The sequence below is a fragment of the Cornus florida genome, unplaced genomic scaffold (genome assembly GCF_030987335.1).
Source record: "Cornus florida cultivar Cherokee Brave unplaced genomic scaffold, ASM3098733v1 CherokeeBrave_3.0.0_Hap2_Chr08, whole genome shotgun sequence".
Lineage (NCBI taxonomy): Eukaryota > Viridiplantae > Streptophyta > Magnoliopsida > Cornales > Cornaceae > Cornus > Cornus florida.
Window position 1 is genome coordinate 8,614,048 of NW_026775578.1, and position 142,411 is coordinate 8,756,458.

General features: G+C 35.4%; 16 protein-coding genes across 31 annotated transcripts; 10 read left to right on the forward strand and 6 right to left on the reverse strand.

The window, feature by feature from the left end:
• Positions 1-1,829: 1,829 nt before the first annotated feature.
• On the forward strand, positions 1,830-8,112 carry LOC132269231 (glyoxylate/succinic semialdehyde reductase 1-like). Its single transcript, XM_059770344.1, has 8 exons — positions 1,830-2,131; positions 4,237-4,347; positions 4,428-4,529; positions 5,347-5,448; positions 6,137-6,252; positions 6,971-7,049; positions 7,127-7,297; positions 7,773-8,112. The coding sequence occupies exons 1-8, from the start codon at positions 2,024-2,026 to the stop codon at positions 7,854-7,856; spliced, it is 873 nt and encodes a 290-aa protein (XP_059626327.1). The 5' UTR covers positions 1,830-2,023; the 3' UTR covers positions 7,857-8,112.
• Positions 8,113-13,318: 5,206 nt separating this feature from the next.
• LOC132269232 (oligoribonuclease-like) lies at positions 13,319-43,700 on the reverse strand. 13 transcript variants are annotated; one of them, XM_059770349.1, is made up of 11 exons: positions 43,373-43,492; positions 31,554-31,629; positions 29,971-31,072; positions 20,461-20,574; positions 19,837-19,971; positions 18,120-18,196; positions 16,924-17,005; positions 16,742-16,797; positions 14,951-15,037; positions 13,894-13,984; positions 13,319-13,759 (listed from the first exon to the last, which is right to left on the reverse strand). In XM_059770349.1, exons 3-11 carry the CDS (start codon positions 30,005-30,007, stop codon positions 13,641-13,643), a joined length of 798 nt encoding a protein of 265 aa, XP_059626332.1. In that variant the 5' UTR covers positions 30,008-31,072; positions 31,554-31,629; positions 43,373-43,492; the 3' UTR covers positions 13,319-13,640. The 13 variants fall into 13 exon arrangements, with proteins under 13 accessions (XP_059626332.1, XP_059626333.1, XP_059626334.1 ...); XM_059770350.1 differs by having other exon boundaries at positions 31,173-31,629; XM_059770351.1 differs by lacking the exon at positions 43,373-43,492 and adding an exon at positions 34,823-34,911.
• Positions 43,701-44,739: 1,039 nt separating this feature from the next.
• Positions 44,740-51,918, forward strand: LOC132269233 (mitochondrial import receptor subunit TOM40-1-like). The gene is made up of 11 exons (XM_059770358.1): positions 44,740-45,022; positions 45,731-45,812; positions 45,905-46,004; positions 46,089-46,184; positions 46,278-46,328; positions 47,261-47,326; positions 48,579-48,680; positions 49,384-49,452; positions 49,521-49,604; positions 51,073-51,168; positions 51,582-51,918. Exons 1-11 carry the CDS (start codon positions 44,890-44,892, stop codon positions 51,636-51,638), a joined length of 936 nt encoding a protein of 311 aa, XP_059626341.1. The 5' UTR covers positions 44,740-44,889; the 3' UTR covers positions 51,639-51,918.
• A 2,694-nt stretch (positions 51,919-54,612) lies between these two features.
• LOC132269234 (CBS domain-containing protein CBSX3, mitochondrial) lies at positions 54,613-61,035 on the forward strand. Its single transcript, XM_059770359.1, has 6 exons — positions 54,613-54,759; positions 56,373-56,635; positions 56,824-56,905; positions 60,119-60,192; positions 60,393-60,453; positions 60,566-61,035. The coding sequence occupies exons 2-6, from the start codon at positions 56,378-56,380 to the stop codon at positions 60,706-60,708; spliced, it is 618 nt and encodes a 205-aa protein (XP_059626342.1). The 5' UTR covers positions 54,613-54,759; positions 56,373-56,377; the 3' UTR covers positions 60,709-61,035.
• A 4,426-nt stretch (positions 61,036-65,461) lies between these two features.
• Positions 65,462-70,093, forward strand: LOC132269236 (calcium uniporter protein 6, mitochondrial-like). Its single transcript, XM_059770361.1, has 2 exons — positions 65,462-66,248; positions 69,187-70,093. The coding sequence occupies exons 1-2, from the start codon at positions 65,817-65,819 to the stop codon at positions 69,673-69,675; spliced, it is 921 nt and encodes a 306-aa protein (XP_059626344.1). The 5' UTR covers positions 65,462-65,816; the 3' UTR covers positions 69,676-70,093.
• Positions 70,094-70,656: 563 nt separating this feature from the next.
• On the reverse strand, positions 70,657-71,421 carry LOC132269678 (LOB domain-containing protein 4-like). The gene is made up of 2 exons (XM_059770936.1): positions 71,248-71,421; positions 70,657-71,046 (listed from the first exon to the last, which is right to left on the reverse strand). Exons 1-2 carry the CDS (start codon positions 71,419-71,421, stop codon positions 70,657-70,659), a joined length of 564 nt encoding a protein of 187 aa, XP_059626919.1.
• Positions 71,422-72,775: 1,354 nt separating this feature from the next.
• LOC132269235 (uncharacterized) lies at positions 72,776-96,504 on the reverse strand. Its single transcript, XM_059770360.1, has 20 exons — positions 96,431-96,504; positions 96,121-96,233; positions 95,924-95,999; positions 95,706-95,848; positions 94,721-94,807; positions 93,320-93,403; positions 91,920-92,127; positions 89,256-89,341; positions 88,753-88,984; positions 88,475-88,598; positions 81,668-81,804; positions 80,123-80,231; positions 77,479-77,521; positions 77,111-77,282; positions 76,608-76,678; positions 76,379-76,472; positions 74,101-74,313; positions 73,777-73,986; positions 73,201-73,596; positions 72,776-73,106 (listed from the first exon to the last, which is right to left on the reverse strand). The coding sequence occupies exons 1-20, from the start codon at positions 96,446-96,448 to the stop codon at positions 72,981-72,983; spliced, it is 2,742 nt and encodes a 913-aa protein (XP_059626343.1). The 5' UTR covers positions 96,449-96,504; the 3' UTR covers positions 72,776-72,980.
• An 8,718-nt stretch (positions 96,505-105,222) lies between these two features.
• Positions 105,223-112,799, reverse strand: LOC132269237 (uncharacterized). Of its 4 annotated transcripts, none has more exons than XM_059770364.1 (20): positions 112,675-112,799; positions 112,317-112,417; positions 112,186-112,222; positions 111,968-112,052; positions 110,583-110,753; positions 110,260-110,469; positions 109,873-110,079; positions 109,558-109,767; positions 109,171-109,377; positions 108,849-109,058; positions 108,461-108,667; positions 108,147-108,356; positions 107,760-107,966; positions 107,446-107,655; positions 107,060-107,266; positions 106,745-106,954; positions 106,358-106,564; positions 106,043-106,252; positions 105,647-105,804; positions 105,223-105,535 (listed from the first exon to the last, which is right to left on the reverse strand). In XM_059770364.1, the coding sequence occupies exons 2-19, from the start codon at positions 112,330-112,332 to the stop codon at positions 105,748-105,750; spliced, it is 3,078 nt and encodes a 1,025-aa protein (XP_059626347.1). In that variant the 5' UTR covers positions 112,333-112,417; positions 112,675-112,799; the 3' UTR covers positions 105,223-105,535; positions 105,647-105,747. The 4 variants fall into 4 exon arrangements, with proteins under 4 accessions (XP_059626347.1, XP_059626345.1, XP_059626346.1 ...); XM_059770362.1 differs by having other exon boundaries at positions 105,647-105,862; XM_059770363.1 differs by lacking the exon at positions 112,675-112,799 and having other exon boundaries at positions 105,647-105,862; positions 112,186-112,244; positions 112,317-112,666.
• A 2,922-nt stretch (positions 112,800-115,721) lies between these two features.
• Positions 115,722-119,558, reverse strand: LOC132269238 (bifunctional bis(5'-adenosyl)-triphosphatase/adenylylsulfatase FHIT). Its single transcript, XM_059770366.1, has 5 exons — positions 119,352-119,558; positions 119,160-119,268; positions 117,298-117,446; positions 116,370-116,468; positions 115,722-116,261 (listed from the first exon to the last, which is right to left on the reverse strand). The coding sequence occupies exons 1-5, from the start codon at positions 119,526-119,528 to the stop codon at positions 116,145-116,147; spliced, it is 651 nt and encodes a 216-aa protein (XP_059626349.1). The 5' UTR covers positions 119,529-119,558; the 3' UTR covers positions 115,722-116,144.
• A 2,157-nt stretch (positions 119,559-121,715) lies between these two features.
• Positions 121,716-123,210, reverse strand: LOC132269242 (histone H4-like). The gene is made up of 2 exons (XM_059770369.1): positions 123,203-123,210; positions 121,716-121,989 (listed from the first exon to the last, which is right to left on the reverse strand). Exons 1-2 carry the CDS (start codon positions 123,208-123,210, stop codon positions 121,716-121,718), a joined length of 282 nt encoding a protein of 93 aa, XP_059626352.1.
• Positions 123,211-123,376: 166 nt separating this feature from the next.
• On the forward strand, positions 123,377-125,769 carry LOC132269239 (large ribosomal subunit protein bL17c). Its single transcript, XM_059770367.1, has 2 exons — positions 123,377-123,704; positions 125,182-125,769. The coding sequence occupies exons 1-2, from the start codon at positions 123,488-123,490 to the stop codon at positions 125,589-125,591; spliced, it is 627 nt and encodes a 208-aa protein (XP_059626350.1). The 5' UTR covers positions 123,377-123,487; the 3' UTR covers positions 125,592-125,769.
• A 118-nt stretch (positions 125,770-125,887) lies between these two features.
• Positions 125,888-128,723, forward strand: LOC132269241 (cytochrome P450 714B2-like). The gene is made up of 3 exons (XM_059770368.1): positions 125,888-127,553; positions 127,650-128,002; positions 128,149-128,723. Exons 1-2 carry the CDS (start codon positions 127,309-127,311, stop codon positions 127,972-127,974), a joined length of 570 nt encoding a protein of 189 aa, XP_059626351.1. The 5' UTR covers positions 125,888-127,308; the 3' UTR covers positions 127,975-128,002; positions 128,149-128,723.
• LOC132269679 (cytochrome P450 714A1-like) lies at positions 128,125-128,574 on the forward strand. Its single transcript, XM_059770937.1, has one exon. It carries the CDS (start codon positions 128,125-128,127, stop codon positions 128,572-128,574), a length of 450 nt encoding a protein of 149 aa, XP_059626920.1.
• Positions 128,724-128,874: 151 nt separating the features above from the next.
• LOC132269680 (cytochrome P450 714C2-like) lies at positions 128,875-130,558 on the forward strand. The gene is made up of 2 exons (XM_059770938.1): positions 128,875-130,128; positions 130,305-130,558. Exons 1-2 carry the CDS (start codon positions 129,852-129,854, stop codon positions 130,556-130,558), a joined length of 531 nt encoding a protein of 176 aa, XP_059626921.1. The 5' UTR covers positions 128,875-129,851.
• A 132-nt stretch (positions 130,559-130,690) lies between these two features.
• On the forward strand, positions 130,691-131,627 carry LOC132268382 (cytochrome P450 714C2-like). Its single transcript, XM_059769236.1, has 2 exons — positions 130,691-131,046; positions 131,167-131,627. Exons 1-2 carry the CDS (start codon positions 130,778-130,780, stop codon positions 131,624-131,626), a joined length of 729 nt encoding a protein of 242 aa, XP_059625219.1. The 5' UTR covers positions 130,691-130,777; the 3' UTR covers position 131,627.
• A 963-nt stretch (positions 131,628-132,590) lies between these two features.
• On the forward strand, positions 132,591-135,326 carry LOC132268383 (cytochrome P450 714C2-like). Its single transcript, XM_059769237.1, has 5 exons — positions 132,591-132,990; positions 133,401-133,627; positions 133,824-134,092; positions 134,207-134,561; positions 134,721-135,326. Exons 1-5 carry the CDS (start codon positions 132,702-132,704, stop codon positions 135,144-135,146), a joined length of 1,566 nt encoding a protein of 521 aa, XP_059625220.1. The 5' UTR covers positions 132,591-132,701; the 3' UTR covers positions 135,147-135,326.
• Positions 135,327-142,411: the final 7,085 nt, after the last annotated feature.

Consider the following 142,411-nt stretch of genomic DNA (forward strand, 5'->3'; position numbering starts at 1 on the left):
AAATTTTAACACTTACCCATTTATATTTGTTTTATCTAAATTGTAGTAAGTTAGCAACTTTTGATTTGTGAATTATTGGATTTAGATGATTTCTTTTATACTAATACTCCTTGTCTGCTAGAGATCAAAATCATCAAATTTTCGTAGTTTATAATGCCATAGATTTTTTTGTTTGTTTGTTGAATACTTTCTAAATAAAAACAGGAGCTGTGCGTATTTTTCATGATGATTTAAAAGTGTTGAAATTATAAATTTATGCTATATATATAATTTCATAACTGCCTTTACAACAATTTTATCTCAAAATATGTTTTATTTCATATCCTAATACTCATCCTTAATAAGGCTTGTTAGGCTTGGGTCTTTATTTTAGTATTGTAGCTTAGTTGACTTGAGCTTATTCGGGTGGGCTAATATTAATAATAATAATTTTTTTTTTTGGACTGGGCTAAAAATACCCATAGTAATAAAATAAAATAAAATAAAAATTTTGGGGTGGGCTGGAGCCCAGCCCACCCCTACACTGGATCCACCAGTGATGTGTAGGATTGGGTAGTGGCGACGATGGAGGTGTAGGATTAGGCAGTGGTGATGTGTAGTGGCGATGGAGTTATATGTTGGGGTAGTTTTGTCAAAACAATATTCAAACAACCTTCCCTAAGTCAATAACGGGTCAAATGGGTAGTACAGTCATTTAACACCTCAAAGTACTCTGACCCTATCAAAAATTGATATTTTTTAATATTTAAGTTGTAAGTAAAATACTAAACCACTTTTTCAAATATGAGTAAAAATTAAAAACAAAATGTTCATATAAGTAAAATATAATCCAACCTCAAAGAGTATATGTATAATTTACCCTTTTTTTTTATCTTTTGAGTAAGACACCATTTTCCTCTCTTTGGGGGTCAAATTAACCCACTAAAACCCTTTTCTAGAAAAAGTGATGTATATAAATTAATTTTTAAAATCCAAAAAGTGAATCATTCACTAAATTTGAAGGATGTCAACCTACTTTTGTATAAATAAGAATATAGATAGATCATAATGATATCATTGTTTTTTTAAAACCCTTTATTATAGAAGTTTTATTATTATTATTTATATGACAAAGTATACGAATTATTTGTCCAAAGAAAAAAAATTCAAAACACTATAATTTTTCTTTGGTTCTTACAAAAAGCACATATGTATCCATTTAAATTTAAGTGGGTAGTAAAATACCAAGCTCCATTAATCTCACAAAATGAAATTGTTACAAGAGGTGTCAACATTAATTTTTAAAACAAACGGAGTTGTTAATGTGATATTAGAAATCCTGAAAGAAAGTTTGAAATTTATCAAATCATTTTAAGTAGTACTTTGATGGATTCATATTTTATATAATATAATTATATAATGCAATTATTTTTTACCTTATGAATAAAAGTTAGTCAATTATCGTAGATAAATATCTAACTAACATAATCTTCATATACAATAGATCTATATGTTTATAAATTGGAAGAAAAAAAATAAATTTGTAGTAGTTGTTTTGGGAAGTTTAAATCTTGTCTAATGCGCGTGTGCGTACCCGATTTTTCCCTATGCGCCCCCACGATAGAGGAAGACAAAAAAAACAAAAAAAACAGGAGAAGGCCCAATCAAAAGAGTGGAAGATTAGAAACGCTGACGTGGCAGAAAACCCATCGCGTCTGTCCACACACACCCATCTGTCCAGCAGATAATACTAGGTAAAGTAACGCAATGCGCACATATTTATGCTGATTTAATAACAGCATTTTGTTTATTATTGTACTAATATATTAATGACAATGATGATCTATAGATATAAAGAATTGTGTATTTAAATAAGAAGAAATCACTGTCATTGCGTTGTTGGATTGCAATGCTTTGTCATTGTGATTTGTGGGTGAAAAGGGCACTATGGTTATTTTATTCGTAGAGTGTGTCGATACACAGAAGATTTAAAGCAGTGGAGAGGGAGAGCATTTGCCCACACTGAAACTGAAGAAAAATAGAAATGGAAGAAATTGGGTTTTTAGGGCTAGGAATCATGGGGAAGGCCATGTCCATGAACTTACTCCGCCATGGCTTTAAGGTCACTGTATGGAACCGGACTCTTTCTAGGGTATACCCTCTCTCTCTCTCTATATATGTATATGTATGTATGTTTGCTGTGTGGATGATGAGTTATGTTTTGCCGTTTGATGTTACTTGACCATTATCTTTAATAGAACCTTTTGTTAAGGTGTCTGGTTGCTTGGAATTGATGTGCTTCCTTATTCTGCTGATGTATGTATAGATACAAACATTATTAGCATGAAAGACAAAATTTGTGGTGATGATTTTTAACGTGACTCATCCCAATCTAATTATGGTAGCCCTTCAAAGGTAGGATTCTTCAGTGGTTCATCATTGAGTACTTCCAAAACTTCCAATATAATATGAGCTGAACTTAATTTTGGCTCCCAAATTATGTGCACTAAGTTGTGGTTACCCTTGTTGAGTTGTTTCCCTCATGTTCTGAAGATTTTAGGGCATCTGCATATACTTCAAAATAAACAGTATATAGCTTAAATTCTGAATATCTAACTATTCTTCCAAGTTACACTGGCCAGCAATTTGGAATGGAGGAGTTACCTATTCAATTATTTTAAAAAAGGAATTGATAGCTATATTCTACCTACAGTTTCTTGATAGCCTATTTTGTTGAAAGTTCTTACCTTGATGTTCTTCCCCGAGAGGGAAATAAATTCTTCCACATACTTGTTAATTTGGTAACATGCCTGTAACCAATAACATTATAATTTTCTAAACCTTTGTCAGCAGAAGCATCCTCGTGCTTAGTTTCAAGTTTTCTTGTATGAGTTTTAACTTAATATTATAGATCATAAACGCTAACAAATAAAAAAGAAATGTTTGAACTGATTCATTGAGAAATATAAAAAAGAAAACAAAAGACAATTTTCAAAATTTGTAAACATCTACGTACCTCAGTCATAGAGGAATGATGAATGCATTGGAGATAAAAATTGGAAAAATTCAACAAGATTTCACTGAAGACCAAGAAATGCACCAATGAGGAAGACTGGCACGTATCACATTGAGAGTAATGTTAGGCAAGGGAAATTACTAAAACTAAAATGGGTTGAGATAATAAAAGGAAAATATGATAGCATGTGGTTCTACTGAATTTGTAGCATTAAATAGACTGAATGGTTAAGCAGGCTGTCATGTAATTGAACCCAAACTGTTGAATCCAGGCTTTGTTGAGTTTAGGTTGGACGCTGTTTCTTTAATTTGAGACATGGCACCTAAAATACCTTCCCCATGAAAATCAGTCCCCTACGTGAAGTATACAGAAAACAAGGATACAGTTCTCAATTTAATCAAACTACATACCCTCAATAGTGACCCCCAACTTCGAACTTAATTGAATTCCTGAAGGAAACTGCAATGTTTTTATTTTATTTTTCTATAAATTCAAGTAAGTAAATAATTAATTGTCTACGCGACATATTAGAAGTTCAATACTCTTTTGGAAATCAACTATCACAGGTTTGTTGCTTATAATTATTTGTATGAACCAACATTTAAACAAGTTGATTATGATTTTCCCTGCATTTGGTCTCTATTTAACCGTTTTGACATACTTTGGCTGGAGTCTCTCTGTGCACGTGTGTGGTGCGCACACATTATTCTGCCAGTTTCAATTCTCTAATATCAATTGACAACTTTTAACTCCTTTTCCTCCACAGTAACAACAATATTTTCTAATTAGAGCTGATTCTGTTAGATGTCTAAAGTTCTCTTAAATAAGTCAGTCCATAAAATGAATGCCGGTTGCCCTCATTTTACTTTCTTCCTTGCCACTTTTGGGAATCTGTGCTCAAATTTAGTGAGAGTGAAGTGTGAACAGAGTTGAACTGCTTTTGAAAACTGACACTAAAAAAACATTGATAAAGAAATGATAAACACACATTGACCAATTGGTAGTGTGCAGCTTTTGTGATTCTTGTCCAACTAAAATTTTTAATCTTACTTTTGAAGCTTATTAGCTTAGCAAATAATTTTCTGCAACCATGATGCATGTCACATGTGCACTTTGATCTATGGTTTTTGATTTAGAGGGTTGAAGTCTGATCAACTTAATCAAGCAATTGGAATTCTTTTTTCTGTTCTTGTCACATTTGAAGCAAAGCCTGTTGTACTCAAACCTTCTTCTGATTTCAGTGTGATGAGCTGGTGGAGCATGGAGCTTCAGTAGCAGAAACCCCTGCAGCAGTAGTTAAGAAGTGCAAATATACCATTGCGATATTGTCTGATCCTTCTGCAGCTCTTTCGGTTAGTAAATCAGGTTGGTGTTTCTAAAATAAACATTTTAACTGACCTTATTGAATGCCCTGTTTTTTGTTTTTGCTTAGGTGGTTTTTGATAAAGATGGTGTTCTTGAGCAAATTTGCAGTGGAAAAGGTTACATTGACATGTCAACTGTTGATGCTGACACGTCTTCAAAGATCAACGAGGTTTAATTGCATGCCATTAATACTGCTTCATTTTCCTTGTTTAATTGTCCTGCTTTCTTTTCACTGCAATTATACTTCTGCCATAAAATGTGGCGGTTGTCGATACTTTTATTAGAATCTGTAGCTCGACATTTTTAACTTTCTAAAATGCATCCACAAGCCAAAAGGATATCCTCTCTGTCATATCCAAGATGATATCAGTTAAACTAAGGAGAGAGTTACATTTAGACGATACTGTTCCTAAACATAAAATTTTTGGCACCATGCATTTAACTTTCTTTTAAAATAATGCGGTTGTAAATACTTGTATTAAAATTTGTGGTTCTAACATTTTTAAGTTTCTAAAATGCATCCACAAGGCAAAAGGATATTTGCTCTTTCATATCCAAGTTGTTATCAGTTAAACTAAGGAAAGTGGCATATTTAGACGAATTACTGTTCCTAAACATAAAATTTTTGGTCCCATGCATTTAACTTTCCTTGCAGACAAGAAGGAAAAAAAGAATCAGCTTCCTCCTCTCAAACATGTGATAATAGATGGGTTGATAGTTCTCACAATACCATATATATTGAGCTTTTTGATCATCAGTGTTGTCCTCTTTTGTTGTTGATGAGCTGTTTGCTGAAGATCAGCAATGTTTGAAATATCAGAAGCATTTGGAATTGATTTTACAACACTTGATGGAATTTTTCTTCAATTTTTTTTATCGCAGAAGTTTGCACAAAAAATTGATGTTTGGTAAGAATAAAAAAAGAAAGAAAGAAAAAGGAATCGTTATATGTGGAACTGATACTTGAATGATTCTGATATATACAGGCAATCACATCAAAAGGTGGTTCTTTCCTTGAAGCTCCAGTTTCAGGTAGCAAAAAGCCTGCTGAAGATGGTCAACTGGTAATTCTTGCTGCTGGGGTGAAGGTAAATTTACTTTCAGTTTTACAGATGCAGTTTGTAGGATTAGTATTTATAGGCTTGCTACGTTGCCTTTTGTTTTCTTCTCTTATACTCTTCCTTTTTGGTTGAAATACATGTTGAGAAACTAAAGGAAGAACAATCGTCAAAATGACCAGGTGAGCATGGGATAAGGCCTAAATTTGTTGCCCAGGCAGTAGCTCCAAGTGTACATCCATTAATGACAAGCTTATGGATCTTAAATAAGCATAGTTTTACACATTTGCTCCAAGTGTAGCTCCAAGTGTACATCCACTAATAACAAGCTTATGGATCTAAATAAGCATAGTTTTACACATTTGCTATCCTAAATTTTTCAATCACTTATTTATGACGAGCTTGGTCAAAAGATGAGTTAAAGCATGGAGTGCCTGGTTCAATATTGCCCAGAATCCTGTCACCTAGTTGAAAGGAAAAAGTATGCTCAATCATGCGTAACCACTTGCCTAGGCATGAATTCAGTGACACAAGGATGGAGCTAAAATTCTAAACTTGAATCATTGTGGTGGGCAAAACTATGTTTAAGTTGATTTTTTAACATAACTATACATGTGGGCATGCTCACATTCTCACAGCCATTGCTATCAAGTCTTTTGTTCTATGCAGGCTGCAAACATTCTATGTTATTATCATGTCCACTTATTTGTAATTGCAGGCACTCTACGAGGAAGCACTTCCTGCTTTTGACGTCATGGGGAAGAAGTCATTTTTCCTTGGCCATGTTGGAAATGGAGCAAAAATGAAACTTGTTGTGAACAAGATAATGGGGAGGTACTACTTCATTTTTGCACAAAGGATATTTCTGAATTAGAGTGTTTTCTTCAGCATTTTCCACTTTCCAGAGCAACTGTTTCAGAATGTAGATTGTGACAACTGAACATTGCTATTTTGTTTGGGTAGATTAAAATTAAATAATGATATTATGTGGGGGATTTTTCCCATATACATTTATAATCTATATCCTGAAATGTTAATAGCACTTGTATATATTGTTAAGTACATAAACAGATAATTATTGAATATCATACTACATAAACAGCAATTTGCATTGTCTCCTTGTGTTATTCACTTCATTTTCACACCCCGGGGCATCTCGTTGTCGTGGATAATAGAAAAGATATCTCAAGTAACTTGAATCTTCCACTGCAAAAGGCTGACAATTTTTTTTTTTTGTTACAATCTTCCTTAAGTTGGAAAGCTTAAAATATTCTATTTTCTGTCATCTGAAGTCGGAAGGAATCCCCTTCGGCCATCTGCGCCTCTCTGCTTTCCAGTATCTACTATTTTACATCTATACTATACATGTAATCTAGTCTGTTTGTGTGAGAGAATAAATAATTATGAAGTTCTCTGTGGTTTTAGAGAAGTGATATGCTTATTGCAAGTCAATATTACATTGTTGCGCTACTTTGTCAAGACGTTTAAAATTTTCACCGCATGGTCATGGGCTATGTTGGTTAAATTGTAATAGTGGTTGAATCCTTTGCAGTATGATGAATGCATTTTCAGAGGGACTTGTACTGGCTGACAGAAGTGGATTGAGCCCTAATACTCTTCTGGATGTGTTGGTGAGATGGCATGCAAGAATCTTTGTTTAGACGTCTATTTGTGTTGAGCTAACTCTTGATATGCCACTTTCTTGCAGGACCTAGGTGGAATTGCTAATCCAATGTTCAGGATGAAAGGACCCACCATGATTCAGGGCAGTTACTCTCCAGCATTTCCTCTGAAACACCAGCAGAAGGATATGAGATTGGCTCTTGCCCTCGGGGATGAGAAAGCGGTATCAATGCCAGTGGCAGCTGCTGCCAATGAGGTAAGACCTTTCCTTCACCTCTGTATCTGTATCCAAATGTTATGCTGACTGTGAAAAAGGAAAGACAACCACCAACGGGCCAGTGGCCCAGCAGCGGTACCAAGCCCCTACTTCTCAAAGGGAGGTTAGGGGTTTAAGCCTCGGTGGAGGTATGGGTGTGCGAGTACCAACTAAGAAAAAAAAAAAGGAAAGACAACCCAAGGTCTATTATGTATCCTTAAAATTGATCAAGAAAAGCTTTAACCCCTGAAGCAGGGGTGAAAACTTTTTACCCAACCTGAACCCATCTGGTTTAGAATGGGTTAACCTGAATTTGTTTGTCTCGATGATTCAATGGGTTTATAAAATAACTGCAGAACTCAACTCTCGAATATGGCTGGTTTTAAGAGGATTTGGCTTTAACCACAGCTGTTAACTATGAAAGGGTTACCATAGCTCTTTGGTGATTGAATTCACTCACTCATTCTTCATGCAGGCATTCAAGAAAGCCATAAGCATGGGTTTGGGGGACCTTGATTTTTCGGCTGTGCACGAGACCGTGAAGGTTCCTGAACATTAATCCTGGTTTGACGCATATAGATTAAAACGTGAAGCATGATTGCTGGCATAAAATTTCCTTGGTGATTATGGAAGCCAAAGCTTCGTGTTCCAGCTAATAAATAGTACTGTGTGATGATTTGCTTCTAATGAATTGTTCATTGTAAGGGCATGAATATTTCACTTACCCAAGATCTTGTGAAATAGGAACTTTTCAACGGGTCGAACCAGTAAAAATTGCAGTAACAAATATGAAATGAATCACATGCTTTGTTCAAGTTTCGGTTGCAAACCGTAGTGTGTGTGTGAAACCAACATAAGAGATACAAATGCAGGCAGTCCTTGGTTTACCTCTGTGGGTTTGGACAAGCCTGTGCAGAAATCCAACTGACCTCTGTGGGTTTGGACAAGCCTGTGCAGAACTGTCGATGGATTGAAGTTTGTTGCTATTTATTTATTTATTTATTTTTCTATAAAAAAGAAAAATGAAAACAAGTAATATGCTTATTAAAAAAAAAATGGAAGTTATGTTTAGTGGGTGAGTTTGGCTGAATGGTAGGACCGTACAAGAAGCTAGGGCAACATCAACATGTGTCAGGCTACTCCAATTTTCTCATCACTAAACTATCCAGCTCGAGCATTAAATTTATCTAGTCCAAGATTTTCTTTCACTATTGTATAATTTTTTAATTATTTTAAATGATTTAAAAATTAATTTTTACAATTATTAGTTAAATATGTGTTCAAAAAAAACGTGGAAGAAGGGGAGGAAAAAGGATAGAATTAGGAATCAATTACTCACACATCCTACCTCTACCGAGGTTGGAAACCCTGACTTTCCTTTTGGGGAGAAAGGGATAATACCGCTAGGCTAATTGGTCTTTTGGTTAGAATTAAAATTTTTGATAGAAAGTGAAATGAAAATTTCCGCCAGGCTAATTGGTCTTTTGGTTAGAATTAAAATTTTTAATAGAAAGTGAAATGAAAATTTTGGAATGAATCTTTTCATGTTGGTAGGAGGAGTCCAATAGTATAAGAAAAGACCCACTATTAAATTGCTCCTCCAGTCAATAATATGAGGAAATAAAGAAGTGTAGAATTGTTAATAATAATAATAATAATATAAGCAAGCAAGTAATAATTTTAGTGCCTTACTAATACAAAGAAATAGTTACAATTAGTTAGAGTCTAATAATATAAATAATAATTATAGGGCCTTACTAATACAAAGAAATAATTTTTCTAAAAGAGTTTAATAAAATAAGAAAACAATAATTTTGGGACCTTCCTATTGGCTTGGAGATCTAATAGGAGAAAATAAAAATGTTAGGAAGTTGAAATAATAATTTTAGTACCTGAAATAATAATTTTAAGAAGTCCAACAATTAGGAAGCTTCCTATTGATTAGGGCTATGCGATGACTAAGTCGGGTAAGACTCAGCCGACTCTACCAAATATATTTATAAAAAGAAAAAGGAGTTGATATTGACACTCTACTACTCTAGCACTCCGACAATATTTATTAGTGAATTACCATCAAATATAAAAAATATGGTGAAAAAGTATGTTTTACCCTTGACAACATTACTATCAACATTTATTGAAAAAGTATGTTTTACACTTGACAAACTCATTTATAGTCTGTTAACTGGAGTATTATTCTTTTTTTCTTTTTTTTTTTCATATTATTTATAAACATGCTACTAAAAATATACATAATAATGCATTGAAAAAAAACATTATTACAATTATTTTAGTATCATAATGTAGTGCAATATATAATTCTGGTTGATAATGAAGTTTGGAGTTTAAAATTTCGTCATTTTAAAAGAAAATAAAAAAATAAAAAATAATCAATTTGGGTTTTTTATTTTTTATTTTTTTTAATCTTTGTTCGCTGGTCTACTCTACACTTTTCTATTTGTCGATGTTCCACAACAATACTTTAGTTATATTCCATGATGAACATCATGTTTATTATATATTTATATAGGTTGAGGCCATGAAACAGCACTTAGATGCTATTCTTCCTTTTCTTGGCGCGGATAATATATATGAATGGTGCCCTTAATGATGCATAAAATTAATTACATTTACATCCAAACACCTTTTCTACCAATTTCCTATTCTCCTTACTTGACATTTTTTCTATAAAAATAACTAGATGTAACAAATTCGCTAAAATTAATTTTTTATTTTAAAATATAATAAATAATAATTACAATTAAGACAGAACCCATAAGCAAAATAAAAAGGTTAATTTAACAAATAAATAAATAAACATCCAAGGAAAACTTAATTACTAAAATGTAAACACTCAGAAGGAGCCCCACCAAAAAATAGTTTAGGCAAAAGTAATTATAAATATTTTTACTGTTCCCTAAGTACATTCTGAAATTTACTAAATAACCCTTGCTTCTTTTTTCAGCTCATATCTTTACTTTACCAGCTAATCTAAGAACCATTACTAAGGTTGCTTCACGCCCACAAACTAAGACCAAATCGGTGAAGCTACAGATACCCAACATTGGAGACGTCCCAACATTGGCCTTCACCCCGGCAAAGACAAACCCAACATTGAGCTCCATTAATTCCGGTGAGCTCTGACCAACAAAACTCCATTGATTTTTATGAGTTCTGAGCAAACAATGACCAAACTTTAGTGGCTAAACCGAACGATTTCAATCTCCCAACCCGTGGAATTACGACGAACAAAATGGCAAAGAGGTACAACCGTCCAACCAGATAGCTCCATTGAAGACCCATTTTGAGAGTTACTTCTTGTATTATATATTTTTTGAAAAAAAAAAATCTCCTACTAATTGCACTCGGTCTCTGAATTGGTATGTATTACAAATTACACTTGTATGCAGTATTATGTCGGAGGTTATGATCGATTTATGCATATATCAACTTATTTCCTTCAAAATTTTAGAAATTATATAATCCCAAAATATAACGTTTATTCATTGAAATAAATTAACCAAATTCATTTTCATTTTGTAAACCTTCCCTGCCTGGAATTGCAGCAGGAATATATATATATATATATATATATATATATATATTCTTATGGGGGAAAGGTAATTTGCTTCCAAGTTGAAGCATAGGTTCTTATGTAAATTGATTATTAGTATATGTAAATTGTCAGCATATTTTACAATTTTGGACATGGCATGCATGTGCAGTTAATAACTTAATTATAATAAATAAACAAATAATCATGCTAAACATGTAAATTTTATAGTAAGTTTAACAATTAAGTAATTGCATTCAAACTGAAATACCTCTTCCACCAAATATTACGATTTGAAAAAAAAAAAAAAAAAACTCATGCCTTGAAATACCTCTCCTGCCAAATATTTTTTATATTTGATAGTAAATTACCTCTTCCAATAATAAGATTTTAAACCTTCCCTGCCTGGAATTGCAGCAGAATTTGGCGATGGCAACAAATGTTCATTGTGTAATTGTTATATATATATATATATATATATATTTTCTTCTTTCTCATAAGGCAAGAAGAATGAATAAATTAGCGGGAACAAAGCAAAGCAACCTTTACAACTCTACCTTCCTCATCTCCAAAGACAATTTATAAGCTGATTTAACGGATAACAACCGTTACGTTCCCAACCATGGTTTATCTTCCTGCCCTGTTATACTAGTAATTAGGAATTTGATTAATTCTGTTTACATCCAATGCATTAAACGTGTGTCTCAGCAAATCAAAATTACAGGATTTTGATTTTCTGATTGATAATATCTACTACTCTAAAAACTACTTCCGATGCAATACGTTTGGTAGTGTACACCTTTTAAGTTGATCTTGTTTGGAATCCAACAATCCTCCCAACAAAACACCCGTTTTTTATCATTGATTCTCCACACTAACAGAAATCTGTATAAATATCTAGCAAAAATCTAAAAATTATTTGAAGAAGTGGAGGCTTAATTTTTTCACACACACACACACACACACACACACACACATATATATAAACATCAGAAAGAATTAGAACTTCATATATGATTGAACCAAAATTCATCTAAAGTGAACGTTATAAATGGGCACCGTGTAATATATACAAGAGCTAGCAGAGCAAACATATATATGGTGTGAGGGAAGAGAGACAAAACTAGGGTTTGGGAGGTTTAGGGTTTCAATGGCTGAGTGTAGTAGTAGTAACAGAAGTAGGTCTTTGACGCTTGTGTTTTTTTCTTTAGTTTGAAACCCTTTTATAGATTTCACTTTTCAGATTCTTTTCACGGAATGCAGGAGATTCCTTGTCCTTGATTCGATTGAAAGGGAAACATAGTACTGCAGGGAAAACTTCAGCAATCTCCTCTTTGGATGGACATACGTAACAAAAAGATAAATAATTTTTAAACATGCATTTAGTTAACATGGAAAGTTATTTAAGAAAATTAGAAAAAAAAAATATTAATTAATTAGTTTGGATAGCATCAAATAAAACCAAAGTAATTATATATACTAAAATCACTGTTACATGTCTTCACACAAAATGGCTACAATTGGAGCAAAATGGAGATTAGGTCTCAATGGGTCTGAAATTGAAATTGAAATTGAAATCAAAATGAGCATCGTAGCAAAAAATTGAGGTCATACGAAAACAAAAATCTTCAAATGGCCGTCACTCGGCGACGCCTCAATCTCTCTCTATATTATATATGAATTTGCATTTCAGTTTCATTTGAGCGTTTCAGTTTTTTAATTGGTAAAGTTCATTTCCAAAATTAAAGAAAGGATTTCAAAAGGACATTTACAAATAATATTCTCTCTCTCTTTTTTATTATAGAAGAAAGTCTATCCATTTGAGACAACTTAATAGCTCATTTGTTAGTTTAAAGAGGGAAAAAAATAAATAAAAAAAAAGAACTTAAAAGTGCCGGTACTGATAATTGCTGACCGTAAAATGAAAAATTAGAGACTACTAAAAAATTTAGAGATTAGTTTTCAGTACATTTTCTTTATTCACTTAGCTTTTGAGAATAAAATTATATGGCCACTAGTTAATTTCGATCCAAACAAAATATAAATTCTATTGATTGAAATATGCTTATATTGCATTTGGAGCACTAAATTGACACCTTAAAATTGAATTTTGTGTTTTGAAAATACACTAAAACATCTATAATTCATAGAATCATAGCACAGGACCTAAGTCAGGAATATTTTCAAATGCTAATTCCCTTGGTAATTTTTAGAACGGAAAAACAAATTATTTAATTGATAAAAGAATTAGAGAATAGTCATCCTTCCATTCTTCATTCAATATATTACAAACCCACATCAACTATAAAATTTTCTATCAAAACACGTGCACTTGGGGTTCAATTTCACACACACTGTCAAATATTGATTCTCTTCAACTTTCTCTCAAAATCAGTTATCAAAGCATGAGATGTCTAATTCGAGTATAATATTTAAAGTTAGTTTATCTTTAACTTATTTAGTAGACGAAAAAAAAAAAAAAAAAAAAAAAAAAATTGCACTCTGGTCACATTTCTTTCCAAACTAAACGCCGCACCAGATCTTCGACATCTCTTAAGAACTGAGCAACATACTGAGTTTTTTTTTTTTTTGAATCATGATAATGAAAATTAACAGGAAAACCCCATTTAAGTCTTGGCGCATGGTCAGCACCATTTTGCACTGCATAGAGAGAAGAAAATCCCATTCAAGTTTACAAGCAACCAATTAACTACATTGATTGTAGATACAGCTGCTCAAAAATGAAAAGTCTCTTGAACCTGAGATCGTTGATTACTTCTTCTTTTGCAATCACCTCCTAGGCTTAGATTTGAATATATTCTCCTTGTAGAACTTAAGTTCTGCTATACTCTCCTTGATGTCGTCCATGGCTCTGTGCTTGTTTTCCTTCGAAGGAGCCTTTTTCTTATCTAGTGGAAAAGCAATGACATTGAACGAACACACGTAACAGATTTCTAAGTGTTAAGAAGCAGACTGAAAAAGCTGATATCAATTACAAGAAAATTACTGGATGTACTGAACAAATAAGAGCAGAATCTTTCACCTCTTGGATACCAACGGATGCATAGAGCCTTAATACTGCTAACATCAACTAGCACATGTGAGAAAAGAGCAGCTAAATCTGGCATATACTTCTGCGAAAAGGAAAACTTATCAGAATCTAGCAAATGCAACAATTAAATGTTGGTTGAATAAGAAGTCCTAAATCTACCAAGCACGTCGAATACTTTAGGCACATCATAGTTATAATAAAGTATTCTAGCTACGGAGGAGGTGTTCTGAGGCAATTGTAACATTAAACAAGAATAATGTACCCAAAAGTAGCATCATTTGTTCAAAATGCTTCTCAAGTTGCTTCTGAGCATATATGGTTAGTTATACTACCACTGATACTGATAGAACTTTTAATTGCCAAAAATAGATGGATAAGTGAGTGGCTCAAAGGAAGAAGATAGAAAAACAGGTGCAAGTAAAGCGTAATACCTTTCATGCTCAAATGCTTTTGTAAGATTTCGAGTGCAGATTCAAGGGTATCACCATTTAGCGGGATCCATTTTATTGTCGGTGCACATTTGATGACAAGATTTAGTTTTACCTTATTAAAAAGACACTAGATCAATGGTTTAACAATGAGCTCCATCCCATGGATTCCTAGATTTGCCGTCTAAAGTAGACTGCATGATGAGGAGTTAATACTTTTGCTTTCAATGGGATCGTAGTTTTTACTTTAATATCGTTTATTTAACCCCACCTCAGTACCACATTTTTGTTTCTTCTTTCTCAACTAATAAAGGGGCTCACTTATTTACCGAAAAAAATAATAACAATAATAAAGAGGGCTATTAAAAAGCCAACAACTTAAGTGATTCCCAAATTAGATGGCAGTAACTATTCTTTATTTATAATTGTGAATATAACAAAAACTGTATGCCTGCCTCCCGGGTGATGTAATAGTTCTGAATGTAGTTTACCATGGATTAAGGCTACATGTATACAACATAAACCCATTATCTTCTACAAGAATACATGTATATAATACTTTAATATAAATATATACCGTTTACAAAGTGCTGGTTTAATATGCATCTTTTTTCCCTCACCTTTAGAAATCGAAGATCCATATAAACTGAATTGCCTGCAAGAAGAGGAGTATGTGTCCTCCCATATCTCTTTACGAATTCAATAACCTACAATAAACTAAAACAAGTCAGTGAATGTTTATTAGAGGAACTAATTTGACTCCTAATTTCCAAGTAAAATGATAAGGAATACACTGAAAGGTTGTAGTAGTAAGTTGTAGAACATAATAACCATATGGCTAGACAAAGGGTGAATAAGCCTGGAAAAACAATGTGCATGCAGATATTTTGTTCAAGAATCAGCAATAACATAGACAGTATCAAAATAGAAAAGGAAACTACAAGAACCTGTAACAACATTTAGAGCATTTTAGTAGAACTATATTCCAGCCATCATAAGTTTGTTAACAAGAATAGAATTATTTCAAAAGGGCATTGAAAATGGCAAAGGCAAACAATATTTAGTTAATTAGTGTTCTACATACAAGATTCTCAGTAAGAGCCATAGGTACATTGACATGTCAATGTTAGTCTGGAATTCTCATTTTCTATAAAAGCTCCCCATTTATTGACTGAGCTTTCAGTTGTAAAAATTGCAGTTGATCAACCATAACAGCACAGGAAAGGTGATGGCTTTTTGATGTCATATGAGCTGTTTTACAGTGGATCACCTCATTTATTTTCATTCACTAATGCAGGTTTGCTTCATCTTATTTAAACTTCATCTGATAACAGCAGAAAAGGTTCAGGAGATCAATTCTTTTACTAGTGTTCTTTTGTGTAGTAATTGTGATCACAGTATCTGTGGTTCTTTGAGTAATATTAGAATTTTATGAAGAGTATCAGCGAAAATTAATAAAACGAATAAGGCTAGCTCAATGCACAAGTCTCCCACACTACATGGTCTAGGGAGGGTCAAATGTATGAACTCTTGCATCCGCATCTAGAGAGGCTGTTTCCCGTTTCAAGCTCGTGACCTCTAGGTCAAAATGGAGCAACCTTACCATTGCGCCAAGGCCCGCCTCTAATAAACTGAATAAGCTAAATCCATAAATTAGGAAAAGGATGAGGTAGGAAACTGGCAATGAGAGAAAATGAGAACTGGGGGAGGCTTGATCAATTGATGGTGGGGCAAGATCAATTGAGTTGGTAAAATGGCAAAAAAAAAAAAAAAAAAAAAAAAAAAAAAAACTAGAAACCTGGAATGCCGGGTGTCTAGCTTAGGAGGGGAGTCTTCCATGGAGGGTCTGTAAATAGAAGATGTGGGGGAAGGCTGTAGAGAGAGAGAGAGAGAGGAGAGAGATGGAAAAGAAGGAATAAGAAGAAGAAAAATGAGGTAGGGAACCATAACCTCCATTTGCTCATCCTTCCAAAAGGTTTGATGGCAGGCATCGAACTCAGAATCAACCAACTTTGGCTGGGGTTGCACAGTATTTGAAACAAAGATCTCAAAAAAGTTATCAAAAGAAGAATGAGTCTTTTTTTAGCAATAACAATATAACTAGCACGAGTCTAGTGCAATCTGAATTCTGTAGATCCTTTAAATTAAAGAATTAAATGGACAAGAGGAGCCTGAACCCATCCAGACAAAAGAAAAATCTCCTACTTTTGTTCGTAGGACTTGGACAATTGCGAACATGCTGAAGCATCAAGAATCATCACATCTTCTACGATTGTTACGAGAATTTTTTTTTTGATAAGTACGATTGTTACGAGAATTTAATCCATTTGCATAGGTTATGAACTTTAAGCCACTTAGGAAAAGCATGATACACGTAGGAATAAGTTTGGCAGAAAATATGCACCTCATACCTGCTTTTCAGCTTCCCGCTCAGTGATTGTACTTTGGAGCACCTTTTCTGTCAACCCTAGATAAAAATGAAAATATTAAGCCAGCATTACCCACACTAGCAGTAGTAAGAACATTGTTACAGGTATATTGGATATATCATCAACGTGAAAAAGCAATAACCCTAAAAGCATAAACCACTAACCACTTGCTCCATGATGACTCTCACACCATTCTCCCATTCTATCCAGACACTCCTTACTTTGATGGATAACCAAGTCAGGACCCTAAATATAGTAAAGCCATATTAACTTCAAAAGTTGAGGAGAATAGCATATTTAGAAGATACCATGTTTGATTTCACTAAACATGCAAGCTATCAAACACTAAGTGGAAGTATGACACAGATAAAGTTCAGTAATAAGTGTTCATTGTCAAAAAGATATAAATATTTTATAATAAATTTGCTAAAAATATATATAATGGAAGAAAAGAAATAAAGCACGATATTTCTTTTTCCCCTAGTTAATAAAGCATGAAACTTTCAAAAAGAAGAAACTGCAAATCCGGGGCTTTATATTTTGCACAACATTGTTCAAAAGAGGCATCAGAAGTTTACCTCAAAGGACGCTAAAACAAATATCATATGGCATAAATAGAGCATAAAGTCACTATATTTCAGAGAGCAACGCAACTAACTCAATGATAATCTTTACTTTTTTTTTTGGGGGGGGGGGGGGGGGGGGGGGGGTGGTTGTGGAGAGAAGCATAAATCGCAATTAAAGATACATGTTTTCTAAATTTCAGAATTCTTTAATTCAGTAAACTACCTTAACGTAATATCCTTGTATGTAAAATTCTAAGAAGGCATCAAACAGATTGGGGTTTCCATCTCAAAGCATGAATCACAATTAAAGATCAATTTTTTCTAAATTTCAGAATTCTTTAATTTAGTAAACTACCATAACGTAATATCCTTGTATATAACCCATATATGATCATGGAAAAGCAAACAACACCATCCAACTATGAGTTTCTTTTTAGTTTCCCTTTTTCTTATGGAAAAGCATTTATCATTCGAAAGTCGGAGGTGACATCTTTGGTGGGCCCCACGCCCCCACTCACATCACCCCATTCGGAGTTGTCCAACTTTCAGGTGTTCTATCATCGCTCTTTTCTTATTGGTATAGGGGACGTCTTTTTCTTTTTTCCTTTCTTTTTCTATTTTTTTATTTTTTTATTTTTTGGAAAAAAATGGGGTTGTAGTTGCTTCCTTAAACCAGAAAGGTAGTTCTCTTTAAATGATTGTAGGACATTCATAATTGTTTGCATTTTATAGTATTAACAGTTCCAACCAATAACTCTGGAGAATCAATGCCCAGAAAGATGGAATATATTTACCTCAACTGCCTTGGTCAAATTGCCATCCGTAATTACACAGGCAATTTCCAATATTCTATCAACTTCAACATCCAGGCCTGCACAGAAAGCAAAATAAAAAGAATGATCTCTGCAAAATACAATCAACCATCCAACATCAAATATGAAAGCGTAAAGAGTAGGCCGCATGCAGATTTATGTACAAGATAAAGTAGCAGAACTTACAAAATACAACTTATTAAGCTAAACTGAAATATCTAAACTCATATTGGAGTGATTAGAAGTCTTAATGCCAGCTGCTAACCTATCACCACCCACCACAACAGGGGGTGGGACAAATAATAAAGCCACCTTGTTGGTATATTTGATAAGAGCACTGCTAGCAATAACTGTGATTGAGAATGAGACATGACATGAGAGCTTGAAGTGCACATGGCCAGCACCAACTACTGGAAACAGGGAAAAGATAAATACAATAAGGGATTTATGTCAATTAGGATTTATGTATATTAAATATTTATTATTATTATTATTTTGATTATCTTTTTATTTTAGAGATATTTTAGTAATTTAATATTTTAGGGTTTTATTTTTGCTAGTAGAGTTTGATTAGGGTTCTACTTTGATGCCTATATATGTTTGGCTTGTGACATCATATACACACTTTTTGATGATTATTGATTGATTACAGAGATTATAATTCAGAAATTTCTCCCCCTAGATTTCTTCTTCTCTTCTCTCATTCTCTCTCCCATCCTACATCAAATTGCCATTAGTAAAACCTAAATACTAAGTTATAAGAATTAAGGTTAATCAAATGTAGACTCAATAACCTCTTATAAGTCAGATAAAGCTGCCAATTTTACTTATCAGAAAGAAAGATAAAGCTGCCGATTTATTTTGCCAGCTGCAGCACACAATCGTTCCTGTTTCCTGCTTAATTTTGAGGGAAGTAGGGTGCCAAGACAGAGGAGAACTTTGAAACAACTGCAACGAAACAGGATGAGGTAGACTAACAAGAGGAGTAAACGAGAGATATCAAAGGAGGCAAGAGAATGAAAAATAAAACAAAAAACAAGACAAAGAAATTGAGCCTAAATAACCTAACTAAATGGTCGGATTCAAGTAGAGTGATAAGATAGGCTAAAGTTGAAAGGTAATTGGTTCCAGCAAGCATATATGTTTTGGTACCAAAGTGAGCAATGTAGGGAAACAATACAACAGAAAAAAACAGCAGAAGTGGAGCAGGCAGGTGACAGAATGACAAAGTAGCCAAAACATAATCCATATTTGACAGCATTGGTATCCATAGTTGCTTATCTGGAACCTAGGACAAAAGAAGTCCTAAGATCCTGGTTTCAAACATAAATTTTTTGCTAATAACAAGATTAATAATAAAGAGATCAACTTGCTGACAAACCAAGACGAGGTGAAGCAGCAAACACAAGTGACAAAATAGAAAGGTGTACGCCCTTGCACCTACCACCAACTTACTAAGCAAAACTGGATCCAAAGTTATCCTACCATTGGGAGTTCGAAGCAAAAGAAATGAAATATAGCTAAAACAAAGACTTGGTATAATATGCCTAGGAATATAAACCTGGGTTTGTACCTGGGCAAGTCCTGGCCTCTCATGCCACCGACATTTTGGGCATATTGTGTGAACAAAAGTTCAAAAAATAAAGCAATTGCTATGGGTCATAGCCAAGAAAAATAGGGGTTACGTCTAATTGTGTACCAGTCATTTCCAAGTCAATCCATGCCAGTGGAAATTTATACACTTCTGAAACCATTTCTAGACTTTGTTGACTCCCATTATCATTCTTTGATAGGGTCATCTCTCCTGGGATGCCACCTTTTCTCTTAGCCTTGCCTGCACCATGAAAAATATATATTCAATGGCATCCTAATACAGACAGCACAAATAATCACCCATTAACACAATGCATCAGTAGAAGGTGAGGACTGAGGAGACAGGATCATCTTGTGAAAATTAAAAATCTCCAGACACAAATCTGCAGTTTAATATATTTATTAAGCCCAATACCTTGGACCTATTTATCCATTGTGCGTCTCAAAAGTAGGTAATTCTGATAGATAATAATAGTGTATGGCAAGCCACCATTAAAAGATTTTGAAACTCAGTTTTGGTACAACGAGGATACAAATTTACAATTTGAAACAAAAAAGAAAAGAAAAGGGATGAATACAAAAAATTTAGGCACTCTTAATTCAAATCCTGAGAGCAGCCACTTTGTGCAAATAATATCAAAGGTTAGGCGTGTATTCAGCCCACCCTAGAACTCTCTATTAACAGGGACCGCACTAGATAATGATCCTTTTGATTAAAATATAAATGAACCTCTTTCTTTGGCACTTTCTCGATGATCAACAGCAGAAAGACTGCCCGTCTGTTCTTCATCATCTGCTACATCCAGTTCGAGCAAAGAAAAGGCATTTGAGAACTGATTCATGGCTACAAAACAAAGTTTGTATTTTGACCATTCAGCTCCTTTCAAAGTGAACGGTAGAAAAATATCGTCAAATTATTGCAGTTTAAGGAATAGGAAAGTATACAAGCACAAAATGATAAAATCAACCCTTCAAATTTGCAATCAAATATAAAGCCCTACCCCAACCGTATGGCAGAGCTTATATGGTTAAAATCCGGATAATATTAGATGGATTGGACGTCTTTCAGGATATTTCAAAAAATATGGTCAAATGTCCGGAAAATGAAAGCTTCAACTTGGCAATCAACTATAAAGCAGGTCTATGAAGCACATCATCTTATTATCTCTGTGATATCCCCAATTTCCAAGCACGGGTTGATCAGGTCCTCGCCCGAAAACCGGGGATATCATAACAATTGATAATAGACAAACACAGAATACAAGAGGAAATACTAAAGTAAATAAATAATCACTGAAGGGAAACTAAATAACAATTAATTATAAAATCCTGTGAAACTATTAACTCTCCAAATAAATCCATAATTAATAATCCTCCAATATACAACTCGGGAATCCGTATCATGGACCCCTAAATGAAACCCATAAACTGAAATAAATAATATCTAAGTCTAAACATGAAATAAAACTAAGATAATGCCCTACGTCGATAATCCGGAAGAGTGAAGATGAATATCTCTAATCAGCAAGAACAATCTATAGGACTGAAACTGACGTGGACTTGAAAAATGAAGTGTGAGTTAGACCCACAAGCAAGCACTCTCTATTACAACCCGATCAGAGAACCGATAATCAATACATCTTAGCTAAACTCATGCAATAGCTATATAGTCAATACAAACATATACACACTACGACGCTCACTAAAATATAGGGCAGTCTCAACCGGATAGTAGGTATCTCAAGAGAAATCGTACACAAGGTGGTCAAGAGTCCTCCTATACTAGGGCACACACATCTCCTATATTCAGCTACTCATCTCCGGCAATATACGCCTCAGTCCTAACCACTGATCCTGAGGCCATGAATCAACTCGTATCAGGTCATACACACACACACACACACACACACACATATATATATATAATGATAACAACATCAATAATCAAAGCCATATCTAACAATGATATAACATAGTGAGTCTAAACTTATTAGGCAGCTCAGCCCATCATCTCATAGCCATATCTAACAATGACACATATTAGTGACTATAAACTTATTAGCCATCTCACTGAATCTCATTCAAACATAGAAATAATACATCCATCTCATCAACATTACAACAAGTAGTACAACCATAGATCATGTTTTTAGATAATAAGAACAACAATTTATATGATTAAAATCATAAATGAGAATATTGTAACATGTATCACAATTTAAGCCATATTAAGGAATAAATACAACTTATAAATTGGTTAAAGCCTCAATTATTAAATTCCCAAAGCATATTGAATTTCTTTAAGCTTTTAAATCCATACCCAAGTTCATTGGACTCATTAAACCCCTTAAAAGCCCCTAAATCAAAACACAACAACCAAACACAGCCCTGCAGCAGCAGAGCGTTTCGGTCGAAGCCTGGCTCCATTCGGTCGACCGGGTTAGGCAAACAGGTCGACGCCTCTAACCTATCAGTCGACCGAAACAGGTAAACCGGTCGACCGAAACCTACTTCTTCCTCCTTCGCGACAGCAAGTTCCAGGACTGTAAATTCATTGTTCCAGGTCTTAAGCATGCATAATATGTTCCAAACAATTCCCACAGTTTATATAACATATAGTTACATGCTTTAGCAATAAAAATAGAGAATACAACATCAAATCAAAGATTTAATCAAGTTAATACATATATATACAAACATGCATATAAGTTCAGTTTATACACACATCACAACATTATAACCAGTTTTCATTATCTGATTTAATCCTTAAAGTCTAACATGCAATGTAAGGTTTATAAGTTCTAAGGGGAAGAGATAGAAAAGAGAATTGTCTAATGATTTTCGGATTGAAAATCTCTGAAAATCAACTACGCAACTCTCTGTGATATCTCCGGTCGTCTTCCTCAACTCCGGCAACCTTCCTTGGCCGGTTTCCTCCTACTTCTTCCTTCCTTCTCTCTCTCTCGTGTATCTCTTTTTGCCTTTCTGGGTTTCACGTAAAACCCTCTCCCAGACTACTACATATGTATATATACTAATACATAAAACCTAATCCTAGTCTGAGAAGTAAATAATAATAATAATAATTGTAATACTAATATACATATAGCATAAATATCCATACGTATATATATTTACATGATCTACACAATTAATCAATTCTAATTATTAATATATATATATATATATATATATATATATATATACACACACCTCCTCATGGGCCTAAAGCCTTCATTAACATACCTAGACCTTCTTAACTAGTCCAAACCAACTCCTCTGGTCCAACTAACCTAAAGCCCCATCCACGCTTAATAAAATAAAACAAATAATTAAATAAACATAACAATTAAACAATTAAAATAAATCATTTAGATTAAACAAACAATCAAGCCATTTTAATTAGACAATTAAATAACCTACAGAAACAAATAATTCAAATAATGCATTAATTCAAATAATGTAATTAATTCAAACAATGCAATTAAATTAACTAAAATAAAACTTGTAAAATACAAGGGAATTACATTCTTCCCCCCCTAACAAAGGACGGAATCGAAATTCACCCCATACCTTACTTGAACAACTCTGGAAACTTTGAATGAATTTCATCTTCCCGTTCCCAAGATGACCTGGCCTCATTATGATGGCTCCACTGAACACGCACAAGAGGAAAAATCTTGGTGCGAAACACCTGATTCCTACTTTTAAGAATACAACATGGTGGCTCTACATATGCTGCATCCGGCTGCAACTCAATCTCGCCTACATCTATATGCTGATAGCGAATATCTTTTCGCAGAAATTTCCGCAACATAGAAACATGGAACACATTATAGACACGATGTAAATGGTCCAGAAGTGCCAACCGATAAGCTACAGTTCCCACACGATCTGTAATCATGAATGAACTTACAAAACGTGTTGACAACTTCCCTTTTTTCCCAAAACGCATTACTCCCTTCATGGGAGACACCTTAAGCAAAACCTGATCCCCTACTTTGAATTCAGGACCTAAAAATCTGTTCTCACCAACCTCCAGCCAACACACAGGAGATCTACACGGTCTATCATACAATGAATCAAAAGGTGCCATACTAATAGTCTTCTGATAACTATTGTTATAAACAAACTCTGTAAGTGGCAAATAATCCTCCCAATTGCCCTTAAAATCAAGGACACAAGCTCGAAACATATCCATTATCCTTCATAATCTGATTGACTCTCTCAGTCTGAGGATGATAAGTAGTGCTAAGATGCAACTCCGTACCCAAAGCTTGCTAAAAACTCTCCCAAAATCCCGATACAAAATTCGAATCTCTATCCGATATGATGGATAACGGTATGCCATAAAACTTCACAATCTCTACAATATAAAGCCTCGCCAACTGTTCTAAAGTGAAATTAGTGTGAATAGGCAAGAAATCAGCGGACTTGGTCAATCAATCAACAATGACCCAAAATGGAATTATGACCCTTATATGAAGTAAGCAATCCCCTCAACAAAATCCATAGAAATGCTCTCCCATTTCCATTCCAGTATAGGTAGTGGCTGCAAAGCCTTGGCGGTCTCGGATGATCAATCATAACCATCTGACAAGTACTACACTTAGAGACAAAGATAGCTATGCAACTCTTCATGCCTGCTCATCAAAACTGCTGTTTCAGGTCTTGATACATCTTATCTCCACCTGAATGAATAGAAAAATGAGAATTGTGAACCTTCGTCATCATATCTTTCCTCAAATCATCTACATAAGGTACTACTAAACGTGCCTTATACCTCAAACCTCCATCTGTGCCAACTGAGTAAAATGGAACATCACCAGAAGCTAACTCTACAATTCTATCGATGTACGGCTGATCTGCAAGCTGTGCCTTAAGTACTTTGTGGATGATAACAAGTGTCACTACGACATAAGTCATAAAAGTATCAGATAACTCATCAACTGATTGCAAAGCATCCCATTCTGTAGCAAATAAAGCGGAAAGAGTCGAAAGACTAGCATAGGGTCGGTGACTGAGTGCATCTGCAACTACATTCGCTTTCCTTGGATGATACTGTATAGAGAAGTGATAGTTGTATAGAAAAGTGATAGTCTTTCACAAACTCTAACCACCTGCGCTGTCTCATATTCAGTTCCCTCTGTGTGAAAAGATACTGCAAACTCTTGTGCTTACTAAACAGTGTGAAGGACTCTCCCAGAAGATAATGCCTGCAAATGCGTAAGGCAAAGACCACAGCTGCTAATTCCAAATTGTGCGATAATTAAGCTCATAAGGCTTAGCTTACGAGACCCATAAGAAACTGTTAGCTCCTTTTGCATCAAAACACATCTCAAATCCTGCAAAAAAGCATCTGTGCAAACAAGATACTCTACCCCGCTCTGAGGTGTAGCTAGAACAGGTGCAGAAGTTAACTTGTTTTTCAACTCATCGAAAGATGTCTGATAATATTCATCCCGAGCTTACGAGACCCATAAGAAACCGGTCACTCCTTTTGCATCAAAACACATCTCAAACCCTGCAAAAAAGCATCTGTGCAAATAAGATACTCTATCCCGCTCTGAGGCATACCTACAACATGTGCAGAAGTCAACTTGCTTTTCAACTCATCGAAAGCAGCCTGACAATGTTCATCCACACAAACGATACACCTTCTTTAGTCAAATGGGTGAGAGGTCCCGCTATCTTCGAAAACCCCTGGATGAATCTACGAAATAACCCTGCCAATCCCAGAAAACTGTGAATCTCTAAAGGTAAGGTAGGCAGTCCCCACTCTAGAACTGTTGAGACCTTGGCTGAATCTACCGTTATCCCCTTCTCTGACACCACATGACTAAGAAACTTCACCTCTCTTTGCCAGAAATCACATTTCTCATACTTGGCATATAACTGATGTTCTCGAAGCGTCTGCAATACTGTGCGAAAATGTCTGACATGATCCTTCTCTGACTCAAAATAAACTAGAGAATGAATACATTGACAAATTGATCTAAGTTAGCCCTGAAGACCCTGTTCATCAAGTCCATAAAGACAGCTGGTGCATTAGTCAACCCAAATGACATGACATGGAATTCATAAGATCCATATCGGGTGAGAAATGTTGTCTTAGAAACATCTTGCTCCCTAACTCGAAACTGATGATAGCCAAAACGCAAATCAATCTTGGAGAAATAAGTAGCTCACCTCAACTGATCAAATAGGTCATCAATCCTAGGCAAAGGATACTTGTTATGAATAGTAACCTTGTTTAGTTCCCTGTAGTCTATTATACACAGGTGAGCATACCTATCCTTCTTCTTCACGAACAACACCGATGCTCCCCACGGTGAAGTACTCCTGCGAATGAATCCCTAACTAAGAAATTGTTGAATCTGATCCTTCAGCTCTCGCATTTCCATTGGTGCCATCATGTACGGTGCCTGGAGCTAAATCAATCACTAAGTCTCTCTCTTGACTCGGTGGAAATCCTGGAATTTCTTGGATGACATCCTGAAACTCCTGTATAACTAGAATGCTATCAAGTGAGATCTTAGTCTCCTCCTCGGACTCCTCCTCAATATAAAACAAGTGGGTGCTAGAACCACCCGTTGGTTATGGCATAGCGATAAGGTATATATCCTGACTCGGATAGCGAATACAATAAACTTATCATGACAATTAACCTGAGCATGGTAGAGAGATAACCAATCCATCTCAAGTATTATATCATAATAATGCATGTCCAATACCAATAAATTGGCAAGAAATATGAGTCTATCTTGGGCGAGTGCAGTGCAAGGAGCTACACAAGGAAGCGATGGTGGGAAGGTGAGCGTACCGCTTGGAGGCAGACTTTGAAAGGGAGTGGACGCAGTAGTGAAGCGCCGCACTGTGACGAGGGCGTCTCAAGATTTGGGTGGGGGAGACTGTCACGAAGTGATTCCTAAGACGCTTGGAGGATGGAAGACACGCATGCTGGTTGACCAAGAGCAGAGTTTGACTGGGAATGGTTCCAGGGAAGGGGCGTGCAGGAGCACAGGATGATACCTCTTCAGAGTTCAGGCAGGTCGACTCGGTTGAGTGCGAGGAGCTTGTTGCTGGTCGTGGACTTGACTATGAAGAAGGGAGTTGGCCATCCCTGTACAAACTGGTTGGGAGCTGGAGCTGTTCCCCTGATGAGACCAAGGCAGGTCCAAACCAGTCAGCATGTATCCTTGGGAGGGCAGGTCGTGGTGGCTGACCAGGGCACTTGTGCGAGCTGAAGCAACTCCTTGGTGCCGCACGGGCCGTGCCGCTGCGCCAAATCTCTAGGCCCGTGACAACATGCTCATATTACAAAAAAAGAAACTAAATCAAATCACAACATATTCTAAAGTATATTCTATAGCATATTCTATAGAATAGTCAAATCTCTGCTATTATGGTAAGTCATTCCATAAATCGTGGATATCATACATGCTAACACTCCCCCTCAAGTTGGTGTGTGGATATCTGAAACGCGCAACTTAGATAATGCATTCTCAAACACAATCTTGCTGAAACTCTTTGTAAGAATGTCAGCTTGTGACAAATGGAGTGCAAATTTGACCAAAGATAATCTTCTCTCGAATGAAGTGACGGTCCACCTCTATATGCTTAGTTCTGTCATGCTGAATGGGATTTGCTACTATGTTAATGGCAGACTTGTTGACGCGGTAGAGTGAGAATGGAAATGACACTGGAAGGCACAAGTCTGTCATCAAGGTTTTCGACCATAGCAACTCGCATACCCCAAGAGCCATAGCCCTATACTTTGCCTTCGAGAGATAACATCCTGCTTCTTATTGTACCAAGTAACCAAGTTACCACCAATAGTGGTACAATAACCCGAAGTTAACCTCCTATCTGAAACTGATCCTGCATAATCAACATCTGTCCAAGCCTCAACACTAAGTGACCATGATTGGCAAACAAAATTCCACGGCCCGGACACTCTTTTAAGTAGCGAAGGATCCGAATAGTTGCATCAAGGTGAGGGGTACGAGGAGAGTGCATGAATTGACTCACGACACTCACGGCATAAGCAATGTCAGGTCGAGTCATGGATAAATAGATGAGTTTCTCCACAAGTTGTTGATACTGACCAACATCTGACAACAACTCCCCCTCAGAATCAACCAACCGATGATTCTGCTCAATCGAAGTATCAGCAGGACGAACGCCAAGCCGACCAGAAGCAGAAAGCTAGTCAACAATATACTTGCGTTGAGAGATGAAAATGCCAGCCTTGGAGCGAGCCACCTCGATGCCCAAGAAGTACTGTACAGGACCAAGATCTTTAATCTCAAACTGACGGCCAGTATAGCTCTTAACCTCAGCAATTCCGGTAGTATCATTGCCAATAAGAACAATATTATCGACATACACAATGAGAGCAATTGTCTTACCACTTGAATGACGTAAAAACAAGGTACGATCTGCTGCACTTTGATGGAAACCAAACTTGAGCATGGCAATGCCAAAGCGATCAGACTAAGCTCGAGGAGACTGCTTAAGTCCATACAGAGAACGACGAAGACGACATACCATACCAAAATGAGTAGGAGAACGAAAGCTCGAAAGAGGAACCATGTACACCTCCTGCAAATCACAATTGATTTTTCTCAAGTGCTTGTAGTTCTTCTATCATAGCATCACGCAATTGAGGTTGTGCTAGTGCATCTACAACACTAGAAGGAAGAGGAACCGAGGTAACAAAAACAAGAAAACTCCGATAGGAGGGTGAGAGAGCATGATAAGAAACAAAATTAGAAATACGGTATGTACAAGAACGTTTACCCTTTCGAAGAACAATGGGGCGATTATCAAGTGAAACAATAGCCTGAGAAGGTGGAGTTGGTGCCGAAGGAACAGAGCAGTCGATTGTGGGAGTAGAATACCTGTTGTCTCCGACTATAAACCTGTGAAAAATGAACAATTCCCCCCGCTCGAGGGTTATCACGAAGAGGAATCATAGAAGACGAAACAGATAACGGTAGAGGAGTCGAAGACTGAAGAAGGTGATCATTCATTGGGAACCAGTCACTTTGAGAACCAACTGAACCACTATAGTATGATGTATGCTCAAAGAAAGAAACATCCATAGATATAAACCGCTGACGACTGGGAGGATGGTAACACCTATAACCTTTTTGAGAGTGAGAATAGCCCAAAAACACACACTTCAAAGCCTTGGGGTCAAGCTTTGTACGAGTCTGCCCCAACTGCTGAACAAAGCACACACACCTGAATACTCGCAGAGGAATAAAAAAAAGAGATGAATTGGGATGTAAGATTGAGAGTGGGGCTGCAAAGTTAAAAACCCTAAAAAGAGTCCTATTAATGATGTAAACAGTTGTAAGAACTGCATCTCCCCAAAATGACTGGGGAACATTCATGCCAATGCAAATTGCTCCGGCTAAGTCAAGGTTGTGGCAATTCTTTCTCTCAGAACGACCATTCTGTTGAAGAGTATTAACATTAGCCATTTGATGCTCAATCCCAAATTTTGTACATTACCGCTGTACCTCCCTATAAGTATACTCCGTACCCTGGTCAAATCTGAATTTTTTTATGGTACGACCATATTGAGTCTGAACCATTGTAATAAATTTTTTAAAAATGGTGTATACCTCATTTTTGGTTTTCATAAGATAAACCCATATGACACGACTATGATCATCAATGAACAACACGAAATATCGAAATCCAAAAGTAGAAGTAACTGGGCAAGGACCCCACACATCTGAATGAACAAGATCAAAAGATGTTAAAGCAGATTTATTACTTATCAAAAAAAAAAAAAAAAAGGGAACGAACGTGTTTAGCCATATGACATGTCATACAGGATAAATCTAACACTGCCATGTTACAAAATAAGGAAGGAAATAAATGTTTTAAATAACCGAAAGAAATATGTCCTAAACGCATGTGTTGGGCTTTATTAGATGAAACAAAATTAGAAAATGAAGTTGAATATGCTTAAGGTGACAAAGGAGCATCCAACAGGTATAAACCGTCCACTTCAAGCCCACTGCCAATAGTCTGTTTCAACACCAGATCATGAAAAATACAATGAGAGGGAAAGAACGTTACACTACAATTTAATTGTTTGGTAACGCTACTACCAGAAATAACACCATCCCAGATAAAACAATAAATGAACGAGATACAAAAGAATGTGTACCACCCGTATCAAATAAAACACGACCAAGTCTACCGTGAATCAGAAACATACCCTTAATGGCCTGAGGTTCCTGAACATTCTGTGGCATGATGTTGTATACTCTTCTATAATGTAGCTGTTGAGGTGCATGTCCCTGTGGTGGCGGCGACACTGGTAAAGCTGGGAATATCCATCCCTGAATGCGCGGAATCTGTAGAGCAGGTAAAGGTAATGGCGGCTTCTGCCCTTGCTGCACATATTGTCCTTGTCTAGCCTTGGGACACTATTTAGCTACATGCCCAAGCTCTCGACATTCATAGCAACGACCCTTGAAAGGACCAAACTGTCTCCTCTGCTGATTGCCATATGGCTGACCTTGTCTTGCCTGTGGTGCCCCATTCTGCTGTCTGTGATTAAGAGCCCCATCTCTCCGCACATCTGAGTTACCCTTGTGCTTTTTCCAAGGCTGTTGTCCCTGGAATCTGTCCTTGCCATTGTGCCTGTTACTGTTGCCATTACCCTTCTCAGCTGGCTAATTAGTAGAATCTCTGTCGCCCCGCTTTTCACCCCTGGACTGCTTGTACTCTCTCCTCATCTGGCAATGTTGTAAAGCTGTGTTAACTACCTGAGAATAAGTAATGTAAGCTGGATTACCCACGATAACCCACTTAATAGGCCAGATTAACCCATTAACAAAGCAAATACGCTTGTTCTCCTCGGTGTCCACCTCATATGGAGCAAATAAGGATAAGCTGGTAAATTGCTGCTCATACTCTGCAACTGTCCTATCCCCCTGTTGTAGGTTAAGGAACTCTCTCTTCTTCGTGAAGGAATTCCTGACTTTCTCCCAAGGGTTAGGCTGAACCACTGGTAAAGGTACAAATGCCTGCCGAATAGGTGGCTGATTCTGAAGTGCAGCTGCTACTCCTGCAGCTACCGCCTGAGTGATGATGTCAGCCATCTGAGGAGGATACTCTGGAACTCTACCCTGATTGTTGCCTTGATTCCGAGGCAGTTGGTACTCCGGCTGCTCTTCCTCCTCAAACAAAGGCAACTGCTGCTTCTCTACAGCTCTCTGACGCTGAAAGAGGTTCTGACACCTACGTTCCAGCCACTTTTGTCGCCTTTCTCTCTGAATCTGTTCCTCTCCCATCTTTTCCCAGTGTTAACCATTCTGTTAACAAAGAAAGATGGACATTAATACGCATTTAATGGACCGTAAATAGAATACAATGAACCTTAATACTTAGGCTCTAACTAAAAGAATACGTTACATGGAAGTCGAAATATGATAGAAACCCTGGAGACACTTGAGCCTCGAGTGCTTTGATACCAACTGTGATACCACCCAATTTCCAAGCACGGGTTGATCAGGTCCTCGTCCGAAGACCGGGGGATATCAAAACAATTAATAATAGATAAGCACAGAATACAAGAGAAAATAATAAAATAAATAAATAATCACTGAAGGGAAACTAAATAATAATTAATTATAAAATCCTCTGATACCATTAACTCTCCAAATAAAACCATAATTAATAATCCTCCAATATAGAACAAGGAAATTCGCATCATAGACCCTTAAATGAAACCCATAAACTGAAATAAATAATATCTAAGTCTAAATATGAAATAAAACGAAGATAATGCCATACGTCGATAATCCGGAAGAGTGAAGATGAATATCTCTTATCAGCACGAACAATCTCTAGGACTAGAACTAACGTGGACCTGAAAAATGAATTATGGGTTAGACCCACGAGCAAGCCCTCTCTACTACAACTCGAACAAAGAACCGATAATCAATACATCCCTGGCTAAACTCATGCAATAACTATATAGTCAATAGATACATATACACACTGAGGCTTCGTTTAGATAAACAGGAGAGAAAAGAAAAGAAAGGATAGTATTAGTTATAAGATAAAAAAAAAGAAAGGAAAGGATAACAATAACCTTTAGTCATGTTTGGATAAATTATGAGAGAAAAGAAAAGAAATGATAGTATTCTTGTTTGAAAAAGATAGAGGAGAGAAAAGAAAAAGGATAAGAACTAAATTACTATAATAACCTTTTTATAAAATGTTATAAGATGAGTCACATGTTATAAAAGGGTAGTTTCGGGATTATAAAAATACTACTTACTCCCAATCCTTTCTTTTCTCTCCACTAAAAGTTATCCAAACACGATTTCCATTGTCCTTTCTTTTATTTTCTTTCCAAATCCTTCCAAATCACTCGATCCAAACGAAGCCTAAGACGCTCACTGAAATATATGGCAGTCTCAACTGGATAGTGGGTATCTCATGAGAAATCGCATACAAGGTGGCCAAGAGTCCCCCTCTACCAAGGCACACACATCTCCTATATTTAGCTACTCATCTCCGACAATATACGCCTCAGTCCTAACCATTGATCTCGAGGCCATGAATCAACTTGTATCAGGGTATATACATATATATATAATGATAACAACATCAATATTCAAAGCCATATCTAAGAATGGCATAACATAGTGAGTCTAAACTTATTAGCCAACTCACTCCATCATCTCATAGTCATATCTAACATGACACATATTAGTGAGTATAAACTTATTAGCCATCTCACTAAACCTCATTCAAACATAGAAATAATACATCAATCTCATCAACATTGTGAATATCAGAGATACAACAAATAGTATAGCCATAGATCATTTTTAAGATCACAAGAACAACAATTTATATGATTAAAATCATAAATGAGAAAATTGTAACATGTATCACAATTTAAGCCACATTAAAGAATAAATACAACTTATAAATTGGTTTAAGCCTCAATTATTAAATTCCCAAAGCATACTGAATTTCTCTAAGTTTTTAAATCTATAGCCAAGTTCATTGTACTCATTAAACACCTTAAAAGCCTCTAAATCAGAACACAACAACCAAACACAGCTCTACAGTAGCAGGGTGTTTCGGTCGACCGGGTTAGGGAAACCGGTCGACGCCTCTAACTTATTGGTCGACTGATGCCCTTTATCCGGTCGACCGAAACCTATTTCTTCCTCCTTCGCGACAACAAGTTCCAACACTATAAATTCATTGTTCCGGGTCCTATACATGCATACTATTTTCCAAACGATTTCCACAGTTTATATGACATATAGTTACATGCTTTAGCAATTAAAACATAGAATACAACATCAAATCAAAGATTTAATCAAGTTAATACATAATACAAACATGCATATAAGTTCAGTTTATACATACACCACAACATTATAACCAGTTTTCATTCTCTGATTTAATCCCTAAAGTCTAGCATGCGATTTAACGTTTATAAGTTCTAAGGGGAAGAGATAGAAAAGAGACTTGCCTTATGATTTTTGGATTCAAAATCAACTACGCAACTCTCTGTGATTTCTCCGGTCGTCTTCCTCAACTCCGGCAACCTTTCTTGGCCAGTTTCCTCTTTCTTCCTTCCTTCTCTCTCTCTGGTCGTCTTTCTCTTCTCTCTTTCTCTCGTGTATCTCTCTTTGCCTCTCTGTTGGTTTCACGTAAAACCCTCTCCCAAACTACTACATATGCATATATACTTTTTTTTTCCTTGTTGGTACTCACGCACACTTGTCTCTTCTGAAACTTGAACCCTTGACCTCCCTTTGGAAAGTAAGAAGCTGATACCGCTAGGCCACTGGCCCGTTGGTTGTATATATACTAATACATAAACCTAATCCTAGTCTCAGAAGTAAATAATAATAATAATTGTAAGGGTTAAATGCAAAAAAAAACCCTTTAACTATTATCCAATGAGCAACAAACCCTAAACTATACACTTTTGTTACAAATAGCCCCATCCGGCCATGTGCTGGTTGGATCTTATCGTTAAAACACACAATAAATAATGTGGTCACCATAATGCCCTTTTGACTATCAAAACATTTTATTGCCCCTTAGTATACCTCTTTAAAGGACACTTACACCCAAACACACCCTTATACCCTTCTGTCTAATACACACACACACACACACACTGTTTATCTTTTTCACAATGCTTCTTTCTGACAAATAATGAACCCTTGTAAAATATTCTCTGTGTGTGTGTGTAACCCATTGATTACCAAGCTTAGTGGCAAGAGAGTGATCATACAAACCAGACCTCATGATCGAGCAAGTACCCAATTTGCATCAAGCCCTTTGGCTGTAAGCCACCAATCGAAAACCCCACGATCCAGCAAGTACCCAATTTGCCTAATTGTCATCTCTCTCTGTTGCTCCATTGTCTGAGGTTAACCGCCCCGTGAAGACGTAGATACAGATGCCATAACTAAGCTTAAAAATTTATAGGATCAGAATTAGGACTTAGATGTGGTGTCTAAGTTGTTGCTCGCAGCTGTAGATCCCACAGGAAGAGATTCGGTCACCAGAGAGTGCCCAACGCCCTTTAATTCTTCGTCGTCCTTGATAGGCTATTTCGTACACACTTGGTGAAGGATCTGTGGGTTGTGTTTTTTTTTTTTTTTTTTTTTTTTTTTTTTTTTTTTTTGAGTTTTTGAGTTTGTGAATTTTTTCTCTACAGAGAAAGCTGGAGCAATTGAAATGGGGACGAAGCTCTCTGGAGACCTGTTTGTGATACGGGTAATACTGGTACCTGTGGGTTGTGTTGTTGGATAAGGTTTTTTTAGTTAGCTTAAAAATTACAATACAAATGTGTATTTTGATTTGATTAGCTTAAACAACCCCTAAACTCATCCTTTCAGTAACGGCATGTTTGTCTTTTCATTTTTCCGATCAATTCAACTGCCGAAATGTCCTTAATTGCAACAAATTCATAGTTTAGGGGTTTTTTTTTGTAGCAATAGGCCAATAGTTCAGGGCGGTTTTTTACATTTAACCCTAATTGTAATACTAATATATATAGCACAAATATACATACATACCAAAACAATCATCTTCATTGGCTTGGGCCTCGTCATTGGCTTGGGCTTGATCTGTTTGCAAACCATGAAAGGATGAAGCACCACCATCACTCCTGTTGGAACCCATTTGTGAGAAGGCTATGGGATTGACCTGAGCTAAAGCATCCAAAAGGAAAGCTTCATACTCATCTTTGGATCTTGCTGAAGAAAGTCTTCCTTGGGTCTGGCTTTTAAATAGGAGGAAAGTTGAGGATTCTCCCAAACCAGAGCAAGAAATGGCCGGATGTTTGGAAAACCATTCCGAGATGGCTTCTGGAGTAACATTTTTTATGGAAAATTGGTCCCACCATTTAACTTTGAAAATTCTTCCTAGAAGAGGAAGATTTGAGGGAGAAATGAGAATTTGGAATTGCCATTGAACAATCCATGACAATGCGAAATTTGCAAAAAATAAGAATAATTTTGGAAATTCCAAAAGCTCAGAAGGAGCTTGGAATTTTTCTTGGAAGATTGAAAATCCCTTAGACATAAAATCAGGGATGATTTCTTTGCAAGGACCAAATAGTTGCCACCAGTCAAAAAACCACCTGGGGACATCCATATTGAAGTTCTTTTGAAAAAGGATAAGCCATGAATGGCTATAATCCTGGTTTTGAAAATAAAAGGTATTGTACCAGGCTTTTTGATAATCCCAATAATTGAAAGTTTGAGGATCGCGAGGTCTAGAAAATTGCCTCGGAGCATTGATGGTTTTACCCCAGGCTGCTGGAGTAAGAACCTTCTGAATTGTACAAGTGGTGTGAGATATGAAAGACTCATCACCGGGTTTTGAATAAGTACGAATTTTAATGGAATCCGTGTCCACTAAAATAAACTCATAAAAATTTTGTGTTTTTCTAAAATCCGATGAAGGATATTGAAATCCTTTGACAAAATGATTTTGAGAAAGTAAAATTGGATTTTTGTTAAAAAGCTGTTTTTCAACCACACAAATGGTTGTTGAATTTGGTTTTTGAAAATAACAAGATTTTTTGGGAGTGGGATTATTCACCACCACTTGTTGCTTGAGGTTGCTGGAGGAAATCTGTTTGTCTGATGCTGAATAAATTTCAGCATAAGTTTTTTCTGAAGGAGGAAAAATTGGTTGTTGGGACTGTAAGTAAGATTGGATGGGATCATATTGAACTGGACACAGGTCAATGACATGTTGGGGTATTTTTGAAAGGGCTGAAAATTGGTTGGTATCAATAAGTGAATGACTTACTGAATTTGTTGTTGCTTTAAGCTGGACTTTGTCGTACCAGCTTAATTTAAGGGGAGTTTAGGAAAAGGATGATTGTGCATAAGCATATTTGGTTATGTGTGGTTTTGTATCTGCAACTGAGGAATTTTTTCCGGTCTTGGGAGGCATAGAGTCCGCCCTATACCCCTGCTTTGTCCTGCAAAAATTCTCGTGTAAGAAAGTCAGGAAGGGAGTTGTTTTCACCTTTTATATAATCAATATCAAAATCAAAAACAGAAAGTATTGCTTGCCATCGGGCAAAAATTTGTTTTGAAGCAATGTTTTGAATATCTTTTTGTAAAACAGTTTTTGCGGATTGGCAATCAACTCTGATTAAACAAATTTGATTTAATAAGTCACTTTGAATTTTTGAAATGCATAAAACTATAGATAAAATTTCTTTTTTGATAGTAGAATAATTGCGCTGGGCTTGGTTCCATGTGCTAGATGTAAATTGAACTAATTGTTCTTTTGCATCTGTCCTTTGCTTAAGGATACCCCGTATCCTAATTCAGAAGCATCAGTTTCTATAATTTTGAAGGCTCTAGGATCAGCAATGGATAAGCAAGGTAGACTCCTTGCTTTGCTTTTAAGGAGTTTGACCATCTTAGTATGCTCTTCGGACCACGGGGGAGGAGACTTCTTAAGCCTCTGACGTAAAGGAGCACAAAGAGGTGAAAGATCTTTGAAGAATTCAGAGAGGTAATTTAGGCATCCTAAAAACCTTTGGAGCCGGGTTTTGTCCTTGATTTCATCAGGGAATTTGTCAGCAAATTGGATAGATCTGTGGATTGGGATGATAGTACCCTGGTGGATCTGAAAACCTAAAAACCTGATCTTTGTCTGGAATAAGGTTAGCTTAGATAAAGAAAGAACTAATCCATTATGCTTGATGGTTTGAGCAAATATATTGAGCTGTTTCCAATGTGATTCTATGGAAGAAGAAAATATTAGTATGTCATCAATATAAACAATAAAAAAATCTGTGAAATGAATAAAAATGTCATTCATGATTTTTTGAAATTCGGAAGGGGCATTTTTCAATCCAAAAGGCATTACATTCCATTCATAATGGCCAAAAGGGACTGTGAAGGCTATTTTGTATCTATCCTTTTCAGCAATTTGGATTTGCCAAAAACCTGATTTAAGATCAAATTTGGAAAAAACCTTTGCATGAACAAGTCGTTGGATTAGGTATTTTTTGTTAGGTAGTGGATATCTGATCCATTGGAGGACTTCATTGAGAGGCTTGTAGTTGATAACTAATCTGTGAACACCTCTTTCTACTTCAGCATTCTTCTGAACATAGAAAGCAACACAGCTCCATGGGGAACGGCTTTCTCATATAAGAGATTTGCTCAATAATTCTTGGATTTCCTTCATGCAATAATCAACAAGTTCTTGATTCATCTAGCTTGGACGAGCTTTGGTAAGGATGAATTTTTCATCGAAAGATCTTTCATAGGGCAATTCAACGATGTGTTGTCGTCTGTGCCAGAAAGCATTTGGGAGATCAGAGCAAATCTGGCCTTCTTAGCCTGGTTTTGAATCTTTGAATAGATTCTTGGAGGTTTTTGTGATTGAGACGTTCATCATCAATTTGTTGGAAACTTAATTCTTGTTTGAGAAAGTCTAGATGTTTTGTTTTGCTTTCAATCCTATTGACAACTGGATTCGAGTGATGTAAGAATCTTTAATGGTATTGAGACCTTTGATGACGATAGGATGAGCAAAAGGAAAACAAATTTCTTGTCCTACCAGAGTGGTTGAGATTCCCTAGCCATCAACTTTGAATGGGTACAGGAGAGAAATAAATGGAGTTCCTAAAATAACTGGGGGTATTGAGGTCTTTGATGAGAATAAAAGATGTCTTAATACAAAGACCTTGGTTGTAAACATGGGCATTGGTTAGTTTATACTGAATAATAAGAAGTGAACCATTGGCACCTTGAAGTCGTTCTTTGGTTTTCTCAAAGTATTTTGTAGGAACAAGTCCTTCATTAATACAGTTGAGATCAGCGCCAGAATCAATTAGTGCTACAGTTTGAATTGTAAAGGCTTTGTTGATGACAATTTTGAGGTTAACATGGTGGTGTTTTCAGGGCATCTAACATTGATTGTTGAAGAAGAAGTTGGTTCTTGAGAGTAAGAATATCATGAGTAGTGGAGTCCTTCAAAGCTTTGTTTTCTTGTTTTAGGATAGAAATCTCTTGTTTGGTTTGTTTGATTTCTTTGTGGAGGTCTTGGATCGTAATTGGCGTTTAGGGTTTTGTACCAAATCTTTCGAAGATGTCAGTAAGATTGTAAGTGTTTTCTATGACAACTGGATTTTTGTCATTCCTTTGGCCAATGCCATTGGTGAATTCGATCAGACATTCCTTGCGCTGATCAAGATCCTCAATCTTATCAATGAGTTCTAGCATAAATTCTTGGTCTTCAGTAATCATGTAGACGCATTTGGTTTTGATAGGCTGGGCTTCAAAAAATGAATTGGAAGAATCAGAATCATAATCTGTATCACCATGATAATCATCTTCTTGAATATCATCGATATCATTCTCAGATTCTTCATCAGAAGAGTTTAAAAGGATTTGCATTAATTGGTTTATGACAGTTTCAGGGAGATCGAGCTCATTGATTTCTGTTTGGCTTTGCAATCACGTTTGTAATGACCCAACTTACCACACTTGAAGCATTTAATTGCTACTTTGGAAGGATCAGGCTTCTTCTGGAATTGTTTTGAAGGAGGGATATTTCTTTGTTTATTTTTCTCTGAAGAAAGGTATTTCTAGATTTGTTATTGTGCCTATTGTAACGACCCACTCCACCACATGGTATGATATTGTCCGCTTTGGACCTGAGCCCGCACGGTTTTGCTCTTGGGTTTCACCCCAAAAGGCCTCATACCAATTAAAGGTGATACACTTACATATAAGCACTTCACCTTTACTCTACCTAGGCGATGTGGGACTGTGCACCCGTAGCTCGCCAGTGTGGTAGCCTGATAGTGTCTCTCGCACCCGCCCACGGCACATCCGCACACAAGGTCATCACAATGGAGATGACACACTTAAGTATAAGCACTTCACCTTTCCTCTACCTAAGCGATGTGGGACTGTGCACCCGTAGTTCGCCAGTGTAGTAGCCTGTCAGTGTCTCTCGCACCCGCCCACGGCACACCCGCCCACAAGGTCATCACAATCCACCCCCCTTAGAGGCCCGACGTCCCCGTCGGCACACTTCCAGCTGGGTCAGGCTCTGATACCATTGTAACGACCCACTCATATTTGTAACGACCCACTCCACCACATGGTATGATATTGTCCGCTTTGGGCCTGAGCCCGCATGGTTTTACTCTTGGGCTTCACCCCAAAAGGCCTCATACCAATTGGAGGTGACACACTTACATATAAGCACGTCACCTTTCCTCTACCCAGGCGATGTGGGACTGTGCACCTGTAGCTCGCCAGTGTGGTAGCCTGACAGTGTCTCTCGCACCCGCCCACGGCACATCCGTACACAAGGTCATCATAATGAAGATGACACACTTACATATAAGCACTTCACCTTTCCTCTATCCAGGTGATGTGGGACTGTGCACCCGTAGCTCGCCAGTGTGGTAGCTTATCAGTGTCTCTCGCACCCGCCCACAGCACACCCGCCCACAAGGTCATCACACCTATTGGAAAAAGTCCTCTTATAGCTGCTGTGACGTTTTCATTTGGAAGGAGGGGTTAGGTTTTCAAAGCCAAATTGTTGGCACAAGGATCCTAATTCTTTTCTACTTGTGGCATTCTCGTACTTAATTTGCTGTTGAAGCTTGAAATCGGTACAGAGAGCTATTCCTTCAGCTGTAATGGTACTGATAATATCCCCGTAAGTAAGAGAATCATAAGGAATATGGCCATTGTGTTTTGATCTGAAATGTTTACGAATTCTTTCAGCAAAGAGATTGCAAAGTCTAGCAATGAATTTTTCTTTCCAAAAGGCTTCGTTACAATCAATTCTGGTAAGAACTTTTGATAGGAAAACATCTTTGTACCATCTGAAATCTTGGAGTTTGCGACATCTAAGATTGGCTAAGATTTCTAAAGTTTTGTCCCTGATAATTGAGAGGTCTCCTAGAAATTGTTTGGCGATTGAAAAAATAAGAGTAGCGACTACATCCTCTATATCATTTCCATCTTCAGTCTTTATTGTCATTCCGCTAGGATCTGTTTTAACAGAATGGAGAATGGCGTTGTGCTTGTCAGGAGAAAGAATGTTGTCCCACCATCCTTTGAGTTGCCCTGTAAAACCTCCTACCAAGAGTTGGGCTATGGCATGATCAGATGAACTATTCTTGGTTTGTAGGTTGTGCTGGTCATTTCTTGAAGGGTATTGAGGATATGATACTCAGTTTTGTCATCTATGTTCCATTCATAAATGGTTCCCTCATGGTAAGCGGCCTGGGAAAACTGTCCGCTTTCTTCAATCTGAAGATCAGGGAATGTGGGTCTAGGATAATAATTCCTAGAATAAGTGGGTTCTAAAGCATTTATGTGTTGGTTCTCGAAAATTTCTGAAATTTCATCAATCTCGGTGTCAGTTCCAACGTCTTGGTCTAGGGTATTGATTGTCTTGGTAGTTGAAGGTCGTTCAGGAGTATCAGGAATCGTAGAAGTAGAAAATAGAAGGGATTCAATTTTCTTAATTCTTTCATGTGCTTCCTCAATAGCACTGCGCTTGGATAATTGTTTAGATAAATGCAGAGGGATTTCATGGGGAATGAAAGGAGGTGCATTGTCTGATCGAATTGGAATAACTTGTTCCTTTTGAAGCAATGATTCAATTCTAGAAAGCTGGGTACCAATGGTCTAGAGATGCTGATTCGTATAGTTGTTTTGTTCCATGATATTTTTAACATCACGGGTTGTGGGATGGGTATTATCAGTTTCAGCTCTTGTTTTGAAAGGAGAAGAGTGCCCGTCCTGACATTGAAGTGGACTGCTTCTGAGGGAGGATGAATGACTTCTATGGCTTCACCACGGGATGTTTGCCATGTGGTTGTTATTTTATAGGTAGCATTTAGAGATCTGATGGTCGAAAAAGGAAAGTTTATTTCATTGTCAAGACAATATTTTTCAAACCATAAAAAGAACGGAGCTGAAAATTTGTGTCATATACAAAAAGCATACCATTCTTCTCTAATTTCATGCATTTTTTTGGGAAGAGAAGGTTTTGAAGTACCATTCTCTTTGTAAATCATTGACCTTTGAGTAGAAGTCTGTACGTAAAAATTCCTTGTCAATTTCGTAAACTCGTTCTATCATATAGATCTGGGGATCTGGGTCCTCAAATTGGGAATGATTTGGAGATGGAGGAAAATCATGATAAGTTTGATTCTCAAGAGGAATTTCACGGGGAAGGAGAGGTCTTTGGCGGTGGAGAAGAACATTTTCTTCATCAGTCTTCTCATTTTCATTGTCAGTGTAAATTGGATTAGCAACTTCTTTGTTTTTGACACCAATGAGGCTGGGATTCTTTGTGGGTGTTCCTGAAAATGAATTTCTGGATGGAACTTTTGAATGGATTGTTTGTGAGAAAGATGCTTGAGAACAGGATGATCTAGGTGGCCCTAGATCCTAATCGAAAGTCTGTTGGGATTCGAAGACCTGCTAGAATTAAATCTAACTTTTACAGTTCCATCAGAAAATTGAGAGATTTGCTCCAATCTTTTGTTTTCAATTTTCAAAGGAGGAATTGCATGCTCAAGAGTCCATTATTCGGGAAAGGTGACCTCATCCCATGTTATGGTTTTCCGAACATAAATCTGAGAATTTTCATCACTTGCATGGAGGAGGAGGGTTTCTCCTTTTGTAGGCCGTGCTGACCATGGTCATTCCTCCTTTAATAAAATCTATATATAAATATATATATATATATATATATATATATATATACACCTCCTCATGGGCCTGAAGCCTTCATCAACATACCTAGGCCCTCTCAACTAGTCCAAACCAACTCCTCTGGTCCAACTAACCTAAAGCCCAATCCACACTTAATAAAATAAAATAAAATAAATAATTAAATAAACATAACAATTAAACTATTAAAATAAATCATTTAGATTAAACAAACAATCAAGCGATTTTAATTAGACAATTAAACAATTAAATAACCTAAAGAAACAAATAATTCAAATACTCAAATAATGCAAATAATTCAAATAATGCAATTAAATTAACTAAAATAAAAACTGTAAAATATAGGCATATTACAATCTCCTGGTAGTTTTTTACTAGATTTTGGTATTTGACAAGCTCTGAAATGGAATTTCTTTCCATCTCTCCATTAACTGATTATTGCATAGTTTTATATCAAGATTCAGGTTCTCCTTGGTCACTTAGTTCCAGAATTGACTTATACAAGGCAGGAGAGTAAAATGGATAAATAGAAAAGGAAAATTCTGGAGAAGAATATTATCATAATTTGGCGGGCTAAAGTTCAACAGAAAGATGAAAGTTAGTAATGAGTATCTGTTATGATTTGTGAAACAGGTCCTTCGATGATACCCAACAACAAATTCCGCATATAAAAATAGAATAATTCAGGGCTAGATTAACCAATAAACTCTATTGATAAGCAATGCCGGTTGCTGATCATATGATATGATTGAAAATAATATCTATCATCGTATTGATTCTTGAGCCATATATTTTGCAAGAATGAGATGGGTCTTGATTGCACCTTTGTACCGCTTAAAAACTTTGACAAATGTGTATTTATTTGTTTTTATTTAGAAAATGTCAAGTTTCCTCTTATGGTTCCAACAATCAGACTATCAACGGCCCATAATGAAAAAATATAATAATTAGAAATTCCATTTGTACTAAATGATTCCAAGAAATCAAATTCACAACACAGTTACTGAACCGTCAAATTCAATGAACAATTTATTTATTTATTTTAAAAAGGTAACATCCAGAATTACAATATTATATATATAATATGTATGTATGATATATATATATATATATATATATATACACACATGTCGGAAATAAATCAAGAATACTTGAGTTCATTCTTTAACTAATTTACATCAAACAAAAGCACAAAGTCACTCGCATTGATATTCAAGAAACGAATTTATGGATGAGTGAATCCAATGGAGCATCAGAGAGAATAGTACTAGCAGTAGAGTGGAGATGGAAATCAATGGCTAGAGTCGAAAATTTTGAAAATATACAGTATACATTTGTATGTGTGCGCGTGTATATATTTGTTTATAGAATGAGAAGTACCGGGGATAGCGGTTGGAGGAGAGTCAGGAGACTTAGGTCGTGTGAGGATTTCTCTTTCGCGTCTTCAATGGAAGCATTGGTCATGGGACAAGAGAGAGACAGTCAACATCTTTCGTCGTAAATATAAGAATTTGGGAATTTAACGGGCCTGCTCTGCTAGGGCGTGTGTATTCGGAGAGCATGTCTTCTCTTGTCGGTCCATATGGCAGTTTCTGGGTTTACAAACTCTGAGCAGCCCACTGTCTGGCCCAATGACATTTTACAATTTTTTTTTTTTTTTTTTTTTTTTTTTTTTCTTTAGACCCTTCACTTTATACCAATGGTTTAGTCGTAGGTACATCAAATTATATATATATATATATATATATATATAGAGGTTGCGTTTGTTTGGATGTAAAATATGTTTTAGAAAATATTTTTTTTATTTTTTAGTGTTTGATTATGGTAAAATATTTATGAAAGAAAAAATATATTAAAATTTAACAAAAATAATTTATTCATCAATTTTCGACAAAATATTTTATATTCTCGTTCGACAACGCAGATATTTACCAAACATCAAAAAAGTAAAAATAAAAAAAATATTTTACCTCAAAAAACAAACGAAACAAACGGAGCCATAATTGTTTCAATCAACTTATATATTTAGTGAACTGGGATATGATAAGTATAATAGTTTTAAAGTTGCAAAATTTCTCGTGCAGTGAATTTCGACTCACACAAATTTCGTAACAATTCAGACATTGTCTTGAACAAAGATACATCTATTAAATTTTTACTTAATTTTTGAATTGGCTTTGAATCTTTATATATAAGCCTATAAAATTAATGCTGGTTTGATTTATTTTTTTTTAGTAATTGTTTTACGTTATTGAAGTTATGAAAAAAAAAAAAAAAAAAAAACAGTTCAAGAATAGTAGAATTTTTTGATAAGTAAATTCAAGAACAGTAGAATTAAGATTAAAAATAAAACTTTTTTTTATTGAATTGATAAATATAAATACCTTTACAATGATTATTATAAACTTGAATCCTCAATAAAAAGCGATAAATAAAATAAATCTTACACACTGTAAATTGATTATCTCCATTATTCTCTCGCCCTATACATATATATCTTACATTCTGTATGAACAAAATTAAAACAAATGTGAATCTATTGAAGGAGAGTTTGTTAAAATAATAATAATTATTATTAATAATAATAAATAAATAAATAAAATAAAACAAAATAAAATAAATTGAAGTAGAGTTTATTAAACCTCTCCCATAAGAAAGTTTGAGCTATAGAAAAAGGCGGATGCTAATTGCTCTGAATCCTAAAATAACTTTACGGGCTTGGGCTTTAAGCTGCAGACTGGTCCGTCCTAGGGGTTTGAAAAGGGTTTTACTTTTCTTCCCTTGGACTCTCTCATACATACCCGAAGTCACGGTGCGCTCTACAGCCGCAGTGGGAAGAAGAAAGAGAAGTTGAAGGTGAACTCACCGTGTCTTGTGAATCGAGACCCACACAAACAATGGCGACTCTTATCCCTCCCACTGCTACGACGCCAGCGCCTCCGAAGCCTACGGTGGTTCAGCCGGAGAAAGTCGATTACATGAATCTTCCTTGCCCTATCCCTTACGAAGAAATCCACCGTGAAGCTCTCAGTTAGTATCATCCAATTATATACTAATATTTTTATGCTTTGCTCTTATTTTTTATTATTATTTTTACTGTTCATTGATTTATATTCTTATGTTTACTTCAATCAAAATTTTATGATTCTAGTTTATTTATTTATTTATTTTTATTATTTTCTGCGTTAAACCCTGATCATGAAATCTTATATACACTTTATTGCTGTCTACACGTTATTATTAGTTATTTTTAAATTGAAGTTTTGTTAGTAGATCGAAGGAAGATATGTATTTACATTATATACTTGTTTTAGGTGGGATTTAGTATTTGGGGTTTGTATTAAAGAGTTCTTAGTGCAAGTAACGTCATGGAATTCTAAAACGAAGTACTATTATCTTCTTCACGGCACATTTTTTGGGGACTGTTTGGGCGTAGTTTAGAAGTTTATATTTTGTTTTTGAAGGCAAATGGTGCCTAATTTTATTTTATTTTATTTTTTGCATAGAACCAAGAAAGGTACTTTCAAAATGCATAATGTTTTGGGACAGTTTATTAATTAATGGATTATGAGATGTTCATTTTATTTGACGACTGCATTTGTTTTTTGATTTTTTTTTTGGATAAGTGCATTTGTTTTGTGATTCTTATGAGTGTGAGTATGTCATCTTTGATATTTTACTACTAAAAGAAGGGGGGTTCTTCCATGAATCTTGATTTGCTGGAATATGTTTTGGCAGTGTCCTTGAAGCCAGAACTTTTTGAGGGAATGCGCTTTGATTTTACCAAAGGACTCAATCAGAAATTCTCACTGAGTCACAGGTAGTTCCAAATTAACCTTCTGTAACTTTCTTTTTCTTTTATTTCCTTTTTCCATATTCTCTAATGACTATGTCTTGTCGACTATCCATTAGTGTCTTTATGGGACCTACTGAAATTCCTTCTCAGTCCACTGAAACCATTAAGATTCCCACTGCTCACTATGAGTTTGGTGCTAACTTTATTGACCCAAAGGTATGTAATCATTCATCATCTCATTGGAACTAATTCATTCTTATGAATGTTAATCTAACTGTGAAGCATCTATCCTAAATACAGTTGATGCTTTTTGGGAGGGTATTGACAGATGGGAGGCTAAATGCTAGAATGAAGTGTGATTTGTCTGAGAATCTCACTATGAAGGCCAATGCTCAAGTAAGTAACTTTCTTTTGGGTGTTTGTTTGAGTTGACAGTATATTTATATTGAGAAAGCTAGTTGACTAACTCTAAATGTGTATATTTTCCAGCTTACAAATGAGCCGCACATGTCGCATGGCATGTTCAATTTTGATTACAAGGTCAGTTGCTCATACTTGTTAAAATCCCCCTCTCATATATATATCACCTAGGAAGCACGGACACGCCAAAATGGGCGAAGAATCCGTGTCCAACATGTGTCGGACACACCAAAAAACGTGTTTGGAAATTTTTATTTTTTTTAATTTTCGGACACGGCACGGACACTCCACGTACACGCATCTTATTTTCGGGGGTCTAAAAGATAATTTTTGAAAGAAAATTGGGTTAAAGTATAAATATGTGAAATTATTTAACAACTTTTACTCACTTATGTGGTCAGTACATAATAATATTAAACTTGTAAGGTTAATATGTAATTTTAGACAAAACAAATAGATATTTAAGGGTCGGTCATTACACTATTATAGTAGATGAGTTGTGATTTGTGTATTTTTTTCATTATGAGGTTGATGAAAAATAGTAACACAGTAATTTTTAAAGTACTACATCATATATATATAATATATATATATACTATTCGCCGTGTCCGTGTCCTAGTTTTTTTGGATTTGTTGTGTCGCCGTGTCTGTGTCGTGTCGTATCCGTGTCCGTGCTTCCCCCACTCCCAAACATATATATAGAATGTTAATTTACTTTCCTGGGCAATAAGGTCAATATATCCAGCACTCTTATCACTTCACTTTTAAGAGTAGACATGTCATAGTTTACAGGTCACATGGTATGGTGAGTTCATTGTACTTCAGTTAGTATCATGTCAGTGAAGATCTTTTCTTCTAGCACTATTATTACTTCACTTTTAAGAGTAGACATGTCATACGTCACATGATATGGTGAATTCATTGTACCTTAGACTCCTTAGTTAGTAACATTTCAGTGAAGATCTTTTCTTCTGGTAGTTTGAAGTCGCTTGGATTCCTCTCAGTTGTTGTCTGTTAGTAGTCTTGATGTGTTTTTTTTTTTACTTATTCAGGGAAAAGACTATAGGACCCAATTTCAGTTGGGCAACGGGGCCTTATTTGGAGCCAGTTACATCCAGGTAAAGTTTCCCCTCCTTTAAATAATTTTTTACTTTTATTGACATAAGAATCTATAGAGTTTTTGTTAATGCAATGAAGAACACATGGCATGTACTTTACAAGATGAGGAATGAACAAACTTTGCAGATCTCAAGAACCAAATTAGCTTGTTTTGCTAGCCCAATCGTATGATCCCTCCTCCCCAAAGGGGGAGGTTGAGAGTTTGAGTCCCACTAAGGACGCATTGTGGATAATGGGGGTGTGTTTTTGCCTTAAGAAATATACATGTGTACTGTATATATATCTATAAACAAACAATTTGGTCGTCCCCAGATTCAATTTATTATATTGAAAAATATATAAAGCATGTGGCGCATACACGCACACACATATATTGGATTTTTGGAATTTGGATACAGGCCTCGTTCAAAGTCAGTTCAGGGTTAGGCAGACTGTAGCAATTTCCCATTACCCAATGGTGTCCGCCCCATCAATCAAGGGTGTTGGGAGGTATGAACTGTGTATATACCTAATCTTTCACATTATCAGCAACAAGTGTCTGTTCCCAGGCTCTATCACACTTGTACATTCTAGCAATTCTTGCTCTTAAAATTTATGAAGTGCTTACTCTCAACTTGTTTAAATACTTGTTCTTAATACTTACCGAGTGCTTCTTTTCAAGTTGAAAGGAATTCTGTCTTGAATTCTAAAAATTGGATAAAAGTTGAGACGAATATCAATGACCGCACATTATTTAATTTTATCAATGAATTTTCACTATTCAAGGGGAAGGGAGAGCGTCCCAAGTGCTGTTGTGATAATGCCTCTCCCCCATGCACCACAAAACATCTCTCTATATATGCGTTCTACCAGAATGTAAGTTGTGCAAAAAGGCTACATTATTTTACCAAGTTTTTGTAATAGTTGGTAATGGACATATTACCTATTGGAAAAACCTCAAGTATTAATAATTATTATTGTTTTATTTTTTTTGTGACTAACTTTTCTGCATCAGTTGAAATATTGTTTTTTTATAAGGAGATGTGTAGGAATGCTGTATTGCAATTAATAAGTTCTGTAATGCTTTGCGAATGGTTTTTATATGCTTTTGTAATATTTAGTTTTTTTGCAGATGACTACTTAGTTTTCCTTTCCTTCCTTATCTTCCTGTCCCTTTTCCTTTATTCCTCTCTCGCTGAGGAGGAGGAAAAACACAATTATTTATTCTAATTTGCTTTCAATATTTTACTGGAAGTTTCCATTTGCCTGCAGAGTGTGACAAAACATATGTCTTTGGGTGGTGAAGTATTCTGGGCTGGTCAGCATCGAAAGTCTGGTATTGGTTATGCTGCTCGTTACAACACAGATAAGATGGTACAGTGAATTGGCTTTAATACTCTGTCACAATGTTTGAGAGTCATAAAATTCTCTTGCATTTCTCTATCAATTAGTGGTTATCGGCAATACTGACCTGAATTGGCATGGTTTTGACCATTGGCTTTGATTGGAGAATGTTTCAATCTGTAGGCCAAATTTCGGTGTACAATCTGAAGTTTGCATTACCATTTGGCATGCATTTTTGTAACTTGTGATTAGACCCGTGGAAGGGATGTCGGTCTATGTTTGGTTATGTTCGACTCAGTGGCCGATATGTGGTTTTAGTTAACGATTCCTTATTCAATACAGTTCCTATGGGATATGAATACGTGAAAGGGTTTGCAACGTATCTTAGCGGTTTGAAGCTCTAACTCATGTTGGATTGGTGTTCCTATGGGATATGAATACATGAAAGGCTTTTTTAGTTATTTATTTTTTGGTTGTATTTCCAAATTATTGAAACAAATACATAAAAAACAGTAAACAAAGAGGTTGCCAGATGGTCCTTTAGTATTTATGAAATTTGTTTTGATTATTTGTTTGCATCTAGCACTGATCATTTTTCTCCCGTGGGTGGGGGGAGTAGTGAATATTTTTTAGAGAGCATCGATGATCGATGAGGTGGAAGTGATTTTGGTTTTACCATGCGTTCATGCTTTGTCTGATATAACAAAAATTGAAATCACCTTTTTGCCTCTAGGTTGCCACTGGGCAAGTTGCTAGCACTGGAATGGTTGCTCTGAGCTACGTTCAGAAAATATCTGAGAAGGTAAGGCAGTTGAACTGTTCAGTAATTGTTATTCACACACATTTCTCACACTGTTTTCTTCCTTGTAGGTTTCTTTGGCATCGGACTTCATGTACAACTACATGTCAAGAGATGTTACTGCAAGCTTCGGTTATGATTACATCCTTCGACAGGTCAGTTGGGTGCTATTGGAAGTTCCCTATATCCATGATGTGTAATTATTTTTATTTATTTTTTGGGTTCTTGGTCCACTCATTCATAGTATGCTTGATATTATTCCAATGTTCTATAAACCATGAAATGTGATCTCTTTCGTGCAAGTATGTATACTAGAGATGGAAACTGAACCAGCAAACAAGATTTAACGTAGGTTAATAGACATTTCTTCTTTGTTCTGTCCCCTTAAATGGTCATTATGTTGACCAGGTAACACAAGTACTCTTTCCTAATAGCTGTTAGATGTCATCATCTGTTGTCAAAGAGTCAGGACAGGATCTCTCAATTTCCTAAAACAAATTTGCAAGTACTTAGTCGTACTGAACTTGTTGAACTTGTTATACTGTTTTATAGTTGTAAAATTTGTATTGAAGAATTATTATATAAGTCTCTCTTTCTCTCTCTATCGGTGTGTTCGCATGCGTATATTCTAGGATTTAATCCTAATTCTTGCGCAAAATGCTATCTTTTTGCTTGCCACCTAAAATATGCCTGTATTCTGGTGAGCAGCTGCATGGAGAACAATATATGTTCTGCTTCTGATTTGTAGAAACGCTTCACTATTTCATTCTTCCTCCTCCTTTTTTTTTTTTGAAACATTTATTGATGTAAGAAGAAGGATATAAAAAAAAAAAGAAAAGAAAGTACAATATGTGTATCCAAGCTCTGCACCACCAAGGAAAGCAGGTAGGAGGTAGGGGAAAAAGAAATAAATACAGGAGGAAAAAAAAATTAAAAGGAGGCAGACAGAGTGAAGGAAGCTAATTATAAACAAAGCCCAGAGAGAGTTTAGGAAAGTAGTAACCCTCTTAAAAAACTCTAGGCAGTCTCCTCCTTGAAGATGTTTACCACCCAAATAAAAATAAGATGACTTATTAAACTTGCATTGCTGGTGTGTGCATCTTTGTATGTGCTATGGTTTTAGAACTGAGTGCTTTCTTTGCCCAGCCTGACAGAAAGCTAAAGGAAAATTGGAGGTATTATAATAAATGTCACTTCCATTAATTCTCTTATAAATGATTTCTGACTCTTTCAACAAGTGGGCATCGGCAACAAAATGTTTTCCGTTCAGTAGATTGAGATGATTACTGGTTCGGAATTTGCTTAATCTGGTTTGCTTGTGAATCTTTGTTCTTGAATCGAGTCAACATCATGTCTTAGTTTATTTAGTTTTATATTTCATGATGGTTTAATAATATGTAGCTCCTGGCTCTCAGAATTACTGATAATACTACAAACGTTGGCCAAAATTAATCACTTATTCTCGAATTTATTGGAAGTTCCGTTGCTATGAGTTTCTCAAGGCTCCTGTGCAGATGACATTATGGGCCAGATTTGCATACCTAAAATGTTGAAGTTCACTGCAAAAAGTAGAGTTCAAAGTAATTATTATCATGGTTAACTTTTTCATTGTGTTTGATACAGTGTCGTCTTAGAGGGAAGATTGATTCTAATGGCTGCACTTCTGCTTTTCTGGAAGAGCGATTAAATATGGGTCTTAATTTCATTCTTTCTGCAGAGGTGAGAATCAACATGTGCTAGTCCTTTCTTCTTCTTTTTTTTCTTTTTTTTCTTTTTTTTTTTTCCTTCTTTTCCTGCTATCTTTTCCACCGCAATTCTCCCTTTCCCCTCCAATGTCAGGGGCATAGCATTGCAGGTGAAAGTGTCCTAGTCTGCCTTTTATGCCTGCAAAAATGATTTCAATTAACTTACAAAAGGAGTATATTTGAATGTAAAGGGTGAATGGAGCATTATGATGATTATGGTTCATGGATTTTCTTGTTACCTGTGCCCTGTATAGCATTCTTTGATAGGCTCCTGCTCTAGCATAGTTCATTGAATGCCTTCTGTTACCGAAGAGTCACAGAAGATGCAGTTCCTGGTTTATTGCTGCAACCTTGTTCTTTAACGACTCCTAAAATTATATCTTGCAGATAGATCACTTGAAGAAAGACTACAAGTTCGGGTTTGGGCTGACAGTAGGAGAATAGGATAGATGGCTCTGGTGCTGTTCTCAGTTTTATTAAACTCATTGTGGCAAGCAACTCAGCATGCCTTCTGGGTTGAATCTTATCAGTTTGATGCAGATCGAAGAATCAGTTTTGTACTTTCTCGAGTGACATTGTTTGTGGGCAGCATCAGATGCTGTGACCGTTTTAGTGTCTAGTAATTTGATTTTGCAGTTTGAAACTATTGCTTAGTTTTCCTCAGAGCTGTAGAATTCGTTACAAAAGAAATTGAGATATGTGTCTATTTTTATTCATGGTGCAACACTAGGCTTCCTTAGCTGTCAAGGACATGTATAAGATGCTGTTATTAAAAATATAAAAAAAAAAAAAAGAAAAAAAAAAAGAGAAAAAAAGACATGCATGAGAAGCCAGGATGAAATCATAAATGATGCTCATTGCTTACTCCTTGAAGCACTATTCCTAAAACTATACCTTATGTAGATGCATTGTTTATTAAATATTGGCTCAGCTCAGAAATGCAATTGAGAATTTCCATCAAGTTCTTGATTCACGTGGTACGGAATCAGATTCTCTGTCACGTGCATTTTGGTTGTCTTGCGTGTTTTTAAAGAGCCTGTTGGGGTTAGGTGTTGTAGGTGTTGAAAGCCAGATGATATTGTGCGTGCAGAAAAATAAATGTAATGCGTTAAAAGATTGTGGCAGTAGATGATCCGGGTTAACATAACATAATTGTTAATGCTAGCTACTTAGAGCTATGTGGATGTATAAAAATTTTAATTTAATTTAATGGTGTTATGGCATTGATTATTTAATATGTTGTATGAATATTTTATATTACACATTCTTAGTTTTTGAATTTTTACAAAATGAACATCCGTAATAATAATCTTCGGTTAAATTACACTCAAATCTCATGAAATTAGATCATTTATCAGTTAAATTAACATTTTGATTTTAAATTTTACTTATAACGAGTGATTTAATATTTCATTTACATATTAAATATTAATTTTTTATTAATCATAGTACTTTTGAGGTGTTGAATGACTATATTACTGTTTGACCTCCTATTGACTATTTTTATAACCAAAATACTCTCAACATACACCTTCCCTCTTCCTCCTCAGACCATCTTCATCCCCAATTCACACATCAATCCCACACAGTACTTACTTTTTAGGGACATATATATACACACACACACACACACACACACATACTCTCCATAATGTCTCAGACCCACAACAGTAGCTAAACCCATTCCACACACACAGTATTCGCTCTAACCTCTCATCTCCCGACTCTCACACTCTCTCTCTCTAACCTCATCTCCTTCATCACGAGAATCCTATTCTTCTGGTTAATCTCTCTCTTTTTTTCTTTTTCTTTTTTCTGTCAAATTCACGCTCTCCCTTTCAGCAAGTTCCCGCGTCTAAGATATTCTCACCAACACCACCATCACACAATGCAGATTAATCTTCAATGATTCAGCGAGCTAGATCTGAAAATTGTTTAGTGGCATATATATATATATATATATAATTCTGAAAATTAAATGTAGCCTTTAATTATTTCTTTATCTCTCTACAAATATGTGTATTATATACACACTCTCTTCAGTATCACGCATTTGCACAAATCTAAAATTAAACCCATCCTTTAATTCTCTCTTTCTCTCTGTACAAATATATATATATATATATATGCACACACACTGGATTGAAGGTTTTTGGGCATGAAGAGAGGGGTGGTTGAGATTTAGGGTTTGAGCGTAGAAGAGGAGAGGAGTGTGGGTTTGAAATTCTATCTATATTGAAGTTTAAATTTGAAAATAAACCCATCAAATTCTATCTTCAAAACGTCTTGCAATTTGAAAAAAAAAAAAAAAAAAGTCAAAAAGTCTTGTAATGATGCTGACTTAGAGACGCGATTGAATAAAAAATTGGCATGGGGATGGGATCTGGTGATGGGTAGTGGTGATGGTGCCGGTGTTGAATATATATGTAGGGTTTTTTTTTTTTTTTTTTATCATATTTAAGATTATATATATTTTGTATTAAAAAATTAAAAGTAAAATGATCCATTCATATATATTATAAGTCAAAAAGTAAATTAGAGTGTAAGTAAAAATTAAAATTAAAATTTTCATCCAGCTGCAAAGTAATCTAATCTCAAAGAGTTTGAGTGTAATTTATCCTAATCTTTATCAGTTATTATATATTCTTTCTGTTCTAAAATAAATGTCATGTTTTATTTTTTACATCTTTCTATATATGTTCTTTGAGTTTTAAATTTTAAACTTGAATATTCAAAACTTAAAAAGACAAGTTAGTAACTTTTTAAGAAGACATTGCATGTCGTACAAGTCTCTTTAAAAATTACTACTCTCAATAAATTTAAATTAGAATGAAAGGAGTATATTTTTTCTTTTGGACCAATAAAATTAACTCTCAAAATGATATATTTAAGGTCACTTGAAGTAAGGGCTGAAATGAAATTCTAATTTAACTTAATTGTTCCACCAGAAAAATAGACCATGGCTTCAATGTCATTTACTCTTTCCATCACTTCCCCCCATCTTAGCTGCAAATTAGTGTTACATGTGACAATGGACCAACTTTGTTATGGAATTCGGATATGTTCTTATGAATCAGTTGACCGTCTCCAGAGACGATCTTGGTGGCCCTATAAATTATAAAACAGCTTGGTATAGGACAGTGGTGATGTGACATGCTCCCCACCCGCACTTGTAGTCCTCAAATCCATTGAACCTTATCACCATTGTCACCCTCCATTATTGCAACTCTCATTCTCTCTCCTCTGAAAGGACCCAATTGGAATAAAATACTATACTAGATAAGCTTTGATTTCTATGTTGAATTAGTACATAAACTTTTGGATTAACTATTAACACTCACAGTTATTTTTTTTGTAATTATTGGTTTGTAGTAGCATGAGTCTCGTGACAACAGACAGACACGTAGTGGTGATGAGCTCGTTTTTCGATAGTGATCTGGGATTTGTAAATATATTATTTGGTAGTTTGTTGGATAAATATGAGAGAACAAGTCTTATCTGTAACTGTAACCCCCACTTGCCCCATACTCTGCTTGCTCAACCAATTCCAAGTTTTTCCGATCAGGTAAGCCTCCCCCTGTCTTCCTCCTCCTCCCTTCGAATTAATTTTTTGGGATTTCATCTTTTGTATAAACATATATATATAGTTATATACACATATGTATATTAGATTTTGTAGCAATAAATGAAGTAGATTTTGTTTTTTTTTTTTTATCTGTGAAGGTCTACTTCTCTCTGTAACCACTCTTGGATGTCAAATTTAAGCTAATTGGTGTATTGGTTTTTTTAGATTTGTCATTGAGAATCATTATTTCTAAACATTTTTTAACTAGTGTAAAACTGATATATCATATCATTAAAACTTAAATGCTACAGATTGTGAACATACCAAGGGAATTGATAAAATTTCTTGATCAAAATTGTAAGGATCGTGGTAAGGTATTAATGAGATATATATATATATATATATATATATATCTGTGAAAGGATCAGATCTCAAGAAGATAATTGGTGTGTTGGGTGTTTCAAATTCTTTATTGGGAGTGAATCTTTCTAGCCATATTTGGACTAGGATTAATTGTAGAATTGAAATGTTGAAAGGCTCATAAAGTTGATGCTGTGAAATGGTGGAGACGCAGATAAGAAGGGAATTGAGAATAATTCTTGATAAAATTGTAAAGATCATGGTGATTTATTGAAAGAATGTGAAAGTATATAATATCTAGGAGAAAAGGCATCTCTATCGATCTGGGTATTTAACAAGAGCTTTAGTGCGCAGCAATATTTTTTGAGTGCTGATACATCATCCGGACTTGCGTTTCAATAAGAGATAGAGATCATAGAGGCCATTGATACACCCACACCCCCTCTATCTGGATTATCCAAATTTGGGGAGAAAAACGTTTCTTAAAGGAGTATTTTTTTTTTAAGCTCTACAAAAATTAGCTATTGGATTAGGGATTCACTGATTTGGTATGGATTGTCATGGTAGAGGTGGTGTGTCAGAAGTGGTGATTGCAGTGGTAGTGGTTCTGCTGTTGCAGCACTGCACAGATTGATGTATGTTGGAGGTGCTGGGTAGCTTGGAGGTCATGGTGTTGGTGTAACAGATTTTTTTATTTTTTGTTTTCGACTTTTTAGTGGAATAATTTTTTTCTTTTATTTACAAGACTTTTTTTTTTTTGAAAAGATAACAAAATATGTCTTATTAAATTGATATTTTAAAGAAAATCAGATTTTTTTTTTTTTTTTTTGAATTGCTGTCCAAAGATTAATATTAAATAGTATATTCAATCAAAATGGGTAGCACTAACCAAAATTGCAGCTCCCTGGAAGCTTTTGCCCCCTGAATATGGTTGAAACTTTTGAGAGCCATTACTAAAAAGATACACATAAGTTTTTACCTCATTTATGTTGGTTCAATTTTTTTAATTCTATTTTTATACTTCTGAATAGGTTTTTTATTAGGTCGTAGCATTTATGATGTACCTTCCAAGTAAGCAACGTGATTTTGTGTTTGGAAATAATTATGTATCTGGATGATTACCTCTTCTTCACTTGTAAAGGGCACTGTATGCTAGGTGAACACACAAGCACAACAAAAAAGAAAAGAAAAGAAAAGAAAAGAAAAGAAAAGAACATTGATGATCTCTGAACCGTGAACGAAATTTCCAACAGGTAAAATGCAAGGAGGAATTCGGGCATTCCTATCGAGTGGGAATATCCTTAAGAATGCAGTTCTACAACGCGTCCGTTTGGTGAATCCAGTCATGCAACCTCTTATGTTCTCTCGCTATGAGTCGACTTCTTCTGCTCTCATGGAAGAGCATGGTTTTGAAAGCACTACGATTTCAGACGTTATTAAATCCAAAGGGAAAAGTGCAGATGGCTCCTGGCTTTGGTGCACTACAGAGGACACTGTTTACGATGCTGTGAAATCGGTATGTATCTGTGTGTTTGTACATATCCCGCTGTTTATCTTATTCTCATCCCTCTGCTCTACTGCTCACACGTGTAAATGTATAGGAACAGTAAAAAGAATATGTGTATAGATATATTGATGATGTGTTTGCAACTTTGCATTCTTGCTAATGCGATAAGCATTGAATGATGAATACATCCATTGCAGATGACACAACACAATGTTGGTGCCTTGGTGGTCGTGAAACCTGGGGAGGAAAAATCAATCGCCGGGATTATCACAGAGAGAGGTAAAGATGTCTCCCTTTTTCTTTTCTTTTTTAAGCTACTAAGAGTCCATGACCGATACATTTCCCGCAAATGAAGCATTGCTGCACCTGTTAAAACCATGGATGTTAGCTAAATGCATTTTTTTTATTTATAAGTAGTTGCACTAAAAGCATATGATTTTTTCAACTTCGATTCGCCTTTAATTTTGTGGTTGAGGACCAGAATGTATTATAGTTAAAGGGTAATGTCAATTTGGTGGGAGAAAATACAACTTCTCGATCAAAATTCTAATCTGGTCCATCTCAAATTGATCCAGGATACTGGCTTTATGTGAAAAGTAACCTAGTGGAAATGCTCTGAAATGGACAGGACTACAGGATTTTTTTTTGTTTATTTATCTTTCCACATGGGATTTTAGCAGTCCTTGGATATTGAAATGTTGTTTGTGTCACAATCTGGCTCATTTTATTGCATGGTTATTTACTCACACATTTTATATCTTGTCTTCCTATGCACAAAATACCTATGTTACCTGGAATCGGATTAGTGTTTCGGTTGTGGGTATGTGTTAATGTGTTGGACCTCCTCGAATCCAAAAGCCTAGGATACGGGAATGTATGTCTGAAAGTTAGATATGGGAACGTAGACACATACTACGCATGTAAATATATTAAATATTTATTACAATGTAATGTTTGATGTTGTTTTATAAAAATATATTCAATTATTACTCAAATTAAATGAGATGTGGTAAGTGAAAAGGGTTTGCATCAATGTTATAGATAGAAACTCATCGCTACTATTAGATTTGAGTTTTTTCCTTTTCTCCAATCACGTGATGTAAAGGATAGGGGTGTTTGATTTGGGTTTGTGTGAGGACATATGTTGTACCCATACCCATGTCATGTTGACACGTGTAAGTGAAGGGAAATAGGAGAGTTCATGTAACATAGTAGAATACTAAAGAGTTATTTTGTTTGTTCTCACCTTATTGGGCTTCTTCATGTATTAACTATTTAATGGTACATATGATGTGAAATTATTTAAAATAAAAAAAGTATATATGAGAAGTGTACTTCTCTACTTTTTCTTTAGGCCATTTAAAGGATTACTGACGATAATGTCCTGCAGTTCTATTTCTTCTGCGACTGTTTGTCCTACATTTTTTTTAACATAAATAGAAGTTTTTTTTCTCGAAAATAACATAAATAGAAGTTTCTAATGGTATTGAGGATACTTGACTGAAAATTTTGTGCCCAATGATGGTATTGGTATAACTGAGAGGTCCTGAGGGTGTTGTAGGAGCATTGATGGCAAAAGAGTAGTTTATATCTAAAATAGTGTGCCAATATGAGAAAGAGCTCTAAAATTTTGTGCCCAATGATGGTATTGGTATAATTGAGAGGTCCTGAGGGTGTTGTAGGAGCATTGATGGCAAAAGAGTAGTTTATTTCTAAAATAGTGTGCCAATATGAGAAAGAGGTAATCATAAACTGCTCTGCTTTAGTTCTTAGTAAAGAATTCCAATTAAAAGGCCCTTGTGCATCCAATAGGGGTTCTTCACAATAGGGATTACAATACTTTGTACATACGAATCATACTCTTTGTGAAGCTACCAAAGCATATGTTTTCTTTCACGAGTACGTCTACAGAGGAGATGACAATCTATTTGAAGTCAGAAATTATGAAATTCACTATTGGGAAAAAAAAAAAAAAAAAAAAAAAAAAAAAAATTCATAACTACTCCCTCTGTCCCAAAAAAGATATCATGCTTTTCCTTTTGGTTTATCCCAAAATAGTTGTCCACTTTCTTTTTTCAAATAATATATTTGACATCTTTCCATATATGTCCTTGGAGTTTAAAATTTCTAACTTGAATATAAGGACAAATTAGTAACTTTTCAAAGAAACAAGGCATGGCCCACATGTTCCCTTAAAAATTCCTACTCCCCAAAAGCGACATCTAAATTGGAACAGGGAGTACTATTTTAGAAGCAAATGGTCTATATATATGTGTTTTGCTATAAGTTTGAGAAGTAAAACAAACAAGACCTTCTATATTTAATTATTTTGTTGAGCAAACCTATTAGTACTAGAATTCGAAAAGAGTAGCCTATTTATATTTTTGTCACATGATTAAAAAAGCTTTCATGGGAAGCAATGTCTGGCGTTTGTTTGATTGTTTTCCTCTCTCATTGTCTTGATGCTATTTCAATTGTGTAAACCTACTAAACTCCTTTCTCTCCTTTTCAAGATGCCAAATGGATTTAACTTATGGATGTCAAAAAACTCCCTTTTTCCCTTTCTTGGTCTATTCTGCACGGTGCTTCAAAATTCCACAAATGGGAAAGATTATTTAAATGAAATAAAGCCACCTAGTGCTTTTCCCGTCAATTCAAGGTTCTGGGTCTGTTTAAGATACATACTTGTAATATATGAGATACATTGATTTGTCTGCCAGTTACTTTCCACGTAACCTTTACATTATTAACTGTGGTATTTGCTAATATTTCACTGCTGAATGCCAAAATTCCTCGAATGTTTTGGAAGCTTTGTGGTGGGGGTAAACAAGTTTTATTTTTCTTGAGGTGACTTGTCTCTGTTTGTAAGTTCGCAGCTGTAATACACTTTTTGCTGTCAACGAAGTTACAAATATAATTTTTGGATGAAAATTTTACAGTTTGAGTCAGCTCATTGGTCCATGCCTGCAAAAAACAAAAACACTATTGGTTTTGTGTGGGAAAATGTTAGAAGATAAGTCTCTTTAAGACCTCTAGGTAGCCAAAAAGGAGAACACTTGTGACAACGCCTGGAGTGAGCTCTTTCAATTGCTTAGAAAAATCCTGAACGCCAGGCCTTTTTATGTCCCTCCTGTGAAACTGGAATCTAGAAGCTGCTAAATTGACTGAATCTAGTTGACCCGCTTTACTACCTGGGTTTGAAGTTTTTTTTTTTTCTTTTTCCCTTCACTAAATTACCTGGGTTTGAAGTTCCATCCATGGAACATAGTTGGTGTGTTTGTTCCAAAGTATATCTACCAAACCACAGTTGCAACTCACTCAAGAACTTAGCGAACACTTACCAGTGAGTGTTGCCGCAGTTGTTTCCAGGGAGAATGCTTTGCTTCTTCATATATCGTTACAGACTACACTTGTGCTTGCGTGACCCATAATTAATTCTTCATGTTATGATTTTCTGGTTAATGGTAGTCTGGTTTGATGGTCTTATTCCAGATTATCTCAGGAAGATCATAGTCCAGGGAAGATCATCCAAGTCAACCAAGGTTGGGGACATTATGACTGAGGAGGTATAACTTGCACCCATTTCATCGAAAGAATAGATTATGCTTCTCTCCGTGTGTGTGTGTTTGCGTGTGCGCGAGCATAGATTCTGTCCCCCACCCCCCCACACAAACCAAAACAAAGAAAATAAAAAAATCCACGCCTCTTATGTAAATGTGTCTTTTGTGATGGCACATGTTTCACTTGTATTATTTGATGGTTGCAGAACAAGCTTATCACAGTCACACCCAGCACCAAAGTTTTGAAGGCAATGCAATTAATGACAGGTATTATATGTGGCATTTTATTGAAAAAATTGTAACAGTAATCATTACATGGATGTTTACCATGATGTTTAATCAAGGCAATGTAAGCTTGGGAGTTTTTGTTGGTTGACAGATAACCGCATCAGGCACATTCCAGTGATTCATGACAAGACAATGATAGGCATGGTGTCCATTGGAGATGTGGTTCGTGCTGTGGTGAATGAGCACCGAGATGAGTTAAACCGCTTGAATGCATATATACAAGGGGGTTACTAGATGATGACGACAATGGCAATAACTGTTGATCAGTTGACTGGTACCTTGTTTGAACACTACTTAGCTGAGTGCTTGTAAATATGCATGCTGTTCGCATCTGCTACATAATGCTATGTCCTCCAGGATGCTGATATGTATCAGTACATGAACTGAGAGGTTGATAATAAGCACTATGAAACCACATGAAACTTATTTCTTCGTACTTTGGTTTATTGTGTTGGGTAACTCGGAAGTTATTGGTAACCTTTTATTGAATGCTGGTGTGATGAAATACATTTGTACTTTATTATTATTATTATTATTATGGTGGTCAGACCTCTTCGAACACTTCGTAGTCTATCATCAGACAATGCAGTTTTCCCATCCCGGCCACATTCACCAAGCAATTATTGAAAAGTTATCTGAGTGGCTTCAAGGGAATTCAAACTTTCGAACTCCAAAGGTATTCCCTTGGAGTTGCATTGGTACTTAATTGAAAGGAGTGTAGAAGCAATGATAGAGGATTTCTTTTTTAAAGGAATCCTATCATTAGTTGTTTGGTTGAGAAGAAAAGCAATAAGGAAGAGCAGAGAACATGTGGTCTAACCATTATATCCTTTCATACCTATATATATATATATATATATTTAAAAGAAAGAAATCTAAAATGCTTAAAATGAGAGAAAATGTGTTTCCTCTTTCTTTGGGTCTTGAAAGACTTTTTTGTGTTTTTTTTGCTCATCTTCTTCTATCAAATACTGGAAAATCCTTCCATCATTCTCCTTCATCTTAGCCCTCCCTTCAAAATTCTCCCACTTGTTATACAGGTGAAATGATTCCTCTTTTTTTTCCCCTCTTTTTCCTTCATTTTTATTTCTATTTTTATTCTTGGAAAAAATAATGGTGATAGGTTGTTGATTAGGGGTGACAATTTGTGTTTGCGAGTCGTAATCATGTCGTGTCGATATAAGGGTGGTGTTTTACTAAACAGTTCAATCCAAACATGACCCGTTTAATAATCATGAACCCTCAACATTAACGATTGGTTTATTAAACGAGTTACACGAGTAACCCGTTTAATGACCTGTTTAATAAAATAAAATATTTTATTATTTAAATTATTAATAATACTCAATCAAACATCAAATACTAGAAAAATATAAATTTCAATCCAATTAAATTATTAAATAATCTCTAATCTATAAAATAATGAATTATAAGATACAAGTTTAAATAGTTATTTTGGAACTTAAATAGAAATTTGCTTATGACACCTATAGTTAAATGGGTATAAACGGGTTACACGGGTAATCCAAACACGACATGATTAACTAAACGATTTAATCGTGTCAACTTGTTTAAGACCCGAACCTATTTAAGGTCAACCCAAACCTATTTAACTCGTATCGTGTTGGCGGATCGTGTCAAACTTTGCCACCTCTATTGCTGATGTACATGTGTTGACCTGGTGGTTGGTTGCTCTTGCCCGTGTTGACCTTTTTTTTTATAATTTGGCTCATACACTCACAGTGCCACAATAGAAACTTAACCTAGGGCCACAACAGAAACTTAACCTTTGATCTTTTAATTTAGAAGGAGATGAGGTATCACTCATTGTTCTTTCTTGTGTTGATCATTTATTTATTTATTTATTACTATTTTTTTTGTTCGGGTAAAAAACTCATACGCCCCCATTGTCTCAATAAAAATTTGAACTTCAATCTTATAGTTCGGAAGAAGAGGCTCACCTACTACATCCATTACTAGCAATGTATGTGTTAATTAATTATTGATGTTTGTATTATAGAATGTTATTTTCAGATATTAACAACCTGATATGACAGTTGCAGAAGCTGGGATATTTCCTTGAACTTTGCGATTATTGTATTCCTTTATTTGATTCACCAAATGAGTGTAAAGTTTTTAACGACGAAGGTTCCAATCAAGTTCGCCACTGGGTTCGTTTCAGGTTCAATGGTTGGTGGGCTGACTGACTGGCAGTGAAGATGCTAATTATTAAGTCCAATTCCAATATCTTTCTTGGACACTTCCTTGTGCGTGGTGCTAACACTTCATTATTAGTCTTCTCATATATTTGCCGGCCAGTGGACTCGTCTAACAAATCATTTCTCAAATTTAACTGTAGCCATACAAATGCACATTTATATATGTATATATATATTTTTTCAAGAATGGAATAAAATACAGATACATTACTTGTCATTTATGAATTTTAATATTGGTAGTATTATGATAAATTTTACTTACTTCATGTGAGGTTTGTATTTCAAGTAGATTTTTATAATCTTACTTACCTTTCCTGTAATCTTACTTACTTCTTTTATCTTAGATCAGAAGGTCAATTTTGTCCTTTCAATATTTAAAATAACATCATTTTTTCACTCTAATTATTATTATAATAATAATATAATTTATAAGTATAACTTTTATTAGAATATTTATTTAGTTATCACAAAATAAAGAATATAATTTTTATATAACAATATCTGTAAGACTGTATCCTTAGGCTCATGTCATAAAAATAAATAAATAAATTGACTCCCATGTGCTTCCACCACCAAAAATGATTTGTTTCTTTGGTCGTATTAAAATTTGGCTATATGCCAAAAATAAAATAAAATTTGAGACTAATCACCTTTGGAAGAAGAAGACGTATTAAGTTTTTTATTCGGCATATTATGACTCCGAGGGTGTGTGTTAATATATTAACCATGTAACCACTTACACCCATGCCTTGTCTCCGTAGATAGGCTAGATTTTGTTGAGGACAATAAATTAATTAGTAAGGCCTTTGATAAAGCTAGATTTTGGACATTACGTTAATTAATATGTATTAAGACACTTTATTTACCTTAACAAATAATGAGACCTTTATTGCAAAAATATAAAGAGGAATGTTATTCACAGTCGTCCAAGCGATTGTCCATTCATAGTCACACCTTTTATTGGTTGAAAAATCAATTAATTAAGGTGTAATTAATGCGTTTTTTTCTATTTTATTGGAACTATAAAATTTCAATTTATAGGACCAAATTACCCTTTTATATTTATTCTTTCTTTTTTTATCCTATTTGTACGTGTTTACCTATATTTTTCTATCATACTTGTACGTGTGTACCTATATAATTTTGATTCTTTCTTTGCTTACATACCTTATTCTTTTTTTTCTTTTTTCTTTTTTTCTTTTTTTAACTATTTATATACTCGGGGTTTCTCACTGTTTTTCCCCTCTATTCTCTAGATCCATATTAAAAAAAAAAAAAAATTCAATTATTTCCTTTTCTTTGTTCACACACATATAGTAATTTACCTTGTGAATAGATTAGAAAATCATACTTCTCTTATTTCATATATTAATTAAAACTCAAATTTTATAATATTACTTCAATTAAACTTTACTTACCTACCTTATTCCTAATCTATTCACAAGGTAAATTACTATATATTTGTGTGAACAAAGAAAAGGAAATAATTGAATTTTTTTTTTTCTCTCTCTTTAATATGGATCTAGAGAATAGAGGGAAAAAACAGTGAGAAACCCGAGTATATAAATAGTTAAAAATAATTAAAAAAAGAGAGAGGAAACAAGAGAAGTATGATTTTTCTAATCTATTGATAAGGTAAATTTCTATATATGTGTGTGAACAAAGAAAAGGAAATAATTGAATTTTTTTTTTTTTTTTTTCTCTCTCTCTTTAATATGGATCCAAAGAATAAAGGGGAAAAACAGTGAGAAACCCGAGTATATAAATAGTTAAAAACAATTGAAAAAAAAGAGAGAGAAAAGAATAAGGTATGTAAATCAATAGTTAACTAATAAGAGGTGCGACTGTGAATGGACAGTCGCTTTCTCGACTGTGAATAACATTACTTAAATATAAATTCAATAAATTTTAAAATAATAAATTTGTTTATCTATTATTATTATTATTTTTTTTTTTATAACTGATTTGGAATTTTGGCTACTTAATCGGAGTAACTCTTAATTTACTAGCATCAATATCATTTTAATTAATTACTATCAATTTAATGCCAATACAAGTACCACCTATAGGTGAAATGCTTTGTGAAAATTCTAGTGTTTCTATGCCATCCCAGTCATGTAATGAATTTTGAATTGAAATAGTGTATATATATATATATATATATATATATTATAAATTTGAATAGATTGAATTGAATTTTAAAATTTTCAATTTGTTTATTGATTCGTGAGCTATGAATATCTTATTCACCGTAAAATTAAAAAATTATTCAAATATGTGTGGATCAAATTGAAATGAATCAAGTGCACACCTCTACATTTGACAACAAGATATGTCACCTTCTTTTAGCCTTTTAACATTGAGCTATTGATACACTTTTCATAGACCGGAGATCAACGTTCGTCGCCTCCTTCTAAGCCCTTTGGCATTGAGTTTGTGACACAGCTTTCAAAATTGGGATGCATCCATCCCATCACCCACACTTAAATAAATAATAAAATAAAAAGAAAAAAGAAAAAAAGAAAAAAAGTCGGATGTAGATCGGACGGCGTTATCATTTTTAATTGGCATTAAAAAATGGTCCAATCGTTGGGCCCACGTTCCGAGACAGTTATCGGACATGAGTGTGAACCCTAGTTAACGTAACCTCCCTCTTCTGTCCAAAGCAATTCTCTAGCTAAATCACAGCCACTGGATAAGCCGTATAGGGACAGGTGGCGGACGATTACAGGGTCAAGGAATAAAATAAAACGTGAAGCCGTGTGTCAAAGGGGTAAAGTTCCACTTGTAACACCGTGTCAGTTGCGCCCCAACCCTACCCCAATCGTGTGTGGTTACCACCAACTCCGAGTGAACGGTACTAACGCCGTCTTGGTCCGCCCCGGTGTTCTCGCCCACCACCGTCCATTCATATATTACTACTCATCGCTCCAATTCCCCTTATCTCATCAATTTCACACACTCTCTCTCACACACAATTCCGACATCCAAGACGTTCGTCAATATGGATACAGAAGTATGAACACTCCAGTTTAAACTGGTAAACACATCAACATATAAATACACAATTACATATATATATATATATATATATATAGAAAGAGAAAATAGGTTTGACTACAAATGTGGAGATCGTGTGTTTTCTTGAAACAGAGTGTGTCATCGGCGGTTCGTTACAAGCCGAAGCCGCCATTAGGGTTTAGAGTGGTTTCGGAGGCTAATGAGTATTGTGGTTGTTTGTGTTCGACGAAGTCATTGTCGTCATTGTCATCTAATTCAGGCTCTGACGCCACCGCAGATGGAGGTGGAGGGGAGGGGGATAAAATATCGTATGCGGAGGCGAAGAAGTTGATGAGGCTGGTGAATGTGGAATCGTTGAAGATGAAGCTAGGAATGGAAGGGAAAGAGGTGATAGGCTATCCGGAGCTTCTGAAGGCCTGCGAGAGTATGGGCGTTGCTAGATCTCTCGATGAGGCAGTCGCATTTGCCCGAGTTCTTGATGAGGCCGGTGTTGTTCTTCTCTTCAGAGATAAAGTCTATCTTCATCCCGATAAGGTACTCTTTCTATCTATATATATACACACATTCATACAAATTTGTGTAGTATATAAATATGAAAATATCACATGACCCTCTTATATTAATTTTATATGTTGGATAGAATTTGTTGATGAACAGAATGAAAATGTTTTTTTGTGAAATCATCGTGGAAAGCTATATATTGCATTTCCCTTTTACTTTATTGTGATTCTTTCTGTGAGGCTTTTCTTTGGGTTTGGCCCAATGTAAATGATATTCCGACAGTTCTCTCTCTTTCCCTCCCTGTTTTGTTGCTTTAAAGTGGTAGTAATTGGAATTTGAAGTCATGTTCCGATTCTCTTTGGGAATTGGGACCCTAGAAGGGGGATTGAACTTGGTAAGCTCTAGATAAGGGGAGAAAAAAAGAAATATATTCACTGCATTGATGGACAGTTTTAGATGGATGTTCATATTGGCGACTTCATGTTGAGGAACCATGGTTTGGTAGCAAGAACTATCAGGGTTTTTTTTTTTTTTTTTTTTTTTTTTTCTTCGTTCTGTTACCTTTGTAGAATTATTTATTTGGAGCGCATAAACAGAGGCTTCTGATAGTGGTATTGTTATTTCTGTGTTGGGGATTTGTAAAAGGTTTATAGCGGTGTGAAGGACCAAAACCCCTAAAGCTTTTTTGGCTTTTGAAATGTATGAATTGCTACAATTTCAAGTGTTTTAGGGTAGGTGGAGGGATTTAAGCTGCATATTAGGGTATTGTTTTATACTAAATTCAAGCTGATGGAGCATTAAATAGAACATTAGGGCTTGGAAAAATGAATCTGCTTTGCTCTATGTTATATCTAGGGTCTGCTTACATATTAAATAATATTTTCTGTTTCGCTACTACATTTCATACCCTTTTATAATTATGGATTGTCATAGTGTTTAATTTCTGAAAAATGTTTTCACTTTTGGAGTTCAATTAAATCTCTTTACTTATTTTGCAGTTTCTCTCAACTTGGGCCTTTTAACATAAACATCAAATCCTCTTTTTAATTTTATAGTTATGATATTGTATACTTCCTGCATTGCATCATGTAACAACCAATCAAATTCTGTACAATAATGTTTCAAGTTTCAACCCATTTTGGGATCATGTAGTACTCTCCCATTTGCTTCACCTGCTTGGTATCTGAGTTTTACTTTTGTATCACTTAAGATATTCTGCTCATGGCTCAGGGAAACAAAATAATAATAAAAAGTTATTCTGCTCTTGATTCGTGCTTGTTCTCCCTTTGCCTTTCAAGAATTTCATCTCCTATTTTGCTGCTTCTTTTTTTTTTTTTTTCCTCAGTAATCATGGTAGTCTCTAAACAAACTGCAGAAACTAAACCATGTCCATCACACCAGTCTTCCCTACCAGAACTTCCCCTCAACTTTAGTTGCATCTTGCTAATTATTTGCGTTGGTACAGTCTAAAGCATCATTGGTATGCAAAGAGATGATCCTCTTGCAATTTTCTTTTTTAAGACTTAAAACAAACGCACAATTAGCACCTAAAATGTGCTTCTATTCAAAGTTACTAATTTTTTGTGCGGCAAGTGGTAAAATTTAATATATGTGAAGCGTTGTGGTGCCTTTTATTCTGTGTAGTGGCATGTGATACCTTCTCATGATGTGGGCCTGTGAAGCTTGTTTTTCATTTAAATAATTGTTTGTCTTCAGAAAATTGTGGATCCAAATCATGGTAACCAATCATAGTTCTCATTCAATCAACTTCAGGAGGGATAAAAATTAAGGGTCTTATTGAGAAGGAGTATTGTGATGCAATATATGGTGATACTTACCAAACAAGCAATATTACATATATTGTATATCTTTACCAACTAGACATGCTCGTGACACTTTACCTGTTCTTAAATTGCTTCCATTTTTATAGTTTGAGAATTTTTACTCTATAATTAGTCTTGTCATTTCAACTAGCATGGACTTTTATGGTGTAGTTGGTGTTGGACACATCAAAACTGATAACTTATGACACCAAGTTAGACATGAGATAATTATGGTGCAATCAAGATTTTCAACAGGGAACAAGACGAGTATAATGGTTAAGATGGCATGAACATATGAAGATCTGTTTCAAGACGTGAGGATTTTGGCAAGTTTATTGCTAGGACAATGGAGACCAGGGGAAATGTAAACATATGACTACGCAAGGAGTGACATGATTGAAGGTGCTACAGGATAAGGGAAGACAAGAAAGAATATGAGTTTAGTGAAGAAGACATGCTGGCATGTGATTGGAATGTGCCCTTTGAAAGAGAAGAACGTTGAACTTGCTTTCCTGTACTTAAATCTAATAGTTGATACAACTTCATTTAGTATGAGTTTAGATTGTGCGAGTTGTTGAGTCCAAAATTGCGTTTGTGCTGGAGCCTGATCGATATTTGATATAATATCCACAAATTGCTAGACTTGCTCTGTTTGTGCCTAGTACAGCCTTATCCTCACATGCCTGCCTATATATCACCTGTCTTTAATACCAGCAAAAGAGTAGGACAGGATTGATAATCTGGGGCTAAACTGAGTGCTGAAAGTTGCATAGTGATACGGCAAAATGCATTTTTGCTTGTACCTCAGGCTTTCAGCACCAAACTATGCATGCTTCAGTTGACCTAGTTTTTTAAAAATTAATTATCAATGGGCAAATTAGGTGCTGATTTATGTTGCATGTTAGTTGCTGGTTCATCACAAATGTGATGTCTAGAAGTGGTAAAATATTGTAAATTTTTATTGTGTGCCCCGTTTTTTTTGGCAGCTCATTTCAGTTGTTTTGGTTTGGACACTATATCGATTGGCTTTTCAGTAGGAGCTGCAAAATTGTCTCCAAGCAATCTATTTTATTCTGTTTAAAAATTTACATATTTGACATTTGGAGTTGATCTGTTTTGCTCCGTCTCATTTTTAAGATCTTTTTCAGGTGGTGGATCTGGTTAGAAGAGCAGTTCCTCTTGCTCTGACATCTGAAGATGACCCCAGAAGGGATGAGCTGAAGAAGCTGCAGGAGAAGAAGGAAAAAATAGACCTGCTGGCGCATAAGCAGGTCAGGCGCATCCTCTGGTCAGGGCTGGGGTTGGCTGTGGTCCAGGTTGGGACTTTCTTTCGGCTGACATTCTGGGAATTCTCATGGGATGTTATGGAGCCAATTGCATTTTTCACTGCATCCACTGGCATAGTCATCAGTTATGCCTACTTCCTGTTTACTTCAAGAGACCCCACTTACCAAGACCTGATGAAGAGACTATTCCTTTCAAGGCAGAGGAAGCTGATGAAGAACCATAATTTCGACCATGACAGGTTCATTGAGTTACAAAAGATGTGCAAATCACCTCTAGATCTCCCCCCTTTCGTCAAACATAGTAGGGTAGGGGTGGAATTGGCACCTGAAGACGCTTTATATAGGCATTAACACTTAATTTTGGTCCTTTGTCACCCTTAGAATTTGTCAGAGTTACCACCAAGGTCCTCCTTTCTCTGAGACAGAAAATATATAGTTTTCGTACTTCCTTTCCGGGTAATTTTTTTTTTTTAACCTTTTACTTGATTCGTATGCCTACTTATCAACTTGATACTGGGATTCTTGAATTTCTTCTTTCTGCCATAGGGAACCTGAACTGTTGAACGCATTCCCTTGGATGTAAACAAGTTGGTCAAATCTCTTTCTATATCTGAAGGCATGTCGTAATGCTGACTTGTTGATAATTAAACTCTCAGCTGTTACAGATTACAGTCTAATTTTTTATCTAGCTACTGGTTTTTACATCATTGATTCCCAAAAATTGTACAAGAAACTTTAATCTAGTGATCACAATTCTTGTTTTCTCGAACGCACCTGCATTACTGCTATTGATGTTGGTTGTTTATTTTGTGAAATCCTATATGTAGAAGTAACTGCCTTACAAGAACTTCGTGTTGGTTGGTTCATCACTGGATCATGCTGATTCTTTGGCATAGACAAGTTCTCAGAGACTATTTGTAGGTTCACATCAGTGTTCGTGTTACATTTGCCCAATTAGGCACAACACCTATGCTCTCTGATACGTTTCATATGAAAAAAATTCTGGCAGATTTTAACATTGTAACGTGAACGACCTGACTGATGCCTGTGAAATCTGTTCTGATTGTCGGCCTAGCCATTCTCCACGGTTTGTAGAAATTATTAATGGAGAGCTTTTTATTTTATTTTTAATTATCAATGAATGGTGTTTTCCCTAGAGACCCCATTGAGGAATTGATTGAACTTATGGAAAGCTCTTTGTAAAGATTCATCATGAAATGATACAAGAATAGAGTTATTGCCCACTGCAACATATGTCTAACATATTAGATATCTCAGCAAAAAGAAGCAATGATAGGATTAATTAAACTCTACAATGTGCTAATATGTCAATCAATACCATGACTCTGGTAGTGGTAGAGGAGGAACTTCAGTAATTGCCTGGACAGAGTCTATGACCTGAGGGAAGAATGGCATTGCGAACGAGGTGGGGGTCTGGGTGGTGCAGTCGCGCTGCATTGGCTGGTGATAATCGAGGTCAGTTTTTGGCATATCAGCTGCTGATAGGAAGCCCTCGGAAGACATTAACAATGATAATGACTGTTGAGCTCTAATTGCCATTGCTTCTGAAAGAGCTGTGTTCAACTCAGATTGCAACTGGAACACCTGGCTTTGGAGAGAGGCTATGAGAGCGACGCAACCATAAACTGGGTCCTTTAGCCGAGCCTTGGCTTCATAAACTATGCTGATCGCAGCATCTCCTCTGTCATGGGCGGGAATCTCCTGTTCAAATATTAAAGTTCAATAAGAACGATTATGCAGAGACAAATGACATGAAAGAAAATAATATAATGGTGTACTGGTTTTAACTCGTTCGTCTTTTACTGAGACTGCTATTCCTAGTACTAGTACTAGTGAATATATGTTAGGAACTAATGTTATTTCAACTACTCTTGTTATGTGGCAACTGAATTTAGTAATTACTTGCAGCATTTTGCAGACATTACTGGCACCAAAGATCCGATGCACAGCGGCAAAGTCGTGAGCTTTAGAGTGTGGAAAGTATGGCAAAAAGGTGCAGTCTTCGGTGCATCGCCTGCGAAGGAGCTTGCATGCAGCACATGGCGTGTTGATCCTATTCCTGCCTACTGAACCCATTGCCAGGGAAAAGGGGAAGCAAGTAGTTCTACTCCTCCTGCTTGTTTTATGTATAGGTATTTCTATTAGTTAGTACATGTGTGTGTATATATATACACACACAAACATATATGTTTTCTAGTCAATTCTGGTATCTAGAAATCTTTGCAAGAAATATCTTATTGATATCGCTGAATTTCATAGGTTGAAGGCGATTTGTGATGCCATTGGCTGAAATTTCAGGCCCGTCATTTTCAAGAGAAATTCACAGAACCATATGGAAGTTGCTAGAACTGGACATGCATCTCTCTCCCCCTATATATATATATATATATATATATATATATATATATATATAAGGCGGTGTAAGTTGCCTTAAGCAAAATAATGTTTACGTGCATGGGGGAATGATTAATTTACCAAGTGTCTAATCTTTTGTAGCACTTTGTAGAATTTTGGGGACAAACAATTTATTAGTCAAATAGGGTAAGGTGTTTGTATATACAATTATATATTTATATATGTATATATTATCTAAATTTAAGGAGACTAATAGAACTTGCGAGGTGAGGGTGAAATGATGAATGCAATTATGCAACCACCGACATGACCGACCAACATTTGCTCGAAGTCAACTCATTCACATTTTTGTGGCTTCTTAATAATGCCTATCGGATGTACTTCATAAATATGGAAAATTGAGTGTTTGAGCTCCGCGGGCAAAATATGTGTATATTTGTTTTACCATTAAAAAAAACATATTATGAAAAGACTTTAAATCATCCAAAAAAAAAAATAATAAATAAATAAATAATTAAGAATTAGGACAGGACATTATTTGGAAACCATCAACGTTTGGAAAAATTATCAGACGACCTTAAATCTGATTGTGTGAGTTTAACTATTTTAACAAATGGCATGCTCTAATTGAATGGGGGTACCATCTCTGCATGGTGACATGGACCATATAATTTCTCCAACGTTTGACAACACCGAACTAGAGTCTTTGGTGCCTCCATTGTTCTCTTTTACGCACGCCTAATCACAACATAGAATTCAACTGATCCTCCTAATGAAGGAAATGAAAATTTTGACTTCTACCTTCCCTTTATACTGATTATACTTTCTTCCCAAAAAAGTTTTCTCAATGTTTTGTAAAGTTACAACAAACCTCTCATTTTTATTCACGCTCAACTTATTCAACACAACCAAGAAACGAAATGAAATTCCTCATATGCTCTTCAATCGCCAAATTGTTAAAAAAAAAAATTAAAGGTAATGGTTTTGAACCAGGACCAGGCTGCAAAAGTTTTTAGGAATTGAAAATTCATATTAAATCAAAGTAATTATGCAAATCAGAAAATACTAAGATTGCAGAAGGTACAAGCACTTCCCTTGATGAAATTTATACCCAATAAATAAATACAAAATATAGTCAATAATCACACTGAAAATCACTTTTTAAAATGGGATTCAATCGTCGAACATCACGATTAAGTGACGGAAAAATTCTATCAACTATTACCTGCACAAGAAATCCTTGTCCCTCACCTATGCATAACTATATACTCCGTATTACATTACATTAGCTTATACAGATTATTTTTCTTAAATACCAAAAACTCACTTTCAAGGCAGCTCAGCAGATCAACCAGAGTCTCTTCTGTAGATCCCTTGAAGTGCTCCAAAATATCAGATAGAGGAACCTGCATATTAGTCAGGTTAGCATTCCTAAACAAGAACCACGAAAGACAAAGTTATGCCTTTTAAATGATGCTGCAGGGTCAACCATTCACTTACCCCCTCATCAAAGTTCCCAAGCCAGTTTAATATGGAACTCTCAGTGGCCTCCAGTGCAACAGAACTTTCTCTTGGTTCATCAACCTTTTGGCGTTTCGTTGAGGAAAGTACATCATCAATATAAATTAAGGGTTGCTTCATGCCTGTGCTTACTACAATGGGAACAGTAACTGCTCCACTGTTTTCCGAATAGCAATCGCCAACCACACCATCAACTGGTCTTTCAAGTTTGGGAGGTTCTTCTTTTAGGTTGCATGGTAGATTGGATCTTGGTGGTAATTCTGACGTCTCATTAGAATTTTCATCAGCCTTGAGGTGGTGACTGAGCGGAGTTCCTTCTACAGATATCTCTAAATCTTGCTTTGTCAAATATGCCTTTATTTGGGCATAACTTATCTGACATCAGTTAAGCAAAAGTTTCATTGTTCTGATTAACGGGAAAAAAAGAAGCAGAATTCTAGTCCATAAAAGTATTTTAGAATGCAGAGTTATGGTGCATAAAAGTCTAGTTATGGTGGTGCTACTTGTATAATAGCATTTCTAAAATTACATCCATGCGTAATTGATAGACCTCACCTCTTCTGGTAATTCGTTTTTAATAGGCTTCAATTTGTCTCTTGAGCCAACTTTCAAAATAGCAGCCTCAATATCTGTAGACAGCTCATGGGTCAGTCCAATCTCCTCAGAGAATCTGGTCCAATCAATTCTACATCCCTCTTTTGCAGCATCGAGAATATACTCGAAGACAGTTTGTTCTTTTATTGGATGTGATCTACCAGGGAAATTCTACAGGCATAAAATCAAAATAAAATGGATAAAGGCTTACAACACAATAAAAGCAAGCATGTATGTTAAGCAGATAAGGGTCAAGTCAGAGCTGTGATTGCTTATAAGACTTACAGCAATTTTCTGAATGGAGAGACCATCCTCATGCCACATTTTCCAAGCTTCAAACTTGGCAGGTGTTAAATTTTTTTGATGGTTCTGAACCGGATACACCTTTTTTGTAATTGTGTTGTGAACACTTGTCTCCCCATCCAAAGAAAGGTTTATGCTTTGTGATAGATGTCGAATGCTTTGAAGAAAATGATCCCCGTGCGTTGTTAAAAAGTGCTGTAACATCATTAAAGCTTTAGTTTAATCATCAAAGAATTCAATGATAAAGAGAAGGGAGGGGGGAAGAAGCATTGTAATCTATTTCCAGTTGTTACTTAAGAAAGGGGAAAGCGGGTGTAGGGTGCTGCCAGTCCCCACCAAAAAGTAGCAGAAACCGAACTCTCCTTGAGTGCTTCCTTGTTTGGTCACACTCCTCCATATACGGAAGAGCTACTTCATCAATACTGCTCTTCAAGCTGATAGGTAGATCTTTCTTATTCCCAGCTAGACTAAGATCATATGATTACAGATCTTTCTCTTGCCTTTACTTGGGCATTTGCTAATTGTTCATCAAAGCGAACATCAAGTACTAGGAATCCTGTAAAAAGTTCATGATAAATGCCAAAAAGCTTTGATCTATTTGTCATATCAACTGACTGCATTATGCGCAAAACTTGTGGGTGCTTTTTCATCAGACTCATCACAATGTACAATAAAAACTTAATGTGCACTCCCCAATTTCTCCCAAGGAAGCAACTGTAGCAACTCAAAAACACCAATATCCATAAATTGGTCAGACACATAGTACACAAATCACCAGATACTTTAGGAGGCCAAAGCCTTGCCCAAAGTCAACCTAGGTACAAGAAGTCAGGTAGAAACCTAGAGGTCTGCTTGACATTTACAGAACTGGATGATTTATAGCTTCGACTAACGTAAAGGTCTTAAAATATGCAAGTGTTTTCAACCTCTAATGTAGGTTCAGGAGTCAAAGTGGACACGTAATGGACATTTACACTTGGGACTTCTGTCACTAAGAGAAATGCCGCCTAGAACCCGGGAAGGATTGTACAAGTCTCTAAAGACCTGATCCCAAGTCAAGCAGTGCCTCAGATGAGGTCCATCGGGGTGCTTTTTGGCCTTGGCTTGTCCATGAGAGAAGTTCCTGTTTCCCGTTGATCTTCTAATTCTTCAACAAGGCTTATTCGCAGAGAGAACATTCTCATGATAATCTTCAATTGGGCTTATGAGCTTCTTCAAGTAATACTTTTATGAGGAGTCACATAAAGGTTTAGCTAAGGAGAAAAGGTTATTGTCACAATCTTTAAGCAAAGCTCATCTGAGAAGAAGAGCTCCTCACACCAAGACTTAACCAAGGAGAAGTCCTTGCCATGTATACACAGTTGGCAAGACTTGTCCACAGAGAGGAGGTTCTCACAATTCACAATTAGATTCTTGTTCAGAGGACGGGCACAGTTGAAGATTACATGCCTTTAAAGAAGTCGGCGAAACTAGACATAAAGATTGCCAGATAGTGGCAGAGATCATCAGTTAAAAAAATAGAGGTCACTAGTTAGAGGTAGAGTATACCAATAAAGAGGTCAACTTTGAGAACCTTATGTGGCAATGTGCAGCTGCCTCATTATCATCAAAATTTGTTATACAGAATAGACTGAGCTTTATATCAAATTGATCCAGGAGAGGAAGAGAAAAGGAAATCACCAAAAAGAGAGAATACGAGGAGATAGAGAAACAAACAGAGAGCAGAAATTTGGGAAGAAAGTTCTGTATACTCCAATATATAGGCAAACCCCAATTACTAAATATTACAGAGAAAAAAAAAATGTACAAATAACAAATCCCTAGAAATAAGGAATAATCCTTAAAATAAGAAACAAAGTAATCCTAAATCTGTTCCTCTACCCTTTGTCCATGCCTAAAGTAAGTGCAGACCACGTGGGGTGCATGTGCGTTGAGTCCCATCCTGACTTCCACCAGCATGTTTCTTTGCTTCTCTAAAGAACCCGAGTCCTCTAAGAAAGGTACAATATCCAAAAACAATCTCTTAAATATAGTATGAAATCAATCTGTATTAGCCAACCCTGAACTCTCATATGCCCGAGGTTAAAAAACAAGTCCCACTTGAAACCCCCAAGTATATGTTTGAATGACAGACTCAGGATGAACACTCTTTAGAACTGACAAAGTTCGTAAGGAAAGCAATATCCAGCCTAGTAAAGATTAAAGTTTTAGTCTTCTCTAACAAGTAATCCGAATCAAAATTTCAATCATTCTGAAATACCTGGTTAACACCATCAATATTCGCTAGCCTCGCTTTAGTAGATGGCCTTGTCAATGCTATCCTTTTCAATGTTTGATCACCACATATAGCATATCTGCAAAGTAGAAAATTTTAAGTGACGGAAAAAGAATAGTTTTTTTGTTTATTGGATAATAGTTGCTTTCGTAAGAAGTCATAAAGTGAATTACACTAAGATGCTGAACCTATTGATAGAATAACAATAACTTACGGAGCAGTTCCAATGGCTCTTGCAAGCTTCATTCTTACTTCTAAAAGATAGTTATAGAGTTGTGTCTCAGCCTGAATAAGGAAAAAACACACACGTAAGTAAACAGATATTGACCAAAAATATTGCACTGCTGAGGGAATGAAAAAGAAGCGCGTGAAAGAAAGACAATCAGCCTAATTGAGACAATATATCATTAACCAATCATAAAGTCTTAATCTGACTTTTATTCAAGCATATTAAAGCTGGGATGCAACAAGCATTCTTCTGGGAGCAAATTTTAAACAGAAAATTGTGGTAAAGATAGTGCATTTTTCCAGACAAACCATAGGACATAGATTGACTATATAAAAGAAAGAAGTGGTACATTTCCAAGTGCCTAATTTAGTAATAATATGACAGGCAGAGTGGATGAAAATGATAAAGAAAGTGGAGGTAGAAAAAGTATGGGAAAACGATTTAGCCTTTTCATATGCACTTCACTTTGGCATGTTAGAAGTACCAACCTGTGACAATCCTTCATACTCCATAGAATTCAAACCATTGAACTCTCCAACATTACCTAATGTGTTTCTATTTTCCTCATCGCTGACCATTTCACTAGTCACCGGCAAGAGCAGTGGGGGTTGATGATCAGGCGTGGAAGAGCTCAGAAACTGTCTTCCTTTTGCACTTACACTGGTCCATGGAAAAATATTCATCACTCTCAATGTATCCATCAGAATTATATCTTACTGGCTACAGCAGTGAAGTTCCCATAATTGATAGTAGATGACGTGCTGATATTAAAATGCTATATGGAGGATAACAAGGGGGAAAGCATGCTACAAATGCATAACTCATGCTCTAAAACATTTGAAAGAAAACAATCTACCTTACGGTTCTGTATATATCTTTAACAGTCTCGATCAAATAGCCTGCATCAAGTTGTAACATTATTGAAACAAGAAAGTGGTGTGTATAATCAAGAATGGTTAAAACAAATAAACTTGATATGGGACAATAAATGAGTGGAATTTATGATGTATCCAGAAAAAAAAAAAAAAAATAAAGAAAAAGAAAAAAAATTCTGATCATTAAACAGTGGATGCAATAACTAAAATTCATCACATTATTTGACAACTATTCCATTCTTTTTTCTTATCTTTTTTTTCATAATTATTTTCCTTAATGGTAAAATCTTATATTGTAGTTCATGATCTCTTTACAAACTGTTATCCATTATGAACGCATCTGAATAGAAAAGATTTAAACTAATTCTCTCCAAAACTTAAAATATCAGCTTGGCTAGAGTTGCAGTCTTTCATGGATAGATATAACTTATTCATGATGCCATTGCGTCTCTTAAGGAACAACCTGTCACTCCATTGTCATGGAACTTAATGCAAATTATTGAACCATGGCCCGTTCCTCAAACCTCTTTCAGTTATGTTCTGACATCTGCTCTTCCTACTTCTCAAAATGTTTCTGAAATCTATCTGAAAATGGAGTTCACAAGAGAGGTTGGAAATCCTGGGATCTGACCCTGTGGTCACTTTAGAGATCACTTCGATCAGCATGTTCTGACTTCTATCACATGGTATATAGCCTTGATTTTTATTCCCCTTTAACTACCAAAAAAATTCAAATGTGCCAGTCAAAACAACCAAAAGCCTTTTTATCAGAATTTAATGCTTTCAACTGACACTCGTAAAAATCCAAGGCAATCAGCAGTACTCATCCAAATGTTCCAAGCTTCAAAAATATCGCCTAGATATGAAAAACTTAAGAGTCAATGAGAGGTTTTTGTTTCCAGTTGACATAAAGACGATCAAACACATGGATGATGCTCAATATCAAACTGCTGAGCATATTCTAGGTAATAAAGCCAGCCTATGGTCTATGAATAACGAGAGAGCTAAGCATGATCATCAATACTGATGAATTATATACAAAATTTTACTCTCCCATCCATGTTTTCTTATCACATTGGTTAGACATTGTTTTTTCCTCTGTGGAAATGTTAACCTTCAAAAGACTCTATAATCCTTTTGCGAAAATTTGCTCCTAAATACTTATAAAATATATTTAAAAAAAAAGCTCCTAAATAAGTTTATCTACTTCACCCTTCCCAAAAGCACTCCATAGATTCCAAATTTCTTCAAAAACTTTAGTCACTTCCAAGGTATTTTTTTTATATAAATATTCCTAATTTTGTTGACATAAAACATCAATTGTTGAAACAAAAGTTTTAACCATGGCCGCATACATCATTAGCATCCAATCATAGATATGACACTGCAACTGGAACATAGCATTAAACAATTTGTTAAAGTTGGAACCTAAATTGGACAGATCAGGGTCTTTGGGATAACATCATTAAACAAAAAATTGAATGAAAGAGAAAGAACAAATAGTATAGTAAATCAAAATGGAAGACCTCCTAGTAATGAAAATAATAAATGAAATTATCCAACTCAATGAAGTATCAAAATCAACTACAAATATTTGGAAAAATAAATAGGAAACATTGAAATTCTAGGGAAAAATAGTGATATTTTTAATTATAATCATAAAATGATAACAGCACAAGAAAATATATGAATAATTAAAATCAAACCAATTGAGAGAAGTGAAAAACTCTGTGCAACATTCTTGTTGTAAGAGAGTGGATCGGAAAACTTTGTACTCTTGCCAATGGAGGATGACGGTAGGGGTGATCATACCTTATAAACTTATTCAAATGTAAAACTTGTCAACAAATTAAAAAAAAAAAAAAAAAAAAAAGGGAAGAAGAAGCTTTTAAGGGTTTTTAGGATAACATCATTACTAAAAAAATTTGGATGAAAGAGAAAGAACAAATAGCATGGTAAATCAAAATGGAAGACCTAGTAATGAAAGTAACAAAATGAAATTATCCAACTCAATGAAGCATCAAAATCAACTACAAATGTTCGAAAAAAATAAATAGGAAACACTATGAAATTCTAGGGAAAAAGAGAGATTTTTTATTTATTTATTAATTAACAAGCAAAAAATATTAACAGCACAAGAAAATACATGACTAATTTAAATCAGCCCAATTGAGAGAGAAAATCTTGAAACTGATTAGTGTTATCACTAATATAAAATTATTCAAATGTAAAACTAGTCTACAGCAAATAAGCTTTTAAAGAAAGAAAAAAAGATTCTACATTTTAGTACCATACTTTGTTAATTTGGATCAGGGAGCATTGTTATTTTCATCTTTGACATGAAACATACTGCTTCCAAATTAATTCAACGTCCATTTAAGATTAACCATACAAACATGTGAATTTATGCACTACTGTATATAAAAAAACCTACTTTCTGGTGTTCCCCTGCTTCTGGAAATGCTAATACTATTGTGAAACCATAGGCTCACTACTACCCCATCTAGTTGAAACTTGAAAAACAATATGCACCAACCGGAGTGTTTTAGCCAGCACCAGAATGCAACGGAGTAAGAAGCCTGGTTAGCACTAAATTATTTTATACAAGAAGATCCCTTTACATACCATAGGAAATCAATTGGTAGGCCAGTGATTTCCACCAATTTGCTGATAACTCTTTCCCAAGGCCATGAAATGGAAGCTTGTCAAACTGAGCATCAAGAATTTTTTTGGACTGCAACCCACAAAGAAAGGAAAGTATGAAAACAGAGCTAATTGAGCACCAACCAAATGTTGAAATGAAATAAATAGAAGGAAAAAAGGATAAAAATCTTGGCAAAAATTTATATAACACTATTGCAGTTTATGAACAACTTCTACTGCAGAACAGATAACTTTCTTTGTAGTAGTCTAACTGTGTAAAAAAACTCGTGCCTAATCAAGATACAAAGAGAGCATTACTAGGGACGTGGCTCCACTGAAAGGGCACAGCTTCAAAAGAATCTTACCATTTTAAAAAGTGGCAGGCAACTAAACCATTTCAAGACAAAATTAAGTCAAATAATAGATAAGTGATCCCATCATGTGGAATAGCCTTTTAGGTCTTTTAGAAGATGATGCATTGTAAATATTGTTGGAGGGGAGGGAACTTCCAAGATATAGGTGGATATCACTTTTCTCCATAAATCCCACTCCACAATGAGAGACAAGTTTTTTCAACTTTTACTCAGAACGCCTTATGCAAACATTTGGACTAAGGATTACAAATCTGTCTTCAATCAGCAAGGAAAAATAAAATAAGACAATCCATAAAATAGATTTTTTTTAAAAGAAAAACACGATAAAACTTGCTTTTTAATCAGGCATTTGAGTTCAAGTAAAACAAACAGAAATTGTCATTGTGGAAGAAAACAAATCCAGAATCGATCACAATCATGGGTAAAACAATTATGCAAACGTCTATTCCATCCATTTCTTTAATAAAGCTATTAATATCACCTATAATGTACAAGTAACTTAAAGCATTTCCTACATCCCTTCTGCATCTTTTCCATCTTCATGATCTTGCTGAACAATCCTAGTTCATCAAATTACACCGTTATCACACATAATTTCCAAGTTCAATGAAATACCATGTCCAAGAGCCTCGTCTCAAAAAATTTCACCATTTATCAGATAACAGATCTCCAAGTTGTGAAAATTTTCAGTGACCTATCACAGCATTTTCAAATAACAAGCAGCCCATCCTTCACAAGAGTATCTAGGGACAAGCAAGCAACAGAAAATTTAAAATCCAACAAAAACAGATTGCCAGCATTCGATTGGACATTGTCTAAATCTTCAGCACACAAGAAACCTAATCAACTTCTCAATGTAACTATTGTTGCAGTGGTGCAAATTATGGAGAAACTATTCAGTTCTACAAAGTAATTAAAAAGTACATTCACTGTTGTCTTCAGAAAAGTAATAAAAGTGTTAGATACTGGTTAATCAATTCTGGTTACGAAAAGAACCATTGCCTTGCCTGCTTTTCATGCATTGAAAAAGAAGTCAAAAACATGTATTTAGTCAGTAACAGAGCATAATAGGTGATGATAACATTACATGCTCAAGAATTTGAATTGATCTTGTGCCTGGAGACACGAGCAAAATTAAAATATAAAATCTTACTCGAGATCCCCGAAGAACATCCACAGGCATATTAAGGCCCCAGTTACCCCCACATGACCGTATGCAAGCTATTAGAAGAAATGCTTCTCTTGACATGTCACTCTCTTTCTTTGAGCTGGTGCAATTATCACACTTTCCTGTGATGAGAAAAATTAACCACAGATAAATTTTTTCTAAAAGTTCACTTCTATGATTAAGAATTTGAAAATCACTGGAAACTCATTAAAATGATAAACTATAGCAAAATCTTAAAAAAAAATAAAAATAAAAATAAAAATAAAAAGAGAGAGAGAGAGAGAGAGAGAGAGAGATTTTTAAGGTCGAATCAATAAGCTTGCAATCCAAAATACTATTTGAAAGTAAGGGGGAAAGAACTTATTAATTGATTAAACAATCAACAAACTTGCCCTCTTGAAAAAACTTTAATGTTTCTATAATTGCTTCACAAATCTATTATATATCATCACTGTAAGTCCAATGTCATTCTTACATTTATTTATTCCCAACTTACTATTAAGCACTTTCTGCTGCACATGAAGACGACCCAGGCAGCATGAGAACTACTTTTGACAAGTTGTAAAGGTATCAATAGGGGTTTTAAATCATGTTTGCAGTTTATTCTGATTGAAGCTTTGTTTTGATAGGTTTCTGGAGGGTAAATTACTGGTTTTTCAAATCTTTGTTCCGTCAAGCTATTTCTTTGAAAACACTTTCATTGTTCATGGAGGTGATAATTGTTCAGATTCATGAGAGATAGGGAGAGAAAGAGAGAGAGAGAGATTGAGGAAATGTATATACTGTATTGCCTCTCTTCAGCCCTCTAAATAAGGCTTATATAAGAAAAGGGTTAGAGACGCTAATTACATAATTACACAATAACCCTAACTACTATGGGTAATTACATAATGACCCAACACTATAAAGAATATACATTCTAACACTCCCCCTCAAGCTGGAGAATATATATCAAATAATCCCAGCTTGGAATAGATAGTCTTTAACCAATTATGACCCAGTACTTTGGTAAACATATCAGCTAGTTGATCTTCAGACTTCACAAATGGAGTAGAGATGCTACCACTTAATATTTTTTTCCCGAGTAAAATGACAATTAACCTCAATATGTTTGGTTCTCTCATGAAATACAGGATTCAATGCTATGTGAACTGCTGCTTGGTTATCACAGAACAATGGAGTAGGAGTTTCAACTGTCAACTCAAGTTCTTTTAGAAGATTTTGTATCCATGTCAACTCACTAGTGGTATGTGTCATTGCATTGCCCTGTACTCAGCTTCATCAGTAGATCGAGCTACCACCGTTTGCTTTTTACTCTTCCATGTAACAAGATTTCCTCCTACAAATATACAGTAGCCTGTAGTAGATCTCTTATCTGAAGGAGAACCAGCCCAGTCAGCATCTGTAAAACCTTCCACCCTGAGATGACCATTTGAATGGTATAGTAACCCAAAACCTGGAGCTCGCTTGAGATATCGGATAATCTGAAGAACAGCAATCCAATGTGGCATTCTAGGAGCTCCTATAAACTGACTTACAACGCTAACTGCATATGAAATATCAGGTCGAGTGATAGTGAGGTAAATTAATTTCCCAACAAGGCGACGAAATCTGCCTGGGTCATTAAATAGATCACCCTCATCAGACACAAGTTTTGTATTTGAATCCATAGGAGCATCAACCGGACGACCACCTAACATACCCGTTTCTTCTAGCAAATCCAACACATATTTTCGTTGAGATAAACTTATACCTTCCTTGGATCTAGCAACTTCAATACCTAAGAAGTATCTAAGTTTACCCAAGTCTTTAGTGTGGAACCAATTTTGCAGAAACAACTTCAACTTAGCAATGCCTGCAGAATCATCACCTGTGATCACAATATCATCTACATACACCACAAGAAAGATGAAGCCAGCTTTAGTGCGCAAGTGAAATACCGAATGATCGGTCTGGCATTTGTTAAGACCAAATTCTAATGCCGCCTCAGAGAATTTCCCAAACCAAGCCCACGGAGATTGTTTCAATCCATACAGGGCCTTTTTAAGGCGAAAAACAGTGTGACGAGACTCCCCCTGAGCAACAAACCCAAGTGGTTGCTCCATATAAACTTCTTCAACCAAGTCACCATGTAAGAAGGCATTTTTGACATCCAATTGGAACAACGGCCAGTTACAATTGGCAGCAATTGAAATAAGAATCCGAATAGAAGAAATCTTAGCAACAGGAGAAAAAGTCTCATCATAGTCAACACCATAAGTTTGAGTGTACCCTTTTGCCACTAGACGAGCCTTCAACCGCTCAATAGACCCATCTTGAAGGTATTTAACTGTGTAAACCCACTTACAACCAACCGGTTTGGAGCCCGGAGGTAAGGGAACAAGATCCCATGTTCCATTACGATGAAGGGCATCCATTTCATCTACCATGGCTTGCCGCCAACCCAAATCAGAGAGAGCATCCTGCAATGTCTTTGGAACAAAAGTAGCAGATACTTTGGATAAAAAACAAGATAAAGAGGATGAAATATGACGATAGGAGACAAAGTTAGAAATGGGATGAGCAGTAACACACGACCGAATACCTTTACGAAGGGCAATAGGCAAATCATCAGGTAAAGGCGTCGGATCCGAAGACTCTGAAGGAGATGGAGGGAGTGAAGTAGGCGGTCTAGGTCGTCGAGTATAAACCTGCAAAGGAATAGCAGACCGAGGAGGTGCGGAAACAGGAAACTGAGAGGGAACCGATGGCAGAGGTGGCTCAGAAGTAATATCGAGAGGACTAGTAGAATCAGAAAAATATGGGATAGACTCACAAAATGTTACATCATCACTAGTGAAATAGCGTTGGAAATGAGGATTGTAACACCGATAGCCCTTCTGAGTGTGTGAATACCCAAGAAAAACACATTTAGTTGCACGAGGGTCGAGTTTATCAAGACCAGGTCCAAGGTTATGGACAAAACACACATAGCCAAAGACCCGCGGAGTCAGATTAAACGATACGGAGTCGGGAAATAGAACAGAGTGAGGAGATTTACCGTGTAGCACTAATGAGGGCATCCTATTAATAAGATGACATGTCGTAAGAACAACATCACTCCAAAAACGTTTGGGAACATGCATATAAAATAAAAGTGCATGACAGACTTCCAGAAGATGGCGATTTTTACGCTCAGCTACTCCGTTTTGTTGCAGAGTATAAGTACAAGAGGATTGATGAATGATGCCTTTGGCATGAACATACGTCTCAAAAGGGTCCGAGAAATATTCTTTGGCATTGTCAGAACGTAAAACTTTAATGGAACACCCAAATTGAGTTTTGATTTCTTTGCGAAATATTTGAAAAATAGAAAACAACTCAGAACGATTTTTCATTAAAAACAACCAAGTCATCCGAGAATGATCATCCACAAAAGTCACAAAATAACGAAATCCATTAACAGAAATATGTTTTATTGGTCCCCATACATCTGAATGAACTAATTGGAAAGGACTAGCCACATGATTATTAGCTCTTGGCTTAAAAGATACACGACAATGCTTACTAAGCTGACATGTTTCACAAGACAGAGACTTAACATGACTAAGACCGGGAACTTGACGCTGCAGAACTGATAGCGAGGGATGGCCAAGACGATAGTGCCACTGGAAAGAAGACAAAGATGATTGAAGAGCCGTGGGAGATGGTGCAAGATCGAAGTAATACAAGCCACCTACTTCATGTCCCATACCAATCCTCTTCTTCGTCTTGAGATCCTGAAAAAGACAACATGTGGGATAAAATGTTACAGAACAGTTAAGAGATTTAGTAATTTTGTTAATGGACAACAAATTAAAAGGGAATTGAGGAACATATAACACAGAAGAAAGGGACATAGAGGTAAGAGGAACAGTTCCCAAACCCAAGACTTTAGTTGATGATCCATTAGCAAGAGTAACACTTTGAGAGGAAGGAATAGACTGAAAATCAGATAGGAGATGAGAACTACCAGTCAAGTGATCGGATGCGCCAGAGTCAAGAATCCAGGGACTTTGACTAGAGGACAAAATACATGCAGGGGCACTACCTGATTGAGCCAAGGACCCCATGGAAGATGAGATGGAAGTCCGTTGTTGAAACAGAAATTGAGCATACTCATCACGGGGAATCGTGACCATAGCAGTCTCAACAGCCACATGTGGAGCAGTGGATGTGGCAGAGAGAGAAGAATCCCCATCACTAGCAGTCACTTGATGTGCATAGGAAGAAGATGGCGGTTTCCCGTGAAGATCCCAAAAGTAATTGACCGTGTGATTGGTAAGACCGCAAATTTCAAATTTTGGAGTCTCTGCCTTTGCCTCGACCACGGCCACGGCCACGGCCGAAACGACGACCACCACCACCTCCACGAGAAGACTGAAAGCCACCCTGGTTCACAACTAAGGCAAAACGTTCACTGTTAGAAGGAGCAGTGACACCACTGGAAGTACTGCCTGAAGAGCCACTAGATAAAGTGGCACGCTGGAGTCTGGATAACATATCAGGTAGAGAGGGAAGTGTAGAGCTACCCAAAATCTGTGCACGACCAGGTTCATACTTTTGTGACAATCCTGTGAGAACCCGAACAACATTAAAATCCTCACGTTGCTGCTGCATGCTTTTCACATCAGAGGTGAGAGGTTGATATATATTCATTTCTTCACACAGTCCCATTGCTCGTGAGAGGTATTCTTCTAAACTGTGAGTCCCTTGCTGGAGATCAAAAAATTGTCTACACACCTCATAAACTCTGTTTATATTACCAGCACCAGAATATAACTGTTGGAGTCGGGTCCATATCTCCTTGGCAGTGTCCAGATATAACAGGTTGGAGCTAATATGAGTTTTAATACAATTCAGCATTAAGGAGATGATCTGAGCATCTCTTTGTTCCCATGAACTAAAATTAGCATCACTGCTTTTGGGTTTATCTTGAACCAAATGATCGCCAAAGCCTTTGGCTTTCAGGAAAATGGCCACTGACTTGGCCTATAAAATGTAATTTTTTCCATTAAGCTTGACTGAAGTCATGGGAGGATTAAAGGATGCAGGAGATAGGAGATCGGAACTGGAAGCCATGGAGAGGATTAAAAAAAAAAAAAAAAAAAAACCTGGGAAAAATGCAGGGTCGAATCTGGGCCGGATCTGGGTTGGAGCTTGAAGCGGTTCGGAGTCGGAACCGGATCTGAAACCGGATCGGATCTGGGTAGCTGGATCGGATCTGGGTAACTGGATTGGATCAAAACAAGTCTCTGTTATCCCGGTTTTAGTAAACCAGGATTGGAATAGTGTAGCTGCGCCACCAAACAGGGCTGTTCTCCTTCACAACCCACTAACAGACTCCGGCGAGCACACAGCGGCGACACCACACAACCTCCGCAACTTCCTACGAAGAAAGAAAAAAAAAAAAAAAGGCGAATCGATGAAGCTTCACCTCTGCCAACAACGACGGTGGATGTCGGCGAGCTTGCTGACGATCGACGCGGCAACAACACAAGCGGCCAAGGGGCTTCAGATCTGACGGCGACGAAGGAGGCTGCAGATCTGACGACGACAACGACGGGCTTCAGATCTGACGGCGACTAAGGACGATGTTCTCAACCTACCGGCGACATGAACTTCCGACAAAGACACCGACGATATACTCACGATTCCAGTCGCTCTCATACAAGGGCAACACATTTATTGTTTCCCACACCCATGAATTTATACCGCTCTGATACCATGTTCAGATTCATGAGAGATAGGGAGAGAAAGAGAGAGAGAGATTGAGAGGAAATGTATATACTGTATTGCCTCTCTTCAGCCCTCTAAATAAGGCTTATATAAGAAAAGGGTTAGACACCCTAATTACATAATTACAAAATAACCCTAACTACTATGGGTAATTACATAATGACCCAACACTATAAAGAATATACATTCTAACAATAATTAACCCTGCTATTGTTTGAAAATACTCCATGTGCCATTATTGTCCAAGGGAAATTAGGCACAAAAACTGGATACCTGCTACCTTCCCTCTTTCCTTGAGACAAAATTCTCCAAGAGACATCCCAGTAAGGTATTTATGATAATAGCATCACATTTGATTGATTACAATTATTAACCCACATTAGCATAGCATGAAGGATCCACCTTAACCAACTATATCTAGGTACAATAGTGCATATTTTCCAAGTTCCAATATTGGTTGCAAATATTGTTTTATATTCTGAAAATTCTAACTCAAACACCTCATCATGACAATAATTAACTAGCTCAGTTATCTGCTAGTTATCAGCCACCTAAGGTGCTGTCAGTCTTCCAATCATCTTCACTAAAAATCATTAAATATATCTTACTCAGCCAAACTCCAAAACTAAATATAAATAGAACAAAAGATTTAAGCCCCACAGTTATAATTTGATTAGCAAAACCCACACTACCTGCTTTATTCATAGTCTTGATAGATAAGAGGATATAATTCCTAGGTAAAAGAGTAAATTTCTCAGAATATATATATATATATATATATATATATATATATTAATTGTCTCCAGTGTAGAATTAAATTAAAGTACCCAATTCATGCACAGGTTCCTAATCGGTCAACTATAGCACATTATACGAAGTTAACTAAATCAACATATACTCAACAAATATACATGCACAAAATTAATGCATATGATGGAAACTTAAACTTAAGTTCAATTAAAAAGTTAGAAACAGAACTTTTATAAAAAGGAAAATGCAAACTATAAAAGCAATAGACTCAAGTAATATCCATACCACATTTATCAGACACGTATTTTTCCCCAAAGTACTCTAGCAAGAATTTTCTTCTACAACTTGTTAGCATGCAATATCTTTGTGCAGCCATAAATGACTCCATAATAGATTTTCTTTGATTTGCCTGGCAAATGAAAAGCCAAAGGTCCGCCAAATTCAGTAAAAACAACCTCAATTATGTGTTAGAGAAAAAAACTGTAGCGCGTTACAAATGAAAGAAACCTTTCACAACAAGACATTGGTAAGATCTATAACCAAGAAGATTCAGGTTAACATACTGAATGTGCTTCTCCACAATAGAAGTCAGCTTTGGCAAAGTCACTTCTTGTATAATAGAGACAGCAAAGAGAAGCAATACCATCTCGACCACATCGTCCGCTTTCCTGGGAATAAGATTCTAAACTCTTTGGGCAGCCATAGTGTATCACATACCTTATATTCGGCTTATCAATACCCATGCCAAAAGCAATAGTGGCAACCATGACATAAAATTCATCTCTAATAAATGATCTGCAATAACGAGTAGGAAGATCAATGCACTGACAAATTTTTAGGTTGGGCAAGTAGGTAGAGAGGTTTTGAACATAGAACAAGAGGCCACCAATATGAATAACACATTATTTTTTAGGGAAAAAAAAAAAAACACATTATTCAAGGAGTACAAATTTTCTAAGAAAAATTATGATTGCAAAGGGTAAAGACTACTAAAGAGAAAATATCCTGTGCAATTCTTAACTACCATGCTACCCCAGAACTATATAAAACAAAATGCACCAAAAACCTGTGTGACTCCTCCCGAGCTTTATTGGGCATTTGACCATGATAAAATCCGGCCTTGATTCCTGCCTCCAGAAGTGACTTGAAAATCTAAGGAAGATATGGTAATGAAAAAGTGTAATAAGCAATCATGAACAATAATATAATAATATGCAGCTAGAAGAGCCAAAAATGATTTCATAATCAATCATGAAATTAACAATAAAATCATGAATAAGACACTAGAATCCAACAGAAGATGAAAGTCCATTAAAATATAGAAATAAATCACCCCATACTCTAAATAAATTAATTAATTTACAACAGTAGCATGATATCGTATGCAGCCTGGTTAGCTTCATCTGACTACCACACAGATTAGGTTGCTATCATGGGTATTTATCCTAGCCTATTAAAGCCAATGAATAGAGCCTATTACTCTTCACATATATGTTGTAATTATTTAAAAAAAAAAATAGGGAAAGAAAATTGAGAGGAGAGAGATTTCTGCACCAAGACAAAAATGAGAAAGCCACCAAAGACCCATTGACATGGGCCACATATTCCCAATCATCCTGCTACTCTATGGATGGTGATGACCAAACCCCATTGAAAAGAGAATACTCAAGCCTTTATTGGAAAAGTAAAAGATATGTTGGAAATAGTCCCATTTCACTCTCTTAGAACTGTTTGAGGGAGAGGGAAAAAAAAAACAGAGAGAGATGGTGGATGTCCATCAGAGGCCAAATACAACCAGCACAGAAAAGTCACCTATTGAAATTGATAGTGTCAAGGGGATACAAATAACATTTAGACAAGGTACTATGTATCCCACCTAAAGTACTTGGGATTAAAGCTTGTTGAGTTGAGATATAATCATATAAATATGGGACCACAATAGGGAACCAACAAGCAATGAATGAAAATTCATGAGAAGTCTACTCTCCATCAAGACAACAATGTATTAATCAAAACCAGACCCTATGGTTCAGTTTAGCTATTTACAATAATCATATCCAACAAAGCTATCCACATAAAGATTAAAGAGAGCATTGTTAGCCGCACGGCCCGCAGACCCCGCACCATCATTTTAGAAGATCAATATTGTAAGACAAATGATAAACCATGAACTGAGAAACAAGTGAATCAGCTTTTAGGTACAGAAGTGTCTATACATGATCTAAATATATCTATTAGTATAATATATATTTTTGATTGGTGAACTAAATGTCTATATGATTATTTATGGAATGTTACTTACAAAGCAATTAAGTGGAAAAGCTAAAGTTTCTGCAATCATGTAGCCTAGAAAAAAGCTAGAAGGTTGAGGAGTTAGAAAGAACCGAGGTTCCAATTTCACTCCCCACTTGTGGAATATGTTTAGGATCTATATATCCAGACTACCAGCATGCCCAAGCCAAGTGGTTGTTCACAAACTCTCCAACTCAGAGTTGCAGTAATTATCTACTCTAAAGTTGCAGTAATTATCTACTCTAAACAAATGCTAAAATATTGAGGAGTAAAAAAAACCAGGGTTCAAATATCACTCCCTACTTATAGCAAATGTTAAGTATTTTTTATAATCACTGCCAATGTGCCCAAGCCAAGTAGTTAGAAAAAAGGATTTGTTTGGTGCTGTCAAACTGCGAGCGTGCCCAGGCCAAGTGGTCATTCACAAACTCTCCAACTCATAGTTAATCAACTGCTTAAGTGGTTCGAATGGAAAACCAAACTTGTTGAGGATCGAATCAACAGCTTTTCGAGTTCGAGTTCAACTGCAGGCTACCTGAGTCTGATTTGAAGAACAATAAAGGCCAAAGGGGCTAAATCTATCATTAAAAGGCCATCACCGATTGTTGTTCCAGCCTACACAAGGTGCTGGGAGGGAACTATATACAGACCTAACCTTTGGCATTGTTTTGCAAGAAGTAGCTATGCATCCAAACACTAGTCAGCCCAGCTTTTTGCCATTGCACCATCTACGATCGATCATTAATTTACTCTTCAGCTGCTAAACCATGGTTAATAGCAACCACCAGGACAAGAAAAAAACATAAACATAGTTGCAACGTTGAGTGCATTTAGAAGTATCACAATGTAAAATATATTGTTATACCTCCCTCTAAACAGCTTAAATTTTTACTAATCAATTGTTAACAATTCATTGGCATGCAAGAGTTGGCATCTTAAACAGCCCAAAAAAAAAAATGTCACTAGAGTTAAGTTCTTATAGGAATGAGCACGTATTGTGATAACAAGGCACCTATAGATGTTATTCAACACGATGTAAAAACAATGATGCACAACACTGGAGGACCCATGAGCCCAGATTGTGATGACAAAACATCTGTCAATAATGCTCATAGTCCAATTTAACATGACTCACAAAGCAAATAGTTATTCCACATAGCACTGAATAACTCAAGTAATATTCTCACTAAAGGTGTGCCCCAAATATCAGCAACTAAGAACAACATTTCTGTCATATTTATTGATTAATCTTCTTTATATTTCTTTCTTCATATAATGGTATTATGGTCCATATGAAGGCCACCCTACCCAATTTTCTTAACCCCATATTCAAATGCATATATTTAATGTGACATGATTATCCTTCATGTAAACATAAATGTATATGCACACAGTTTTAAAAAATATAAGATAAAATAACCATAAAAGATAGAATTACCTCTTCAACATCTTTGATGGTTGTACAATATATAATAGTCGAACCAGCATTGGCAACATAAGTAGAGATTTCTCTGATGAACTCATCCACAAATGAGACACCACGATTAAAAGATTTGACACAGTAGAAGAGATTGTTGCGATCAAATGAGCCAATGGCGACGTAAGGATCTTTCATCTTCAAGGAGTTGATAATGTCATTCCGAACCCTGGAAAGATGAAAAAAACCTGAAGACCTTTTCTTCCAGCATAAAAAGTACAAGCAAACTCATAACAAGTATACAAAAAACTAGAACAAAATAACAGTATAGAGAGTGATATATGACTAAACACATGTGCATGCACATGCACATGCACGTGCACGTGCAATGGCATGAATAACGATATTTATAGTGAGCAAATATGGAAATTGTGTAATACCATTGTAATAATACTAAATGCATTAAGATGGATAACAACCAACAAAATATCATATTTTGGATGCAAAAGGTGAAAGAGATTGACAAAAAGGGCAATAGAATTATATCATAAACCCTCTACAACCGATAAATGGATAAAGAGGGAATGAATACATATTGATGTCAGCTTACCCATCACATAAGAAAACTCTAATCAATCTTTTACATGTAAAACAATAATCATGTGATGCTTCTGAGGCACAAGGGCCAAGTGACTTACCCACTTGAGCCAACCCCTTGGGGTTAAACAAGATTCATTGAGTTAAGTGACTTGAGTCTAAAGAAATGTGAAGGTGATCCAATTACTGTGTGTGTGTGTGTGTGCGTGCATGCATTTGTTTGTGTATGGAGGAGACAAGTTTTAACTTCATTGGGAGCACATGATAGACTCCAATGTAACTCAATATAGTGGGATAAGCTTTCATAAGAATTCATGATTTAAGTGCAGAAAAGATCTAGCAAAATAAAATAATAGATTTAAGAGGTAACTTTAAGAATACCTATATGCAAAAAACAAGAAATTCTACGAGAGAGAGAGAGAGAGTATAACCTGGAGATAAACATAAAAAAATTAAATAAATGAGATAAAACCTGTACTAAATGGAGATTGAATTGACTTATGAAACAAATGTCAGATCTCAACAAAAATATTTTCCCCATGAATTTACAGTTAATTGTTTCTTCTCGCTATCAAGGTAGCAAACAAAATTGGTAAGAGAAAAACTACAAAGACACCTAAAACTGTGACTAGTATATAGTAGCTATCACTGTAGCTTGTTCACCATTATTTCGTACACTATTCTCTTTCTTCATAACTATATGGTTTTCTCCTTGCCTTCAAACCAATGATTATCTTGGTATCCACTATATAACAATAAAATGGACTACTATCACAGATCAAAAAGAACACTTAAAATCTCAACTTATAAATGAAAATACTCACTTTTCAGTAGCAGTTGCCGTTAAGCCAACAAATGGAACATTTAAGAGAATATCACGCAACTTGTCTAACTGTTTGTATTCCACCCTGTGAAACAAAAAAAAATCTCAGATACGATGTTAAAAAGGAAAAGGAGAATAAATTAATAATGATGATAGGAATGAACAAATAGATAAATAAATTCTTAAAGATTATTACAGGACATCAGCCCTCATCTTCTACCTGTCCACCTCTATTAACAAAATTTTTGTTTCTCATTTCAAAAAAGCATATATACCAGCAAAAGAAAGATGGCATACAATTGAACAGGACTCTATGATTAACCCAGCTACTCAAGCTAAATTCTTAATTTGCTCAATTATAGGCTAATTGATGAGTGTCTATGAGATAGATGAGCCAAGATTAATCCCATTTTGGAATTTACTCTAAAGGGCAAAGCCCAAGCAGAAAATGACTCGGCTCAATAGGCTTGCTAGCCGAGCACGACAAGACTGTAAGATGAATTGAGTAACTCAAGTTCCAACGACAATTGACTCAAACATGACTCATTTCCGACTATCCATGGGACAAATAAGACAACCTCAAATCTAATTTCTCAGTTCATTAGTTTTTCAAACCAAGCCTGAGCATCCTACTTTAATCGACTTGACCAGGCTCATTCATACAGCCATTGAATAGAAATATGATTTCAAAAGAGAATTGCGAAACAATTTTTTTTTTTTTTATTTTTTTTTTTTTTTATTTTTTTTTTTTTATTTTTTTATTTATTTTTTTTTTTTTTTTATCACTGATCTCCAAATAATTGGGATCAAGCTCAATGGTTGAATTCGGAAGACTAATTTGTCTACGCCAATAGAAGTAAAGCCCCTGACTGAAAAATGTAAATGAGAATATAAAAAAAAAAAAAAATTAAAAAATTTGAAGTCAGAAATTAAAAGAAAATGAGACGTTCAAAAGAATTTTTTAAATCAAAGAGAGGATGTGAGGTCAGAGATTGGTGGCAGAACAAAGGTCACATGTACAAGGGACCCATTATGGGGACAATGAGGAGGGTAACAACTAATAAGTTAAAGAGAAAATAAACTAGTCGCTGTGTCAACCCCTGCAGAACTATAGCAATGTAAGATTATGCAGGCTGAAAACACACACACGGAGCCTTAAATTCAGGACTACAACCTGAACTGAGCAAGACCAACCTGTCTTTAAGTCCAATCCCAGCACAACAGGTTTATATTCTGTTTATAGTTAAACAAGCATACCCATGTGTAAATAACCCTTCTATCTTCTTTAACCATGAAGCCCGCATCCACAACGAAAGCCGAAAGAGTGATAGATTTCAAATGGACAAGAAAATTCATAATCTGTAACTACAATATTTAGTAGTACAAAGCAATAAGAACTAACCTGAAATCATGACCCCACTCTGAAATGCAATGTGCTTCATCAACTGCCATCAAACAAATCCCCTTGCTTAGCAATTTTGACCAGAAGCTGCAAAATGTGTGTATATATATATATATAAAGAGCAGCAACTCACATCATAATGTAGATAAAAATTCAGCAGCAGAAAGTAAATGGTAAAAATAATCAGATCATAGAGATCTAGTCTAATATTATCAGTTACATATTTGAAAACATTCAGAAGAGCAGCAAGTTGAGATCTAATTGTTACACATCACCAAAAAGAAGCTTCTTATTTGCATCAGAAAAGAAGTCTTATTACTTGAAACAGGACACAATGTCGCATGGAGTTTGTGTGGCTAAGATATGCACACACTGTATATTCAGACAAGCACAAAACATAGCAAAAATAAATAAATAAATAAAATAAATTCACATATTGAATACACAGAATCACACTACATAATTACATATATGTACACACATACATACATAGATCAAGGTTAGATATGGCAAGTGTTTGGAACTCATTGACATGCTTCATGTTAATTTTTCAAACAACTAAATAGATCCAGAAGACATTCACATGGAGACTGGGAATGCCAAAAATACAAGATGGTGGGATTTGCCTTGTTAAAAATATAGATCACCCCCTTCTTAGTTCAATAAGTGGAATGATATTATGAATGTTTATATCAAGATGAAAAAAAAAAAGAAAAATACAGAAAGACAAACAACCAGAGAAACACATCATCACAAAACTCATTTACAAATAAATGTGCTATGGTGTCCCAGCAGTATTTTCCATTGCATCTTGCCGGATCATGACAATCCAAAATAAACAACAAACGTCAATTACTTTCATAGGAATCAGTTAAAGGAAAATTAGACAAACAATTTCATTGCAACAATGCCATGAACGTCCATCGGTAAAACATAGAAGAGGGGTTGATATCTTTCTTTAACGAAACATTTCAGAATTGTTTACCTGGTTGGAATTGAACATGCCTTTTCTGGAGTCATGTACAGAATATCAAATTGACCATTCTCGGCATTGCTTTGCGCACTGGAATTGGTCTGAGCACTAGAGAGATATTCGGCTTTTATGGCTCGTTCTTTTAAAGCCATTACCTATATATATATATATATTAATATATGAAAACGTATACAAGAGAACAGCCAGAAATTTGGTAATAGCTAAAGAACCTGATCTTGCATCAAAGATATGAGAGGGCTTATGACTACAGCAGTCTTCTTCACTATCAACGGAGGAACCTGATAGCTTCATTGCATATTTCAAGAAAAAGGGTCAACAGAAAACATGTTTATTGCGATGTAATTGAGTTCTTTAAAATCAAATTTGCAGCAAAACAGAAGGCGAAAGAAAGAAACAAGAAAATTACCAGAGTGATTTACCACTTCCAGTGGCCATAACTACCAAACAATCTTTTCCCTCTAAAATATTCTCAATGATCTCTTTCTGGTATGGACGGAAGGTCGAATACCCAAAATATTTCTGTAACAGAATACAATGGAAAGTAAATCACCCCTTATCGTAATTTCAAGAAGAGTGTGTACATATCTTATACGCATGATGATATAGTTTGCCCTAACAAGGTGCGATTAAACAAGAATGTAATGCAAGAGGAAAGAAAATGAGTAAAAATGGCGACTATATAAAAAAGAATTAATCCAAGAGGGGTCAAAAGAGACCTTGAGAGTGAAGTCCATCTTCTTTGCTTTGCCGTCACACACTGGAAAGGGGAAATATCAGAAGAAATGAAGAAACCGAAGGGTTCGATGACAAGTGGATTTATATACACATATATATACAGCTTCGTTTCCCGCTCTTTTCATCCCAAGCGTACTGCTTACGCCACAAGCACATCATCTTTTCACCGTGTTACCGCTCCCATTAAATGGCAAGTTTACGGTTGGTTTTCCGTTTAAAACTATCCTCGTTAATAATAATAAGTAGGTTTATAAAAATATAAAATAATAATAATAATAATAATAATAATAAGTCGGTATATTAAAAATATAAATAATAATAATAATGATAAGTGAATAAATTGATTTCTTTTATACTCATTGTCGTTTTAGACAGACGTATTATAAAATTAAGATAATATTAACATTGACAATATAATTGGTTTTTGTTTAATATTGTCATCGTTTATTTAGTAATAAGGCAGTGAATTAATTCAAAATAAGTCAGTGAATTGATTCCTTTGTGGACTCATTGTCGTTGTAGACCAACATATTTATAAAGAAGATAGTAATAAGACAATGAATTAATTATTTCATAGTTCACCAACTTATTAGCAGAAGAAATGGTAATTCTCAAATCTCAATTACTATATTGGTACTGGTATTGAAATTGGAGGGGAGCCAATCCTCCTAATTGATTTGCTTGAATTAATAAAATTTAAGTAACACTATATTATCACTGTATGTATCATTTAAATGATTGAAAAATAAATAATTGCATGCCTATATTATCTGTATCATTTAATTGATTGAAAAATAAATAATTGCATGCCAAAGGATTTTTCTTAAATAATGATTCATAGATGGATTGGGTAGGCTAAAAACTTTGAGATAAGTATTCTCATGGATAAATGAATGGGTTGTATTCATGTTTAATCTCTTTTCATTATATGTTTATTTTCATATTATATTTGAGAGTAGTTTTATAAAGATAATAAATAAGACTTAGCAGTCATAGAATTTCTTAATCCTGTCAAAAATTAACGGGAGAATGATTTCCCTTGAGAAAAATGAAAAATAAATAAAATAGAGAGCTATCTTTTACAAAAATACATTTTGAGCAAATAAGGGCACCACGGTTTACTTCAGGATCATAGTTTTCATAACTGATTATCATCACATTTCATGACCAATAGTCATCACATTTTCATGTCTCCATATTCAACTATTGATTTTAAAAATATTTTAAATAATTTATTTGACTTTTCGCTGATGTCAAAAAACCGTCTCAATTCTATAGTTAAATTTAAAGAATTCAAGGCCATTGTCATCACATTTATATAGCTGACCCCAAATAATTGGAAACTCTGAATTTTCACCATTTTTTTCCCTTGTTAATTACGCGCTAATCGTTATTATATAACCGAACTCATAACTACCATCTTCAATCCCCAAAGTGTTGTATTTTTTAACAAGTAATTGTTTTTGAGACATACTTTGCATCACATCATCAACATGTAATTATCCCCCGCCAAACACCAAATTCTTCTAGTTATTGCACACCAGGACCAGGCTGCAAAAGTTTTTTGGAATTGAAAATTCAGATTAACTGTAATTAAGCAAATCAAAAAAATGAAAAATTATTAGATTGCAGAAGGCACTTGCACTTGCACTTGCAATTGCACTTGCTGAAACTTATACCCAATAAATAAATACAAAATATAGTCAATAACCACTCTGAAAATCTCACTTTTCTTGGATGATGGGATTTAATCATCTAACATCACCTGTAATCCAAGATTTTTAGAAGTTAGGCCACATGCTATCAATGATTAATATCTTTATTTTCTCAAGTGTGATACAGCCGCTGCGATCTAACAAAGCAAGATACCCAATCAATCTTCCATTATAAGAAAACACAACATAGGATTTTCAGATTCAGGAGAAACCATATCAGAAATAAGTGACACATTCTATCAAAAAGTACCGGCACACCTCACCTATGCATAAGCAGCATAACTATATTACATTAGCTGACACCAAAAATTCACTTTCAAGGCAGCTCAGCAGATCAACCAGTGTCTTCTGTAGATCCCTTGGAGTGCTCCAAAATATCAGATAAGAGGAACCTGCATATTAGCCATGTTAGCATTCCTAAACAAGGAACGCGAATGACCAAGTTATGCTATTAAATGATGATGCAGGGTCAACCATTCACTCACCCCCTTGTCAAAGTTCCTAAGCCAGTTCAATACAGAACTCTCCCGTAGCCTCCAGTGCAACAGAACTTCGTTCTGGTCCATCAACCTTTTGGCATTTCGTTGATGTCTCATCAGAATGTTCGTCAGCTTTAAGGTGGCGACTGGAAGGAGTTCCTTCTGCAGATATCCCTATATCTTGCAATGTCAAACATGCCTTTATATGGGCATAACTTATCTGACATCAGTTAAGCAAAGGTTTCACTGTCTGATTAATGAATAAACAGAAAAAATTTTAAAAAAATAATAATAAAGCAGAATTCTAGTCTACAAATTATTTTTCAGTAGTCTGGTTATGGTGCTGCTTGTATAATTGCATTTCCAAAATCACATCCACGCGTAATTGATAAACAGGCTTCAATCTGTAGCTTGAGCCTACTTTCGAAATAGCACCCTGAATATGTGGAGACAGCTCACCGGTCAGTCAAATCTCCTCACAGAATCTGGTCCAATAAATTCTACATCGCTCTTTTGCAGCATCGAGAATATACTGAAGACAGTTTGTTCTTTTGTTGGATGTGATCTACCAGGGAAATTCTGCAGGCATAAAACCAAAATAAAACGGATAAAGGCTTGCAACACAATAAAAACAAGCATGTATGTTAAGCATAAGGTTAAGCAGACAAGGGTCAAGTCACAGCTGTGATTGCTTATAAGACTTACATAAATTTTCTGAACAGAAACCATCCTCATGCCACATTTTCCAAGCTTCAAACCAGGCAGGTGTTAAATTTCTTTGATGGCTTGGAACCGGACACACCTTTTTTATAGTAGCAGTGTGTACATTTGTCTCCCCATGCAAAGAAAGGTTTAAACTTTCTGATAGATGTCGAATACTTTTAAGAAAATGATCCCCATGAACTGTTAAAAGGTGCTGCAACGTCATTGAAGCTTTAGTTTAGTCATAGGAGAATACATGTGGCGGGGAGGGTGGGTGGTGGGGGGGTTGCGGAGGGAAGCATTTAACGTAGAGAGATAATTTAAAGAACTTCCTTGACTGTCAAGTAGATATAAACTGCCAAGCTGCAGTATAATGTGGTTTGAAACATCCTAATGTAATCTATATCCAGTTGTTACTCAAGAAAGGGGAAAGTCGGTGTAGGGTGCTGCCAGTCCCCACCAAAAAGTAGCAGAAACCATACTCTATCCTAGAGGGCTTCCTTGTTTGGTCGCACTCCTTTATATAGGGAATAGTGTTATTAAAGGCTCAAGGCGCACCAAGGCGCTGGAGGTCCTTTGGAGCCTCGGTGCGCGGCGCGCACCTGAGTGAAGTGAGGCGGATAATTGAAATTTTAAACTATCATAAAAGCATTCATATCTCATAAGTCGTATCCATATTCTAAAAATTAATATCAAATATAAAAAAGTAAATCCATCAAACCAAATAAGCATTCAAGAACCATAAAATCGAGCACAAATTTGTTTTCTTGAAAGGCAAAGCAGAATTTGTTTTTTTGAAAGGCAAAACAGAGAACAAAAAGAAATAAATCTATTAACCAAAAAAAAAAAAATGGCGCAAAAACAAAGAAGTAGATGAGAAGAGAGAAAGTGTTAAAGAAGAAAAAGGAGAAAAAAGAAAGCCCAAAAAAAAAAAAAGCAGAGAACAAAAAGAAATAAATCTATTAACAAAAAAAAAAAATTGGCACAGATACAAGAGAAGTAGATGAATCTATTAACAACAACAACAACAACAACAACAACAAAAAATAAAATAAAATAAAATAAAAAATGAGCCAAAAAAAAAAATGGTGTAGAGACAAAAGAAGTAGATGAAGTTAGAAGTGGATGAGAAAAGAGAGATAGTGTTAAAGAAGAAGAAGGAGAAAAAAGAGAGCCAAAAAAAAAAAAAAAGGGACAGAGAGAAGAGAACTAGACGAAGAGAGAAAAGTAAACAAAGATGAGAAGAGAGGAGTAGAGGAGAAGAGAGAGAAGAAAAAGAAGAAAGAACTGACATGGCTTCGTCGTTGGTCTCACGGTCTTAATCTTTCTATGTTCGGTTGACACTGGCACTTGGGCTTTCTTATTTGTTTATTCTTTTGAACAAAAGTTTCGTCGTTTGTCTGTGCAACTAGGGCTTTGTCGTTGGTCTCACGGTCTTAATCTTTCTATGTTCGGTTGACACTAACACTTGGGCTTTCTTATTTGTTTATTCTTTTGAACAAAAGTTTCGTCGTTTGTCTGTGCAACTAGGGCTTTGTCGTTGGTCTCACAGTCTTAATCTTTCTATGTTCGGTTAACACTAACACTTGGGCTTTCTTATTTGTTTATTCTTTTGAACAAAAGTTCCTTCTCTCGTACGCTTATGCTTTCTTATTTGGTTATTAAGTTGCCAAAAGTACCCTTTTTGGCTTAAGTAATAGAATAATCATTTTAAAAAAAGAAAAAACAGTGAGGTGTGCCTGACAAATAAGATGAGGCGCAGCCAAGGCGCGCCTTGTAAACATCAGTGCACCTGAGATGACAACAGGCGCTAGAACTGTGCCTTGAGCCTAGGCGCACACCTAGGTGGTCCTTTAACAACACTGATAGCGAAGAGCTACTTCATCAATGCTGCTCTTCAAGCTGATAGGTAGATCTTTCTTATTCCCGGCTAGACTAAGATCATATGATTCCGGATCTTTCGGTTGCCTTTAGATGGGCATTTGCTAATTGTTCATCCAAGCAAACATAAGCACTAGTAATCCAGGTCAAAAGATCTGGCAGAAGCCTAGAGGTCAGCTTGACATCTACAGGACTAGATGATCCAAATCTTCAACTAACCTGAGGTCTTATAATATGCTAGAGAGTTTTCAAAGGTATGGGTTTTAAAATATTTGAGATTTTCTCCTTAGGTCCTCTCTTCCTATTTACACTGTACAGTAGAGGCCCATAAACAAGTTCAGGGATGAGGGTAAGTTAATTCCCAAGCCAAAATCAGGGAATAGGTTTAATCGTGACATGTGTCTCGATGAGGAGAAATGGGCAGATGTTGCCCAACTGAGACATGACATGGACAGGGTATGGCCAAAGACAAGACTGTTAAAAAACGTCTCACTTGAAACCCCAAAGTTTTTGTTTGAATGACAGACTTGGGATGACCATTCTTAGAGCTCACAAAGTTCAGCAATATCTAGCCAGGTAAAGAATAAAGTCTTATTCTCCACTAACAACTAATACGAATCAACGTCTCAATCATTTTGAGTTACCTGGTTAACACCATCAATATTCGCTAGCCTCACATTAGTAGATGGCCTTATCAATGCTATCATTTTCAATGTCTGATCACCACATAGTATATCTGCAAAGTAGAAAATTTTGACTGATGGACAAAAAGAAAAGTTTGTGATTATTGGATAATAGTTGCTTTCCTAAGAAGCCACAAAGTGAATTATAATAAGATGTTCGACCTATTGATAGAATAACAATAACTTACGGAGCAGTTCCGATGGCCCTTGCAAGCTTCTTTCTTTCTTCTAAAAGATAGTTATAGAGTTGTGTCTCAGCCTGCAAAAGGAAACAACACACACATGCAACTTAACAGATATTGACCAAAAATATTGCTCAAAGGGAACGAAAATGAAGCACGTGAAAGAAAAACAATCAGCCTAGTTGAGACAATATATCATTATCCAATCATAAAGTCTCTTAATGTGACTTTTTTTTGGGAAAAAAGTTTCAAGTATATTAAAGCAGAGATGCAGCCAGCATTCTTCTGGGAGCAGATTTTTAAGAGAATATTGCGGTGAAGATATTACATTTATCCAGACAAACCATAGGGCAGAGATTGGGTACATAAAAGAAAGAAGTGGTAAATCTCCAAGTGCCTAATTTTATAATAATATGGGAGGCAGAGTGAATGAAGATGACTAAGAAAGTGGTGGTAGAGAAAGTATGGGAAAAAGATTTAGCCTTTTCATATACGCTTCAGTTTCGCATGTTAGAAATACAAACCTGTGACAATCTCTCGTACCCCATAGAAGCCAAAACATTGAACTCTCCAACATCATCTAATGTGTTTCTATATTCCTCATCACCAACCATTTCACTCGTCACGGGCAAAAGTGAAGGTTGATGATCAGGTGTGGAAGAGCTCAGAAACTGTCCTCCTTTTGCACTAAAACTGGTCCATGGAAAAATATTCATCAATCTCAGTGTATCCATCAGAAGTATATCTTACTGCTACAGCAGAGAAGTTCCCATAATTGATAGTAGATGACATGCTGATATTAAAAATGCTATATGGAGGATAAAGAGCTGGAAAGCATGCCACAAATGCATAATTAGTGCTCTAAAAATCCGGAAGAAAATGACCTACCTTACAGTTCTGTATATGTCTTTAACAGTCTCAATCAAAAAACCTGCATCAAGTTGCAAATACTACTAAGAAACTGCCTAATTGCTGTGACATCATTGAAACAAGAAGGTGGTGTGGCTAATCATGAATGGCTAAAACAAATATGACAATTATAAACATCATATAAGACAATTAATGAGCTGAATTTATGATGTATCCAGAAAAAATAGAGAAAATAAAAACATTTCTGATCATTAAACAGTGGTTATAATAACTAAAATTCATCACATTATTTTACAAATTTTCCATTTAATTTATTTTTTTCGTTATTGGTATTCTCTTATATTGCAGCTCGTGATCTCAGTATGAAGTGTCATCCATTATGAACGCATCTGGATAAAAAAGATTTAAACTAATTCTCTCCAAAACTTGAAATGACAGTAGGGATGTCAATGGGCGAGTTCACAAAAGCCATCCCACCAAGGAATTTTTTTTCTCAAACCTGATTCGGGGTGGGTTCAAGGCGCCCTGATATACATATTTTTTTAAGAAAAATCCATTTGAACTTGAACAAAGTTAAAATAATTTTGTTAAAAAAATTTAAGAGTCAAATATTTAACAATCATAATAACAAGAACGTTGTTAAAATTTTAAATTATATTAAGAACTAAAGAAAAAAGAAAAATTATAGCTAATAAAAGTATTTATTTATATAATAATTATTCCTCGAGGCAGGTTCAGGCTTTGCGGGTTTAAAACTCTCTTCCCAAACCCGCCCTCAACCCTATTAGGAGATCCCAAACCCATCCCAATAGGGGCGGGACGGGGTGGGGTGAGTTAAAATGACATCCCCAAAATATCCGCTTGGCTAGAGTTGCAGTCAATGATAGATATAACTTATTCATGATGTCATTGCGTCTCTTAAGGAACAACCCGTCACTCCATTGTCATGGAGCTTAATGCCAATAATTGAACCATGGCCCGTTCCTCAACCTCTTTAAGACTGTTACATAAATAGCCTTGATTTTTATTCCCCCCTTTCTAAGACCACCAAGAACATTCAAATGTGCTAGTCAAAACAGCCAAAAGCCTTTTATCAGAATTTAATGCTTTCAACTAACAGTAATAAAAATCCAAGGCAACACAGCAGTATTCATCCAAATTTTCCAAACTTAAAAAATATCGCCTAGATATGAAAAACTTAAGAGTGAATGAAAGGTTTTAGTTTCAAGTTGACATAAACACGATCAAACACATTGATGATGCTCAATATCAAACTGCTGACTATATTCTAGGTAATAAAGGCAGTCTGTGGGCTATCAATGACGAGAGAACTAAGCATGATCAATAATACTGACGAAATCCATCAGTTTATTTATATACAAAATTTATAACCAGTCCAAATTCCAGGTATATGTTTAAATGAATTTATTATTGTTCTTGTTCTTGTTCTTGTTCTTGTTGCTTTAATTTGAAGTCCAGAAATTCTAAAAAGAATATATATAAATATTTTTATTATTTTTCCAATCCACATTTTCATATCACAATGGTTAGACATCTTTTTTTCCGATGTGGAAGTGTTAACCTCAAAATACTCTATAATCCTTTTGGGAAAATTTGCTCCGAAATAAGTTCATCTACTTTACCTTTCCCAAAAGTGCTCCATGGATTCCAAACTTCTTCAACAGCTTTAGCCACTACCAACACACTTTTATAAATATTCCTAATTTTGTTAACATAATACATCAACTGTTGAAACACAAGTTTTAACCATGGCTGCATACATCATTAGCATCCAATCGTAGATATGACACTGCAACTGGAACATAGCATCAAACAATTTGTTCAGGTCAGGACCTAAATTGGACAGATAAGGGTCTCCAGGATAACATCATTAATAAAAAATAAATAAAATGGTTGAAAGAAAAAGAACAAATAATATACTAAATCAAAATGGAAGATCTCCAGGTGATAAAAATAATAAAATGAAACTATCCAGCTCAATGAATCGTCAAAATCAACTACAAATGTTTGGAAAAATAAATAGAAACACTATATAATTCTAGGAAAAAAGAGTTTTTTTATTTATTATTTTTATTAACAAACATAAAATGATAACAGCGCAAGAGAATATATGAATTATTTAAATCAAACCAATTGACAGACAGAAAATCTTGAAAATGACTAGTGTCATCACTAATATAAAATTATTCAAATGTAAAGCTAGTCTACAGCAAAATAAGCTTTTGAAGAAAGAATGAATCTGTACCAAGTATCAACCAACAATTACTTATTTTAATGAGGAAAGATTCTACACTTCAGTACCAAATTTTGTCAATTTGGATCAGGTTGCATTGTTATTTCATCCTTTAACAATTAAGTAACAGACGGATACATTCTATCAACTATTACCTGCACAAGAAACACTTGTACCTCACCCATGCATAACCATATTACATTAGTTTATACATACTATTTTTCTTCAATACCAAAAAATCACTTTCAAGGCAGCTCCGCAGATCAACCAGTCTCTTCTGTAGATCCCTTGAAGTGCTCCAAAATATCAAATGGAGGAACCTGCATAGTAGCCACATTAGCATTTCTATTGCTTTCTAAAACAAGGACCGCAAAAGACAAAGTTATGCTTTTAAATGACACTGCAGTCTGCAGGGTCAACCATTCACTCACCCCCTCATCAAAGTTCCTAAGCCAGTTTAATACAGTATCTCTCCCGTAGCCTCCAGTGCAACAGAACTACCTCCTGGTCCATCAACCTTTTCGTGATTCGTTCATGTGTCATTAGAATGTTCATCAGCCTTGAGTTTGGTGACTGGGTGGAGTTCCTTCTGCAGATATCCTTAAATCTTGCATTGTCAAATATGCCTTTATTTGGGCATAACTTATCTGACATCAGTTGAGCAAAAATTTAACTGTTCTGATTAATGGAAAAATAAATGAAAAGCAGAATTCTAGTCCATAAAGTATTTTAGAATGCAAAGTTATGCTGCATAAAAGTCTAGTTATGGTGCAGCTTGTATAATTGCATTTCTAAAATTACATCCATGCGTAATTGATAAACCTCACCTCTTCTGGTAATTTGTTTTTAATAGGCTCCAATATGTCTCTTGAGCCAACTTCCAAAATGGCACCCTGAATATCTGCAGACAGCTCACGGGTCAGTCCAATCTCCTCGCAGAATCTGGTCCAATCTATTCTCCATCCCTCTTTTGCAGCATCGAGAATATACTCGACGACAGTTTGTTCTTTTCTTGGATGTGATTCACCAGGTAAATCCTAGAGGCACAAATCCAAAATAAACTGGATAAAGGCTGGCAAAAAAATAAAAAGAAGCATGTAAGTTAAGCGGAAAAAGATCAAGTCACAGCTGTGATTGCTTACAAAACTTGCAGCAATTTTCTGAACAGAGAGACCATCCCCAACCCACATTTTCAAAGCTTTAAACCTGACAACTGCTAATTCTTCTTTATGGTGTGGAACCTGATACACATTTTTCGTAATAGCATTGTGTACATTTGTCTCAGTTCCTTCTGCAGATATCCCTAAATCTTGCATTGTCAAATATGCCTTTATTTGGTCATAACTTATCTGACATCAGTTAAGCAAAAGTTTAGATGTTCTGATTAATGGAAAAATAAATGAAAAACAGAATTCTAGTCCATAGAGTATTTTAGAATGCAGAGTAATGCATCATAAAAGTCTAGTTATGGTGCTGTATGTATAATTGTATTTCTAAAATTACATCCATGCATAATTGATAAACCTCACATCTTCCGGTAATTCGTTTTTAATAGGCTCCAATACGTCACTTGAACCAACTTCCAAAATGGCACCCTGAATATCAATACACAGCTCACGGGTCAGTCCAATCTCCTCACAGAATCTGGTCCAATCAATTTTACATCCCTCTTTAGCTGCATCGAGAATATAGTCGACGACAGTTTGTTCTTTTCTAGGATGTGATTCACCAGGGAAATCCTACAGGCATAAATCCAAAATAAAATGGATAAAGGCTTGCAACAAAATAAAAACTAGCATGTATGTTAAGCGGATAAAGATCAAGTCACAACTGTGATTGCTTACAAGACTTGCAGCAATTTTCTGAACAGAGACACCATCCCCATGCCACATTTTCAAAGCTTTAATCCTGACAGCTGCTAATTCTTCTTTAAGGTTTGGAACCGGATACACATTTTTTGTACTAGCATTGTTTTCATTCGTATCAGTTCCTTCAGCAGATATCCCTAAATCTTGCATTGTCAAATATGCCCTTATTTGGGCATAACTTATCTGACATCAGTTAAGCAAAAGGTTCATTATTCTGACTAATAGAAAAATAAATGAAAAGCAGAATTCTAGTACATAAAGTATTTTAGAATGCAGAGTTATACTGCATAAAGTCTGGTTATGGTGCTGCTTGTATAATTGCATTTTTAAAATTACATCCATGAGAAATTGATAAACCTCACCTCTTTTGGTATTTCGTCTTTAATAGGCTTTAATCTGTCTCTTGAGCCAACTTTCAAAATGGCACCCTGAATATCAGTGGACAGCTCACAGGTCATTCCAATTTCCTCGCAGAATCTGGTCCAATCAATTCTACATCCCTCTTTTGCAGCATCGACAATATAATCAACGACAATTTTTTCTTTTATTGGATGTGATTTACTAGGGAAATCCTACAGGCATAAATCCAAAATAAAATGGATAAGGGCTTGCAACAAAATAAAAACAAGCATGTATGTTAAGCGGTAAAGATCAAGTCACAGCTGTGATTGCTTACAAGACTTGCAGCAATTTTCTGAACAGAGACACCATCCCCATGCCACATTTTCAAAGCTTTAAACCTGACAGCTGCTAATCCTTCTTTATGGTTTGGAACCAGATACTCCTTTTTTGTAATAGCGTTGTTTTCATTTGTCTCGGTTCCTTCTGAAGATATCCCCAAATCTTGCATTGTCAAATATGCCCTTATTTGGGCATAACTTATCTGACATCAGTTAAGCAAAAGGTTCACTGTTCTGATTAATGGAAAAATGAATGAAAAGCAGAATTCTAGTCCATAAAGTATTTTAGAATGCAGAGTAATGCTGCATAAAAGTCTAGTTATGGTTCTGCTTGTATAATTGCATTTCTAAAATTACATCCATGCGTAATTGACAAACCTCACCTCTTTTGGTAATTCGTCTTTAATAGGCTTCAATCTGTCTCTTGAGCCAACTTTCAAAATGGCACCCTGAATATCTGCAGACAGCTCACGGGTCAGTCCAATTTCCTCACAGAATCTGGTCCAATCAATTCTACATCCCTCTTTTGCAGCATCGAGAATATACTCAGCGACAGTTTGTTCTTTTCTTGGATGTGATTTACCAGGGAACTCCTACAGGTATAAATCCAAAATAAAATGGATAAGGGCTTGCAACAAAATAAAAACAAGCATGTATGTTAAGCGGTAAAAATCAAGTCACGGCTGTGATTGCTTACAAGACTTGCAGCAATTTTCTGAACAGAGACACAATCCCCATGCCACATTTTCAAAGCTTTAAACCTGACAGCCGCTAATCCTTCTTTATGGTTTGGAACCAGATACTCCTTTTTTGTAATAGCGTTGTTTACATTTGTCTCAGTTCCTTCTGAAGATATCCCCAAATCTTGCATTGTCAAATATGCCCTTATTTGGGCATAACTAATCTGACATCAGTTAAGCAAAAGGTTCACTGTTCTGATTAATGCAAAAATGAAAGGAAAAGCAGAATTCTAGTCCATAAAGTATTTTAGAATGCAGAGTAATGCTGCATAAAAGTCTAGTTATGGTTCTGCTTGTATAATTGCATTTCTAAAATTACATCCATGCATAATTGACAAACCTCACCTCTTTTGGTAATTCGTTTTTAATAGGCTTCAATCTGTCTCTTGAGCCAACTTTCAAAATGGCACCCTGAATATCTGTAGACAGCTCACAGGTCAGTCCAATCTCCTCACAGAATCTGGTCCAATCAATTCTACATCCCTCTTTTGCAGCATCGAGAATATACTCAGCGACAGTTTGTTCTTTTCTTGGATGTGATTTACCAGGGAAATCCTACAGGCATAAATCCAAAATAAAATGGATAAAGATAAAGGCTTGCAACAAAATAAAAAACAAGCATGTATGTTAAGCGGATAAAGATCAAGTCACAGCTGTGAATGCTTACAAGACTTGCAGCAATTTTCTGAACAGAGAGACCATCCCCATGCCACATTTTCAAAGATTTAAACCTGACAGCTGCTAATTCTTCTTTAAGGTTTGGAACCGGATACACATTTTTTGTACTAGCGTTGTTTTCATTCGTATCAGTTCCTTCTGCAGATATCCCTAAATCTTGCATTGTCAAATATGCCTTTATTTGGGCATAACTTATCTGACATCAGTTAATCAAAAGGTTCACTGTTCTGATTAATGAAAAAATAAATGAAAAGCTGAATTCTAGTCCATAAAGTATTTTAGAATGCAGAGTCATACTACATTAAAGTCTATTTATGGTGCTGCTTGTATAATTGCATTTTTAAAATTACATCCATGAGTAATTGATAAACCTCACCTCTTTTGGTAATTCGTCTTTAATTGGCCTCAATCTGTCTCTTGAGCCAACTTTCAAAATGGCACCATGAATATCTGTAGACAGCTCACGGGTCAGTCCAATCTCCTCACAGAATCTGGTCCAATCAATTCTACATCCCTCTTTTGCAGCATTGAGAATATACTCAAAGACAGTTTGTCCTTTACTTGGATGTGATTTACCAGGGAAATCCTACAGGCATATATCCAAAATAAAATGGATAAGGGCTTGCAACAAAATAAAAACAAGCATGTATGTTAAGAGGATAAAGATCAAGACACGGCTGTGATTGCTTACAAGACTTGCAGCAATTTTCTGAACTGACACACCATCCCCATGCCACATTTTCAAGGCTTTAGACCTGACAGAAGCTAATTCTTCTTTATGGTTTGGAACCGGATACACCTTTTTTTTAATAGCGTTGTTTACATTTGTCTCGGTTCCTTCTGCAGATATCCCCAAATCTTGCATTGCCAAATATGCCCTTATTTGGGCATAACTTATCTGACATCAGTTAAGCAAAAGGTTCACTGTTCTGATTAATGGAAAAATGAATGAAAAGCAGAATTCTAGTCCATAAAGTATTTTAGAATGCAGAGTAATGCTGCATAAAAGTCTAGTTATGTTTCTGCTTGTATAATTGCATTACTAAAATTACATCCGTGCGTAGTTGACAAACCTCACCTCTTTTGGTAATTCATTTTTAATAGGCTTCAATCTGTCTCTTGACCCAACTTTCAAAATTGCACCCTGAATATCTGTAGACAGCTCACGGGTCAGTCCAATCTCCTCACAGAATCTGGTCCAATCAATTCTACATCCCTCTTTTGCAGCATCGAGAATATACTCAACGACAGTTTGTTCTTTTCTTGGATGTGATTTACCAGGGAAATCCTACAGGCATAAATCCAAAATAAAATGGATAAAGGTAAAGGCTTGCAACAAAATAAAAACACAAGCATGTAGGTTAAGCAGATAAAGATCAAGTCACAGCTGTGATTGCTTACAAGACTTGCAGCAATTTTCTGAACAGAGAGACCATCCCCATGCCACATTTTCAAAGCTACCTTTTTTGAAATACCGTTGTGTACATCGTCCACATCCAAAAATAAGTTTATGCTTTGTGACAGATGTCGAATACTTTGAAGAAAATGATCCCCGCGCATTTTTAAAAAGTGCTGCAACGTCATTGAAGCTTTACTTTAGTCATAGGAGAATGATTTGAGGAAAAAAAGGCTTATTCATAGAGAGGATATTCTCATGATAATCTTCAAGTATGTTTATGATGTTCTCTTGATGATCTTTAAGTCATGCTTATCTGAAGAGTCACATAAAGGTTTAGTAAAGGAGAAAAGGCTGTTGTCATAGTCTTTAAGCAAGGCTAATCTGAGAAGAAAAGCTCCTCACGCCAAGACTTAACCAAGGAGAAGAAATCCTTGCCATGTATACACTGATGGCAAGACTTGTCCACAGAGAGGAGGTCCTCAGAAATAGATTCTTGTTTAGAGGACAGAACCAGTTGAAGATCATATGCCTACAAAGAAGTTGACGAGACTAGAAATAAAGATTACCAGCTAGAGGCAGAGATCATCAGATTTTAAAAATAGAGGCACTACTAGAGGAAGAGTTCACCAATTAAGAGGTCAACCTTGAGACCCTTATGTGGCAATGTGCAGGTGCCTCATTATCATCACAACTTCTTATACAGGATGGACTGAGCTCAAATATCAAATTGATGCAGGAGAGGAAGAAGAGAAGGAGATCACCAAGAAGAGAGAATAAGAGGAGATAGAGAAATGAACAGAGGAGAACATGAATTGGGGAAGAAAGATCTGTAATACTCAAATAATCATTAATCATTCATCAAAGCATGAAAAACTATCTTATAAGATATATGTACAGGCAAACTCCAATTATAAATATTACAGAACTGCAAAAATTACAAATAATAAAACCTTAGAATTAAGGGAAAATCCTTAAAAAAAAGAAACAAAATAATCCTAAATATGTTCCTCTCTGTCCTTGCCCCTGTGCCTAAAGTAAGTGCGAAAAATGTGTGGTGCATGTGAGTTGGAATCCCATCCTCACTTCCATCGGCATGTTTCTTTGCTTCTCAAAAATCCTCAAGTCTCCTAACAAAAATACAATATCCAGAAACAGTCTCTTAAATGTTGTATTGAATCAATTTGTGTAGCCAACCCTGAACTCTCATATGTCTGAGCTTCGAAAACAAGTCTAGCTTGAAACCCCCAAGTATTTGTTTGAATGACAGACTCAGGATGAACACTCTTTAGAGCTCAAAAATTCATAAGGCAAGCAATATGTAGCCGAGTAAAGATTAAAGTTTTAGTCTTCGCTAGCAACTAATAACATCTCACTCATTATGATATACCTGGTTAACACCATCAACATTCGCTAGCCTCGTTGTCAGTGCCATCCTTTTCAATGTTTGATAACCACATCCACATATAGCATATCTGCAAAGTAGAAAAAATTGACTGATAGGAAAAAGAAAAGTGTATGTGTTGATTGGATAATAGTTGTTCCTAAGAAGTCAGAAAGTGAATTACACTAAGATGTTGGCATGTTGATAGAATAACAATAACTTACGGAGCAGTTCCGGTGGCTCTTGCAAGCTTCATTCTTTCTTCCAAAAGATTGGTATAGAGCTGTGTCTCAGCCTGATTAAGGAAATAACACACACGAAAAGGAATGCGAAATGAAAGAAAGAACAAACTTACCACTTCCAGAGGCCATAACTACCAAACAATCTTTTCCCTCTAAAATTTTCTGAATAATCTCTTTCTGGTATGGACGAAAGGTCGAATACCCAAAAACAATTCTGTAACAGAATACAGTGAAAAGTAAAATGTCATTTTCGTAATTTCAAGAATCGTACATCTATATACAGTAAATCATATACGCATGATGATTTAGTTTGCTATAAAAAGGTTTGATGAAACAATAATGTAATGCAATATGAAAGAAAATTAACAATGGTGACTATAAAAATAATAATCCAGAAGGTGGTTTCCCGAGAAAATATAAGAAAATAGACTTGAGAGCGAACTCCATTTTCTTTGCTCAAAGAGGAAATACCAGAAGATATCAAGAAACAAAGGGTTCGATGATACGGCGTCTGTGTCTTATATATATGGAAAATCTCTGCTGCCCAACAGTGCATCTGTTCAGTCTGTGAGGATGTTTTGGGGAAAAATTGGAATGTCAACTTGCCCTAGGCATGTAGGACACCCTTCCCATGTTATTTGTTCATTTTAAAATTTTTTACTCACAATTTTTATTATGAATTAAATTAACAAAATAGATATCTAATTTGATATATAGTTAATATATAAGTATATAAAAAAGAATATAACTAAAAATAATCTAAAATGATTCAAAAATAAATGGTAACATTGAATCAAAGTTTTCGAAATAAATAATTAATCTAGGACGGAAATAGTATCCTAAACCATCTTCACTGGTTAAAACGTTATATCTAACTTTTTCAGAAGTGCATCTCAAATGGAACGAAGGATTCAGATCTCAGAAGTTATATATATATATATATATATACTCAGTGTGTGTATATAGAGAGAGGAGCTGAAATAAAATCTCCTCACGTGAACATCATATTTAGTTTAATATTTTTGTTAGGTGCATCTCAAATTGAAGATGTTCCATTTGAGAGGCTGCATTTCAAATTGAACATAATATAAATTATTATCCCACTTGAGAGGATTCGGAATTACTATTCCACTTGAGATGATTTGAATCCCGAAGTTGTATATACAGCTTAGGGGTTTCCACTCCTTCATTCCAACCGTAACACTTCCGCTACAAGCAGATCATCGTTTTGCTGTGTTACCCTTCCAATTTAAAAAGGCAATTTTGTGTTTGGTTTCCCCTTTAATGCTATTCTCGTTTAATACTAAGTGGGTTTGTAAATAAAATAAAATAATAATGAGCCGGTGAATTAATTCCGTCACAATCATTGATTAATAATGAGTCACTGAATTAATTCCTTCATGAATAGATGGTCAATAGGTGGGCAGTGTTGTTCAAATGGTAAAAGGCAGACCTTTAATGCCCCACACTATACTCTTTAGTTCCAATTCCCGTTTATATATATATCACACATTGATTTTTACGTTTAATATTATCCTGTTTAATTAGTAATAAAATAATTCATTCCTTAGAAAATAGTAACACACTATTTACTAATGATTATATGTATCATTAGCCTGGTTTCGTGGCCAATTCTTTTTTCTACAGCAAATCTGAGAGCCATGGAAGCAAATTACAATGAATGCAATGAAAAACGCTCCAGCTATGTTTAACAAGTCTTGGGTATTTGGAAATATTTTCTTTTGTTGTAAAATGACTTGAGATATAAAAGAATTCAGATAGTCGCATCTTATTTTTGTTCAATACCATCCTCCTCTTCTTTTTTTCTTACTTATTAACCAAAAACGATGGTAATTCTCAATCATATATTGGTATTACTATTGAAATTGGAGGGGAATCAATCTTCCAAGCAATTGGCTTGAAGTACGAAAATCTAATAAAACACTATATATTATCAACTATTATGTATCATTGAAATGACAAAAAAAAAAAAAACACAATTTTTTTTTTTCTTTTCTTATATACTACTGATTTTCTATTTTTTGTATTATATACCCCTAAAAGTTTAGAATTGCCCCTACTAAAATTACAGAAAAATCATACTATTACCCCCACAAAATACCATCATTTTCTTTAGATGAAATTCAATCATCATCGAACACCTTGTGTAATCCAAGATTTTCACAAGTTAGGCCGCTATCAATGATTCAGATCTTTATTTTCTATAGTGTAAAATACTGCCACTGAGATGAACAAAGCATGACACCCGAGCAATTTTTCATTAAAAAAAAAAAACACATTCGCACTGGATTTTCAATTTCGGGAGAAACCATATCACAATTAAGTGACAAGAAATCCTTGCCCCTTTATGCATAACTATATTACATTAGCTTATACAGACCATTTTTCTTAAATACTAAAAAATCACCGCTGGTCTATTAGTAATAAGACCGGTAATTATTTCCTTCATAGTTTGGTCGAAGTAAAAAAAATTATAACATAGCTAAAGCTTTGTTTGGATAAATATTTTTTTTGCTATGCCCTAGGGTCGTTTGGATAAATATGAGAGAAAATAAAAGAATGGCTATTATAAGAGAAAGGAAGTAAAAATATATATATATAGTAATAACCTCTGTTCATATTTAAATAAATTATGAAAGAAAAAAAAAATGATATTATTCTTTGTTTAAAATTTATAGAAAATTAAAAAAGTAAGGATAACACCTAAATATAGCAAACCATTAGTAACATATATCATTTGTTGTATTTTTCAGTGATATAGCATTAGTAACATCTGTCGGTATTATCCAGTGATTTTAGTAGGAAGAGTATCCAAATTGCGGCACACCACCCCTCCCGTAGTTTTAATACCAATGAATTTCTTATCCTAATCAAAGATTAAGTTGATGGAATATTTTCCCTCAAGAGGGAGGAAAAAAATCAGAGAGAAGATTTTGATCAAATTAGGGCACCATATTCATTTCAGGATCAGAGGTTTCGTGACCGATTCTTTTTCTCTACAACAAATCCGAAATCCATGGAAGCAAATACAATGCAATGAAAAACACTCGAGCTATGTTTAACAGGTCTTGGGTGGTCTTCAAAGTACTCAAGGCATTTTAGTTATTCAAGTATAGGGGGGAAAGAAAGATGTACAAAGATGATAGGAATCTTGACTGCCATATCTGTTATTGATCAAGTACTACCTGAATTCTTTCCTCCAACTTAGTGATCTTTTATGTGAACCACTGAATCCAACTTTCACTGAATTTATGACAAAAAATTTCATCATTACCTCATGGGATGGAGCCAATTGAAGCCAATACCACCAGCTGCTATGTCCCTCTGAGGATTTTCGGATCAACGCATTCATTGAGAACTCAAAACACCGGAGGGGTAAAGGCAAAGTACTCCATAGACGGGTAATGGTGGTAACAGAAACATATGCTAAAAGCAGGTTTCCTCAATGAATTCACTAGTTTTACTTCTGCACAATGCATTCATGCGAAAAATAACCAGAGAGAGGAAAGCAAAGTACTCCATAGACCATAGTGGTGACAGAAACATATGCTGAAAGCAAGGGAATACACCTGAAGCAAATAAAAAATACAATCTCTTTTGTGCTGCTGAAAGAAGGTTACATACAACCAAAAGCACCTCAACTGCCAACGAACTGAAAATTTAAAATCTAATAATATACTTGAACCTATTTCTGAAAATAAGTTCATTATTCAATTGGCCAAGATACTCATCAAATGTGCTAGGAGGTGACTTGCTAGGAACTGAATAAACTATATATTGCATCACCAGTAAATATTAAACTGTGTCCCTATAACCAAAGCAATGTACAACTATGGAAGTAGTTGGTACAATGGCACAAAACAGCCATTGCTTTGGCATACGTATTTATTGGTGGCTACAACAGCGGCCTATTGAGACATCTATGAGAAAAGCAATCTGTATTCATGTGCCTCTTGACACATTTCTTCAGGACTGCGGTCCTTCCTTTCCTTATCCAAGTCGAGCTTCTGTTTTAGTTCCTTCTCCTTCTCGTCTATCTATATCATGAATTGACAAGCAGACAACCAACCAGTACAAAATTTCTTCAGCAAGAGTTAAAATGGAGATAATCAATAGAAAGCACTCGTGAAATTTTTTTATCTTACAGCATCATAGATTTCGTCATTTTTCTCGAAGTCACCACCTTTACGTGGGATGATGTGGATATGAACATGAGGAACAGTCTGCCCTGCCTGGGGGCCATCCTAAGGTACCAAACAAAGATCAAGAAGTTAAAATCTAAAATGACACAAACCATTCATTATCAAATATTAATGCACCAGTAGCAGTCGAAGATTTTTTTAAAAGAAATGATACATTTTTTTTTTGATAAGTAAAATATATTAGAAAAACGTTCAAAAGGGGAACGCGTCCCTAATACAGAAAAACAAAAACCCTAAGGAAAAAGAACTGATACATAAGGTGCAATGGATCAAACCAGGTTGGATCTAAAATAGTGGAATTTGATTGGTTAACTGGCAGAACTGGGAACTTTAAATCTCAGCCAAAAGTCATCAAACTGTTTTTGGCTTTAATTATGGATTACTCTTTTTTCTTCTTATTACCATATTTATTGAGGGCTATGCAACGGGTAATCCATTAATATAGACAAAGGACGATTCAGCAGTCCTCCCAATCCCAGAGGGCATGATTCAACTTTCAAGCCCAGGTCCTGGGACTGTTCCCTATTGACCTAATACAACCACATCTAGAGCAACTTGGCATTGACTTTGTCCATTTTCTGACTCAACTACTTGCCAGTACAAATATGAATCAAATAATGTTTCATGATAATCACAAATCTACCATTGTTTTAGAGGGGAATTTTATTGAAAAATAGGGGTGGGATTTAATAAAGGTGAGGAAATGTCTAGTTGATAAATGCAGATTTTTTCGTTGAGGCTCAGTAATATCAATTTGTGTAATTATCCCAATTGGATTTCATGGATTGTACACTTGTTGAAAAAAAAAGGGGGAAAGAAATAAAGAAAACAACTAATTGAATAATGAGTTCTAGTATTGCAGCTGTCTTACTTGGATTGTAAGTGTAAGTGAAGATGCTTTGTGGTGGTATTCAAGCCGACTGCCAACCTTTTGTGCTGTAAGCCATAAATCACTGGTCTCGTCAACTGTGAGATCAATAAAGCGCTTCACTTCACGCCTTGGGCAAACAAGCACATGTACTCAAAGTCAAGTCAACCAACTGATAGGATTGAAGTTCAGAAATTGCATTACTAGATTAAGGTCATAATCTCATATTTGATGGAATCAAGCAACAATAATTTAACCTGAATTATGATATGTTTGTACACAACTTATGCAGACAGAGTTTAGCACAAAGACAACGGGATTTTGTTCATCTCCTTTAGGCAAACACACTGTGACTTCTATATTTGAGTCCTTGCTTCACTAACTGAAGTTGGTTCCTCACAAACACCACTAGCTAGGCGCGGTTCCTTCCCCGCCCTAGGAGTCAGTCCGTTTTCTCATGGGGAAAGCCTTAATCTCGTTTAGTTCGAACGTCAGCCACATGAGTCATGGGGTTGTAGGGACAACTTCTAGAGAGAAAAAAACGGACAGACATATATGTACAAGTATTGACCAGTAAAAAGGATCATATAGAACATCATGAATATTAATGTCGGTTCAAATTTTCAAACATTACATGTCAAACTGCTCTTGCGCCCCAAATTCACTCCGTGTGTGTGTGTGTGTGTGCGCGCGCGCGCGTGCACGCGCGTATGTAGAATGCTAAAAATCAACTCTTAACTCTCTAACACTATAATGCTTAAAACTCACCCGCAGGTGAGGCCCAACCCATGCCTTTACTTAAAATCAGCCTCAACAACAGACTCAAAGATCAAGTTCGTGATGAAAATAGCTTATGCTCCATGACTGTCATATTGGAGAATGCTCTGAAAAGCACCATAATGGCAGCCAACAATCACGACTGAAATAGCAGATTAAATTAATGAGCTCAATCCGAACAAAACGCCTAGCTAGATCAATGCATTGCATAAATATACAAATATGTGACCCATCAAAGAACTGCTTGAACTGGTTCTGCCCCATTATAACTGTGCGCACACCCCAATCAATGTAATCAGAATGCATAATGTCGTGGAACATCAATCTGTAAAAGTGTGATATAAAAATAGCAAAAGGATATGACCTGCAAAAACAAAGAGAAGTAAATCACACAATCAGATATTAATGACTATTTCGTGGTTCTTGAAAACAAACATCAATATAGGACTGATTTTTTTTTTTTTCTCTCTCTCTCTCTCTCTTTTTTCTCTTTTGGCCTGACAGTGATAATTGGGATGTCACATCAGCAGAACCAGCCCATGATAATGGTCTCTCACTCTCTCCCATTGGTTTATTATCCATGTTTATATATAAAAGTTAAAATAAAATAAAAATCCCAATTCATAGTTGAATGTAGCAAGTTGACACAACTATGATAGTTAAAAAAATATATAATGACACAACTATGATGAATGTTATCTTTCAACCAAGGATAGGGGCATCAAACATTCAAGGTTACATGCCAATTTCTTTTTTTGCCACATATCGAGAATCAGTCTCTCTTATTTTCTCATAACCTTACAATTAATCAAATTTACTTAATGCAACCTGCATTGAGTGATAGAAACAATTTGCCCAAAACATAATTCATATTTTATAACAAAACCATAAACATGAGATAATCACGTTCATTTGTCATCAAAATAATGCAAAACAAACCCTATGAAAACCCTAAATTAGTCCACCAGCAGCGCCATTATCTGATGTAGGCACAAAATTACATACACTGCTACGCAAATTGAACTCAAGTGTGTGTGCACGCATATAAATAGACAGACGTATTATGTATTATGTATTATATAGTTTACCAGGAATAATAGGGCGAAGGTTGACCATGGCGTAGGAGAGATCGGTAGAGTAGAAGACTTCTTTGTGGTGAATCTTGTAAGGTCCGAATGTGTAATACTCCGACTCCATCTGTGTGCATTTTCAAGTGTTTGTGAATGAAATTAGGTTAACAGCGAAGTAACTGAAATATGCGTTTTGTTTGATACACTTGCCTTTCGGTGTATGTAACTGGACGAAGACGAGGCTCTGATTGTGTGGAAGCGATGACCAGAGGCGGCCTTTGTGGTGTTGATGGCGGCGGAGGTGGCGATGGGGCGGAGGCCTCTGGATGAGCACAGTGCAATAAACCCCGCGGAAGAGAGTGAAGGCAAAAGCAACTTTGCCACCATTTACTTTAGAACTGCTTTCTCAGAATGATGTTCTCCAGCAGTATAATTAAGGATCCGAATCCGTTTTCTTTTGATCCGATATAAGTTTCATCCAACAAAAACAATTATTGATATTAGGGGGTGAGATTTGACCCGCAAAGGAGTAGGCCTAAGTCACGTAATTTTTCTCAATTAATGTCGTTCACATGTTCTGCGCTCCAACTTTCACACTCCACGCGAGCTCTGTCCAATTTCTACTATTTGTTAATTAATTTTGTTGCTCTCGCATTTCCATTCTTGTTTTATGTGACTTATAGTAGGCCATTCCAAATCTAACATGGGATTGGCTAAAACATGCTTTAAAGAGAGCTTGCACGCTAACAGTTGTGTTAACATTGGTGAAAATCTAAATAAATCATTAATATTTCTTGCAATTCATTGATTAAATTGGAAAGTTCATGATAAGAGACAATTTATCATGCCATTCCTATTACTCCTACCATCCCATATCATATTAGTAATTCATTATTTTATTTTTATATGTCCCAAATTAGTTGTCCTCTCTGAAAAGTCAAAGTATCTTTTTTTTTTATATTTCCATCATTGTCCTTTATTTTTTAAAAAAATTTCAAATTTTGCAACTAAATATATTTAAATTAAAAAGGACAATTTGATAATTTTAAAAGAGGATAATGCATTAATTGTATGTCTCCTTAAAAACTCTAATTTCTAAATATGGACTTCTATTGTGGAACGGAGGGAGTACTAATTTGGAATATATTTTTAATCAATATACCATTTCAACCTCCACGAAGCAAACAGAGTACCGACTCCACCCTTCTCATTCCGTTTAATGACGTGGTAAGCCGGATTAAAAAGAGACAAGTTGTGCCGACAGTGAAAGAACATAAGGTTTTTAACTTGAAAAAGTCAAACACCGACAAGAATATTAAAAAGATAAAAATAAAATGCTATCTCCGTCCCACAATAGATGTTCATTTTTAAAAATTAAAGTTTTTAAGGGGACATGCAATTAATGCATTGTTCCCTTTTAAAATTACTAAATTGTCCTTTTTAATTTAAATATATATAGTTAAAAAGTTTGAAATTTTTTAAAAGGATAAAAGACAATAATGAAAATATAAATAACAGATACTTTGACATTTCAAAGAGGACAACTAATTTGGGACATGCAAAAGGGGTAAAATGGATTATTATTATTATGGGACGGAGGGAGTATTTGTTAAGAAGAATAAAAAAGACGTATCCCTTTGCATGCCAAAAAATAAAAACTTACGAGGAGTAAATGAAAGAAAATAATTATAATAAACAAAAACCATATATACATATGCAATTACACGTATCTATAAAATCTTGGGAGCACTACGAGATAGATATGGGAAGAAAAAACAGGTAATGTCGCAAGATCTCTATTATTTCTTTATCGTTTAGATCTTTGTCGGGCGTTGGACGATGCCACAGACTCGTAACTTCAAATATAGAGTGAAGGGGCGTCATAGTTTCAGTTTTAGTTTTTAGACAACATCCATTTTATATTTCTTTACTCTTTAGATGATTCCGTTATATCAATAGAGACCCTACATATTTCTAACTCTTAACTAGTTGAGAGTCAACCAACTGAATACGGAACCGTAACATATCATCAATAATATATATATATAAAGGTATCATATAAATATTTTCACACTTTAAAGGCACATTTTAACATTTTAAAGGGCATATTTATATTTTAAACATAGAACAATGCTTGTATCCTATGTAGGGAGGACTTCATCCTCCCTGCTGACGCGGCCTTCTCCTTTGCTGACACCTGTCCAAAAAAATAATAATAATAAAGTCCATTTGTTCGGGTTAAACCTATTTCTTGTAATCACTCTCTTTTCTCTCTCTTGTGTTTTATGAAACAAATCTCAACACATCAACCACTTTTAATAAAATGAAGCAAGCTATCAACAGAGATTGAGATTTTAATAAAAATTGAACAGAAACCACAATTAGAGGTAAAAACATGGCAATTTCATTAAAAACCAGATATTTGCAATCCCATGACAGAATCACAATTACAGCAATTTAAAACACCTAATATTGTTAACTTCTAAAACCACTATTTACAAAAACAACTTTGTTTTAAAAAACCCCCCAAATTATAACTGATAATCAACCACCGAATCCATACAGAGTCTTACCCTACCTCTCTAAAGCATAAACCATGTCCAAGGTGGTCACCGTCTTCCTCCTAGCATGCTCGGTGTAGGTCACGGCATCGCGAATGACGTGCTCGAGGAAGATCTTGAGAACTCCACGAGTCTCCTCGTAGATCAACCCGTTGATCCTCTTCACACCACTTCTTCTGGCCAGACGGCGGATCGCTGGCTTCATAATGCTCTGGATGTTGTCCCGGATAACTTTCCGGTGATGTTTGGCACCTCCCGTGCCCAAGCCCTTTCTGCCTTTGCTTCTTCTGGATTAAAACTTTTAGATCTCTTTTTGAAACTCAAGCAGATTAAAGATTAAGATGGAGGAGAGAGAGAGAGATAGATGGGAAGATTAGAATGGATTTGTTGTAGCGAATTGAAGGACTGAGTTCTAATTAAGTTGTATCGTTGAGAGAAAGAGAGAGAAGAGAGTGATTACGAGAAACGAGTTTAACCCGAACAAATGGGAATTGACTGTTTTTTTTTATTTTGGACAGGTGTCAGTAAGGGAGAAGGCCACATTAGCAGGAAGGATAAAGTACGCATAATACAAACATTGTTCTTAAACACACACATATAATATATATAGCTGGGACAAGTTAAACACTAAATCCATCCCAGCCTTGAATCCGAGGTGCGTTTTTTATTTAAATTATCATTACCTCCCTTATTTCTTCTAGGAGCCCACCAAATCTGTCTCATTAAAGATGGGGCGAAAACCTTTTTTGGGTCGAGGAATTTGCCACCTTAAACTAAAATGTCAAATAAAACGTATCTCAATTTATGTGATATTGCACGAATTGTATTGTTGTTCAAAATATTTCTAACCTTTTAATAGATAAACTTTAACCTACTAATAGATAAATATAGAAAAAGGTTAAAATATATAACTATTTATATGATATGAAATAAAATCAGTTGTATCACATGACTAGTATGATTTTTTCGGAACTTTGGGTGATGTTTGTATTTTATATTTTTTAACTAAAATTCAATTATCATAAATTAGCAAGAGATATGTTAATACCGATGATACTATAATTAGTGTAATTTTAATTTTATTTTACATAAATATTAAAAATTAAAAATTTATAAACTTTTCTTGTATTTCAAATTTTCAGATTTAGTAAAAGATTTGCCAAAATTATGCAAAAAAAATAAATTAAAATTGGGCTCCAAAGATTAAACCCACTCCCATGAACCTTGGATAATTTATTTTCTAAGATTTGTTTGTAACTTTTTAGAATTTTGCATTGAAATTTTTAAACAATTTTTACTTAGCAGTATTTTAACCCAAAATTAACTGAAGATCAACTTGATTTTTAGCTTGATTTCTTTGACTGGGCTTAACCAAATTTTTTTTTGTGAAACTGTATGTGTGTATAAATAGGGTAAGGGTTTTTATCTACAAAAATTGAACTATTGTGAAAATTTTATATAATTTGACCGAATTAGATCAATTAAGCCAAATCGACTAACCCGACCATGATAGGATCGATATTTCAACCCGCCCGATGTGCACCCCAAGCCCATTTATTTGAGCACCATCATGAATCAAACCCATCCAAGTTGAAGGGTCTGAAAAAATAGGAAATAAAAAACGCTATGAAAAGGAAAATCTATATAATTGGGGCCCTGAAAAAAAACACATAAAACTAAGCGGGACGAACACCTAATTATCCACAAACCAAATCCACATTCCCAGTCTCAGCAGCAACAGATAGTTAAGCCCTAACTGCGGAGAGGGAGGGAGAGAGAGTGGCAATGGCGTGTGCGAGTACTTCAGCTAATACTACATGGAGTATGTCGTCTCTCAGATCAGCCCTTCCTTCCGTCCCCAAAAATCCTCCTTCAGTACGCTTCTCGGTGGTTCCATCTTTACCATCTTCTCGTCTCATCCTCTCTCAGCCCAAACCCACATCTCTCGGCTCCTTCGTCGGCCTCGCTCCTTTTAACCCCCTTCTCTCCCTCATTTCCGAAGGTACATTCCCATATTATATATACATATATGTGTCTGTAGGTTTATTATTCTAGTTGCACATCTGCATTTTAACTGCAATCGTTGTCTTACTTTGCTGGAACAATTTCTGCGTTAGTTGTGAATTTGATGTGTGATACGTGTTTGTCTTGTTCAATGAGGTGATATTGGCAGTGCCATTTGCAATTTTTCTGGTGATGTATTGCCTAGATAGACTGGAATTCTAAGTCATGATTCAAGAACCAAAACCCCTATAATTGTTACTAGTTTTAGTATGTATTTGTCTTTTATTTGCAATACATGTTCACGTTTTGCTAGATGCCACTTCACTGATGCTGCGTTTGGGTGTGCCTCCTCCAACTTCAATTCCAGGATGCCTATTCGGCACTACCAAATGAAGCTTGCCTTTAGTTGGTCCGCCCCCATATGTCGTGTGCGTGTGTATGCATCTGTCCATACTTATATCTTGCTTCTTGTATTCACAGTGAAAAATTTGGTTAAGTGACAAATTTGGTTACGATGCAGGGCTATTAGAATAGTATTTGGGATGGAAAATGATTTTGGCATGAGGGGGTATTCAAGAACCTCAGGCTGATTATGTCCCACTTACAAAATCAAAGGGGCCTGAGGTGCTCGGCTAGCCTTTTCAGCTTACTCCCTCTGCCCCAATAGCACAACTCATTTGGAATACATGGGAGAAAAATTCAAGATGAATACAAGAGTGCTTGTAAAGATAAAAAAAAAAGATATGTTGCTGTCTATACTTATTCAGATTATTCTGAAATTCTGATAAAAATCGTACCAGAATTTGTTGCGATATCTGGTGATTTGTTGTCTTTGTTTATTCAGATTATTTTGAAATTCTGATAAAAATAGTAACAGGGTATTTGTGAAATTTTAGAAACTAATTCAATTATTGGAATAAACTATAAAGGGTGTTGTTCCAGAATAATTTGAAAAATTGATAGCTGACACCATGCTTGCACTACATGAATTTGGTTTTTCTATTATTGTGTGAAGATGGGAATTTCTGAACCTTGAGAGCTACATAAATTTGTCTCTTATTTATTTTATTATTTTTTCTGTGGCCATAAACAACTAACAAAGTGATTATCAAGTTTTGTTCAGTGTTGCATTGAACTTGCAACAATATACATGGGTCATCTGCTGTCCGAATTAACTTGCCTAGTCCACTTCTTTCTGGATTATTCATAAATTGTAGTTTGAACTTTTTACAGCCGCTCTATTCTATTACTTAAGGCATATATCCCAATTTGATTTAAATCCCAGAACTAAGCATTTGAGAAAAATTTCACTCACGCGACTGATTTTGTGGCAGCTGTTGTCAAATGCCAGGTTTTTCTTTGCATAGTTTATTCTGTTCTCAGTTTTCCCTGCCTGCATGATTAGAATTTTCTTTAATCTATCTGCAAGTACATTTGCTTGCCTATTCAGAATATTGTTCAATCACTTATTGCAGGGTTCACTAGCTTTGAGCATAACTTCACCATTGTTGACAATGGGGGGCGGATTTTTGCAATGAGACATGGGAAGCGAGTTCCGAAACTCAATAGGCCACCTGACCAACGCCGGGCACTTCTTCGGGGCCTAACGACACAGCTCTTGAAGTTTGGACGCATAAAAACTACAAGAGCAAGGGCGAGTGCCATGAGAAAACATGTCGATAAGATGATTACATTGGCCAAAGATGGATCTCTTCATAAAAGAAGACAAGCTCTTGGCTTCATTTATGAAAAGCAAATTGTGCATGCATTGTTTGCTGAGGTCCCAGAAAGATACGGGGACAGAAATGGAGGGTATACAAGAATAATCAGAACCCTCCCAAGACGAGGAGACAATGCACCGATGGCCTACATTGAGCTTGTTTAGATATCTTGTTGTATTTCACATGCCAAGTTGTTTTGTAATTAAATTCCCATCACTTTATGCACCTTCTGATGCAAACTATTCTGGCTAAATTTGTTTTTGCTTGGTGCTGCGTTTTATTTTGTCTTATTATGGTTTTCAAGATCAACTATATTTGAGATTGATTAATTTTGCAAATGTATATATGCTTGTGGTACACAATTATTAGTTTGTTTGTCTAACCATACTTTGCTTGTTGCTGATTTTGATAGGGATTTAAGTTTTAAATTGCTGATCACTGGTTTACACTCCATTATATGTGGTTATGTATAGTGTTTTATGATGATCAGTTGTTCTATTCCTGATCAAGTCAGGATTATTGTTTTATAGGCCACTCTTTATAATTTATAATTTTCACGAGTTTTTATAGAGTTTGTGTATTTGAACTCCTCTTTCTAAGTCATGATCTGTTTCTTATTATGAGTTTTGCAGGTTCAGTTATCCCCCAAGTATTGCAATTCTCCACAATAAAGATACCTTTTCGTGAAAGACAAAAAAGATGCAACATCATGCTCACATAAGCCTCTGTTTATTTAGTACTTTGTTGATGAAATCACCAGTAAAATACACCCTAACTATTTCTTTTAGCTTATGTCTTCTCTTTCATATTGTGTATGCATCAATATTTAAAACCAAACAGCCTAATACTCCTGACCCATTACACACACACACACACACACACACACACACACAAAATGCACTGGATTGAGGTAGAGAAATTAGAAATGGAGGAGGAGGTGATGAATATGTTGATTTGGTTGATTTTTGTATGCTTGAGTGGCTTGTGTATACATGCGTATAATGTTCTGTGGGCAATGCCTGAAAGGCTTAGAGAGAAGTTGAGAAGGCAGGGCATCAGAGGTCCACCACCATTTTTTCTGATGGGCAATGTCTCAGAGATGAAAAGAATATCGTCTCATCATACTGAAGCCTCTGCTGGGTCTCTAACGGCCAACTATACCCGTTCTATATTCCCCTACTTTGAGCACTGGAGGCAAATATATGGTACCACACATACCCACACTCACCCTTCTTCTTCCTTCATATGTTTTTATTTTTATTTTTTATTATGTCATAAATAAAAAATAAAAATAAAAACATTTGAAGGAAGAAGAAGGGTGAGTGTGGGTATGTGTGGTACCCTATATAAATAATTATTTTATTCCTCATAATTGTGTTTGCATTCTTTAATGGGTGACCTAGAATTCCTCTAAAATCTCAAAAAATAGAATACCCTTGTATGTTATATGATATAAACATTTGGATTCCACATAGTTTTGTTCTGTTTTTATGGACCTTTTTTTTTGGTAGTTGATGAGTTTGGTGCTTGCTATTATGCTATATGGTGTATTTTCATTTGCTTTGGTAATGGATGGTGATGATGAGTATATGCTATATTGTAGGTGCAATATATATGTATACCACAGGAAATGGCAAAATTTGTACATCAGTGATCCTGTTGTGGTGAAGGAAATTGGCTTGTTCAAGTCATGGGACTTGGGTAAACCTGTATATCTATTACAACAACTTAAACCCTTGCTTGGATTTGTGTTTAATTTTGTTGAGCAATGTGCAATCCCATTTAGGCTAGATGAGAGTTAAAGTTTGGACTCATATTATTAGATTGAGCTAGTGTTGTACATGCTTTGATGCATGTCTAAATGAGAGCAATGTACAGGGCATGGCGGGAATAATGGTGGAGTCTGCAATGACAATGGTGAAGTCATGGGAAGATCGAATTGAAAGAGAGGGAGGACAGGCAGATATCAGGGTTGATGATGACCTGACAAACTTCTCTGCAGATACCATCTCAAAAGCTTGTTTTGGGAGCACATGTTCCAAAGGAAAACGGTTCTTTGAACTCATTAGATCACTTCAAAGGGCTATTTCTCGCACAACCATTATTGTTAGAATTCCCATTCTCAGGTGTCATTATTTATCTTCATCGTCGTCTATGCATCCTTTTCTTGAATCACTGAAGTCCTTACAGTATATGTGTGTATACATGATCAATTTGCTTAGGTATCTTCCGACCAAAACCAATATAGAGGTGTGGAAGTTAGAGAAAGAGATTGAGAAGTTGATTTTAAACCTAGTGGCAGAGGGCAGTGGAAAAAGTGAGAGGGATCTGCTTCAAACTATATTGGAAGGTGCCTATGCAGAGCAGCTTGCAAAAGAAACGGCAATTCGCTATGTAGTAGACAATTGTAACAACATCTATGTCGCAGGCCATGATACTGTGGCTAGTGTTGCAACATGGACCTTGATGCTGTTAGCTGCATACCCAGAATGGCAAACTCGGGCTCGAGCTGAAGTGAATGACAATTTTTCAAGGTCATCCACCTGATGCAGATTCGCTCCACAAGCTGAAAACTGTATTAATCTTATTAAGTTGCATTATCATCATTAGCAAGTGGAATTTGTTAAACATGTATCTGTACAAATTTGTAATGTAACTCGTTTCAGAATTTTGCAATTTAATTGACTTGATACTAAAATGAGGACTTCTACTGCTTTGCAGGTCACAATGGTGATTCAGGAGTCAATGAGGTTATACCCTCCATCTCCATTCATTTCAAGAGAGGCACTTGAGGACATAAAGTTTGGGAATATCAACATTCCAAAAGGAGTCAACCTCTGGATTCCAATCACTACGTTGCATCGGATGCCTGAAATCTGGGGAGCAGATGCTGATGAGCTCAAGCCGGAGAGGTTTGCGCGTGGCATCTTTGGTGCTTGCAGCTTTCCACAGGCTTACATACCTTTCACAACTGGCCCTCGCATATGCTTGGGACAGAAATTTGCAATGGTAGAACTTAAAATTCTTCTCTCCCTTCTTTCCAAGTTCACATTCTCTCTCTCCCCTAAGTATCATCACTCCCCTGCCTTCAGAATTACTGTGGAGCAGAAGTACAGGATGAATCTCGTAATAGAAAAAGCACAATGATTCAATTCTATTAAATGGTGATGATGAACCTTTGTAATTGGCTTTTGTTCAAATAGGCAAATTTCTCCTAGTGTCATTGATTTTGGAGATGAACAAGCCAGATGTATTTTCATCTAAAATTCCATTAATAAAATTGACTATATATTTTCCAATGAGTCCTTGGCCATTTTAGAATATAATTTAGGGTTTCAGTGGATATTGGGTGCATATTACTAACATCTGGTGAACTGCTTAACATTTGAGGTTTAATATTTTTGTGATGGGAATGGTGTTCTGATGTGGTGTTTCAGTCCTTTGTTAAATCCATAAATCAAGAAACAAAAATTTAAGGAAATGAAAAATTTTCATTATTATAACTTACAAAACATGCTAAAGAACACAAAAGCAAGCAATTGAGGAACAAGGGGCTCAAAAATGTTTGAGACGGTGACACCTCTGGTTTTGCAGCAGGGAAGATCAGTCCGCCAAAAAACCAGGTACTAATCAATATAAATAAAATATACTGATTGATATGAATGCTAGATTTACCACCCATTATTGTTGATTCTGCTACTACTGCTTTTGCAATCTCTTTATTCATCTTCTAAACAGATTTAAATGTTCAATGTCTCCTTTGCCATTCTAAGTACTACTACCACAAGAAGAGCATTGGTCAATATAAAATTTAGAGCTCTATTTGTAAATTATGGACACATTTAGGATGTATCAAACAACTATTTTGCAGTGTTTGAAATGTGTCGAGTATCCTCAGTAGCAAATGTTCCTATTAGATTCTCTCTCTGGTGATAAATCTTGATAGCGGGATTAAAAAAAAAAAAAAAAACTAGATGGTGACATGTTATTTATTCATGTGCAAAGTACACATAAATATAAAACATGCAATTGAGACGACAATAGTGGGCTTAAAAATGTTGAGATGGCAACAGCTTCTGGATTTACTTATGCTTGAGAATCTTACCAAACAATAACCCATTCTTACACCACACAAGCATCTTCAATTATTTTTTGTTAGATCAGTTTTGATTAGAATCAAATGCAATTCGACACAATATCTAAAGATACCTTTTTCACATGGATATATACTCTGCTGAACTATTATATAACTTTACTTTCAAGGTGTTCTTCTCTTTTGTATTGTGTTTGCATCAATATTTAAAACTAAACAGCCTAACACTTCTGAGTTCTGACCCATTACACACACACACACACACACACACACACACACACACTTAATAAATCCTTAGAGCAAGCACTGGAGTGAGGTAGAGAAATTAGAAATGGAGGAGGCGATGAATATGCTGATTTGGTTGATTGTTGTATGCTTGAGTAGCTTGTGTATACATGTCTATAATGTTTTGTGGGTAAGGCCTGAAAGGGTCAGAGAGAAGCTGAGTAGGCAAGGTATCAGAGGTCCACCACCATCTTTTCTGACGGGCAATGTCTCACAGATGAAAAGAATCTCGTCTGATCATATCGAAGCCTCTGCTGGGCCTCTAACAGCCAACTATGCCCTTTCTATGTTCCCCTACTTTGAGCGCTGGACGCAGATATATGGTACCACAAACCCATACTTACCCTACTAAAATTTCTCATCATATCTCATTATTTATTGATTATAACTGTGTTTGCATTCGTTAATGGGTGTCATAGCACATAATTTTGTTCTTATTTTGTACTCATCTCTTTATCTATTTCTGTAACTGATGAAATTAGAATATGCAATGTTGCAGGTCAGGTATATATGTATACCACAGGAAATGTTCAAAATTTGTACATAAGTGATCTAGGAGTGGTGAAGGAAATTAGCTTATTCAAGTCATGGGACTTGGGTAAACCTGTATATTTGTCACCACAACTTAGGTCTTTGTTAGGGGATAGTGTTGTAAGATCTAATGGGCAAGCTTGGGCTCACCAGAAGAAAATCATCGCACCAGAGTTCTTTGTGGACAAAGTCAAGGTAATTCATCGTCTCCCAGCTAGCTAGGATGGCAATGCAGTAGGTAAATTAATTTTGCAAACTCCCCCGCCTTTCCCTGCTACTATTGAATGTGTATCGGATTGAAGTATAGGCTATGTATGTATGGTATTGGTTGGCTTCCGTAACATACAACCCCATTTAGTTTTGGTGTGGGTTTAAGCATGGACATGCATTAATTTATTGATTCGATATAGCTAGTGTTGTACATAGATAGATTTAGTCTAAATGAGAGCAAGATATTTACAGGATATGGTGGGAATAATGGTGGAGTCCGCAATGACAATAGTGAAGTCATTGGAAGCTCAAGTTGAAGGAATGGGAGGAGAGGCGGATATTGGAGTTTATGATGATTTGGCAAACTTCTCCATGAATACCATCTCGAAAGCTTGTTTTGGGAGCATGTCATCCGAAGGGAAGCATGTGTTTGAACTTATTGGATCGCTTCAAAAGGCCATATCTTACACATCCAATATTGTCAGGATCCCCTTCCTCAGGTATTAATAATTTCTATATATTCATCGTTCTCATTATACATGCAACCATTAATTTCTTCTAGCATTTAAGTCTTTAACTAGCTTATGCCACCGTGCATTCGTGTTGTCCAATTTACTTAGGTATTTTCCTACCAAAACCAGTATAGAGGTGTGGAAGTTAGAGAGAGAAATTCGGGAGTTGATACTAAAGCTAGTGAAGAGTGGTAGCGGTAGAAGTGATCAGAACGATCTGCTTCAAGTTATACAGGAAGGTGCTTATGCTGAGCAGCTTGGGGAAGAAACAGCAAACTGCTATGTGGTAGACAATTGTAAAAACATCTATGTCTCAGGCCACGGGACTATGGCTGGTGTTGCAGCATGGACCTTGATGCTGCTAGCTGCATATCCAGAATGGCAGACTAGGGCTCGAGCTGAAGTGATCGACATTTTACAAGGTCACCCACCTGATGCAAATTCGCTCCTCAAGTTAAAGATGGTACTTAATTATCTCATTAATTTGTACTATTTAATTAACAAGTGGTGTTTGACAAACATGTTATTATTCAAAATTGTACGAAACAAATATATATATAATGAGTAACGACCGAGACACATTTCAGATTAAATTTTGTCAATGAATAGAACGAGGACTACTACTACTTTACAGGTGACAATGGTGATTCAGGAGACGCTGAGGCTATACCCTGCAACTCCATTCCTTGCAAGAGAAACGCTTGCAGACTTGAATTTAGGGGATATCTACATTCCAAAAGGAGTCAACATTTGGATTCCGATCACTACTTTGCATCGACTACCTGAAATTTGGGGAGAAGATGCTGATGAGTTCAAGCCGGAGAGGTTTGCACATGGCATCTATGGTGCTTGCAAGTTCCCACAGGCTTATATTCCTTTCGGGGTGGGCCCTCGTACATGCTTTGGGCAGAAATTTGCAATGGTTGAACTTAAAATTCTTGTATCTGTTCTACTTGCCAAGTTCTCACTCTCTATCTCCCCTAAGTATCTGCATTCCCCAACTTTGGACATTAGTTTGCAGCCCAAGTATGGATTGAATCTCATCGTAAAGAAAGCGTGAAGGCCTGATCATTAGATTAAGCAGAGATAATATGCCTTTACAAATTGGCCTCTGTTCAAGGATGAAAATTGTATATCTCATGCTAGTTATCTTGGAATTGATCAACAAGCTGGTTGTGTTTTACTATAAGTATATTCCTTTGCTATTCTAACTATTACCACGAGAAGAATATATATATATATATTTCTTAGTTGGTACTCACACACACATGCGCCCACTGAGCCTCCAACCTGTGATATCCCTTTGGAAACTGGCCTGTTGGTACCACAAGAAGAATATTAATCTCCTTGTCTTACATGAAAGGAGTATCTTCGAATTATTAATTTTTTGTATCCCTAGTTTCAATCAGACTCAAGTGCAACACTGAACAATCAAAAGATGCCTTTTGCATAAGGACAAGAAAAGATGCGAACCTCTTCATTCTCATAGTCTTGTTAATTAAATTTTGTTTAGTTGATCAAATGAACAAGAAATCAACTTTGCCGAACTATTTATTTCACTTAGTTCAAGGTAAGCTTCTCTATGTAAACAAGCTCTGAAGGAAGCACGGGATAGAGACAGATAGAATTCAGAAATTGAATAGATGATGATGGATACGATGATATGGTTGATAGTTGTATGCTCGATTTGCTTGTATATGCATCTTTATAATGTTTTGTGGGTGAGGCCTGAAAGAATGAGAGGGAAGTTGAGAAGGCAAGGTATCAAAGGTCCACCGCCATCTTTTCTGATGGGCAATGTCTCAGAGATGAAAAGAATCACGTCGAATCAGACAGCCTGCAGATCGGCAAATGAAGCTGTTGCTAGCTCTCCAACAGCCAACTATTCTCTTTCTATCTTCCCATACTTTGAGAGCTGGAGGCGAATATACGGTACCATTTAGATTCTCACCCTTCTTCATCCTTGCTATTCCTTATTATATTTCAATATCTATTATTTGTTATAACTGTCATTATTTTGAGTTCTAAATGCTGAAAAGTAATGTTATTATGCATTTTACATAATGACGTAACAACCCTCCTAGGCATTATTTCACTAATATGAACAAACCAAGAAATTATTTTGAATAAGATCCAGTTTCGATGATTTTGTGTTTGCATTTGGTAATTGGCACTGGGTGCTAGTATTGCTCTGAGATCTCAAACCGGAGTGCTGAGTACCTTTAGCCATTGCATCACATAAACCACAGAGACATCTCTCATGTTCCACATAATTTTTTTCTGATTCTGTATCTCTCTATTTGTTTCAGTAATTGATGAGTTTAGAAAATGCTATATTGTAGGTCAGATATATATGTATACCACAGGAAATGTTCAGAATTTGTACATAAGTGATCCAGCGGTGTTGAAGGAAATTAGCTTATTCAAGTCACTGGACTTGGGTAGACCTGTATATGCAATACCGATAATTAAGTCCTTGTTTGGTAATGGCATTGCAAGATCCAATGGGCAAGTTTGGGCACACCAGAGGAAAGTCATTGCACCAGAGTTCTTTGTGGACAAAGTCAAGGTAAATTATCTTCTCCCAGCAAGGATGGCAGAGCATGGGTAAATTTTGATTGAGGCTATGGCCTTAAACAGAGCGAATGGAAACATGAGATTCATGTAGCCGATTCCAAGTATTTGTGAAAAGGCTTGGTTGTTATTGTTGTATATAGTGTTGTATGTACGTGCTTTGATATAGTCTAAACAAGGGAAATGTACAGGATATGGTGGGAATGATGGTGGAGTCAGCATTGACGATGGTGGAGTCAGCATTGACAATGGTGAAGTCATGGGAAGCTCAAGTTGAAGGAATGGGAGGAGAGGCAGATATTAGGGTTGACGAGGATCTGGCAAAGTTCTCCATGAATACCATCTCAAAAGCTTGTTTTGGGAGCATGCATTCCAAAGGGAAACATGTGTTTGAACTTATTAGATCACTTCAAAAGGCCATTTCTTACACATCCGTCGTTGCCAGAATTCCCTTCCTCGGGTATTAAAAATTTATGTTCATCATTGATATCATTATATATGCATCCATTATTTCTTCCAGTGTTTAATCCGTTAACTTGTGCCACCGCGCATACGTGTTGTCCAATTTACTTAGGTGTTTTCCTACGAAAACCAATATAGAGGTGTGGAAGTTAGAGAGAGAAATTCGAGAGTCAATACTAAAGCTAGTGAAGGATGGTAGTGGTAAAAGTGATCAGAAGGATCTGCTTCAAGTTATACAGGAAGGTGCTTATGCTGAGCAGCTTGGGGAAGAAACAACAAACTGCTATGTGGTGGACAATTGTAAAAGCATCTATGTTGCAGGCCACGAGACTGTGGCCAGTGTCGCGACATGGACCTTGATGCTGCTAGCTGCATTTCCAGAATGGCAAACTCAGGCTCGAGATGAAGTGATCAACATTTTTCAAGGTCACCCACCTGATGCAGATTCACTCCACAAGTTAAAAATGGTACTTAATTATCTCAGTAATTTGCATTATTTCTCTAACAAGTGGTGTTTAAGAAACATTTTATTATTCAAATTTGTACAAAGCAAATATAAAATGTGTAACACGCACATTTCAAATTTTTTGTGAATAAATAGACTGAGGACTACTACTACTTGACAGGTGACAATGGTGATTCAAGAGACAATGAGACTATATCCTCCAATTCCATTCACTGCAAGAGAAGCACTTGAGGACTTGAATTTAGGGGATATCTATATTCCAAAAGGAGTCAACCTCTGGATTCCGATCACTACTTTGCATCGACTACCTGAAATTTGGGGAGAAGATGCTGATGAGTTCAAGCCGGAGAGGTTTGCACATGGCATCTATGGTGCTTGCAAGTTCCCACAGGCTTACATTCCTTTCGGAATTGGCCCTCATATATGCTTGGGGCAGAAATTTGCCATGGTTGAACTTAAAATTCTCATGTCTCTTCTGCTTTCCAAATTCTCATTCTCTATCTCCCCCAAGTATCAGCATTCCCCAAATTTCAAACTTACTTTACAGGCCAAGTATGGATTGAATCTCATCGTAAAGAAAGTGTGATTGCTGGGTAGAGATAATATGGCTTTACAATTGGTTTCTGTTGAAGGATGAAAAAAAATGTGTATGTATCTCATGCCATTGATCTTGGAATTGAACAAGATGATTTTGTTTCAATCTAAAGACAATGACCATAAATATTTTCATTCCCATTTATTCTTCTGAATGCTCATACTTTGTTTATACTTCATTTCAATGTTAATAAGAAAGTCTTCATTTAAAGTTGAAGCTTTATTGGTCAATATTAGCATATGATCAAGAAATGCCGGCCAAGTGTCTAAAATTAAGAGCTCTATTTGTTAATTATGGACACATCAAAGCGTTAGAGAAGTGTCAATGTATTGGCAATAACAAATGATGTTCTTATTAAACTCTCTGTGGCAATTTAAATGATCTATTTAAGTTTTTTCCATGTAATAATAAATATAAATGGTGGGATTTAGTGGCAGAGCAAATAATTTAGTTAAGTGGAGGCAACTATTAATATGATAAGAAATTTTGAACCAAAATAATAAATAGCAACAGAGATTTTTTTCTGAATTTTGATTGTTAAAATTTTGCGAGTGGAGAAATTTCGCACCTACACCATGAGAGGAGAAAAAGGGGGTGGGTCTTTTATGAATTTATAAACAATTGTTGGGAAAATGAGTTAGAAAATGGGAGGTATTTGTGAATTTTGGATGCTTTTTTTTGTGAATTTTTTAGGAGCTCAATCTGGGAAAATTTTATAATTATCAAGATTTGCATATAGAAAATACAAAAAAAAAAAAAAAAAAAATTCAATAGCAAATGAGGAGTCTTTCCTAAGCTTTGATTCTTAAACATAGGTCTTCTTGTTGGGCAAATGAGTTAAAAAATGAGGGATCATTTTGACTTTTGCAAGTTTTTCTTAAGTTCTTTAAAGAATATTTTAAAAGTTTAGCGAGAGCATTTTTACAATTATCAGAACTCATGTATAGCAAATAGAAATAAAAGAAAATTTGCCCCCACTAATCCTAACGTGGCTCCGCCACTCAAGGATTTTAAAAAATATTTGGTAAAAAAATTTTAGAAAAAATATCTATATTTTCCTAAATCAGAATTTTATTAAACCAACAAAAGAAGGAAACGGATTAAAAAAAATAACGATAATAATAGGTAGAGGCATTTTATTTATTCACGTGCAAAGTAAAGAAAAACACAAGAACATTAACGTCGAGATGTAATAGCTTCCGAATTTCTGGAGCCCAGTCCACTAAATAAATGTAGGTCTTGCTCACAATTTGTATTGATTATGAATAAATTTAATATGGTTTGATTGAATGACAATCTAATGCTGACTAAGGTCCACTGCGGCAATTATTTTTCAAATACTAGAGCAAGGTTCTTAGACAATATCTACTAGAAATCTTATCTAAAACAATCTGTGTACACATTTATTGATCTATATATATATATATATATATATTTTCATGGCAAGAAAAGGTTTATTAAAACAAAGATACATGGATTCAGCAGTAGTCATTGTTACCATTGCTTCAAGAACATCTTTTTCAAAAACATGATCATGCTTATAAGTAAAAGTGAGAGAAGCACCTTTCTGTGTCACTGTATTTGCTTATTTAAAAATGAATTGTAACTAAAAATTCACATTGATTTTCAACAAGTTACAAATATCAATTATTATTGTGAAAATAGTCAATGGAGCTATAGTGACCCCATCATTGCCTTCACTAAGGTCTCAGCTTCAGATTCAAAAATTCCTTTCTCAAAGCCCCAATCAATAGCCAAACCAGCAGCCTTTTTGAGGACCAAAGCCTCCCCAAATTCGCTCCGGAAACATTTTTCAAGAAACACACGACAGCAAAAATGAATTATTTAATTTATTAATAATATAAAATTAGCGAAAGATGGTAAGTTTATACATATAGTTTGTTTGTTTTGTTTTTTCTTTCAATGATGGTGGCTTCCAACCTCTTTACAGTATTATTAATAATTCACTATCAGCTGAAAATTTTAATTTGGTTGAATCAAATCCAAATTATAATAGAACTGAAAAATTCATTATAATATATTAAAACGTCAAATATATATCAAGAGCTATATTGCTAATAAAAATAATTTACAGCTAACTTTTAAATTTTCTACCTTCATAGATCTAGTTTGGCCCCCCTAAACAAAAGCTTTTGAGTCTCATTCTTGATTTCGTGAAAGCTTCAATGTTTTAACATTTAAATTGCGAGGTAAAAATCTTGTTATTAAGTTATTTCATTTTCGCTATTTATTAAAGTTGAATTTATATATGATTTCATAAAATTTCAAATTAATTCATTCAATGCTTTCTTTGGAGCTCGTTTGGCATACGTTTTGTTTTACAATTATCAGAACTTATGTATAAAAAATATAAATAAAAGAAATTTTCAGTACTGGTCCTAACGTGGCTCCGCCACTTAGGGGTTTTAAAAAATATTTGGTAAAAAATATTTAGAAAAAATATCTATATTTTCCTAAATCAGAATTTTATTAAACCAACAAAAAAAGGAAACGGATTAATCACAATTTATATTGATTTTGATTGAATAACAATCTAATGCTTACTATGGTCCTCTGCGGCAATTATTTTTCAAATACTAAAGCAAGGTTCTTAGACAATATCTACTAGAAATCTTGTCAAAAATCTGTGTACACATTTATTGATTTATATAAACATATATATATAGAGAGAGGAATCTTGATCTCTCGCTCCTCGTGAAGCAAGAAAATTAATACACATATTTTATATAAATCGTTAGATTAAATTTAACGGTCATTTTTCAAATCCATATATAGCCTTTCCTTTAAACACAAAATTACTCTTACACTATTTTTAATTTTTATATTTAATTTTACCATTACCACTTATGGTAACAATAAAAAGTAATTATCAAAATAAAAATAGAAACCTTTCAAAAAAAAAAAATAATACCAATATATTTTATTAATAAATTTGTTTTTATTTAAATGTTTCTTTGAAAGAAAAACAATATCCGTATATTTTAATTTTGCAATAATAGTATGATATTATAACATTTTTTAAAGAAACATCTTATTGTTTTCAGTATAAGTAAATTAATATATTTCTCTAGTATAAGTAAATTTATCAACAAATATATTGTATTGTTATATTTTGGAATATTGAATTGATTCATTGGAATTGAAATTGAAAGAAAATTTTATTTAAAGTTTGAACAAAAGTTTTTTTTATTTCAATTTGAAGTTGGGCATTTAGTGAAATTTATTATTGAATTTGTGAATTTGTGAGTTTGATTATTGGATGATGATGATGTACAGACTATGGTGGGACCGTAGAATTCACCTCAGAAACAATAAGGTAACCCAAAAAAAATGGGTGAAGCTCTTCTCACAACCTAATCCATGGAGAGTAATCATTTGTCCGTGGATTCAAATTCAGTCACGCACGAAAAAATGGAGAGAGAGTTGAATCGAGCCATCAGTCTATCCCGACCATCGGATATAAACCCCCACTCAAAGGTTTCTATTTTTATTTTAATAATTACCTTTTATTATTATAGTAGATAGTAATGGTAAAATTAAATAAAGAAACTAAAAATAGGGTGGGAGTGGTTTTGTGTTAAAAGAAAAGGTTATAGGTGGGTTAGAAAAATGGCCGTTAGATTTAATCTAACGGTCTATATAGAAAGTATGAATTAATTTTTTTACTCCATGAAAAATAAGAGATCACGACTCTATATATATATTTTTCACGGCAAGAAAGGATATATTGATATAGAAATGAAAACAAAGATACATGGATTGAACAGTAGTCACTGCTACCATTGTTTCAGGAACATCTTTCTCAAAAACATGATCACGCTCACAAGTAAAAGCGAGAGAAGCATTTTCGTGTGCCACTAAATTTTGCTTATTTGATAATAAATTATTACTGAAAATTCATATTAATTTTCAACAAGTTACAAATATCAATCATCATTGTGAAAATAGTCATCGGAGCTATGGTGACCCCATCATTGCCTTCACTAAGGTTTCAACTTCAGGTTCAAAAATTACCTTCTCAGAGCCCCAATCAATAGCCAAACCAGCAGCCTTTTTGAGAACCAAAGCCTCCCCAAATTCGCTCCGGAACATTTTTCAAGGAACACACGACAGCAAAAATGATTTATTTAATTTATTAATAATATAAAATTAGCCAAAGATGGTAAGTTTATATATATAATTTGTTTGTTTTGTTTTTTCTTTCGATGATGGTGGCTTCCAACCTCTTTACAGTATTATTAATAATTCACTTATCAGGTGAAAATTTTAATTTGGTTGAATCAAATCCAAAATATAATAGAACTGAAAAATCCATTATAATATATTAAAACGTCAAATATATATCAAGAGCTATATTGCTAATAAAAATAATTTACAGCTAACTTTTAAAATTTCTACCTTCATAGATCTAGTTTGGCCCCCTAAACAAAAGTTTTTGAGTCTCATTCTTGATTTCGTGAAAGCTTAAATTTTTTAACATTCAAATTACGAGGTAAAAATCTTGTTATTAAGCTATTTCATTTCTGCTATTCATTAAAGTTGAATTTATATATAATTTCATAAAATTTCAAATTAATTCATTCAATGTTTTTTTTAGGACTCTTTTGATATACTCTTTGTTTTAGGCGTTTTGTTGTTAACTAAAACAAAAATAATGTTTTTATTGGATTGAGACTTTGCCCACGACGTCTTGTGTGAATCCAGTGTGAATCCAGTCTATACTTCCGCCCACACACTTACACACATTCAACATTAATTTCTTGAATTTTACTTGCTAGTCCTTGTGTGACCTGTGAGACACGATTGGTCGACTATTTATCGTGTGTGTTCTGTGTGTGTGTGTGTGAGAGAGAGAGAGAGTAGAAACCTTAATTGGTTGGCCTACCTCCGCACGCCGCGGTGCCAGAATGAACATGAGTTTGACTTGTAAATTTTTGCGGTGATTACGTTACCCTATTTTTCATTTATTTTGGGAACAACAGTTGTTCAACACTACTACTAGCATTTAGCCCCCCACCACCAACCAAGAACATCATTATTATATTAATAACAAAAATTTCAATATTTCCAACTTCCAAAAGGACCTAAATGAACATGTTGACTTTTCCTCCTTTGCTAAATTTAAACTTTTGTCGAGTGTACACGTGTCAACACACGATTCATGAATAGAGAATTTTAGACTTTTGTCGAGTGTACATTTAACAAATTCTCTTGTTTTCTGGTTCACCCAAATACATTTGAACTTTAAACCAAAATTGATATACAACAACATTGTTGGCCACACATTTGGACCATCACCAAATTTTTTTCAGACCGACAAGATAATTACGAAGTTTCAACATGTTCTTGGTAGGACATTTAAAAACGTAGATTTGTTTGAATTTGTGAGTATAGATCTAAATCTACTTAAAATGATATGAAAAAAATCTACGTGTTCGCAATCGGATTGTTTGATGTAAATTCTGATTTCTTGATGTAAGAAAAAATTACATCAACGAGAAAGTGTAAATTTAATAAGAACTCCCAACAATAAATTTTACATTTCAAAACCAACAACAGAAAATGGTGTAAATTTTCAATCCATATATAATAAAATAATGTCAAAGTCAAGCCCTACCAATTTCATGCTCTAATCATTGCACATTATAAATTTTGGTAGGATAGGACCAACAAAATAAAATAAAGGCAGTCAAAATATATAGGTATATTTCATCAAAGAAGAAAAAGAGGTTCTTTTGAAAATGGCACTAATCTGGTATTAATCCACAACGCCTAGAACATTTAAACTAGTCTTATCCCCTAGGAAAATATGAGTACTTGTTTTTTTCACGTAGAAGCAACCAAGAAGATAAAAAGATGTATAATAGTAACCAAGCGATAAACAAATAGATGTATAATTTCTGGTAAGGAATTCAGTGTACTGTCATCAAAGTGGGGATTCACGAGATAAAAAAATCAGCGCACTCAATAAATAAATAATTAGCTATCTTTATTTCTTACAACGGGAAATAAAAGATAATTAAACAATTTGGTGTTAAATTGTGTCATGTGACAAATTTTTAATAATTTTGTATCAGTGATATTTAGGCAGAAAATTTAGACATTTGCTAGATAGAATCTATGTGACACACCACAAGACAAATAATATTTAGCAGTGGGTCATGCTACTCACTACAAAAGTACAAAGTATTGAACTTTTAATTTTATTTCCGATCTCTTAATTGTTCATCTTTTATTAAAAATTTAATTCCTTCTTTAATTATCTCTGTTTTCTTTTCTATAAATATCTTTGCACTAACCGTTTCTCTTGTATTAGGAATTTAGTTCCTTCTTTAATTATCTCCAATTTTTTCTCCATAAATATTTAGGATCTCTTTTGTCCGCGTAGACTTAAGAAAGGTGAAAAAAAAAAAAAAAAAAAAAAACAAACAAACAAACTTATGGGTTTGATTGGTTTAATTGATTTTAAAATAAGAGAAGATACCAAAAGGTAAAAGTAATACAAATATGTGGAGATGATTTTATTAACATTTGACTCTATTAACATTCATTATCTATAATACAATTTAATTTTATTAAGATGATTTTATCATAAAAAATTATACAAAAGTCTCAACAATCACTTTGGACTCTATTAACATTCATTCTCTCCAAATTAATTTGATTTTATTGAAATTTTATAAGTAAGGCATCATCACTAATAATTAATCACATTTCTCTCCAATTACATGAAGGTATCTGGTTGTGGTTGTGGGAGGAAGATGGACGAGATGACTAAAAAAAAATGAGAAATTTTGGACTTTTGGGGTGAAGATAAGAAAGGATACTAAAAAAGTCAAAGAAAGAAAAATTTAATAGTTATCACTTTACATATTATGGCATGATATATTAGCATAGACAGCCACATAAAGAATCTTTTAAGATATTTATAACTTTTTTTTATAGTACATGAAACTAAAAATCCTTTTTAAATCTGATTTAGTTGTATGAAGTTGACAAATAACGCATTGGATTTCGATTTCAATTATAAGATACCAATTCCCTACAATCAAGCATAAGCATATATAATATAAAGTACATAAATACATTTTGAATCAAGTAACCATGAGAACATGTTTAATTAAATGTCTGATTGTGTTGCAATTAAATATGGTAAGAATTAAGAGGACATCGTTCCAAATAATGAATAATATTACAAAAAAACCTGCATTCTTACGAGCACGCATACTACTTGG

Coding starts and splice junctions, on each gene's coding strand:
- LOC132269231 (XM_059770344.1), top strand. CDS start 2,024: ATGGAAGAAATTGGGTTTTTAGGGCTAGGAATCATGGGGAAGGCCATG. Junction 2,132..4,236: donor GGAACCGGACTCTTTCTAGG/GTATACCCTCTC, acceptor TTCTGATTTCAG/TGTGATGAGCTGGTGGAGCA. Junction 4,530..5,346: donor CGTCTTCAAAGATCAACGAG/GTTTAATTGCAT, acceptor TGATATATACAG/GCAATCACATCAAAAGGTGG.
- LOC132269232 (XM_059770346.1), bottom strand. CDS start 35,402: ATGGATGTCCCCAGGTGGTTTTTTGACTGGTGGCAACTATTTGGTCCT. Junction 17,006..18,119: donor ATTTGACCAAGGCAGTTGAG/GTAAATATATTC, acceptor TACTATATTTAG/GGTCCTGACTTGGTTATCCA. Junction 13,985..14,950: donor TGGATCTTCGATTTCTAAAG/GTGAGGGAAAAA, acceptor TCCTTTTCGCAG/AAGTATATGCCAGATTTAGC.
- LOC132269233 (XM_059770358.1), top strand. CDS start 44,890: ATGGCGACTCTTATCCCTCCCACTGCTACGACGCCAGCGCCTCCGAAG. Junction 45,023..45,730: donor AATCCACCGTGAAGCTCTCA/GTTAGTATCATC, acceptor ATGTTTTGGCAG/TGTCCTTGAAGCCAGAACTT. Junction 48,681..49,383: donor GTTACAACACAGATAAGATG/GTACAGTGAATT, acceptor TTTTGCCTCTAG/GTTGCCACTGGGCAAGTTGC.
- LOC132269234 (XM_059770359.1), top strand. CDS start 56,378: ATGCAAGGAGGAATTCGGGCATTCCTATCGAGTGGGAATATCCTTAAG. Junction 56,636..56,823: donor TTTACGATGCTGTGAAATCG/GTATGTATCTGT, acceptor CATCCATTGCAG/ATGACACAACACAATGTTGG. Junction 60,193..60,392: donor GGGACATTATGACTGAGGAG/GTATAACTTGCA, acceptor TGATGGTTGCAG/AACAAGCTTATCACAGTCAC.
- LOC132269236 (XM_059770361.1), top strand. CDS start 65,817: ATGTGGAGATCGTGTGTTTTCTTGAAACAGAGTGTGTCATCGGCGGTT. Junction 66,249..69,186: donor TCTATCTTCATCCCGATAAG/GTACTCTTTCTA, acceptor GATCTTTTTCAG/GTGGTGGATCTGGTTAGAAG.
- LOC132269678 (XM_059770936.1), bottom strand. CDS start 71,421: ATGGGTTCAGTAGGCAGGAATAGGATCAACACGCCATGTGCTGCATGC. Junction 71,047..71,247: donor ATGTCTGCAAAATGCTGCAA/GTAATTACTAAA, acceptor ATATTTGAACAG/GAGATTCCCGCCCATGACAG.
- LOC132269235 (XM_059770360.1), bottom strand. Junction 94,808..95,705: donor GCATGTTCAATTCCAACCAG/GTAAACAATTCT, acceptor CACATTTTGCAG/CTTCTGGTCAAAATTGCTAA. Junction 92,128..93,319: donor ACGGCAACTGCTACTGAAAA/GTGAGTATTTTC, acceptor TCATCTTTCCAG/GGTTCGGAATGACATTATCA.
- LOC132269237 (XM_059770362.1), bottom strand. Junction 109,768..109,872: donor AGAAAATTGCTGCAAGTCTT/GTAAGCAATCAC, acceptor ATATGCCTGTAG/GATTTCCCTGGTAAATCACA. Junction 105,863..106,042: donor AAAACAAATTACCAGAAGAG/GTGAGGTTTATC, acceptor AACTGATGTCAG/ATAAGTTATGCCCAAATAAA.
- LOC132269238 (XM_059770366.1), bottom strand. CDS start 119,528: ATGGTGGCAAAGTTGCTTTTGCCTTCACTCTCTTCCGCGGGGTTTATT. Junction 117,447..119,159: donor CCTTCGCCCTATTATTCCTG/GTAAACTATATA, acceptor CTTGACTTTGAG/TACATGTGCTTGTTTGCCCA. Junction 116,469..117,297: donor CACTTACACTTACAATCCAA/GTAAGACAGCTG, acceptor TTGGTACCTTAG/GATGGCCCCCAGGCAGGGCA.
- LOC132269239 (XM_059770367.1), top strand. CDS start 123,488: ATGGCGTGTGCGAGTACTTCAGCTAATACTACATGGAGTATGTCGTCT. Junction 123,705..125,181: donor TCTCTCCCTCATTTCCGAAG/GTACATTCCCAT, acceptor CACTTATTGCAG/GGTTCACTAGCTTTGAGCAT.
- LOC132269241 (XM_059770368.1), top strand. CDS start 127,309: ATGGCGGGAATAATGGTGGAGTCTGCAATGACAATGGTGAAGTCATGG. Junction 127,554..127,649: donor GTTAGAATTCCCATTCTCAG/GTGTCATTATTT, acceptor CAATTTGCTTAG/GTATCTTCCGACCAAAACCA.
- LOC132269679 (XM_059770937.1), top strand. CDS start 128,125: ATGAGGACTTCTACTGCTTTGCAGGTCACAATGGTGATTCAGGAGTCA.
- LOC132269680 (XM_059770938.1), top strand. CDS start 129,852: ATGGAGGAGGCGATGAATATGCTGATTTGGTTGATTGTTGTATGCTTG. Junction 130,129..130,304: donor GCGCTGGACGCAGATATATG/GTACCACAAACC, acceptor GCAATGTTGCAG/GTCAGGTATATATGTATACC.
- LOC132268382 (XM_059769236.1), top strand. CDS start 130,778: ATGAGAGCAAGATATTTACAGGATATGGTGGGAATAATGGTGGAGTCC. Junction 131,047..131,166: donor GTCAGGATCCCCTTCCTCAG/GTATTAATAATT, acceptor CAATTTACTTAG/GTATTTTCCTACCAAAACCA.
- LOC132268383 (XM_059769237.1), top strand. CDS start 132,702: ATGATGATGGATACGATGATATGGTTGATAGTTGTATGCTCGATTTGC. Junction 132,991..133,400: donor GAGCTGGAGGCGAATATACG/GTACCATTTAGA, acceptor GCTATATTGTAG/GTCAGATATATATGTATACC. Junction 134,562..134,720: donor CACTCCACAAGTTAAAAATG/GTACTTAATTAT, acceptor ACTACTTGACAG/GTGACAATGGTGATTCAAGA.